The 144,179-nt window shown below is 40.8% G+C and overlaps 2 protein-coding genes across 2 annotated transcripts; one reads left to right on the top strand and one right to left on the bottom strand.

The window, feature by feature from the left end:
• Window positions 1-50,301: 50,301 nt before the first annotated feature.
• LOC307097455 (uncharacterized protein) lies at window positions 50,302-87,847 on the bottom strand. Its single transcript, XM_079767530.1, has 8 exons — window positions 87,655-87,847; window positions 71,892-72,013; window positions 69,630-69,768; window positions 66,680-66,801; window positions 64,271-64,381; window positions 56,114-56,220; window positions 52,564-52,654; window positions 50,302-50,561 (listed from the first exon to the last, which is right to left on the bottom strand). Exons 1-8 carry the CDS (start codon window positions 87,749-87,751, stop codon window positions 50,445-50,447), a joined length of 906 nt encoding a protein of 301 aa, XP_079623656.1. The 5' UTR covers window positions 87,752-87,847; the 3' UTR covers window positions 50,302-50,444.
• A 368-nt stretch (window positions 87,848-88,215) lies between these two features.
• SRP54 (signal recognition particle 54) lies at window positions 88,216-143,890 on the top strand. The gene is made up of 16 exons (XM_079767525.1): window positions 88,216-88,452; window positions 106,837-106,947; window positions 114,956-115,047; window positions 116,707-116,791; window positions 122,457-122,561; window positions 124,906-124,972; window positions 125,054-125,111; window positions 129,536-129,686; window positions 131,191-131,339; window positions 131,664-131,764; window positions 132,476-132,562; window positions 133,035-133,108; window positions 133,324-133,432; window positions 138,393-138,563; window positions 142,593-142,688; window positions 143,380-143,890. The coding sequence occupies exons 2-16, from the start codon at window positions 106,870-106,872 to the stop codon at window positions 143,469-143,471; spliced, it is 1,515 nt and encodes a 504-aa protein (XP_079623651.1). The 5' UTR covers window positions 88,216-88,452; window positions 106,837-106,869; the 3' UTR covers window positions 143,472-143,890.
• The last annotated feature ends 289 nt before the right edge of the window (window positions 143,891-144,179 follow it).

The raw sequence follows: 144,179 nt of genomic DNA, 5'->3' as shown, positions 1-144,179 counted from the left end.
GGATGCTGGACCAGGTTGTTCCACCCTACACCCCTCCTACCAATCTCAATGTGCTTTTTTCTTTACTTCTCTAGTTGTAGGACTTCCATTTGGCCGGCTTTCAGGCAGTTCTGAATGATGGTTGCTCTGTATTTTAGTTGTAATTTTGATGTGGTTGTGGAAGGCGGTGAATACTGATGTTTACCTACATTGCCATCTTGGTTCTATGATACCATCTCTTCTGATTTGACACTCTTCCCATACAATTCATCACTAGGAACATACCAAATAAACTTAATTATTTCTAGCACCTCTCTTTTTGTAAAGTGTAAAAGAAAATATTTGTGATTTTCCAGGGCCTCTCTGGGACATCTCAGGGATATTTTTTGGTGCAAAATATATCCTGCTTTTTAAAATATTATTGTATACTTATAATTTAACTTGGAAAGACAAATATCAAAAATTGTCAGGAGATTTGAAAACCTAAGTTAGGAATTGGGTTATTGTCATAGATGTCTGTAATCCTATATAATAAAAAGGCTAATATGCAAATTGACCAAATGGTGGAACGACCGATCGCTATGACATGCACTGACCACCAGGGGACAGATGCTCAGTGCAGGAGCTTCCCCCTGGTGGTCAGTGTGCTCCCACAGAAGGAGCGCTACTCAGCCATAAGCCCTGAGCCGGGCTCACGGCTGGCGAGTGCCGCAGCAGTGGCGGGAGCCTCTCCAGCCTCCATGGCAGCACTAAGGATGTCCGACTGAGCACTTCATTTCTTATTATACATTAAGTTAACCTATTAGTTTATATATTTCTAAATAGTGTGTGTCTTATTAGCATAAATTATCAGTCCCTAGTTCAGATTGGGGATAAAAAATTTTGAATTTCTTGACTTCTGCATATTAACCTTAAACCCACAAATCTAAATCCCAGACCTTGGCATATAGGGCCACATTTCTGGACTATGTATCAGATAAGCTATGAAAAATTATAGAAATTTTACTATAGCAAAATGAATGAAAGAAACATGTTCTACACGTTTTCATTTATAAAATGTCCATGAGTTACATGGAGAAGGTCTCAACTCCAATAGTCTTTGAAGAAGAAAACAGTTTCTCTGCTAAATGTTTTTAATAAATTTAATAGATTTAAGAAAGTGTATTTCTTTTAATAAAAATTTTATTTAGTTTCTAAAGGAAATCTATGCATTTGTACTATGCACTTTAGGAAAACAGATGGTACAACTAGCTCTGGATGGATATTTGATCATGTTTCCCAGCTACATAAACTCTGTAAATTGGTGACAAGCAGGTGGTGTCTCATATCCTCAGCGGAGAGCCTTGAATGCAGGCTGGGAGCTGCTAAGTAGTTTTAGTATCTACATGAAAACCTTGAGCTCAGCCCTTTTCTCCTCCTTCCTTTTGCATTGGCACATTAGTAGGCTGTATTAACTCTGAAAATCAAATTGATTCCTATTTCTATACTGGAAAAATGCTCACTTTGTGAATAAGAACATATTTCACACTGTGGATCTGAAGTCACGATAAACAATCATAGATGTGAGAATATGAAATATGGAGTCAATCATGACTATGTCTATAATACACAGGTAAATTAATAATTGCAGAAGTTTATTTAGGTGGGTATTTTATGGGTGTTTAGATGTTAAGGATTAGGCCCATTAAGGGTAGGCTCATGCCTTATTCATTACCATATTTCTTACCCCCAACCCTCTACACATAAACACTTTTGCACAGACTGCCTGGAAGGATTTTTTTTTTTTTTTTTTTTAGAGAGGAAGGGAGAGGGAGAGAGAAATAGAAACATCAATGATGAGAGAGAAACATAAATCGGCTGCCTCCTGCATGCCCCTTACTGGGGATCAAGCCCAAAACTAGGGCATGTGCTCTGACTGGGAATCAAACCCTGACCTCCTGGTTCATGGGTTGATGCTCAACCACCGAGCCACACCAGCCGGGCCCGAGACGGAATTTTAATAAATTTGTTCAATGCTTGAAAATAATTTGTTTTATTTAAAATAAATTGATATTACGGTACATTTGCACTTATAGTGCATTGGATTCTCTTTTTTTTTTGTAATATATTTTTATTGGTTCAAAGAGGAAGCGAAAGGGAGAGAGAGATAGAAATATCAATGATGAGAGAGAATCATTGATCGGCTGCCTCCTGCATGCCCCCTACTGGGGACCAACCCCACAACCCTGGCATGTGCCCTTGACCGGAATCGAACCTGGGATCTTTCATTCCACAAGCCAACGCTCTATCCACTGAGCCAAACCAGCTAGGACACTGCATTGGATTCTTATGGCTAATCTTCTAGTGCATCATGAGACATGCTTATACTTAAATGTATGATGACTGTGCAGCTTAAAATTTCTGAGAGAATTCTATTTTGATGTAACATAGTCTTTTATTTATTTATTTATTTATTTATTTATTTATTTATTTATTGTATTTTAAAAAATAATTCTTTATTGTTGAAAGTATTACATATGTCCCCCTTTTTTCCCCCATTGACCCGCTCCAGCTCGCCCCCACCCCCCGTCCCAGGCCTTCAGCACACTATTGTCTGTGTCCATGTGTTATGCATATATGCATCCAAGGTCTTTGGTTGATTACCTCCCACCCACCCACCCTTTCCCGCCTTCCCTCTGAGATTCCACACCTATTCCATGCTTCCATGTCTCTGGATCCACTCGATTTGTCAGTTTATTTTGTGTAATGTAGTCTTTCAATACAAATGTTAATTACAAGCATTTCTGTAGTTTTTATTTCAAAATTCTGTAAGCTTTTACTTATAAATACGTGAACAACAACAACAAAAAATTCTGATTTGCCCTAGTGCTAATGGAGGACCCAGAATATTGAAGACTTGCAACTATATTCAGATCAATAGCATTGGGTCTATTCCACACTATATTAGTCAGCTCAGGCTGCCATAACAAAATCCTATAGACTGAGAGACTTAATAACAGAAATGTATTTCTCATAATTCCGGAGGCTGAGAAGTCCTAGATCAAGGTGCTGGCCATTCAGTTTCTAGTGAGGACTCTTCCTGGCTTTTAGATGGCTTTCTCCTCTCTGTGTCCTTACATTTTTCTCAATTTACATACACGAGAGAGGGGAGAGAGAGAGAAAGAGAAATTCCAAAAGGCCCCATTTTTAAAATATCATCACATTGGGGGCTGGCACTTCATCATATGAATTTTGGGGGTGCAAACATTCCGTCCAACACACACACAGAGCTCATTTCTTGTTCATCACTGCTTATCTATAGCCACTATCCCCACTCTGTCAAGTCAGCTTCTTTTGCCTCTGACATTCCTGCTGATCCAAAAGGTGAGCTAAGAGAAACAAAACACATAACTGATGAGTGAGAAGAATGACATAAAAGCATAGTGGTGGAACGAATTAACTTAGACCACTGTTGGGAGTAGAACCAATGAAGCGGCCAGAATGTTATTATTTTAATCACTGGAAAATTTTTTAGAGTAAAATCCAAAAGCACATGAATCTCAGTCAGACAAAGAGTGATGACCAGTGCCCTGAAGTGGTACTGAGATGCTTTCCAAGGGACTTCTGGAGCAGCCTGGCTGATGACACCGAGGCAGATACCAAGCCCAAGGATGGATGGGCCTGGATACCTACAGGGATTTCTCTGGAACATGTCAGAGATGTGTGGGTCTGGCGGCCAGGACATGTCTGCAAGTTCCCAAATCCATGTATCTGTGTGGTTTGTTATTCACTAGTTACAGTAGCCACAGTACCCCAGCAGCTGTTTTGTTTAAATGACTCAGCACAGGAAAATGAAGGCGGAGAACTTCTTAAACCCCTCCAGCCATGTCACTCTGTCGGGATGTGGACACAGCTCCGATTAGCTAAGGTGTTTTACCCTGGCTCTGCCGTGATGACATGGACATTGAGATCCTGGAGTGTGGCTGCAGGGAAGTGCAGCCTCATTCAATGGGTAACTAGTTCACATTGCTTTCCTATCATAATGAAATTAGTGCAATGTTTCCACTATATGAAACCTCTGGAAATATTTGTCAGCCCTAACAGTCCCTCTAGACCTAAGAGGAGATAAGAACACCATTTCAAATGCAGTCTGTCAATCAAGATTTGAGTTTTCTTCCCCACAAGTATCATTTGTTCAAGTCATGGTTCCAAAGAAAGACCAATCATGGAAAGAACAAAAAATTAAATTAGCAAGTCCCAATCTTAACATACTTCCTGGAGCTGGTCTTTTCTACTTGAGCACTGTTTCTGGAATTTAAAGCCTGCAGTGGTGGTTAGGAAAAGCTACCGATAATTTAGCTACTGTGCTATTATCCACACTAATAATTACCCCCGTTAATGGGAGAGTCTTTGGGTCATGTATTATTCACTGGTTTGTCTTAAAGCATTTTAATAAATGGATTACATGAGTGAACTAGATTTTTCTAAAACCAGAGGCAAATGGATATTAAGAAAAGTTTCAGTATTCATGATGTACTCCTAACTCAAATGAAAACAAAACCATTCTTTCAAAACTGGGGCCAGTGGCATGCCACGTTCACATCAAAGGTTCAACGAGGAGGTTGTTTCCCCCTGTCATTTCCCTTCAGTTTCCTGGAATGGGATGATTCTAATAATAGTAACATATAGTAACATATAGCATATGTAGCATGCTTATTACAGTTAAAGAACCCTGATATACACTAAAATACACTAAAGATAATAACACTAGCAATAGCTAATATTTGCTATGTGTGAGGGGGGGCACTAGTAATTTATATGCAATAATTACTTAAACTGTATCAGTCCCATGCTGCAGATGAGGAAACTAAGACGTAGAGGGGAGGGCATAGGCCCAAGATCACTCAGCTGGTCGGTGTGGAGTCAGATACTGAACTTCAGCAAAAGTGCCGGCTGTTAACCCTCTCAGTGCTGCTGCCGGGTGCTCAGGCTACCTCCAGGCCTGCCACTGCCCTCCAGGTGCTTCTGTACAAATCACAAAGTGCGTCTTCCTCAGTAATAAAGCTGTTACACACATAAGCCACTCTTTAGGAGTTATGCAAGTTGAGTTATTAAACATGAAGTAATAAATGTTTTGAATTCTTTTTTTTTTTTTTTATATTTTTTATTGATTTTTTTTACCAAGGTACATGCCCTTGACCGGAATCGAACCTGGGACCCTTGAGTCCGCAGGCCGACGCTCTATCCACTGAGCCAAACCGGTTTCGGCTGTTTTGAATTCTTAATCAAACCTTGGAAAATAGCCACTGGGATATAAAATTTTATTTCAAAATATACTTCTTGCTCTCATAGAAATTAAATAACTATAGCAGATTGAATGCTTACTTTCTCCAATACCTTCTTTTCTATAAAAATAGTTTCTAGACTTGTGTTACATCTCTTAGGCATTAGGAGTTTATACATTTTAATTTTTAAGAGGATATTTTCCACTGGTGACTAATATTAGAAAGTTAAGTCTGTCCTAAAAACTATAAAAGTATTTGGATATGTCTGATAAATTATTCCTGAAAGAATATTGTGTTTGTGTAAGTGTGTGTGTGTGTGTGTGTGTGTGTGTCCTATATAATAAAAGGCTAATATGCAAATTGTCCCCTCGGAAGTTCAACCAACCGGGAGTTCGACCACATGCTATGACATGCACTGACCACCAGGGAGTGGTGCGGAATGAAAGAAGGCCCCGGCCAGCAGCCGGCAGCCGGGGAAAAAAGGCCCCAATCAGCCCTGATTGCCAGCCAGGCCTAGGGACCCTACCCATGCACGAATTCTGTGCACCAGGCCTCTAGTATATATGTGTATATATATATATACTAGAGGCCCAGTGCATGATTTAATCATGCACATGTAGGCTGTCTGTCCGCTGGTCGGGACCCGGTGTGGCCGGCAGCTCCGAAGTCCCTAGGCCCCTAGGGCGAGGCGGGGCGGGGGCATGGTCCTCCTGTGGCCGGAGCCCAGGCCGGGGTCTTGCCTTTGCCTCCCACCCAGGAATGCTGAGGCCGCCGCCGCCTCCTCTGCCTTCGTGGAAACCCGCGTCCTCTGCGGACATGGGGACACCGCTGCGCACTCCTGCGGCCCAACTGCCGCCAGACTCCTCCCCCGGGAGCCGCGCCGCCTGCCCACCTGCGCCGCCTCCAAACCTCCAAAACGCCGGCTCGGCTCGCTGCCCCAGAGGCCCGTCTGTGCTGCAGCACAGCCATGGCGCAGACGCTGAGCTCACGTCGCCGCTGGCAACGCGAGCTCAGCGTCCTGCCGGCCCAATCACCACCCCAGCCACCCCGAGTCCCGCCCCCTGTGTCTCCCGCTGGCCCAATCGTGGGCGTAGCGGAGTGATGGTAATTTACATATTACCCTTTTATTATGTAGGATTGTGTGTGTGTGTGTGTGTGTGTGTTTGATTTTTGAATAGATAATAGCTTTTTAAAAATATATATCTTTTTATTGATTTCAGAGAGGAAGGGAGAGGGAGAGGGAGATAGAAACATCAATGATGTGAGAGAATCATTGATTGGCTGCCTCCTGCACACCCCACCCTGGGGACTGAGCCTGCAATCTGGGCATGTGCCCTGACTAGGAATTGAACTGTGACTTCCTGGTTTGTAGATGGGTGCTAAAGCACTGAGCCACACCGGCTGGGCTATAATAGCTTTTATTTATTTATTTTTAGGCCTGGCCGGTGTGGCTCAGTGGCTGAGCATGGACCTGTGAACCAGGAGGTCAGGACACATGCCTGGGTTATGGGCTTGATCCTCGGTAGTGGGTGTGCAGGAGGCACCTGACAGAGAGCAAAGATCTCATCTATAAATCTGGATTCATATATACTTTTCCATTTATTTTCCTGCTCCTGCTTTCCATTCTTGCTATTGCCTCCCTTACTTAGCTCTTCTTTATCTTCCATCTGCACTGCTCACGGCCTTCTAACTGCTCATCCTGTCTCTCCCCATGCTGACATCCCTCTTCCAGCGTGTTCACTGCGTGCTTACTCCGTGCTAGTTACTGTGCTTGGAAAGAGCTTTCCATACATTCAAGTAACACCTTGTGAGCGAGATGTTGTTATGCCCAGTTTACAAATGAAGAATTTTAGGCTTGGAGAGGCAAAGGGACCTGCCTGAGTTTACCCAATTGGGAAGGAGTGGCGGAGCTGGTAATGAAATCTGGTTATCCTCACTCCTGGCCCAATGGTCTTTTTGCTACTCACTTGGCAGAAGCCTGGGTGTGGCAGGGTGAATAATGGCCCCCAAAGATGTCCATGTTCTAATCTCTGGAACCTGCGAATATGTTACATTCCATGGCAAAAAGGGCCTTTGCAGTTGTGAGTAAGGCTCTTGAGATGGGGAGATTATCCTGGATTCTCTGGGTGGGCCCAATGGTCCAGTCACAAGAGTCCTTATGAGAGGAAGGCGGGAGACTGGAGTGAGCAGTATTAGGGGATATGACACAGAGCAAGAGTTCGAGTGACCAAGGAAGGGTCACAAGCCAAGGACAGCAGGCGGCTCTGGAAGCTGGAACGCCAAGGAACAGACCCTCCCCAGAGCCTCCCGTGGGAGCCAGGCCTGCTGCTACTCGGATGTTAGCCAGTGCACCCGAGAACAGATTCCTGACCTGGGAACTGTCAGCTAACAAATGTGTGTTATGTTAAGTGTTAAGTTGGTGATAATTTGTTACAGCGGCAACCGGAAAGTAGTAAACTGAACTGAAGGGTTTATATGAGGAGACAGTTCAAAAACTGGGTCCTGTTTATACTGCCGCTTGGCAGTGTGTACTGCCTAAGAGACACTTGGTTGCCATACTAAAAAGATGCCTTCTTAACCAGGAAAGAGCAGCTTGAAGGCCCAAGATGCCAAAATGCCAGTGACCAGGAAGCCCAGCAGAGGGCAGGTGCTCTGCAGGGAGAAGGCGACCCCTGGAAGGGCTTGGCTCCCATCCAGCATGTGAACAGCCCCTCCTGGCACTTCTGGGTCGCTGTGATTGTGCTGCCTCTTGGCCAAGCCTTCGTGCAGCCAGAGGAGCATGGTGAGTACGAACACCTTTTCATTTGCCACTCAGGACCCTTTTGCTCCTTTTATTTATTTACTAGTGGGCTGGTGCACAAAATTCGTGCACATTAAAAGGGAATTAATTAGAGGAAATATTTTAATATTGCTATTTGCCCTTTCTCTATAATAGAAGTGTCAGAGATGAAAGAAAGTTAGTAAAATGTATATGAAAATCTTTCTCCTGTCAGAGTCTGGGGTGTGCCGCAGGACCCAGAGTCAAGTCCCCATCCACCCACATGCACCTCGAAATTGCACGAGACCCAGCCCCAGCCGGCCCCCGCCCCCATTGGACTAGATCCAGACCCAGCCGGCCCCACCCCCGTCAAGCCCCGCAGGGTGGGGGGAGCAGCCTCAGGTCCCCCGGCCTGGTGCCAAAGCGGGGGGGGGGGGGTAAGGGGGGGAGGGTGCGGCCCGAGGTCCCCCGCCCGGCGCCGGGGCTGGGGGCGTGACCTCAGAAATTTTAGGTTTTTCTTTCTTATGATATGTTTCCCCACAAATGTTATTTTTTTATATAATATATTTTATTGATTTTTTACAGAGAGGAAGGGAGAAGAATAGAGAGTTAGAAACATCGATGAGAGAGAAACATGGATCAGCTGCCTCCTGCACACCCCCTACTGGGGATGTGCCCACAACCAAGGTACATGCCCTTGACTGGAATCGAACCTGGGACCCTTCAGTCGGCAGGCCGACACTCTATCCACTGAGCCTAACCAGTTAGGGCACAAATGTTATTTTTTTATGGGCAGAAGATGGTTTTAAAGGTGCCATCGGTTGCTCTATTGACTTGTCAGCTGCCTTTGCACAGGGCTCTGCCTGACACATCTTACTTTTTTCATATGTTTCACCGCATGTGATACAGCAACTTGAACTCTCTGAAAAGAGGGAGGAGTCATCAGTCATTGGGTATGTAACATTTTTCAACTTTTCTTGATATCTTGTGATGGCTGGGTATACTGGTCACTTGTGAATACTGGTCACTGCTGCTACAACCCAGGTCACTGTGTTATGAATTTTATTGTTCAGTTCTTTAGAAGTTACCTGGAAAGGAAGCAAACAGGGATATAAGGGAAATCACATATAAATTAAATCTATTTTAGGGACAGGGACTAATCTTGATATACAAAACAATGCATAGCTAGAATATAATCATGATGTATAGAGAGAACATAAGAAAGGATCTTTAGAACATCAGATTAATAATATCAAGTTAGTTTATTCTCTATGGTTGTGGTCTATTCTTTGAATATGACTCCTTTTGATTTAAAAATCCTTGGAACTTTTATTTTCAGCATTTATTATTGATGATAAATGGTTCCCTGGTTTAAAAAATAGCCAAAAAATAAAAAATAACCAAAATATCTAGCTTCATAGAAAACAAATGCTCTGGCAAGAAGTAGGACTATGTTTATGATACAAGCATTATTTCTTAAAAATATAAAACATTACTTCTAACAAACTATTTCATGAAACAAATTTTCAGTCAAGACATTTGTATTTTGGCAAATAGCCTCCGTTTACTTGGGAGATGAGGGTAAAAAATAAAGCCCCAGAGTTGAGGGGTCAGCCTGTGGCATCTGTGGCCCAACTGTTGCTGCCGTCCTCTGTCAATTGAATGTGTTTATACATGCAGATGACCACAGCTACTTGTTCAAGTCTCATTGGTGGACAACAATTAGCACTGATGATCTGATTCAGTAGAAATTAATAGGTTTTGGGTCCAACAAAAGATTACCAGTGCAAACGGTCTTGGATAGGAAGGCAGAGAATAGCTCATCAAGTAGAGAAACACTTTAATTTAGGTAGAAAAAAAAGGGGCTGAGATAGGACTGGGACTTAAAAAGCCAGAAGGCTTGGCAGTAGAGAAAAGTTAGGGTCTCCCTTCAGTAGGAGCCAAAGTAGAAACCCATTTCTGCTGTGCTTGATTGTGCTGTCACAGCTTAGCATGGACCAGGGGCAGATACAAAGTGTACCTGCCAAACTCTATACCTGTTTGTGTACTTCTATTTATTGCAGATATATTTTTGAGAATATAAAAATCCTCTTGCCCATAATAAAACAGTATTTGTTTTAAAGTTGTTACCTTCAAGACAGCCAGACCAAGAGTATTTGCCTTCCATAGGAACTCTACTTCTCAAAACTATAGATACAAGTCAGTGGCAGCAAAGGCCAGATGCCTGACATTCTGTCTAGGCATTGTTCAATATCCTGGCATTTTGACACCAGATTCCCTATACAGGCAGTCCTCAGGTTACGTCAGACTCGATGTACGTCGTTTCATGGTTAGTCGCCATCTCCCATTTATTTATTAAAAAAAAGTTCCTGCCCTAACCGGTTTGGCTAGTGGATAGAGTGTAGGCCTGCGGACTGAAGGGTCCCAGGTTCGATTCCGGTCAAGGGCATGTACCTTGGTTGCAGGCACATCCCCAGTGGGGAGTGTGCAGGAGGCAGCTGATCGATGTTTCTAACTCTCTATCCCTCTCCTTTCCTCTCTGTAAAAAAATTAATAAAATATATATATTTTTTAAAAGTCCCATCATTATGTTTTTTATTATTTATTTACCACAAGTAAAGGTCAAGAATTGTTATCTTTCTTTTAAATTTTTTTTACTGTTTCACTTCATTACTGCTGTGTATGTGCTCTGTGTGAGTGACGTAGGTGCTTATGTAGGTGGGTTCCGACTTACAGCAAAAATCGCGTTACGTCGCGCGTTGGAACAGATCTCTGGATCTCGAACGTAACCCGAGGACCTACTGTAATGTGGTTGTTGACTCCCAATTATCTCCAAAGATTGCTCCCAGATTGTTCAGGTTTAGGCCGACATTCAAAGAAAAGTTAACACCTAGTCGTATGAGACATATTCTCTCCTGCTCTTTAGAGAAGGTTTGAGGAGCACTTCAGGGAAAAGCCATATTATTCCACTCCATTCCCAAATCTCTTAATGCATTTTTATTGTGGTAAAATGCATATAATTTAAGATTTACCATTTTGCCATTTTTAAGTGTACAGTAGAATGGCATTAAGTACATTCACAATGTCATGCAAACTTCAGCACTATCTAGTTTTCTTAATGCATTTTTTTTTTACCTACAGCCCAGATCAGAAAATGGCTATTGAGTTTGAAAAAAGTTGGGGGTGACAGCATATGGTTGAAAAACATTTGTTTTACACAAACATGTTCTAAACCAAATACTTCTAAGCCTAACATCTAAACATTAATGGGCAAGTTACTCACCTTCCTAGTCAAAATCCATTCCAATATATATGAGCTAAGAATTTCTATATAGATTATTTTCTCATTACTAAAGATAGCATATAGCAGATCTACATTACTTTTAGGGTAGCTGAGAAGAAGCATTTCCAACCTTAAAATATATCATTTAAGAAAAATAAATAAATAAATAAATAAATAAGAATGGAAAAAAAAAAAAACAGAAAAAAGATAAAATATATCATTTAGGCATTTGTAAGTTTTTTAAACCATTTTTTTGTTTTTCAATTATAGTTGGAATATAATAGTATATTAGTTTCAGGTGTACTCCCCAGTGATTAGACTTTACATAACTTACTACTAGTTATCATTCTGATAAATCTTGCAAGCATCTAACTTTATACATAGTTATTAGAATATTATTGACTATATTCCTTATGCTGTACTTTACATTCCCGTGACTATTCTATAACTACCAATTTTTACTTCTTAATCCCTTCACTTTTTTCACCCATCCCCCAAACTCCCCTCCCATCTATAGATACATAGAGCAACCATCAAATTGCTCTATGTATCTATAGGTCTGTTTCTGTTCTGCTTGTTCACTTATTTTTTTTTAGATTCAATTGTTGATAGATATGTACTTATCGCCACTTTATTGTTCATATTTTTTCTTCTTCTTAAAGAAGATCCTTTAACATTTCATGTAATTCTGATTTGATGGTGATGAACTCCTTTAGATTTTTCTGGTCTGGAAGCTCTTTATGTGTCCTTCGAGTCTAAATTATAGCTTTGCAGGGTAGAATAATCTTAGTTGTAAGTCCTTGCTTTTCATCACTTTGAATACTTTTTTGCCACTCCCCTCTGGCCTGCAAAGTTTCTGTTGAGAAATCAGCTGATAGACATATGGTTGCTCCCTTGTAGGTAACTAACTGCTTTTCTCTTGCTGCTATTAAGATTCTCACTTTGTCTTTAACCTTTGGCATTTTAATTATGATGTGTCTTGATAGGGGCCTCTTTGGGTTCATCTTGGTTGGGACTCTGCACTTCCTGAACTTGTAAGTCTATTTCCTTCACCAGGTTAGGGAAGTTTTCTGTTATTTTTTCAAATAGGTTTTCAATTTCTTGCTCTCTCTTTTCTCCTTCCAGCACCCTTGAGATGTAAATGTTGGTGAGCTTAAAGTTTTCCCAGAGCCTCCTTATGCTATCCTCATTTTTCAATTCTTTTTTCTTTTTGCTGTTCTGATTCAGTGTTCTTTGCTTCCTTATATTCCAAATCGCATTTGATTCTTGGCTTCATCTTTTTTACTGTTGATTCCCTGTAATTTCAGTTGGTGTATCTTTCATTTCTGACTGGTTCTTTTTAATGATTTTCATGTCCTTTTTTATGCTGTTTAAATTCTCACTAAGTTCCTTGAGCATCCTTGTAACCGTTGTTTTGAGCTCTGTTAGTTTGCTTGCCTCCATTTCATTTAGTTCTTTTTCTTGTTCTTTCATTTGGGACCTGTTTCTTTGTCTCCTCATTCTGGCTGCTTCCCTGATTGTTTCTATGTATTAAGTAGAGCTGCTACATCTCCTGAGCTTGGTAGAGGGGCCTAATGTAGTAGGTGTCCCATAGGGTCCAGTGACACAACCTCCCCATTCACCCAAGTTGGGTACTCCAGGTGTCCCACCTCCACCCCCACATGGGCTGTGTGCACTCTCCTGTTGTAGTTTGAGCCTTGATTGCTGTTGGCACCTCATGGGAGAGATTTACTCCCAGGCTGATTAACTATAAGGACTAGCTAGGACCACTCTGGAGGATCAGCTGTGGAGGGGCCCACCCCATGGAACAGGACTTATTTCAGTGATGCTCTGGTGCCATCTAAGTCTACCCCTTGAGTGTGTTGCTTTTGGAAGTGGTTGGGTGTTACTTCAGTGTAGTCTGAAGCTGTCCATTGGGTGCGCTGGTTCTGGGGCCTACTGGGAGATGGAGACCAAGGCCAGCTACTGCCTGTGTTCTTCCCAAGGCCATCCAGCATGAACTACAAAGTGATCTGCAGATGCCTGCTAGTTGTGCTGGGTTTGGAAGTACCCAGGAGAGGCCAAGCTGTAAACCAAGGCCTGCTCCCACTAGTGCCAAGCATAGGTTCACTTAATGAAATTTATGGGGCATGCTGAGGCCAAATGCTGCTAGCTTGAGAGATTTTAAGAAAGTCTGAAGCATGAGCTAAGACAGGCCGTTTGTACAGAAAAGCCACTGGAAAAGGGTCCAAAAGTTGGGTGGGACAGGGTCTTAGGGTATCATCAGGGTGGGTCTAACAGCCTTAGCCAGGTTGATGAAGACTTAGCTATGGCACCTGCCTGCAGCCTTTGTGGTGGATGGGCTCAGAGAAGAAACAATTGCCTCTGCCAGCACGTCTCTCTGGGAGAAAGCTGCCCCTCCAGCTCTTGCTCTGATGCTGGATAATTCAATTCCTCCCTGTACATCTTTGGTGCCTTTCAAGCTGTTGCCCCAGCACTGGAGCTCAGAGGGGGTGAGTTTGAGTAAGTCTGTGTGCAGGCCCTTTAAGAGAAACTACCAAGGACTTCAGCAGCCCTCCGTCTCACTCGGCCACAATCCCTGCTGGTTTTCACAGCCAGAAGGTATGAGGACTTCTCTTCCTGGCACTAGAACCCTAGTCTGGAGGGCCTGGGATCCCTTGCTCCTCAGGGAGGACCTCTGCTGCCAAAATATCACTCCCGATTTTTATCCGCCACATGTATGTGTGGGACTAGCCTGTTCAGCATCTCTGTTTCTCCTACCAGTCTGGATGTGGCTTCTTCTTTATATCCTTAGCTGTAGGTCTTCCATTCAGCTAGATTTCAGGAGGTTCTGACTGATGATTTCTCTGTAGTTTAGCTATAATTTTGATGTGATTGTGGGAAAATGTGAGCACCACATTTACCTACGCTGCCATCGTGACCAGAAGCCGACATTCTTAAAGTCTTTAATGAAGTGAAATGTGATAAATAGAATCTGATTTTACAGCTTATTTTTAGTATACTTATTAAACCAAGAAACATTCTCCTGGTGCCAATATGTCTAGGTATTTTTCTTTTTCTACTTTCTTTTAATATTTTGTGTGTGCCTAGGTCTTTGTGTTTGCTGCAGGTTCTATGAATTGAGCAGGTGTATGTGTGAGTGTGTGAATGTGCTACTCCCCGGAATCCCTCTCTTGTTCATGACTCCTCTGACGAGCTCCAGAGTTGTGGCTCGTCAAATTCACCATTTTCTCTTTGCCTGATCCAAGTTGCAGTCCCCAGGTGACCAGTTCCCTTCTTTTGATGGAGTGGTCATCTTAAGATTTTTCTTACTTCCAGGAAAATTTAGAGACAGACCCAGGCATCCTGGTTCAGCTGGCCAAGGGCAGGACGCTGATCTGAACTAGATCTGCAGGGGTCTGCAAAGGCATTTTCCTTAATGCCTTCCCATTATGGAGTCGGTCTGTGGTATTTGCTGGTTTCCCCATGACTAAACCTCCTCAGGATCCCCCAATCTACCCTCCGCAGTCCCCTTTCCAAAGAGCCAAAACAATAACTTTGGGCCCCTATTAAAGTAACTCTTTTAACAATAACTTTGGACCTCTGTAAAAATAAAGAATAACAGAGTGAAAGTCAAGGAAGAGAAAAAGGCAAAGAGGGAAACTGACTAATGTCAAAAGATGATTTTGCTGGTTGCCTGATTCACAGATTTTTCTCTAATGACATGTTAGAAAATACCCTTAATATATTTCTTTATCAGTAAATTTCATGGTACATACTTTTTTTCTTATAGTTTTTTTAATGTTTTTATTGATTTTGAGAGAGAGAGAAGAAGGGAGAGGGATAGAGAGATAGAAACATCAATGAGAGAGGAACATCATTAATCAGCTGCCTCCTGCATGCACACCTACTGAGGATGGAGCCTGCAACTCAGGCCTGTGGCCTGACCAGGAACGGAACTGACAACCTCTTGGTTCCTGGGTCGGTGCTCAACCGCTGAGCCACACTGGCCAGGCTGTACATACTTTTTCTTGACAGTAATTTTGACAGTTGTTTTTGTCTGAAAAGTAAAAAGAGATTGATTTTATTACTTATAGTTAATTATTTATGTACCTTTCCCCAAAATTCCTAATTATCGAATCAGATTATCCCCTTTGTGCTTGGAAGTTTTCTCCCCAACAATTCCCAGAGAATAATAAGCTTTATTTTTTTGTCTAACCCCCATATTTAGCTTTCTACTTAGATAGTGGCCGCTCGTAGACTATATAGGGCATGCTCTATTAGTCAGAGGTGTAGAATAATTGCTGTGTAAACAGTACAGTAATAGCTGCTGCATAAACTAACATCTATCTGATATTACTACTCTTTTCAAAATATATTTTTATTGATATCAGAGAGGGAGAGAGAGATAGAAACATCAATGATGAGAGAGAATCATTGTCTGCTGCCTTCTGCATGCCCCACACTGTAGATTGAGCTCACAACCCTGCATGTGCCCTGACTGGGAATCAAACTGTGACCTCCTGGTTCATAGGTCAACGCTCAACCACTGAGCCACTCCGGGCTGATGTTGCTATTCTTGACCCATCCTAGCCATATTTGTTTTGTAGTGAGTTGGGAAGAGATGGTCTAGTCCTTTCTGTCTGTTCTGCTTAGTCAGAGCTTTCTGATAATTTACTTTCTACCCACCTCCTCAAAACATCTAGTCTCCTCCTCTCACTCCCCAGTAGGAAAAGAGCTATGGATGATTATTGATTATGATCGATTAAAATAATGGGTTTCTGATCATATGCAGTACCAAATTATATGTATCCCTTTTCTAGGTATTACAATATTCTATCCTGTGCTCTAATCAGAACCATTTGTTATCACCTGCTACTTGGAACCAAAAACACATTTTACTGAATTGTAGCAAGAGACAACACAATCATGTATGTTATAGAATAAAAATAGTTTTATAGCCGAAACCGGTTTGGCTCAGTGGATAGAGCGTCGGCCTGCGGACTCAAGGGTCCCAGGTTCGATTCCGGTCAAGGGCATGTACCTTGGTTGCAGGCACATCCCCAGTAGGGGGTGTGCAAGAGGCAGCTGATCGATGTTTCTAGCTTTCTATCCCTCTCTCTTCCTCTCTGTAAAAAATCAATACAATATATTTTTTAAAAAATAGTTTTACAATCAAGGCCTAACATTAGTTTTGATTTATTTCTATATTTTCCTGCCTACATGAATTCCTCACCTCCCTTCGTTTTTACCTTCCTAAAAGAAAAAATGGCACTCTATCTTCATTTTTACTTGGCCTGCCCTATGTTACTGAATTTACTACCCTCCCCTCACCCCAAGGCCTGCAATTCAATTTTGAGAAATACTGCCAGACTTAACATCGGACCACTTTACCTATATACACACACAAGCAATCCTGTGCTTCCATTCAGTTAATGGCATCTTTAGATGTTAAAGCTAGAAACCTAACTCCTAGTGGGAAAAGAAGACCATACAGGTCCCAGGTAGGGTTAGAGAGCAATACCCTACCTTCAGAGCAGCGCCTCTTTGTGGCATGGAATCTGGAAGATGAATGCTGATGTCAGTGGCTTAGTTCCTATCCTTTGGCGTCATCTATTGTTGTAAGACCCAGTTTCATAGGCCAACTCCAGCACAGTTTCCTTCTTGTAGATCTTCTGCAATCGATGCGCCCAGATTCTTTTTTCTTTATTTCTTTCTCTACCCCATACTACAGGCAGCAAGTGGAACCTAGTGAGTGCTGTGTATTTGTTACAATCTGTCCCCACAGACTTTCTGTCACAAAAGCATGAATTTAGACAAAGGGAATATCAAAGACCTGAGAACAAACCTAACCAAATGAATGAGAAAAGCCGTATATAAGACCACTAATGTGACAATACTAAAATTTAGTCTGTCTGTCTAATCCTTCTGAATACCTAATCTTAAACCTAATTTGTGGTCTTCTACTTGTATCTCAGGCCCATAGCTTTGGGGTGATGACGGATACCTCTTGGTCACCCATACACATAGTCCATTCTATTATGAAATCAATTTTCCCATTTCAGTGGCTGAATGGGATTTAAAAGCAGCACCTCTATATCCAAGCATCAGTGTTCCAATCTGAATGCCAACGACTAGGTGGTCCCATGGGTGGCCTTTCCTTTGTCTGCCATTTTATCCACTACCCTGCCCTCAGTTCCCTCTGTGCCATTCTTCATGTCTCCTTGTCTTTTCTTCCGGATGTGACACACAACTGAGCAGTGCTCTATTCATCTTGGTAGCCCCTTAACACCCAGCACATAGTAGTAGGTTTGCATAGTAGGTTCTCAAGACACTTTGGTAAATAAATTCCCTTTTAATATGTTTTAGATCTATGCATACTTCTTTCTACTCCAATATGAAGGACACTGTGCAGGCCACAAATCATTAATGAACATCTGCATCCAGTAGCTATTTAACTGTTTTTAATTTGTGCTACATACCGCTCTTAGAGGTGGTCAGCAGTTGTTGTTTGATAATATCATCTTCGTCCTCAAAACCATTAAAATTTCAACCAATTAATTAAATACAAGCTTCTGAGCAGTCTTCAGGGCAACAGTCTCACTGCCTTCTTTACTCTATTTCTCCTCTTATATTCCATCCCAATCACAGGAACATAGCATCTAAGTGCAAAACTTACTTATTACAACTGTTTACCCCACCACTATCTCATCACATTTGCATTCTTTTGTTCTGGTTTCTTGGTTCCTAATTCTATTTTATTAACCTTGTTGTGTATGTCCTTTGTCTTAGCATTTAAAATACAAAAAACCACCCAGAGAACTAAGGAATTGAGGGGAGAAAAAAGAGATGAGGTAAATGGTGGAATGGACATGATGTGTCCACAGTTGAGTCTTGGGAAGCAAGAAGATGCATCAAAACAAGAGGATTAAGTCAAAGGCCTTGAACCTGTGTTCTTCTGTGTAAGGTAAGGGAATACGACCTGGGTGCAATGGGCAGAGCCAGTTTGGTATGGTTAGCTATGTTTTGCTGTGCTCTGGCCTGGAATGTCCTAGGTAAAGCTAAAGGTATTTAACCCTGTGTATATGAGAGTAATGGGGGAGAAGCTTCAAGTCATGAGTGGAGTTTTCATCTACTTGAGCTAAGATTTTTAATAAAAGGGTATTCAGAGCATTTGCTATTGAAAAGACTCAAGTGATTCTGTACCTCTGTAGTATGGTGGGGGCAGGAGGAAAAGGGAGTTAGAAATTAACACTTTATAAAACTATGAAAATCAGTATTCTCTCACTTTTGTTTCTTTAAACTGTCTTAATACTGGGTTAGTCAGTTTATCCTTCAGCATCTTTGTAGCCCAGGATCACTCAGTATGTCAGACAACTGGCTTTCATCACTGCTAAGCTCAAAATTCTTCTCTAGGAAGCTCAGTCTGAATGCCAGGCCATTTACCACCTCATACTACTTCACTGTACCCAACCATTTTTCTCAGAGTTTAGAATTTATAAAACCTATCCTGGACCTCATTTGGTTTGTTGAGTATTTAAAATATGGTGTTGGTATGTATGTTTCATCAGGAATTATTTATGTGCATGAAATATTATTTAAATTTGAGTAACAGGACATCAGCAGAATAGGGTGGCCACCAAGCGTTGAGGGCTGAAAGGTCCCTAGCCCCCCCCCCCCCCAAAAAAAAAAATTATCCATTGGCCTTTATTTTGCATCATTAGAGATTTCATTGGTTACAGTGTAAATATCCTTAGGATAGAATAACAGAATAAGTCATTAATACCACATAGTGAACTAATTTATCATCATTAGGAAAACAACCTCAGAAGGCACAAATAATGCATGTTTGACGGGGAAGAGGGGAAAGGAATAAATCCAGATCCCAGAAAGCTACCCGGAGAGAAGAGGTAGTGCTACCTGAAAGGGGAGTGGAGGCCTGTATATTAGGGGCGCTTAGAACCAAAGTGAGAATAAAGAGAGAAGGAGGTGGAAGAGCAAGAATAACCAACTTTGCCTACTTTACAATGTTAGTTTAGTCCAGAGAGGTTGTAAAAGATGAGTTTCACTACATACAAGTAATTCTTAAAATGTTAATTTACAGTAGTGTATTAAGTTTTCCTAGATACTTACTTAACTGATGCATCATGAGAAAGGCTGGTTCTGTGAGCTGCAGGTGGATTGTCAGAGAAAAAGAAAATTACTATTTGTTGGCATCCTTCACAGATTACTCGTAAAATAGTAACTAACATATCTTAATAGGTATCTATTCCCTGCTGTCACTGCTCTGTTTTAACCCTCCAGGCACTCCCAGGGAGGCATAAAATAGACCATAAGATCTGGAGCCATTGCCTACCTTGCCAGTCTCATCTCTAGTCACCAGTCTACATTCCTTCTATGCTCAAGAGTACTGAACAACATGTAATTCCCTTTGCCTTTGACCTTACTATTTCCTTAGCAACCCGTGTTCCTCTTTTAAATTTCTCATCCTTCAGAGAGCCTTCCTTGAAATCTACCTAAGTAGACAAGCATCATCTTTCAATGATCACAAAGCATCTTATACATCCTTCTATTTTGGGACTTACTATGCTGTATTGTGATTTCTGGTTTATAGTGCTTGGCATCTAGTAAGCACTCAATAACATTTATTTGTTGAATTAATTCTTAACACATGTGCTAGCTCAATGTTTGTTCATTAGTCTGACTGTGATTAATCTCTTCCCACTCAAATACTGTCTAAAATGCTTTGTATGCCATCTGCCAAGTTCCACAAGTGGATTTAATAAATATTTCTGGATAATTATACTAAAGTAAATCTTCATGTAGTATATTTCTATAAGAATACTGGGATGCTGTATGTCAATTATACACAGGCATGACTAAACAGTCTTGGAGAGAATGCTCTAAATAACCGAAAGTAGTATTACCAATTAGAGTCAGTTCAAAGTCAAGATGATTTAGTATTTATTTTTATCCCAATAAATGTAAAGTGTATTGCGAGTAACCAATAAATTCCAACAATCTGCATAAAAGAGTTTTACTTAAATTCTATCTACTGTCTTGCGTTTGTGTATGAGTATAGTATGTTTTTGCATGTGTACTGTTTTGGAAGGAAGGAACAGGAATTAATAGTGCACAAATCTGAAAAATTAAGTTTGGAGACAATACTGTTGTGGTGGTTTTAAAATATGTCTACAAATTCTTTGACAATACTCCCTCTTAGAAGTGGGGGTTAATTCTCTTCCCCTTGAATGTGGGTTAGATTTAGTGACTTGCTTCTAAAGAATAGTATATGGTGGAAGTGATATGCATAACTTCTGAGATTTAGGTTATAAAATATATTGTGACTTCAGCCCCTCTCAGATTATTCACTTGGGGGAAGCCAGATGCCATATCATGAGGATACTCAAGAAGCCCTCTGGAGAGTCCCACATGAGGAGGAACAGCCACATGAGTGAGCCACCTTGGAAGTGATTCCTCCAGTCCCGGGCAAACTTTTACATGACTGCAGCAGCCCTGGATGTTATCTTGATCATAACCGTGAAAGACCCTGAGTCAGAGCCACCCGGCTCAGCTAAGTTGCTCCTGTATTCCTAACCACAAAAACCTAGAGATAATACTGTTTGGTTTATTTTTTAGGCTGCCAAGTTTTGGGGGGTGATTTGTTGCTTAGCAATACATAATGAATGTAACTTAAAAAAAAATAAAGAACTCTTCTTTGGTTCTAGCAATGAGGTGAATTAAATATCCTAAAGAGCCCAACTGTTTAAAACCTATCAGGGGGACTATTTCCCCCTCCCCACGTGGGAGTCTGTGCTTGTTTCTCAATAAATTTCCACCTTTGCTATAAAACACACACACACAACTACCAGAAATGCAATGGGAATTTGATAAAAATACAATTATAGTGTAAAAGAACTTCCATACACCTCTTTGATGACTGGACACATCTAGTAGATAGTAAGAAAAGAGTTTACTAAACAAAAAGTCAGTAAAGACATAATTGGATAATATAATCTATACTAATAAAAGGGTAATATGCAAATTGGTCAGGATGCCCTCACAGTAACGACCGAACAGCAAGCTGCGTGGGGTGACCAGGCCGGCAGGGGGGTTAGTGAGGGGAGACCAAACGACTGAATAGCAGGCTGCATGGGGCGACCAGGCCAGCAGGGGGGGGCAGTGAAGGGTGACCAGGCCAGCAGGGGGGGGCTGAGGGGTGACCAGGCTGGCAGGGGGGGAGGGCAGTTGGGAGTGACCAGGCTGGCAGTGGGGGGGGGCAGTTGGGCTGAGGGGATCAGGCCTAAACTGGAAGTCGGACATCCCCCAAGGGGTCCCGGATTGGAGAGGGTGCAGGCTGGGCTGAGGGGACCCTCCCCCCATGCACAAATTTCATGCACCAGGCCTCTAGTCAATAAATATAATTGACTATTCTTTTAAAACCTTACATCCTTCAAATAGAGACTATACAATTTTTAGCATATCCATGGAACATTTTCAAATATTTGGCCACACAGACAACCTTAACAATTTCAATGTGTTAAAGATTTGCATGCTATAATTTCTGAATCTAATAAAAAATGTCAACCAAAATATTTTCTTGATAATTAAGAAACATACTTATGGCCCTGGCTGGTGTGGTTCAGTTTGGTTGAGTGTCATCCCATGCACCAAAAGGTCACTGGTTCTATTCCGTCAGGGCACAAGCCTGGGTTGTGGGCTTGATCCCTAGCAGGCAACCTGCAGGAGGCAGCTGATCAATGTTTCTCTCTCACATTGATGTTTCTCTCTCTCTTTCTCTCTCCCTCTCTCAAATCAATAAAAACATATTAGAAAAAGAAACATACTTATGGATAACTCTTAATTCAAAGGGGGAATTAAAAGAAGTAAGTATAACCTACCTAAAAAAGGACACTTCATTATCAAAACCTATGGGAATTTCCCATAGCTTTTTTTTTCTTCCTGTGCATCAATTCCAGTGCAGATGAGCTTTCAGTGAGCCCTTGTGTGAAAACTATTTCAGTCCACTTGTTAATTCAGGATTCTATAATTACACTGCAATGGTGATGTGTCCTGTGTCTTCAGGAAGGGATTTTGCCAGGCCAGTTTAGGTTCAAGAAGTCAAGGTATTAAATTTTAGTCCTATATATGCTCCTGATTATATTTCTTTCAGTTATTATTGTTTATTTTTATTTAAATTGTTTATTGTTTAAAGTATTACATATGTCTCCTTTTCCCCCCATTGACCTCTCCCCGGCCACTCCCACCCCTCAGCACATGCCCTCACCCCCCTACTGTCTGTGTCCATTGGTTATGCTTATATGCATGCATACAAATCACTTGCTTGACCTCATAGGTTTTTAAAAATATATTTTTTTAATTGATTTCAGAGAGGAAGGGAGAAAGAGAGAGACAGAAACATCAGTGATGAGAAAGAATCATTGATCAGCTGCCTCCTGCATGCCCCACACTGGGGATAGAGCCTACAACCCGAGCATGTGCTCTGACTTGGAATCAAACCATGACCTCCTGGTTCATAGATCGACACTCAACCACTGAGCCACCCCGGGCTAATGTTACTACTCTTGATCTACCCTAGCCATGTTTGTTTTGTAGTGAGTTGGGAAGAGAGAGAAGTGATAGTCTAGTTTTTTTCTGCCTGCTCTGCTTGATCAGAGCTTTCTGATAATTTACTTTCTACCCACCTCCTCAAAACATCTAGTCTTCTCCCCTTGCCCGCCGCCCCGCCCCGTAGGAAATGAGCTGGGCTCCCATAGGTTTTGCTATAGGTATTCTTTTCCTTGCCTCTCCCATGAGCCTCAGACCAGTATCTATAATTGCCTGCTTGACTGTTCTACTTAGATGCCTGCAGGTACCTCTAATTCAATGTATTCAAAGCTAAACTAAGTTTTCTCTTCCAAACTTGTTCATCCTTTTGTATTGCTGATCTACTGAATAGTACCACCATTCACCATCCATTGAGTTGTCTAGTCAAACAATCTGGAAGTTCTCTTCAACTACTTCATCTCCCATATTCAATCACTAACCAAATCTCATCCATTTTCAACCTCCTTTAGTTTGAGTCAAATCTATGCCCAGTTCTTCATCCTCACTGCCACTCACCTTGTTCAGGACTCATTTCTACCCTTGGCTATTGTAATAGCCTCTTTAACTGCAGTAAGAGACAGCATGGTATTATGGTTAGGACTGGTTGAGTAAGACAGACCTTGGCTTTGCCACATACTATGTGAAACCTTGGGCAAGATAATTTAACAGTTTCAGACTTAGTTCACTTCTATGTAAAATGGTTGATAAAATAGTTCTGACCTCATTAGTTTGTTGGGAGAATTAAATGAGAGATGATAAAGAGTTTAGCATCATTCCTGGTACATAGTAAGTGTTCAATAAATGCTAAATGCTATTTTTATTGTTTTGTTGCCTCCAGTTTCTTCACTTCCAATTTTGTTTCCCATTTAGAAAAGGCAAATTCTGATCATATTATGCCCTTGCCAATATTCTTCAGCAATTGCCTTTCAATAACAAGATAAAAGATATATTCCTTGGCATGGCCTATCAGAATCTCAATGATCCAACCCTTTTGGTAAAGTGTGTAGTATTAAGTTTGCCATCCATGTTACACTTAGGGACACTTTTTTTCTGACTTTATCTTCTGGAATTCTCCAACTTGAACTTTTACTAAAGCAATTCTGAAAAAGACTTGTATTTCCACAAACACACTATGCTCTAATACCTATATCTTGGTAAATGTATTCCCTTTACCTAAAAGGTTCTCCTTCTATTTGTCTACTTAGAAAATTATTTCTCATACTTCATATATTGGCTCAGTTGTGGTCTCTTCTGTGAAAGCTCCCCTGGCTTCCTGATGCTTCCACTGAACTTTGTACATACATCCATTATTGTATTTATCATATTGGGTCTGATTATTGGCATGTCTGTTCCCCACTAACCAGTAAAATCCAGGGTAGGGACCATGGTTTTTCTGCTTTGTATGTTTAATAATTAACAGTTTCTGGCATGTAGCAGAAGCTCAATAAATGTTAGTTAAATTAATGGGTTAATGGATTGCAGGATTTATTGATAATTGTTGCTAATATTTACCTGACTTATAGTTTAAGCTTGATTTCTTGGCCTTTTTTCCAGTTGAATCAGCTATGTCACCTATATATGGCACATGAAAAATAAAAACAAAATCCTCAAAGGAGTTTTAGAGAATTTGAACATCAGCTATTTCTCACATTTAAAATTCAGAAATTTATGAAAATGATTTAAAAGTCAATTTATAATAAATGTACATGTTTTATTTGGTTTATATTACTTACAGAATTCAAAGATTTGTAAAAATCATTGGTATTCTAAAATTAAGTAATTGCCCTAGCTGGTTTGGCTCAGTGGATAGAGCGTCAGCCTGCGGACTGAAGGGTCTCAGGTTTGATTCCGGTCAAAGGCACATGCCTGGGGTTGCGGGCTCGATCCCCGGTAGCGGGCAAGCAGTAGGCAGCCACTCAATGATTCTCTCTCATCATTGATGTTTCAATCTCTCTCTTCCTCTCTGAAATCAATAAAAAATCATATTAAAAATAATAAAATTAAGTAACTGATGGATGCACTGATCAGCATGGAAGGTAACCAACTGAACATCTAAAAATACTATGTGTGCAAAGAGCAGGTTTTCTGCACACAAGGAATGTGACTCTGATTTGGCCAAGGGCTGTATCTGCAGGAAGATAACTCCAACAGAGTAGACTTTATTTTTCCCCCAGGTCTGAGAGCTGAACACAAACCACCAGAAGTGCATTTCCTGACACTGATGGGATGGGTGAAATAAGTTGGGAAAATAGTATTGTGTTCTACTGTAATAAAAGTGGTCATGCTATTTCTCAAAAATAAATTACGCATTTCATGTACTCATATTTCCAATATATTTTAAAATCTCCTTTAAAAACAGATGATCTAACAAATGCCATATGAACTCACTTATAAGTGGAATCTAATGAACAATATAAACTAACAAACAAAATAGAAACAGAGACATGGAAACCTGGAACAGACTGACAGCTGTCAAAGGGGAAGGTTGTTGGGGGGCCGGATGAAAGAAGATGAAGTGATTAATCAAAAAAACCCTATAAAGATATATATATATCACATATGTATATCTGTGTATATATACACATGTATATATGTGTGTGTGTGTGTATACATGTATATATATATATCACATAGACACAGACAACAGTGTGGTGATAGCCAAAGGGAAAGAAGGTGGATAGGTCAAGCATGTCAAACTCATGGCCTGTGGACTGTATGCGGACCACAAGGAATATTTCTGCGGCCCAGCCAATATAACAGTATGTAAGAAACATTTTAATAAAAATTTCATAACTTAATTTTTACAATATCCTGTTATACATAACTAGAGGCCTGGTGCACGAATTCATGCACGGGTGGGGTCCCTCGGCCTGGCCAGCAATCAGGGCCAATCGGGGCCATCTCGCCAGGGGGAGGGACAGTGGGAGTTTAGCTGGCAGCAGGAGGTTGGCTGTAGGAGTGCACTGACCACCAGGGGGCAGCTCCTGCATTGAGCATCTGCCCCCTGGTGATCAGTGCACATCATAGCAACCGGTCGCTTAGGCTTTTATATATATAGATTATTAATAACAAACTACAACGTTTGCTAATGACTGATTACTATAATTGTGTTGCATTCCTTTCTAAGTGTCTTACAAGCAGGCGCACCATTTCTCTCCACTAATTCTAGCAGCGAATATTTTAGCAGCTGATTGCCACGTAATGAGTCTTGTGCTCACTTGTTTGGTGTGCACAACAGGAAATATTTCAATTTTGTAGGTCAAGAAACATAGGTTTATTTGCATTACGCTTATTAATTTGTGCAGTTATTCAGTGTCTGGTAAGTTAATGTTCAAGAAAAAATATTAATTTTATTAAAATGTTCTATTATTTTATGTTAACAATTACTCATTTATTTCAGCCCTTTGTATTCAGCATGCCTCTATCGAAATAAACCTATGTTTCTATGAAAATTGAAGCTTTTGTTTTTTTGCGGCCCACATAAACTTAAACCTTGTTTATTTTGACCCATGTTAGCCTTTGAGTTTGACATGCTTGGGGTAGGTGGAGATGGGCAAAGGGGAGATAAATGGGTTAAAGGCATAACAATTCATCCAGTGCTCTGTTCTAGAAAGCTTAGAGTTATTCTATTTATTTCAGATAAGGCCATTGTAATCAATTGAATTCCAATTGAGCATACCACTTGGAATTGAACTAAGATGTATAATTACTGATCTCAAGGTGTTTATCACCCAATAGAACAGACAGACAAATATGATACAGTATAATGAGTCCTGAGATAGAGGTAAGTCTGATCACTATGGGAGCAAGGTGAAAAGACAGCCACTTTAAGAAAACCTAGACACAAAATTAAATCCTCATCCTCATCCTTGTTGTCATTCTCATCATCTCCCTTGCTCTGGATCCACACATCTATTGAGTCACTAAATCCTGACAGTCTGACTCTGAAATATCTTAAATCTGTGGCCTTTAGTTCACCCTCATTGCCTCTACCTTAGTTTAGGCCCTAAGCATTTTTATCTAGACTATCTCAGTAGATTCAAAACTATCTTGTCTCTAATCTTCTCTGTCTCTATCACATACACTATAACCAGATTATCTTCTGTACTGATAATAGCCTAGGGCAGTCACAACCAGACAGACACTGGTCACCAGGAAATGCATGGAGCACCTCTGGGTCCCGCCCCCGCGGCCCACAGGCTCCTATCACAGCAAGGCTGGCAGCCTGGTGGGGAGGGTGAGGCAGGCGCAGAGAGCAGGGCCTGGCTGCCAGGCGCCAAGGTGAGTGAGTGAGCAGGCCTGCAGACAGCAGGGCCTGCCAGTGGCAGCGCACCAGCAGTCCCACCTCTGCGTGAGCTGCAGAGGAAACACCTTTTCTGACCACTCATTGGCTAAGCTCCCCTTACACCACTTGCTGTGTTCTTGGTAATAAGAATCCAAGAAGGTGATCTAGGGTTTTTTCACCTCACTCCTGGAGGAAAAAATGAAGGTCCGCTGCTGGAGGGGATAAGCAATGTCATATCCTGCCCTAGCCGGTTTGGCTCAGTGGATAGAGCCTCGGCTTACCGACCGCAGGGTCCAGGTTCAATTCTGGTCAAGGGCATGTACCTAGGTTGCAGGCTCCTCCCTGGCTGGGGCCCAGGTCAGGGCTCATGCAGGAGGCAACCAATCGAAGTGTCCCTCTCACATTGATGCTTCTCTCTGTCTTTCCCTCTCTCTTCCAAGCTCTCTAAAAATCATTGGAAAAATACCCTCAGGTGAGGATAAAAAAAAGAAAGAAGTGTCATATCCTATGAAAGAGACATCTTGAAAATGCCTAAAGAAAGTTGCCATTTTTTTTTTTGTGGTGAAGGGACTGGAGTCTGTGTTGATGAAAACACCTTGGCGGCTGCAGTGGCCAGCAGTGGCAGCAGCAGCAAGGTGACGGGGGCAGCGCCTTCCTCTGATCAGCCCGGTCACCTCCTGCAGAAGGAGGTCAGTAGGACATCCCCTGAGGGCTCCCGGATTGGAGAGGGTGCAGGTCGGGCTGAGGGACCCCCTCCCATGCACGAATTTCGTGCACCAGGCCTCTATCTTTTATAAAAACCCAAATAGTTGTTATTTCACATTCCTTCTTAAAACCCTGCCATGACCCCCTTACTTCTAAAAGAACAAATTCATACTTGAGAAAGGTATATAGCTTGAAACTACCTTTTCAGTCTCCTCTCCTGCACTGCCCTGGCTTTGCTGGCTGGCACTTCCTGCTTCCACGTGGCACTTGAACATGTGTCTGTGGTGCTGCCTCATTATATCCTCATGTCTATTTATCTGGAAATTCCCATTCACATTTCAAGAGTTAATTTAATTAAGCCCTCCTTTAATAAAGTCTTTTTATATTTCTGTAGTAAGGAGTAGTCTCTAAACCTTTTGTGCTCCTATTGCATTGTGTACACATCAAAACTGTCCTCTCATTTTATTTTAAGAACTTTGTGTGTGTGTGATCCCTGGATGGTGAGTCCTCAAGAGTAGTGAGGATGTCTTTTTCATCCTTGCATCCTATGTCACATACTTTCCCCCTTTTGCTTTCCTTGTAGCTTAGCACAGGACTTGGCCCAAAGTAGGTTCTCAATAAATATTAGCTATCATCATCATAATTATCATCATCATTATAAACATCAAATATTTAAGTTAGTTTCTGCTAAACTACATGGTACATTTAGCATGGAGCCAACTCAGAACCTTCTCTTCCAGGGAGAGGTCAAGACTTGTGTAGGACCCTATTATCTTTGACCATCTAGTACCATACCAGCGAAGGGGATATCCCCTAATTTTCATAGATATGAAAATTAACCAGATAAATTAATGATCAATACAAAGCACTTGAGACATACAACTTTCTACCTTTCGTTCTGCTGTGTTAGTGCAGCATGCTGAGGAGGTAACAAGGTTGATGATGTTTTGGTAGGAATCTTTATAAAACTATGAGAATGCTGAACTGATCCTGGAAGTACATGAAAGAGAAATCACATAATTTTGAAACTTTATTGAAGTATAATTAAAGTACAATAAACCACAAATCTTTAAAATGTACCATTTGTTCAGTTTTAACACATGTATAAACGCATGAAACCATCACCACAGTCAAGGTAGGGGAAAATCCACAGCTCAGAGATGGTGGTATAATGGAGGGTGGAGGTAGAGGCTGGAGAACAAATCAGATGGGACGTCACATTTTCCCTCCCTTGGGCCTTGGTTGCCATAGCTAATTGAGGTTAACATGGAGAGGCAAGAAGAACTGCTTTGTTCTGCTTTCCATTTAGGATTCTAGAAAGAGAACTCTTAAGCTACCCCTACCCCTGCCTCCTCCAGAAACTTTTACATACAGTGTGATCGGGCATAGCAAGGCTTTCTCTGAGGTTTTGATTTCTTTTTTTAAATTTCAGATTTATTGAAGTATATAATTGAAGATCGTTAACGTGTACCTCGTAGTGATTTATTTACTAGTATACATTGTGAAAGGATTCCCTCCATTTAGTTAACACATCCATCTCCTCATATATTTATCTTTTTTGTTATTGAAAACATTTAAGTTCTATTCTCTTAGCAAATTTCAATTTTACCAACACAGTGTTATAAATTATAGTCACTGTGTTTACCTTAGACACTCAGACCTTTTTTTTTCTTTCTTTTTTTTCACCAATGAACTATTTGGTGTTTTATCAGGAAATAGCAGGAGTGAGAAATATAGAAAAACATACCTGCATATTAAGATTAATCTTTATGCTACTGGGAATCATTTATTGAGCACTAACTAAATTAATGGCACTTACTAATATAGATGAAACACACTGTGTAAAGGCACTGACTCACAATATCACAGGGGACAAGTGACATGCCTGTTCAATCAGCTGAGCTGTGGACAATTACTACTTGATTGATTTGGTAATCGACTCATTTGTATTCTGCCTTCTTCCAAAACAGATTTTAGACCTTATTTTTCTTATAGCTGAAAATTTATACCCTTTTACTAACCTCTCCCTATCTTCCTTTTAGGTTATGCTTTCTTAAACCACTCTTAGTTCCAATGTGGTGTACGCCGGCCCAGGAAGGGCTGAAAGTGTAACTGGAAGCTTGCCAAAGGAAGTCCCTAAGGTGGGGGTGAAAGGGCTCCGCCCTGAGTGTTATGGAACAGCCAGCCAGAATCAAAGTGGAATGGCAAAGCTAGAGCACTCTCCTAAGTCCAGTGAGACCAGGCCGTGAGTGGACTCACTGGACCAACGGCTGACTTCAACTGAATGCCAACCGGCAAAGCACTCTCTCAATGGAGATAAAGGCATAGCTTTGGAGACCAGAGGAGGCAGAGGACATTTCATTCAAGCACCCTGACTTTAGTCCACCTTCATGAGGTCATAGCAGCCAGTGTTTTCCAAACTTTTTAACGGGCATATAAAGCACTGGGGAGTCCTAGCCGGTTTGGCTCAGTGGACAGAGCGTCGGCCCTCGGACTGAAGGGTCCCAGGTTCTATTCCAGTCAAGGGCACATACCTCGGTTGCAGGCTTGATCCCCAGCCCTGTTTGGGGCATGTGGCAGGAGGCAACCAATCGATGTGATGTGTCTTTCTCAGGTCGATGTTTCTGTCTGTCTCTCTCTGTCCGTTCCACTGTCTCTAAAAATCAATGGGGAAAATATCCTCGGGTGAGGATGAACAATAACAATAACAATAATAATAATAATAATAAAAATACTGGGGACTTGTGAAAATGCAGCTCCTGATTAAGTAGGTATTGGGTGGGGCCTGAGAACCTTTATGTCTTATGAACTCCTAAGTGAAGCCCATATTGCTTAACATAAGCCACATCTCTTGCCACGGACATCTATCTGGACACCATCTTTGAGGAAGAAGAAAGGTGGGGAGCCATTTTGGAGATCTGGAGGAGGAGAACCTGGAGGACGGTTAGAAAAATCAGTGACTGAGCCAGAAGCCAGAGGAGGACACTCAGATCCGGCAAACAGTGCTAATCCTACAGGAAGTGTTCACGTAGTCTACTCAAGAAGGAGGTTACAATTTTAAAACTACTCCTACTCAGTCGGGCTGTGTTAAAAAGGACAGGGGAACAAGAGGGGGCAATACTGATGACATACACCACTGCTGTGGGAAAACATGTGGCAGAATGAAATATTTCTGCTACCAGTGAAGTGACAGAAGTCAATTCAGGCCTGAAAAGTCCAAAAACCTAAGGAAGGGCGGGGTTTTGAAAAAGAGCATCAGTTGGGGTCTTTGTCCTCATTAGTCCCTAGAGCCACAGGCTTTGAAAACATCGGTAGCACCGTCAATCAGCAACCTGCAAGGATGCTTCTCTGGTTGAAACTATTGAGATGCAGGTAAAATCTTCCCTGAGAGGCTCAACTGCTGGGCAAGGAGTGGCAGCAGCAGGAGTGAGGCACATGCTGAAAAAATGACGTGGGATCTTGTGGGGAATGGACAAGTACAGAAATGAAATCAGGAGCAGGGAGCTGTGGAGAAGACAGGACTCTGAGCTGGGAATGCATGGTTATCAGCTGCAAAATGCGGCCTGCCCTGCTCATAGGCGTTGGAGGCAGTGACAGGAACCGAGGAAGTAGGGAGTCTAATCCCAATGGCAAGAGAGGATGTGGCATTGTGAGTAAGCATTACTCCAAATCCATCATTTACAACAGAAGACAGGATTTATCTGTACTATTAGCAGAAGGTATCAGTACCGAATCGTCTCCCCACCAATTACTATTTTAGAATTTCTAATCATAACATTTTAATTAAATTTGTGTCCTTGGTGTAATTTCGGGCACTGACATTGTCACTCGTTTTCATCTTTGGAGAAGAAGCTTAAAGAGACCGAATGAAATATCTGTAATTGGAGTGATGACAAAGTTATCCAAGATAGGTTCTACTTATCCTTTCATGCTACCCAATAGTAGGAGAGCCAGATGCTAATCAAAAAGGGGGTTGTGGGGAGGAATTGGCGAACACAGGTTGTGGTTCTCAATGGGACATGCTTTTGTCCCCCAGGGGACATTAGGAAACGTCTGGAGACATTTTGGGTTGTTACGAAGTGGGGCAGTTGCTCCTGACATCTAGTGGATGCTGCTAAACATCCTACAATGCATAGGACAGTCCCCACAAAAAAAGAATTATCCGGCCCAAAATGTCAATAGTGGCAAGATTGAGAAATTCTAGGATCAGGAGCTGTGAAAACCACTTTTATATCTTGTCTAGTTAAAGCCACATTTGAGAAGACAGAGTTGTCTCCTAGGAGAAGGGAAAATCGCTATCCCTCCACCCTGCTCAAGGAGAACATGGCTTTCCCACTGTGTGGGGATGCATACCAGCATCATGACTGTGATGGAGACCCTGCAAAGCCACAGTGGCCATGGCCGTTCTTGGTTGTGCCCCATAGCCTGGCAAAGGCAGCCATATACCTATACCTCATCTGTGAGAGAGGTGACTACAGATTCTGTTTCTAATCACTTAAGAGACAAAGAATTCCAAACTATATGTGTACTGACTGGGTTTTCATTAGTGTTATAAAATGTGCATCCCTTGGTGTCTACATGGTAGATGGCAGCCTTATTATAGTGGTACTAGAGGCCTGGTGCACGACATTCGTGCACTGGGGGTGGGGAGGGTGTCCCTCAGCCAAGCCTGCGCCCTTTCACAGTCCGGGAGCCCTCAGGGGATGTCCTGGCTGCAGAGGTGGGCCGCTGCGCTTGCCAGCCATCAGGGTGGCTTGTGGCTGAGTGGCACTCCCGCTGTGGGAGCACACTGACCACCAGGGGGCAGCTCCTGCGTTGAGCGTCTGCCCCCTGGTGGCCAGTGCACGTCATAGCGACCGGTCGTTCCCTGGTTCGGTCAATTTGCATATCACCCTTTTATTATATAGGATAAGTCTATTTCACAATCATTTCTTTTTCAAAAACCTTTTGAGGTGGCCACTGTTTGAGATGCCTACCTGAAACTTTCTGTTTCTAATCACAGAAGTAGAAGTTAAAGGTTGCAGGTGGAGGGAGCAAGATAGCTGCTAAAGTGACTTATTATCCCAGAGGCAGAAGGTTAGCCTCATCATCCCATCGAACTGAATTCTTTTCTTACTGACTCTTCTTCTTAAACTTCTCATTTCTTCCTCCTATTGTCTCTGTTTCCTGGCTCAGCCTTTTGAAAATTTCTCTTGCACACATTCTCTCATTTTTAAAAAAAGTATTTTATTTTCTGCTCTCCTTTTAAAAATTCTTTTTTTCCCCTCACTCTTGTTACTCTTCCCTCCCCTTCCCTTCTCCACCCTATTCCATCCCATCCCTTCTTTTACCATTTACTGACCACTTTTAACATTTTTCATTTCTTTCCTTTTCTAACTCTCTACTTTTACTATTTACTGGTTTCTCCTTTTTCAAATCAGTTCTATCTACTAGTGCATGTGACTATCTATTCATCCACACACCACCTACCTAGCTATCTTTATTGTATTTTTTATTTTTAAAAAATCTTACCCCTTCACACACAATTGCATTTGACTTCCTTATTGGCTTCTCCCTCTCACACAATTTTTCTCTCTCCTTTATGTAACATTTTTTCCTACTGACTCATCATTTATAAACTTTTCTTTCCTCCTTATTTCCTACTTCTGTTCCATCATCCTTCTTCCCATCTTTCTCCTACCCTCCATCCCTCCCCACATTCCTTCTTTCCTTTATCTTTACCCCTCCCCTCCCTCCCCTTTTCCTTCCTTCCCACCTTAATTTTTTTCTTCACTTCCTCCCTCGGACCTGCTTTGCTCCCTCCCCCATTTCTTCCTTCTTCCCATTCTCCTTTTAAGCTCTACCAGCTCCCCTTTAAAACTTTTCTTCCCTCCTTCTTTCTCTCTCATCCTACCTTTCCCATATATTCTTCTCTACTTCCACTGTTTTAATATCTATCTATCTACCTGCCTAATTATTCACTATCATTTCTCTTTTTTCTTTTCTGACTCCTACTTTTAAAATCTGTCCCCAGTACACAATTATACTTGATTTTCATTATAGCTCCTACAGTTCACTCACACATCCTCTTTCCTTCTTTAACGCTGCTGTCTACTGGCTCCTCCTTTATAAGCTTCTTCCCTCCCTCCTCCCCTCCTCCCTTCCTCCCCCTCTTCTCACTCTTTTATGCTTTTTACAGGCTAATTTTAAAAAATACTTTCTTCTCTCTTTCTATGCTTTTCGTCCTTAGTACTGACCTCTCCATTTAAAAATCACACTCAATAAAAATACATTTTAAAAAAATCACCCTGTACTTAATTTTCTTACCAACTCCTTTTAAACTCCCCTCCTCTCACATTCTGTTCCTTCTTTTTATCTGACTGTTTTCCTGGCCGCACCCCATTTTAGCATCCTTCTCTTTCCCGCTCTTTCCCTCCCTCCCTCCCTCCATTCCCCGCGTCTGTCTCCCGCTTACTCCACCCCCCTCCCCCCCCTCCCCGCTTTTCCCGGGTGAGCCCGGACCCCTCCCTCCCTCCCTCCCTCCCTATTACTGCCCCCCGCCCCCGCCATGTTCACTGGTTTCTCTTTCAAACTCTCCCCTTTCCTCTCTGGGACCGGGTTCCAGCCCCGCCGAGCGCACTCGGACGGACGGGAAAGCCGCCGTCTGGGGGCGCTAACCCGGCCCAGGGCTCGGGTCCGTTCCCGCGTCTTTTCCTCCTCCCGGTCTGTAGCTGTTTCTCCCCCGCCTGTCTGCAGGCCGGCCTGCCTCCCTCTCCCTCCTCCCCAATCCCTCCTATCGCAGCCGGTCCTGCCTCACCCAGCTCACCTCCTACTCTCTATGCACTCGGCCCTTTTAAAAATGTTTTTCATTTCTTCTTTCCCTAACGATTTCCCTTTCATGTACTGACCTTTCACTGGGTTCCTCTTTATTTATTTTTTTTGGGGGGGGGGAGGAGGGTTGGGGTGGTTCCTCTTTTTAAAAATAAGTTCTATCATCTACCCATCCATCTACCCACCCACCCATCATCATCTATCACCTATCTATATTCTATTTATACTTTATACCTACCTGTGTACCTACCTTCCTATTCAGCCATCACCCATCCATCTATCTTATTTCACTGTAATATTTTTTAAATCTTTATTGTTCAGATTATTACAGATGTTCCTCTTTTTCCCCCCCATAGCTCCCTTCCACCTGGTTCCCACCCTACTCTAGGCCTTCCCTGCCCCCCCACTGACATCATCCATAGGTGTAAGCTCTTTGTCCAATCTCTTCCTGCACTCTCCACAACCCCTCTCCCCGCCCCCCTCAATTGTCAGTCTGCTCCCTTTCCATGCCCCTGATTCTATTACATTCACCAGTCTGTTCTGTTCATCATGTTTTTTATTCATTTGATTTTTAGGTTCACTTGTTGATAGATATGTATTTGTTGTCACTTTGTTGTTCATAATTTTTTATCTTTACCTTTTTCTTCTTCCTCTTCTTAAAGAATACCCTTCAATATTTCATACAATACTGGTTTGGTGGTGATGAACTCCTTTAGCTTTTTCTTCTCTGTGAAGCTCTTTATCTGACCTTCAATTCTAAATGATAGCTTTGCTGGGTAATCTTGGTTGTAGGTTCTTGCTATTCATCACTTTGAATATTTCTTGCACTCCCTTCTGGCCTGCATAGTTTCTGTTGAGAAATCAGCTGACATTCGTTTGGGTCCTCCCTTGTAGGTAACTAACTGTTTTTCTCTTGCTGCTTTTAAGATTCTCTCTTTGTATTTTGCTCTTGGCATTTTAATTATGATGTGTCTTGGTGTGGTCCTCTTTGGATTCCTTTTGTTTGGGGTTCTGTGCGCTTCCAGGACTTGTAAGTCTATTTCTTTCACCAAGTGGGGGAAGTTTTCTGTCATTATTTCTTCAAATAGGTTTTCAATATCTTGCTCTCTCTCTTCTTCTGGCACCCCTATAATTCTGATGTTGGTACGCTTGAAGTTGCCCCAGAGGCTCCTTACACTATCTTCATATTTTTGGATTCTTCTTTCTTTTTGCTTTTCTGGTTGGGTGTTTTTTGCTTCTTCGTATTTCAAATCTTTGACTTGATTCTTGGGATCCTCTAGTCTGCTGTTGGATCTCTGTATATTATTCTTTATTTAAGTCAGTGTATGCTTAATTTCTGATTGGTCCTTTTTCATATCCTTGAGGGTCTCACTAAATTTCTCGGAGGTTTCTAGAAGATTCTTGAGTAACCTTATAACCGTGGTTTTGAACTCTATAGCCAGTATTTTGCTTTCATCCATTTCTTTCATTTGTGACTTGTCTCTTTGTCTCCACATTTTGGCTGCTCCCCTGTGTTTGTTTCTATGTACTGGGTAGCTGCTAAGTCTCCTTGAGTTGATAGAGTGGCCTTGTGTGGTTGGTGTCCTATAGGGCCCAGTGGCTCAGCCTCCCCAGACACCTGAGGTGGACACTCTTGGTGCACCCCTTTGTGAGCTGTTTGCACAGTCTTGTTATAGTTAAGCCTTGATTGCTGTTGATGTCACTGGGAGGAATTGACCTCCAGGCCAATTGGCTGTGATGAGCAGCTGTGTCTACACTGAAAGATCTGTTGCACAGGAGACACCCTTATGGAGGAGGACTTGCTTCAGTGGGGCTTTGGTGCTCACTGAGTCTGCCCCTTGAGTGTGTCTCTTATGGAGGTGAAGAGTTGTAATCCATTATGGTCTCACTCTGACCACTGGGTACACTGGCTCTTGGATCTCCAAGGAGGTGCAAGGTCAGCCACTGTCTGGGGCCGCCCAGCAGGAGCTACAGAAACATCTGCAGATTCCTCCTCTTTGTATGGGGTTTGGAAGTGCCCAGACGAGGCCCAGCTGTGAAGCAAGGCAGGCTGCTGCTGCCGGGCCTTGGGCCTTCTTTTGGAAGCTTTGGGGCTCTCTGACCCAGCTGCAGTTTGACAGGTTTTAGGCAGAGAAAGGACAGGCCATTCATATGCAAAAGCCGATGCACACAACTTGGGTGGGGTTATAAATTGGGTGGGGTTGTAAATTGGGTGGGTCGGGATCTCAGAATCACCAGGATGGAGCAAACAGCAATGGCTGCCAGTCAGCCCTGCATCAGAGAGGTGCCCAGGTCTCCATGTCCCGCGCCCCCATGCAGGAACAATGATCGCTGCGAGCACCTCTGAGAGAAAGCTGCCCTCGTTTCCTGTCCCGATGCCAGACAGTCCACTTTCTCCCTGTATCTGTCTGGGTCCCCCAGAGTCTTGCGGGGAACTGGAGTTCAGAGCAAGCGGGAGCTTGTATCTCCCTCACAGTTAAAAGAGCAGCACATCCAGGTACCAGCACTTTCCATGCCTCCGCACCTCTTACCAGTCTCAATGGGCTTTCTTCGCCTCTCTAGTTGTGGAACTTCCACTCAGCCAGCTTTCCTGTGGTTCTGGGTGGTAGTTGTTCTTCCTTTTAGATGTAATTTTGTTGTGGTTGTGAGAGGCACCAAGTATAGGTGTTTACCTATGCCACCATTTTGGTTCTCCTGTAATATTTTTTTAAGATTAGACCATTGGTAACACTTTATTATTTTTTATAATACTAGAGGCCCAGTGCATGAAATTCGTGCATGGGGGGTGTCCCTCAGCCCAGCCTGCACCCTCTCCAATCTGGGACCCCTTGAGGGCCTAAACTGACAGTTGGACATCCCTCTCCAAATCCAGGACAACTGGCTCCTAACCACTCACCTGCCTGCCTGATTGCCCCTAACCCTCTGCCTGCCAACCTGATAGCCCCCTAATCTCTCCCCTGCTGGCCTCATTGACACCTAACTGCTCCCCTGCCAGCATGATCGTCCCCAACTGCCCTCCCCTACTGGCCTGATTGCCCCCAACTGCCTTCCCCTGTGGGGCTGAGGGGACTGGAAGACTCCAGCTGGATGAGGTGGGGCTGAGGGGACTTGGTGACTGAGGCTGGATGAGGCTGGATGCTGCAGGAACTGGGTGAGGCGGGGCTGAGGGGACTGGGGGACTCTGGCTGGATGAGGCGGGGTTGAAGGGACTGGGGGACTGAGGGTGGATGAGGCAGAGCTGAAGGGACTGGGGGACTGAGGGTGGATGAGGGGGTGCTGAGGGGACTGGGGGACTGAGGCTAGATGAGGCAGGGCTGAGGGGACTGGGGGACTGAGGCTGGATGAGGCGCACGGCGCCTGCTGCCCCTCAGCGCGACTGAGGGGACTGGGGGACTCTGGCTGGATGAGGCAGGGCTGAGGGGACTGGAGGATTGAGGCTGGATGTGGCAGGGCTGAGGGGACTGGGTGCTGCCATCTTGTGAGGGTGTGGCAGTCAGTTAGCATATTCCCTCTTTATTGGCTGTGGGTGCCAACATCTTATAAGGGCATGATGGTCAATTAGCATATTCCCTCTTTATTAGATAGGATATATTTTTATTTATTTCAGAGAAGAAGAGAGAAATAGAAACATCGATGACTAGAGGCCCAGTGCATGAATTTGTGCACGTGTGGGGTCCCTCTGGGTGGCCTGCAGGGATCAGGCTGAAACCCACAGTCCAATGCCTCCTGCAGCTCCTACCTGCCACTCCCGCTCATCCTGGCCCCACTGTGCCTGCCGCAGGCTCGTGCCCAATCAGTCCCGATAGGGAGAAGCTTGTGCTGCCTTAGCAGTGCTCACCAGCCATGAGCCCTGCATCTGGCACCTTCCCAAGGGGAGTGGCCTGCAGGATCAGGTTGAAACTGGATCTCCGACATTCCCCAAGGGGTCCCGGATTGTGAGAGGGTGCAGGCCAGGCTGAGGGACCCCACTGGTGCATGATCAAGCCAGGGAGGGACCGCGGGAGGGCTCCAGGGAGTGTCCGGCCCTTCTTGCACAGTCCCAATCAGCCGAACCCCAGCAGCAAGCTAACCTACCATCGGAGCATCTGCCTCCCGGTGGTCAGTGCATGTCATAACAAGTGGTTGAGTAGCCTTAGCATATCATTAGCATATTACGCTTTGATTGGTTGTTCGGTTGTTCTGCCGTTTGGTCTATTTGCACATTACCTTTTTATTATACAGGATGAGAGAGAATCATTGATCAGCTGCCTCCTGCATGCCCCCTTCTGGAGATTGAGCCTACAACCCAGGCATGTGCCCTGATTGGGAATGAAATCATGACCTCCTGGTTCATAGGCCGATGCTCAACCACTGAACCGCCCCACAAGGCCTGGCTTCCTTTTTAAAACTCTCACTCTTTTTCTCCCTGTACCTCTCTCTCCCTCTTTCCCTCCCTCATTGTGCTTTTATACTGTATCATCCCTTTAAAGTTTTAGCTACCTATATGTCTAACTAGTGACCTGGTGCACAGATTTGTGCACATTGAAAGGAAATTAATTAGAAGGTGGCCAGTGGGGCAGGACTGGGCGAGATGGACCGGACACGCCCTGGAGCTAACCTCCCATGGTCCCGCCCCGGCCAGCCGCACCTGGGGTGCCGGGGCTCGAAGGCCATCTGGGGAATGAGCAGGGTCCCTCTGGCAGGTGGGGTCCCTCAGCCTGGCCTGTGGGGATCGGGCCAAAATCGGCTCTCTGACATCCCCCGAGGGGTCCCAGAGTGTGAGAGGGCACTCTGCAAAGTAGCTGTCATATAGGGCGTGGAACACAAATGCAAGTGCAGTAAACCAGATTCAGGGCCAACAGTCCCCCAACAATAACATAACCCATGGCCGAAGGTGGAATTGCGTGGCCCCGTGAGGAATTGGGCTCCCTCCTCTCTGGTTTCAGGGTGCGTCACCCGAGAACCACCGCTACCAAGTCACTGCAGCTCGGCAGCTCCTGCGTTGAGTGTCTGCCCCCTGGTGGTCAGTGCGTGTCATAGCGACCAGTCAGATGGTAGGACACTTAGCATATTAGCCTTTTATATATATATAGACTAGAGGCCTGGTGCATGAAATTCGTGCATGGGGCGGTCCCCTCAGCCCAGCCTGCAACCTCTCACAATCCGGAACCACTGGCACCTAACTGCTCACCTGCCTGCCTGCCTGATTGCCCCTAACTGCCCACCCCTGCTGGCCTGGTCACCCTCAGCTGCCCCCCCTGCCGGCCTAGTTGCCCCCAACTGCCCGCCCCACTGGCCTGGTCGCCCCTAACTACCCCCCCCTCACCAGCCTGGTGGTCCCTTACTGCCCCCCCCTGCCAGCCTGGTCGCCCCCAACTGCCCTTCCCGCCGGCCTGGTCACCCCACGCAGCCTACTTGTTCAGTTGTTTGGTCGTCCCTCACAAACCCCCCTGCCGGTCTGGTCGCTCATGCAGCCTGCTACTCAGTCGTTTGGTCACCCCTCACTAACCCCCCTGCTGGCCTAGTGCAGCCTGTTTGGTCATCCATTCGGTTGCGATGGTCACTTAGCCTTTTATAGATATATAGACTAGAGGCCCAGTGCATGAAATTCATGCAGGGGGGGGGGGGGAGGGTGTCCCTCAGCCCAGCCTGCACCCTCTTCAATCCGGGACCCCTTGGGGGATGTCCAACTTGCAATCTGGGACTGCTGGCTCCTAACTGCTCACCTGCCTGCCTGCCTGATCACCTCTAACCCCTCTTTCTACCTGCCTGTTGCCCCTAACCGCTCTCCCCTGCTGGCCTGATGCCCCTAACCGCTCTCCCCTGCTGGCCTGATCGCCCCTAACCACTCTCCCCTGCCTGCCTGATCACCCCTAACCACCTCTGCCTCAGCTCCCGCCACTGTGGCTTTGTCCAGAAGGACGTCCGGAAGACATCCGGTCTATCTGGTCTAATTAGCATGTTACCCTTTTATTAGTATAGATTACCTATCTTCCTACAAACCTATGAATCATTTATATTTTATTGACTTTAAAAGGTCTTTCTCCTCCTTTTTCCAACTGTACATGAGTCTTACTTTTAAAGCTTTTTCTTCCCAATTCCCTTCCTTTCTCTATTCCCTTTTATTTCTCTTTAGCTCTCCCATTTTATCATGGACTCTCTTTTCTTTCTCTGTTTGCATACCTGCCTCCTTCTTTTCTTCCAGTCTCCCTCACCTTATATCCCTTCCTCACCCCTCCTTTCTCTCTCCCTCTTTCCTTCCTTCCATTTTTCCTAATTTTCTGACTTCTGTTTTCAATTTTTTAAATGTCTGGCTGTGTCTAGCTTATCTGTCTACCTACCTACTTATCAGTCATCTATATATTTATCTTAATGTTCTTTTTTACTGATTTCTTTTTAAATCCCCACTCCTAGTGTACTGATTTTCTTACTGGCTCCTCCTTTTCAATCTCTTCTTCCTATTTCTATCACCGTCATTCTTTGTTTCTTTGTTTTACTCACTCATAGCATTTAAACTTCATTTTGTTTTGTCTCCTCCCTCCTTCCTTCTTTATTCCCTGATTCTTTCTCATCCCTTTCTCTCACACTCTGTATTTCTGCTTTCTTTGCCTGCATGTGTGCATGCATCCTGTCCTTCCTCCTTTGCTTGATTTTACTGTATTTTTACAGACCCCTATTTTTACACTTTTTTTCTTTCTTTTTTTAACTGTATTTTCTATTGTCTTCTTTACTGGCTTAAAAGAAAATTCTGATCGACCTATCTATAATCTTACATTTTACCATCTTCTTTAATGACCTCTGAGCTCTTTAAATAGCTCGCCTCCACAATTATATTTGAGTTTCTTACTGGTTCCATCTTTTCCAAAATTCTCTCAAATTCACCTTTATTTTTTCCTATTGACTCCTCCTTTTTAAAATGTCTTGACTGCCTGCCTTCCTTTCCTCCCTTTCTCTCACCCTCCTTCTCAGCTTCTTTTACGCCCCCACCCCCTTTATTTTTCCTGGCTCCTGATTTTAATTTTCTGCTCTTTTTCCTTTGACTTTTTTTTTTTTTTAACCTTTTTACTGATACTTCCTTTTAGTCTGTCTTATCTATCTATAAATCATCTATCATTTATTTCTTTTTTCTCATTCACTCTTTTTTCTCTACCTTCCTTCATTTTCCCCTATTGTTCCCTTTCACTGTCTTTTTTCTTTTGCCTATCTAACGTCCATCCTTATTCATCTCTCTCCTTCCATTCTTTCCTTTCTTCCTTTATCATGGACTGTCTTTTGTTTCTCATTCACCCATCTCTCATTCACCAACCTTCCTTCTACCCTCCTTTCTCCCTCTTTTCTTTCTTCCCTTCCTCTTTCTATCATCCATCCATCCATCCATCCATCCATCCATCCATCCATCACATATCTCTATCTTCTATTTATCATCTAGCTAGCAAGCAACCATCTATCACCCTTATTTTACTGTATTTTGCTTTTTAAGCGTCTCTCTGTCCCAGCATTATATTCACAATTTTACTTGATTTGCTACTGTCTCTTTTTCAAACATTTTGTTCTGTTTCTACCTTTCTTTCTTGCCCTCTCCCTTCTTCCTTCCTTGATTCCCTTTTCCCTGCCTCTCCTTTCCTCTTCCTCTCTCCCTCCTTTTCTGCATGCCTCTTGATGACTTTTCTCTCTCTCTTTTTTCTGTCTTCTTTGCTTACTGGCCTTCTTCTCCCTCCCTCTTTCCCTCCTCCCTCTTCCTACTTCCCACCATTTCTCCCTCCTTCCCTCCATCCTCTTTCCCTCCTTTGCTTTGTCCTGGATTACTTTTTGCCTTTTCACCTTTCCCCTTCTAACTGCCCTCTTTAACTCCCTCCCAGCCTTCCTCCTTTCCTTCTTCTACTCCCATCTTATTGACTCGTTTTTAAACTCTTTTGTTTCCTTTTCTCTTTACTTTTTCCTTTTTTTTTTATATTATCTTTTTTACTGGCCTCTTTTTATAGTCCTATCTAGTTCTCTATCTGAAAATCTAGTTATCAACATATCTATCTTCATTTTACCTCAACAACACAACACAATTTTATTTCCTTTTCTTCCTGGCTCCATTTAAAAAACTTGGTTCCTCTTTTTTTCTAACATTTTTACTGGCTTCTCCTTTTAAAAGTCCATTTCTATCTATCCATTATGTATGTTTGACTGTATTTTTTTAAAAGTATATTTTTATTGATTTCAGATAGGAGAGGGAGAGAGAGATAGAAACATCAATGATGAGAGAGTATCATTGACTGGCTGCCTCCTGCATGCCCCACCCTGGGGATCAAGCCTCAGGCATGTGCCCTGACCAGGAATCGAACTGTGACCTCCTGGTTCACAGGTCGATGCTCAACCACTGAGCTACACCAGCCAAGCTATTTTACTGTATTTTTAAAATGACTTACAGATCGTACTTGATTCCTTACTTGCTCCTGCTTTTCAATTCTCTCTTTGCTTTTACTTTTTTTCATACTCTCCCATCCCTTTTAAACATGTTTTTACTTCTCCCCCTTCTTTTATATCTTTTCTCCATGTTTTAAAAACTTTTTTCTTCTATTATTTATCATTTGTTATCTTTATTTTACAGTCTTTTCATTTTTTTTTCTTTTTCCTCAAATGTCTTTTTAAAACTGCCCCCATCCCCTAAATTGTACTTAAATTTCTCATTAGTTTCTCCTTTTCAAACCGCTCTTACACAATCACATTCTCTCTTCTTTTTTATTTCATTTTTCCAGCTGTCTTATTATCCTTTTAAAACACAATGGTAAATTCCACAGCTTAGTATGCTAAAAATAATGTAAGCAGATATAAGATAGCCCTCGCTGGTTTGGCTCAGTGGATGGAGCTTCGTCCTGCAGACTGAAGGGTCCCAGGTTCGATCCCAGTCAGTGGGCTCGATCCCCAGTAGGGGGCGTGCAGGAGGCAACCAATCGATGATTCTCTCTCATCATTGATGTTTCTATCTCTCTCTCCCTCTCCCTTCGTCTCTGAAATCAATAAAAATATATTAAAAAAAAAAGATAAATGAAACTCTAACCCCTAACCCTAACCCAGAATACCATGCTGGTGTTTTAAAAGGGATGGAAGTTTATTGTGCCCATTTCAATGTGCTTAAAATCTTTTAATGGCTCACTCTGACTCTCAGAATAAAGTGTGATCTTTTTTTTTTTTTTTTTTTGGCTGTATTTTATTTTATTTTTTCAATTTTTTTATTAAGGTATTATATGTGTACATATCTTACCATTGCCCCCCCCACCCCACTTCCATATATGCCCCCACCCCCCCGAGTTTTGCCTCCATTGGTTATGCTTATATGCATGCATACAAGTCCTTTGATTGATCTCTTATCTCCCCCACCTCTCCCTAACCCTCCCCTTGTAATTTGACAGTCTGTTTGATGCTTTACTGTCTCTGTATCTATCTTTTTGTTCAAGTTTATAATGTTCTTTATTATCCATAAATGAGTGAGATCATGTGGTATTTTTCTTTCATTGACTAACTTATTTCACTTAACATAATGGTCTCCAATTCCTCCCAGGTTGCTGCAAATGATGAGAAGTCCTTCTTTTTTATGGCAGCATAGTATTCCATTGTGTAGATGTACCACAGTTTTCTGATCCAGTCATCTGCTGACGGGCACCTAAGCTGTTTCCAAATCTTAGCTATGGTGAATTGTGCTGCTATGAACATAGGGGTGCATATATCCTTTCTAATTGGTGTTTCTAGTTTTTTCGGATATATTCCCAGGAGTGGGATTACTGGGTCAAATGGGAGTTCCATTTTCAGTTTTTTGAGGAAACTCCATACTGTTCTCCACAGTGGCTGCACCAGTCTGCATTCCCACCAGCAGTGCACGAGGGTTCCTTTTTCTCCGCATCCTCGCCAACACTTGTCGTTTGTTGATTTGTTGATGATAGCCATTCTGACAGGTGTGAGATGGTACCGCATTGTTGTTTTGATTTGCATCTCTCGGATAATTAGTGACGTTGAGCATGTTTTCATGTGTCTCTTGGCCTTCCTTCTGTCTTCTTTTGAAAAGATTCTATTTAGGTCTGTTGCCTATTTTTTTATTGGATCATTTATCTTCCTTTTATTAAGTTGTATAAGCTGCCTGTAGATGTGATCTTTATTGCTTGGCATACCATGCCCGTCCTGACCTGGCATCCAACTATTTCACCAACCTCATGTAATCCTATCCTGGACTCTAGTCATATGAAAGTACCCATTACGATACAGCATAGAAAATATAGTCAATAATATTATAATAATTATGTTGCTAGGTGGGTACTGGAAATATGGAGGGGAATACTTTGTAAAGTATAGGATTGTCTAACCACTATGTTGTATACCTGAAATCAATAAAAAAATATATTGAATGTTGCCCTAACCAGTTTGGCTCAGTGGATAGAGTGCCAGCCTGCAGACGGAAAGATCCCAGGTTCGATTCCGGTCAAGGACATGTACCATGGTTGCAGGTACATCCCCAGTAGGAGGTGTGCAGGAGGCAGCTGATCGATGTTTCTCATCGATGTTTCTAACTAACTCTCTATCCCTCTCCCTTCCTCTGTAAAAAATCAATAAAATATATTTTAAAAATATTGAATGTAAACTATAATTAGAAATACACATCCTAATATATAAAAAGCCAGGGACCATCACGACCAAAACAACCAGACAGACGACTGAACACAGGCTGCGTGGGGCAACAAGGCTGGCAGGGGGGTTAGTGAGGGACGACCAAATGACTGAACAGCAGGCTGCATGGGGTGACCAGGCCAGCAGTGGGGGCAGTTGGGGGCGACCAGGCTGGTGGGGGGGGGGCAGTTGGGGGCAACCAGGCCGGCAGGGGGGACAGTTAGGGGCAACCAGGCAGACAGGGAGGGGGGGCAGTTAGGGGCTATCAGGCCAGCAGGCAGAGGCGGTTAGGGATGATCAGGCTGTCGTGGGGGGGCAGTTAAGGGCAATCAGGCAGGTGAACAGTTAGGAACCAGCGGTCCCAGATTGTGAGAGGGATGTCTGACTCCCAGGGATCAGGCCTAAACCGGCAGTCCGACATCCCCTGAGGAATCCCAGATTGGAGAGGGTGCAGGCTGAGCTGAGTCCCCCCCCCCCGTGCACGAATTTCATGCACCAGGCCTCTAGTATATATATAAAAATACTCATTATGCTATATGCCTCTGCACAGGCTGTTCCCTCTACCAAGACCATCTTTCTTTATCCTATATCTAAACTAATGTGTCTCTTCTTGGGCCACATATTTTAAACCCTCTTTATCTGTTCCCCAGTTTAAGGTGGAAAGGACTTGTCTTCAAGTTCAGATTCAGAAACCTGTTGCTATGTTCTGAATAAAATCACATTTCCCATTTGTAACAAAAATAATGAACGAATAAATAAATCCTATACAATAAAACCCTAATATGCAAATCGACCAAACGGTGAAACAACCAGTTGCTATGTTGCGCACCGACCACCAGGGGACAGACGCTCAACACAGGAGCTGCCACTGGTGGTCAGTGCACTCCCACAGGGGGAGTGATGCTCAGCCAGAAGCTGAGCTCACAGCTGGCGCAGTGGCGGGAGCCTCTCCCGCCACTGAGGCAGCACTAAGGACCTCTCGATGGACATCCCCTGAGGCATCCCAAACTGCGAGAAGGTGCAGGCCGGGCTGAGGGACCCTCCCCACTCCAGTGCACAAATGTCGTGTACCGGGCCTCTAGTAAATAAATAAACTAACTAATGTGTACTTCTCCCTTCTTACAGTTAAGATCCTTCAGGATGAAACCAAGTGTTCGATTTTTGTGTCAGAGTGCTAAATATACTAGTACAGTGTGAGCTTAATACATGCTTGTAAGATTAGTTAGTGCAATAGTTGCATGGCTGTAAATTCATCAATACAAAATACTTTACAATGTCTACTGATTATGAAGTTTTCATGAAATTCTGCAATGTTTAAGCTGTGGTATCCCCAAATAAGACCTTAAGGGCATCTGCATTCATAGAGGGGATTGGAGGTTAGATGAAAGAGGTGACAAAAGTTGAAGTTGAATACTTTTAAAGGAACATTGGCAGAAAAAAGTTCCAATGCCCTAATAAGCAAATTTATTTTCTGTTTTCTATTAAATTTGTCATATATTTTATGAGGTAAAGGACATTTACTGTAACCTTAATGTTTTTAGTTTTTTGAGCACAAGTAATGCTAAATGAAAAAAATGTTTTTCTTTTTTTTAATGTATTTTTTCATTTGGCTGCTGAAATATGAATATATCTTAGCTACTACCCTCTACCCCCTGAGCCTTCTGAGACACATGGCATGGACATCAGTGGGTAGAGAGGGTCACTGAGACTAAGAAGCAACAAACAGCTAGAAGTGGAAAACGTCCAACACCAAAAATTTTCCTAAAATATAAAAACCTATCTTAAAAAAATTATATATATATATGTATACACACACACACACACATACATATTTCAGAAAGAGAGAGGGAGAGTTAGAAACATCAATGGTGAGGGAGAATCATCATTGATCAGCTGCCTCCTGCACACCCCCTACTGGGGATCAAGCCTGGAACCTGAGCATGTGCCTTGACCAGGAATTAAACCGTGACTTGGTTCATAGGTTGACATTCAATCACTGAGCCACACTGGCCTGGCAGAAACTAGCTTTTATAACTACAGTAATTGTCTCTACACAAATATATAGACATTAAAAAATAAAGTTAAACAACTTTAACTTGCAGAACATTAATACTGGTATAGGGATATCTCCTAAATATACTATTGTTCTAATATTTGCCTCGGGCGTTTATTTAAAAATGTTAGTATATACATGTTCACACAAAATATTTTCCAATATTTTAGACTGCTTATACCTTTTTGCCACTCCATCAACTAAAGATCCACGGCTCATTTTGACATGTCTAAAATCACAGCAGTGACAGTATTTAAACAATTGCGCATTTCTTCTGTAATTTTAATCACATATCTATGGTAACCACCTATAATCTGTATTTTTTACTGTATTCCACTGATGGCTAAATTCTTATTTTTGTTTTACAGATGAGGGGCTGAATGATTTGAAACTAGGTTTACAAATAGGTTTCTCCCCTCAGGGTCCTGAGTATTGCTAGTGTTCTCTATTCTTCTGGCCTGTCCAGGGCATTCTATCTAGAATGGGAATTCTGGCATTCACCAAGAGCCATAGCAGCATATTTGCTTCAGTTAGTATTGTTTGTTGTATGTGAAATTTAGGTGTCTGAATATGTTATCACAATAAACCAATAAATACATTTAATCCCATATAATAAAAGCCTAATATGCTAAATGTCTGACCTTTTGATCAGTCGCTATGACGCACACTGACCACCAGGGGGCAGATGCTCTGACCAGTAGATTAGCTTGCTGCTGGGGTGTGACCAATCAGGACTGGGCGAGATGGGCTGGACATGCCTTGGAGCCCTCCCGCAGTCCCTCCCCAGCCCCAATCATGCACCAGTGGTGTCCCTGGGCCTGCACCCTCTCGCAATCTGGAACCGCTCGGGGGATGTTGGAGGACTGGTTTTGGCCCGATCCCTGCAGGCCAGGCCAAGGGACCCTCACCGGTGCATGAATCTGTGCAACGAGGCCTCTAGTTATGTATAAAATAATCACATGACTAACAGCTGCAAGCTATTTATTAATACTTGTAATTTTTCTCCTTTTCTGGAAATCTTTTTCCAAAATCTCAGAATTCTGCATAACCTCCAGGAAACATCCACTGAGAGATGCCAGAAGTTGTTAGTGACTTCCTAACAACTTTTGGGGTGACTAGGTTATGATTTTATCCTGATACGCCAAAGTTGCAGGTTTGACCCCCAATCAGGGCACATACAAGAATCAACCAATGCATAGACTGATGAACAAGAACAGAACCAGAAACAAGGAGGCATCAATCGGACTATCGGGCCTCAGAGGGAGGATAGGGGAGGGTGGGGGGAGGGGGGAGAGATCAACCAAAGGACTTGTGTGCATGCATATGAGCCTAACCAATGGTTAAGTTCAACAGGGGGTTGGGGCATCTGTGGGGAGGGGTGTGGGATGGGAATGGGGGGATGAGGACAAATATGTGACACCTTAATCAATAAAGAAATTTAAAAAAAAAAGCATTTTGTGGAAATTAGGGATTACAACATTTAAAAGCTTTCCCCATTAGAATCCTAACTTTATTACTAGTTTTTTGTTTGCTTACTTACCTACGCATATGAGACATTCGGTTTTAAAAAATTATTCAAATTTTAGAGCTCTCACAATCCAAAAAGAAACTTCTACTTAGTCTCCTTTTAAACCAAACTCCAATAAGGACAAATGAAACCTGTACTTGCCATTAAGTTTCTTCTTTGCATAAATATTATGTTATATTGATTTAAGTATAATTTTAATGAGATATTTAGAATACAGGGATTTTACTCTACTAAAAATTTCAAAGAGTAAAAAAAAAAAAAGAATCAACCAATGAATGCATAGATAAGTGGAGCAACAAATCAATGTTTATTTTCTCTCTCTCTCTTCCCTTCTCTCTCTCAAACCAATAAATTATAAACATTATTTAAGTTTAATGAGTTAGAAGTAATGCCTGTATGAATAAGAAATTATTGGAACTCCAGCATTTATTCTGATATTCACTATTATCCAATCCTAAATATTAAATTTATTAATATCAACAGTAAAGTTCCAAACATCTGTGTTTTTATTTTTAGCATTTGATTTAGCTATTGACCAATAACTTTCTTTTGAAAGTTAGAACTGACTGCTATTGCAAATTCTTTTTTATAGGCAGGTAATTTAAAAAAACACATCAGACAAGCCCTTTCAACAGCTAGATCTCCAAAAGGTTCTGCAATTACAAAATATGTATTAGTTTAATTTTTAAAAAGTAATTTAAGTAGAATACTAAATGTGAGATTACTAGAACTAGTTAAGTGTTCAAGTTTTTGTTGTTGTTAATGTTTTTATTGATTTCAGAGAGAGAAAGGGACAGAGAGATTGAAACATCAGTGATGAGAGAGAATCATCAATCAGCTGCCTCCTGCACACTCCCTTCTGCGGATCGAGCCCGAAACCTTGGCATTTGCCCTGACTAGGAATTGAGCTGTGACCTCCTGGTTCATGGTTGACACTCACTGAAATTCCTTGTTCATCCCAGAGCACCTGAACACAAGTGTCAATTAGGTTCAGCTGATATGTAGAAGCAGCAGGAGGGGAAGGGGGAGGTATAGCCAAAAGAACAAAGGTTGGCCCTAGCCTGTTTGGCTCAGTGGATAGAGCATCAGTCTGCAGACTGAAGGGTCCTGGGTTCAATTCCCTAGCAACTGTGCTAGACTCTTCAGATAAAACTGTATACAAGGAATCTGACAGAACAGAGATCTAATAATTGGAATACAATGTAACTTATCTTACTCTCCATCCTTCTCTTAATAGAAGCTACTTCTAGTCTTTTCTTTTTTCTTCTATATCTGGATTTGGTATACAGAGTTAGTGACTAAAGAAAGACATATTTATATTTGTAACAGAATAAAAGAAACTAGAGGAAAACAAAAAATTTTCAGATAAGTATTTTAATTAAATTATCACACAAATCAAAGTTGCAAATATACAAATGCAACTATTTATAAATATGTGAACATATGTACAAAGACTAGAAAGGAATATACACAAAAAATATGTGTTAGGGTGTTGGGGTTACGTTTCTTTTTCATTATTTTGTAATATACTCAAAAAACATTATACTGAGGTAGGACTATTTTAGTGCTAGAGAATCTTATATAAATGTATTTGTTCAAGAGCTTCCCTGTTAATATCCTTTTCTGGGTATACATCATAGTTCAGGGGTACCTCTTCAACCCAGGAAGATAACTGTATACTAACCTGGAAAAAAAAAAAGATTATAAACAAACAGGAAAATTACAGAATAATCCTATTTTCTGGAAGAAATCATGACTAAGTAAGTTACTAAACACAACAGATTTTTTTAAAAATATTTTTTTATTGATTTCAAAGAGGGAGAGAGAGATAGAAACATCAATGATGAGAGAGAATCACTGATTAGCTGCTTCCTGCATGTCCCCCACTGGGGATCGAGCCTGCAACCGGGGCATGTGCCCTGACCAGGAATCGAACCGTGACCTCCTGGTTCATAGGTCGACGCTCAACCCCTGAGCCATACCAGCCAGGCAACACAACAGATTTTTATTACAATGAGCAGGATTAAGTTCTACATGGTGCTGCATGAACAATTCTTTTTCTTTTCTTTTTATTATTCACATGAATAGTTCTTTGTTGTACTATATGGTACACATTGTACTAAATGGTCTATGGATTCAGGAATTTAATTAATTTACTTTGAGATTTTGAAATTTTAAAGAATAAAGAAAATAGAGAGTAATTGTTTTAATGTACATAATTTAATCATCATTATGTTTAAACAAAATTCTAAAACAACAATGGGTATACACAGAAAACTGCTCATATAAACACAGTGTTGGTGCTAAGGGGTTGTATAAGCAGGACTAATCTCCCTCCATAACCTTCATCAGGCCCTTCCCTTCACATTGAAAACTTGAGTCTCCATGACAAAGAAATTCTGGAGCCAACAATCTGTTTAAAGAAGTTTCATTAAATATGAGAGCAATAAAATTATTCAAGAATTTATATACAAGGACTCTTGTAATTTCCAATGTTTGTCTAGACAGATTTATGTATTTAGTGTGAAAGTTGTTATTTTGGTAAAATAACTGAATTATTTCAATATATGTAGAAATTATAAATTGGAGACCACATATTTTAAAAGGTTTGTTTTTGCCCTGGCCGGTATGGCTCAGTTGGCTGGAGCACTGTCCCATACACCAAAAGTTACAGGTTGGATTCCTGGTCAAGGCACATACCTAGGTTGCGGGTTCAATCCCTGGTTGGGATGTGTGTGGGAGGCAGCCAATCGATGTTTCTCTCTCACTTCAATGTTTCTCTCTCTCTCTTCCTCTCTCTAAAAAATCAATAAAAACATATTCTTGGGTGAGGATGAAAAAATAATAAAATTAAAGTATGGTAAGATCACACACTCAGGAGGCAGGGATCTCATGGGAAAGAATAAAGTGGGGGAAACTGGGAGACTAACATCTTCTCTTTATGTATCTATGGATTACTTCCCTGGTTATGGCAAACATGAATTACTTTTGTAATTTAGATGATTGACCAAAAATTTTTAAAAGGTATTATTGATGATTATTTAGATTTTTTAAAGGAAAAAAACAACAGATACTTAAATTTGGCAGTGCTTACATATAAGGAAAGCACGACTAAAGAAAATAATAATATTGTATTAAGAAACACTATTTTTCATCTGGATCTCAAAGAGCTTTACAAACACTAATTAACCTTTGTATAAGGATCAATATATTGGGCTGAATTATATTATTAAATATCAGCCTTATTTTATACGAAAAGTCGGACTGAGCAAGAGAGGTTTGTGAAGATTTCAAACTGACTTAAGAGGCTAAACTGCGCTGCCTCCAGTCTATTTGATTCTACAACCTTGGATAACTCTGTTCCTTTTGTTCTAAGGAAGAAGTTATGATGTGGGTGTTTAGCCTCTTAACAAACATTTAATAGCATTTGTGATCCTAAAACTATAATCCCACAGCTGGAAAAATTGGGTGGAGAAGCAGAGTTCGTATCAAGATAAGAATAGGAACTTGAGAGCTCTTGAGGCCAGTTAATCAACCACAAATGAGTTCTTAAGCCATAAATTCTTGCTATTCTTTCTAGCATCTGTCACTATATTTAGACAGAACATTTCTAGAATATTGTAACAGCTATCAGGAAAAGTAGAAGAAAAGTTTTGACAATAAAAATGGGAGGAAGGCTTACATACCTGAAGACCTGAGAGAGACTCTTCAAGACTTGGCACTGTCACCAATAACGATCCTTGTTTCCTTACATTATGGCTGATACATTCCCAGGCTCTATAACACAGTACAAGCATTATGTCAGGTTTTACCAGACACTGGAAATTTTTTAAAAATGCCGATGACAAAAGAAAATGCAACACAAGTGGTATCTCAAATGAGCAAAAACGTTTGCTTGCAGAAAATAGGACTGCAGCAACATACTCGAAATTGGTCAATTCTTTAGTTCCTGAAGAGGTGCTGGGAAAATTGTGGAAGTTACAGTTGACAAGATTTAAGGAGATGGTGATTTGAGCTACTACAAGGCATTGTGAGTAAGGCCAAAACTCAATTTCAGAACCAATTCAGAAGTCAAAGCTGCATCAGTTAGTGGCTCTTAAATTTCTTACAAAGTATGTAACAAAAAATGGTTCTGCACAGGGAACTGGGCTGAGGGGGAGAGGTGGGGCAGAGTCCCGGAGAAAGTCCATAGAAACCAGACACCAAGCAAACACTAACAGTAAATAAAAAGTGAAATCAGACTTTATTTGGCTGCCATAAATATTCAATGCAAAGACTTCTGGACAATATGGCACCTGAGAAGTTTAGTGGGACCAGCCAGGATTAAAGCATGATGGAAAGCCATGTGCCATGTGCGTGTCAGAGGGCAGTGTCTGACCAGTACTGATTAATCTTTAGTGCAGACATGAACTGGATTTCTACGCTGAGTCTTGAAAGTACACCCCACTACTAGGGACCGATGATCAGGCAAAGCAGAGATGTGCATCCCTTGCAGTGGGGCGGGTGAGCAGCTGTGTCATTTGCACTTATTTTGGTTATAGCAATGGATAGTTAAGTTTAGTACATTCTGGAGTTAACTAGATAAAATGATACAAATGTTTTTTTCTCAGGCTAGATCTAAAATCATGTAGCAGTGTTTGATAATAAATATCACCATGGTTGGGCTAGAGCTGTTTGTGTGTTTTTTTCCAGTGGTTCCTTAAAAATGACATTTTATAAGTTTATTTAATAAGAATGAAGAAGCTAAGTATACTGGGCATGACTCTCAAAATAGCTCTTAATATTTCTGATAAGCTGTCATGGTAGTAGTTGTATCTGTTTCACCTACTAAAATACATGGAAGCACCTTTTATTTTATTTTATTTATTATTAAAACAGTTTTACTGATTTTAGAAAGGAAGGGAGAGACAAAGAAACATCGATGTGAGAGAGAAACATCGACCAGCTTCTCAGAGGTGCACACTCTCACCAGGATAGGACGACAATCACCCGAGCCAGCCAGGGCTAGAGGCACCTTTTAAACTAATACTTGACAATCTGGGTGTTACTCTGTAATGAGATCTAACTTACTCTGAAGCCTGAGCCTTTCCTGAGGACACATTTCTATTATTATGACATATTTCTGTTTTCTTTTACTAACTCCTATAGCAGCGGTACCATTCCACTTGTCCTCAGATGTTGATTAAGATTAAAATCTCTGGAGGCTATATGAATTACTTTTGTGCCATCTATTCTCTTTTACTTACTACAATATAGAATTAATGAGTAAATGATCAGTTTTGTCAGAACAATTCCAATATCAGAATGATTTACCATATCTTCTAACCTTTCTTCTGGGAACTGTCATTCAAGATGAAGATAAGATAATTAACTAGGAGAGTCATAAAACCCAGGTAGATTTAGAATTCACTGTGCTAGACTAATTCAGGAAAAACGACTGAACTAACACAGGTGCCAATATCTACTTAGTGAATCATGTAGAGCTTATGAATAAATGCACCGAGAGTTTTGAAAATAATGCAAATATGCAGTATTTCCAATATCAAGTTTGGCAGTAGCTTTCATCATTCCTCAGCATTCAAAATCTTTATATAATAAATATCCAAAGAGTTTAGGGTATTTTAAAACTTCTTATATAACATAAACCAGGTAATATTTCATTTTCCAACAATTATGTAATGTTTTGACTACTGATCATTAATTTAAAAAGATAAAAAGCTTGCCCTAACTGGTTTGGCTCAGTGGATAAAGCGTCGCCCTGCAGACTGAAGGGTCCCAGGTTCGATTCCGGTCAAGGGCATGTATCTTGGTTGCGGGCACATCCCCAGTAGGGGGTGTGCGGGAGGCAGCTGATTTGATGTTTCTTTCTAACTCTCTATCCCTCTCCCTTCCTCTCTGTAAAAAATCAATAATATATATATATATTTTAAAAAAGATAAAAAGCTAATCATACTTTGTCCGCTGGAAATTAAGGGCATTATAATTAAAATAACTTTGCACAGGTTGTGTTTCTGGTCTTTAGTCTGTGACCAAAAAAATCACCCCTCATTTGGCTGAAGTTTGATTATATGATTAGCTTTCTGTTGAAGCAGTTTCTTTTTAAACTATTTAAACTATTAATTTTGTAATGACCTTAATCTACTAGTAATGGCTATGGGTGTGCATGTGTGTGTGTGTGGGAGAGAGAGCAAGTGGTGGTCAGGGGCAGAATAAAGAGGTTTAGCCATTCAGAATTCCACTCAGTATTAACTTTATGGTCTGTATTATATGCACTTTTATTTCTCTCAGGTAATCCAAACATTTGTGTAATTCCCTTTCATACCACTGCAAAGGAGCTTTCCTGTATCTAAACTATAAATAAGAAGTCAGCAAGCCCAAGTAGCCATAAAGTCAGTGTCTCAGACTACAGATTAGAGGAATTTTCTAATCAAAGGAACCTATAGGTCCTTATGGATCACAAAGCATTAAATTGTGGCAGAGGCCACAGCTGGTTTGGCTCAATGGATATAGCGTCTGCCTGTGGACTGAAGTGTCCCAGGTTTGATTTTGGCCAAGGGCACATGCCTAGGTTTCGGGCTTGATCCCCAGTAGGGGGCGTGTAGGAGGCAGCCGATCAATGATTCTCTCTCATCATTGATGTTTCTATCTCTCTCTCCCTCTCCCTTCCTCTCTAAAATCAATAAAATATTTTTTTAAAAAATTGTGGCAGAAAAGTGATCGCAGACTTGCTAATTTTTCCATTACTTGAATAGTGGAATAAACTTCTACTATTGATTACCCCTTAAAAACATTTTTCAAGTTTGATAATTAATCACAATTTTGGTTAATACTCTTATATCTTGTTTTATATTCACTTATAGGCATTAGTTAATTCCCATCATTTTATGATAGGATAGCATCATGACATATTTTTTAAAAAGCAAAACAACAACAACAAAACAGAGGCAGAAAAAAGTACCGTATAAAGACCCATTAGGAAGTGATATCTTATTTCATCCCTGATAGCTAAGCAAATGCTTGGGTCATAAAATTTCATATCTACCTAAAATGAGATGCAATACTTTACAAAGTCAGACAGTTTATTTTTATTTTATACAGAACATATTTCCTTTTTAATATAATCTCACAGTTGAGGTCATTTTTAAAAAGTTTAATATGAAAACATTTCTGCTTTACCAATCCCTTTTCATACTTTGCTGGATAACAACAGACTTCTTGTCTGAATAAATAACATACCTGGCCTGTTCTGCCTCATCAAGAAAATATTCGAAGACGTTATTCATTATAACAACATCAGCATTTTGCAGAAGTGAATCCTGGGTACAGATGTCTGCATGAAGCACCTAAATAAGAATGAGTTCATTTAAGAGAACAAACATACCATATCATACAATCACAGAACTATATACTGGGTCAATAATGTTGTGAAGTAATATGTGAAGTTCACCCTAATTCTTAAAATGGGAGAAAGTACAGTATATTTAATATTACCACTTATGGGAGATAGTGTCTAATAAAAACGATAAACTTGTGAAAATTTGTCTGTTTAGATGTAATTATTTATATATTCATAAGTATGCTCTTTTGACTCCCAGTTCAGAGCTTTTTTCCACTACAGTAGTACCCCCTTATCCGTGTTTTTGCTTTTCACAGGGTCAGTTACCAGTGGTCAACCATGGTCTGAAAATGTTAAATGGAAAATCCAAGTAATATATCATTCATAGTAAGTTTTAAATTGTGAACTGTATGTAGCATGATGAAATCTCATACTGTCCTACTCCATCCTGCCCGGACATGAATCATCACTCTGTCTAGCATATCCACGCTGCATATGCTACCCACCCGCTGGTCACTGAGTAGCCGATCTGGTTATCAGATCAACTGTTGCAGAATCACAGTGCTTGTGTTCAAGTAACCCCTTATTTTACTTAATAATGGCCCCAGCTTTGCGCAGTGGCAGTATCATAGCCAATGAGGTTATCCGAGGCATGATTATTGCTAATAGAAAAAAAAAAAAATAATGGCCCCAAAGTGCAAGAGTAGTCATGCTAGCAATTCAGATATGACAACGAGAAGCCAGAAAGTGCTTCCTCTAAGTGAAAAGGTGAAAGTTCTCAACTTAATAAGGAAAGAAAAAACTTCTATGTTGAGGTTCCTAAGATCTACGGTAAAGACAAATCTGCCTATGAAATTGTGAAGAAGAAAAACAAATCCATGCTAGTTTTGCAATGCATCTCAAACTGCAAAAGGTATGGCCACAGTGCATGTTGAGTGGTTAGTTAATATAGAAAAGTCATTACAGTTGTGGGTAGTGGACATAACAGAAAATGTGTCCCTACTGACAGCACTGTGTTGCGCCAGGAAGCATTGAGCCTATACAAAGACGTCAGCAAGTGATCCCCTGAAACAAGTGACACCAAGCTATTTACTGCAAGTGACGGATGGTTTGGACTGAAAAATATAAAAATTACTGGAGAGATGCCATTCACATAACTTTTACTGAAATATAATTGTTCTATTTTATTATTAGTTACTAGAGGCCCGGTGCACGAAATTCAAGCATGGGTGTGGTCCCTAGGCCTGGCAGGCGACTGAAGTGCAAGCGTCTGGTATGGAAGGGCAGGTCCCAGCTGACCTCTGGGCCCTGGGCAGCACCTAGGCCTCCGCTCACACCCACCTTAGCCTGGCGCCACCTGCTCACCTGCTCTACCATCCCACCGCAGTCTTGCTCCCATCGGGGCCCATTGGGGCTGGCACCGCCTCCACTGCCGCCCACTGCCAGCGCCGCGTTGCCAATACCCACCATGTTCTGCGCTGCCCCCTGGTGGTCAGCGCACATCATAGTGACTGGTCGAACTCCTGGTTTCCTAGTTGAACGACCGCCCCAGGGGACAATTTGCATATTAGGCTTTTATTATATAGGATTGTTGTTAAGTTCTTGTGCCTAGTTTATAAGTTAAACTTTATCATAGGTATGTATGTACAGAAAAAACAGTATATATAGAGTTTGGTACTATCAAAGTTTCAGGCATCCACTGGGGGTCTTGGAACGTACACCCCGCAGATAAGGGGAGACTATATCAGTGGTTGTAAGTGTCATCAAACTCTCGCTCCATCATCAATGAGGTTTGTACACTCATTGATGATGGAGCGAGGGTCCACATAAATAAAATAGAATAATATCTGTCCTGACTCATAGATCAAATGGGACCATAAAAACTATAGAAGTAATTTATAAATTATAAAATATTAATACACTATGTTAATTGGCCTTGTCTGGCTCTTCATCTAAAATACACTAGAATATATTATCTGTCCAAAAAAGCAAACAAAACTATTTAAAAACTATATACCTCAAAAAGTTAACTGAGACCACAATCATCAAGTCTTACAGACTACAGGCAATATAACAAGAAGAAACATTTATTTGCTCAAGAGCAAAGCAAACAACTTTTATTTTATTTATTCATTTTTTATTATTTTAATCCTCACCTGTGAATATGTTTTTTATTGATTTTAGAAAGAGAGGAATAGGGAGAGAGAGAGAAACATTGATCTGGGAATTGAACCACAACCTAGGTATATGCCCTGACCAGAATTGAACCCATAACCTTTTGGTGCATGGGATAACGTTCCAACTAACTGAATCACCTGGTCTGGGCAAACAACTTTTATTTTAAAAAGAGAAAAGGTTTAACTACTTTGTATCACATGATTTCTTTCCAAATAAACACTTGGTCTTACAAATAAATAATATTCAAAATGTTGTGGGGACTGATTTTAAAAATTATTTTCTCTTCTTTTAAGCAATAAGATTATTAAAATAATTTCAATAAAGATGGTCTTGAACCTCTGAAGCATAGGGTTGACATGTTCCTGAACACAGAAAGAAGTTAATCACTTTAAACTTCCTAAATATGTAGGTTAGATATAAAACAGGTATGTAAATTAACCTACTGATACAACATAGCTTTCACACAATTTCCTTTCCCATCTCTGTTCACTCCCCCCATCCCCACCCTGCAGGTAAGTTAAAAAATAATCATGTGGATCAATTAATTATGGCAACTGACATAAGTGCTTGTTCTAGAGGTTCCAGGGAAATCCCAAGGAATGATTCTGGACAAAATGGAATGCTAACAACATGGAGGCCACAAGGCAACTAAGACCAACTTAACCAGTTTCTAATGGCCACCTCTTATGTACTAGATACTGTGTAGGGAAATATACCATGATGAATGAGATACAATATCTACTCTCAAATACATTATAATCTAGTAATGGGGTGAAACAGCTAAGCTGCTAAGTCTATAAAAAATGCCATAAATAAAAAGCAGGATATGACCCAGCCAACATGGCTCAGTGGTTGAGTGTTGACCTATGAACCAGGAGATCATGGTTCGATTCCCAGTCAGGGCACATGCCCAGGTTGTGGGCTCGATCCCCAGTGTGGGGCGTGCAGGAGGCATCTGATCCATGATTCTCTCCCATCATTGATGTTTCTATCTCTCTCCCCCTCTCCCTTCCTCTCTGAAATTAATACAAATATATTTTAAAAATATATAAATAATAATAAAGCTGGATACGGATGAATGAAAGTTTACTTGTGGCCTGGAGGAAAGGGAAGAAAGAAGAATTTAAATCAATGGGTCTTCCATGGATATGACACATATACTTCCCTGGAACCCCATTATAATAATAGTTTTTTAAAAATATATAAGGTATACTCTCCAAGATGGGGAAAATGGGAATGGAAATAACATACATAAAATTTGTAAGTTAGAAAAAATAAGAGATATAATAAGGAATTTAGGAGATCTGAGAAAATTGATTTCTAAGCTAGAAATAGAGAAAGCTAAGACCTAAATGTGATTTATACTACAAAATCTTCAAAAGGCTCATAATTGGTACCAGTTATGGGTGAAGGAGTAAGAAGAAATGCTAAAGGTAAGGTAATTTTGTTGAAAGTTCACTTAAGAAACAGCCAGTTCCCTATATACCTTTCTGCTACTCCAGCAAAAGAATAGAGGTTTATTCTCTGGGAAGGTTAAAACAGAAGGTCTCTGAGCCAGGGGATGCCAGGCCTAGTTGAAGGAAATAATATACTGAAAACAAGGGAAATATGTAGACAGGGTGCTGAGAACCCCACACCTCTCTCTAGTTCTTTTCTACTACCACTCAGTTCCCAGGATGTTGCTTGACATTCAGTTAGGAGATTGAAAAGGTTTTCTCTGGGCAATCAGACCAGCCCAAGAGGAAAGGTCTTAAGATACGTCATCAGATATTCTCCAACGAATTAATTACCCACACGAGATCACTCAACACTGAAGTCCACAGTGCTCAGAATCCCCATTCCAGTGCTTCAATCAGAACTTCAACCAATGTCACCCCAATAAATTCAATAATTAAAAAAAACTTCAATCAGCATTTTTGTTTTTCACGCTGAGTATGAACAGACGACAAAGGATTCCTACAGTTCTGAGGAAAGCCCTGTTTTAAAAAAAACACAAGAACAAAACCAAAACAGAAAAGCAAAGACTGAGCTTTGAAGGTAGTTGATTTCAACAGATGCCACAAACCTGGAAAGTATGTGATGTGCATGGGTGTGCATCTATATACTCCATTGAAAAGCAAGAGTAAATATCTTTTAAAATGTTAATAAAGACTCATTTTATATACTTTTAACATCTTCTTTAAAAAAAAATAACAAAAGTCTACGGCCATACCACCCTGAACGCGCCCGATCTCGTCTGATTTAAAAAAATAACAAAAAAGTACTTGATTGTCCATTTATAAACTACTAGAGGCCTGGTGCACAAATTCCGTGCATGGGGGTGAGGGGGGGAGGTCCCCTCAGCCCAGCCTGCACCCTCTCCAATCCAGGACCCCTCAGGGGATGCACGACTGCCAGTTTAGGCCCGATCTTGGTGGGATTGGGCCCAAACCAGCAGTCGGACACCCCTCTCACAATCTGGGACTGCTGGCTCCTAACTGCTCACCTGCCTGCCTGCCTAGTTGCCCCTTACTGCCCCCCTGCTGGACTGGTCGCCCCCAACTGCCCACCCGCTGGCCTGGTCACCTCCAACTGCCCCCCTCTGCCGACCTGGTCGCCTCCAACTGCCCCCCCCTGCCGGCCTAGTTGCCCCATGCAACCTGCTGTTCAGTCATTTGGTTGTCCCTCACTAACCCCCCTGCCGGCCTGGTCGCCCCACATTGCCTGCTGTTCAGTCGTTTGGTCATCCCTCACTAATCCCCCTGCTGGCCTTGACACCCCACACAGCCTGCTGTTGGGTCGTCTGTCCAGTTGTTTCAGTCGTGATGGCCCCTGGCTTTTTATATATTAGGATGATTAAGAGGTCTTAATTTTTAAATCTCATTTCTAATTAAACCACTATTCCTGTTATGTAATTCCTATTATGCAAAAGTTGTGTTTTGCTTCAATGCATTGGGGGTAGTGAGAAAAATCCATAAAAATATTATTGGACAATGGATTGGCTTTGATCATTTGCCTCTCTACTTCTAAGATGAGAGAAGGACAGAGAGAAGGAAGGATGGACAAAGAGACAAAAAATGAAGAAATTTCCTTCTATATAAAAGGGGAAAGCTAGATTTTTAATCTTACTGAGATGACTTTCAACATTAGATTGTCCTTAACACCAGATATTGTTAGATACTCAATATTTCTCTTCACTGCCATTAAAAATATAGGATCAGCCTGGCCACCATGGCTCAGTGGTTGAGCATTGACCTATGAACCAGGAGGTCACAGTTTGATTCCCAGCTGGGGCACATGCCTGGGTTGCGAGCTAGATCCACAGTGTGGGGCATGCAGGAGGAAGCCAATCAATGATTCTCTCATCGTTGATGTTTATATCTCTCTCCCCCTCTCCCTTTCTCTCTGAAATCAATAAAAATATATTTAAATCTAACACATTAAGCGCCAAGCCTGTTTTGTCTTCCTTTCCATTTAGCCTGCGATATCTGATTTCACCAATATGCTGGTGGCCGGAGTTCTGTGTAAGGTTGCGATAAGACTGCATGTATATATTTCTTGTATATATTTATCTCAATCTGTACTCTGTATTCTTTTAGAAATGCTTTCTCTTCAGTCAGTTGTCAGTGGTTTGTGTTCCAGTGCAGTTTAAAATTTTTTTTCTTTACCCGTAACAGTGACAATGTCAGTAGAAAAAGCGTGTGAAAGTGATTCAAGGGAAATTAGTTTTCCTAAAAAACGTCATAGAGTCGTTCTTTTTTTGTCATCAGAGGATGAGGATTTTGAAGAATGGCATGATCCGAGAGGTAATCAACCAAGGATTATGCCTTTCACCTACCCGTCTGGCTTTAGGATTGAAAACTCGAATGTAAAGTCATGTGCAACAGTAGAGAATTCTTATGAACTGTTTGTGCCTAATGAATTGTTTGAGGATATCGCCAAACAAACGAATTTATATGCATCGCAAAAACTAGGGGTTGAAAACTCGCAGCGTTTGTGTAGGTGGACTGTAACAAACAAAAATAAAATGAAAATATTTTTTGGGTTGATTCTATGGATGGGACTAGGTAGACTACCATCTTTACATTTATATTGGTCCCATGATCCTGCATATATGCAAACTTTCCCGAAAAAAATGTCGAGAAATAGATTTGAAATATTATTATGAATGCTGCATTTTTCAGACAATAGGGAGACAGATATTTCCAATCATTTATGCAAAATACAACAACTAATAGATAACATGGAAATAAATTTCAAAAAATATTATGACCCATCTGAAGCTATATGTATCGATGAATCTTTGATACCATTTTGTGGCCACATGATATTTAGGTAATATTTAAAACAAAAATGCCACAAATCTGATATTAAATTATTTAAGTTGTGCTGTGGATCTGGGTACACATATGCTTTTCATGTATATACAGGAAAAAGTCTAAAAAAAGAAAATACGACACCAACTAATGTTGTAATGTCTCTTTGTAGAGATGTATTCAATAAGGGACACACATTGTACAGAGACAACTGGTACACGAGTTTAGATTTAGCATATAAATTACTCGATAATAATACTCATTTAGTAGGAACATTATGTTTAAATTGACGGGGAAATCCTCATGAAGTAACGTCAAAGAAATTAAAAAGGGGAGAAATTATAGCAAAAGAGAACAAAAAAGGAATAACCGTTTTAAAATGGAAAGGTAAGTGGGACATCTTACTTCTTTCAACAAAACATACGTCAGAGATGGTGAATGTTGAAAATAGATCAGGTCACTATTTGAAACCAAAAATTGTAGTGGATTATAATGCAGGATGAGAAGCAGTTGATATATCTGATAAAATGAGTGACTATAATAATCAGTTATGAAAATCCATGAAATGGTATAAAAAGCTAGCCTTTTAAGCTCCTACTTATCTTATCAGTAAGGATTTACATGACTATCTAGTCGGGAAATTTCATCAGCTACCATTGTCTCGACTAACTCAAGGTTCACCAGCGCTCCGGGCTCCTTGTCCACACCTCTCTGCTAGTGAAGACAATGGGCAGCTTCCAACAAGTGCCCAGCGCCAGTCCTGATCGCCCCAGAGGGCTTCTCCACCTCCCCCTGCTCCTGAGGGGTGATGAGGGCAGTAGCCGCCACTTGCACCCGCTGACGGCACTGGCCCCACTCGCACTCACTGCTGGCACCAGCCCCAATCACTCCGCACCATCAATGGGTGAGAGCGGGGCCAGCGCTGTCAGCGCATGGGAGCCGCGGTGGTGGGAGCAGGGCTGCTGGCAGACAGGGGACCGGGGGCCATGGCAGGAGGGGCCGGGCGGGGGCACAGAGGATGGGCCGAGACCCACCCCTGTGCCCACTGCAGCCTCGCGGCCCACAGTTACTTTTAAGGTTCACAAATTCATGCACTGGGCCCCTAGTATCCTATCTAATGAAAGAGTAATATGCAAATTAACAGTCACTGTCACAAAGATGGCGGTGCCCACAGCCACAAGATGGTGGTGCCCCGTCCCCTCAGCCTCGCCGGAGTCCCCCAGTCCTGGGGGGGCTGCCGCTGAGAGTGGGCAGTGTGAGTGGCCTGGCAGGATTAATTAAATACACTTCTGACCAACATCTTGAGATTCAAAAATGCTGCTAACAATATTATAGCTGATATTAAGCAAACTAAGAAAAAAACCCACTTCCTAATAAAATTGGGGAGGAGAGAAATATGTGAGTGGGATATAATGATAATAATTAATTCTTTATTAATGTTTTAAAATATTAAGTCAACTCAAATCTGTTTCTACACAATAGTAACTAAGAGTAGATTCAAAAAGATTTTCCAACTACAATGCAGAAGAAATTGCCTAAATTATGCTATACAATGAACAACAAAATATATATTTGAAAGGGTACCTTTATTCTGTCAGTGAACTGGTATTTTTTTATGATCATTTCCTGCAACTGGCAAAAGTCTCCATTCAATTCTACTCCATACAGTTGCAATGCTGAACTGTAAAGATAACCCTAAAATATAAGAATATATTAGGATACAAATGAATTAACTTTTTATTGTGCTTTACTTCTACTTGAAATTTAAAAAGTCAAACTTTAACAAATAGAATTAAATAAAGATAAATAACATCTTGTAGTTTATGTAAAACTTACAACTTTAAGAACTTAAAGACTTACTGATCAAGAACTTGATTGTAGTTCTTTTCCATTATTTAATAATTTCCATTATTTAAAAGTAATTATATTTTAAAAGATTGATTTCTTACTTTTTCTGATAAAACTGTGCACTCAACAAAAGTGAAAATGAGAAAAGTGATTATATATAGATATTCCATTTAACACCCTATTTCTGTATTTCTTTGGAAGTTGCTTCAGGGGAAAGCAAGAAAGGAATAAACCTGTGGGGACCATGGTTGGGAAATCATGCGGCCTGACAACAGAGGAAGGTTGCTGGAGGTGTGTTCTGTTTGGCTTAGGGAAGTCAGCCTGGCAATCTGCCACAATAATGACCAATTAGTTAACAAGGATAATCAAGAATTGACTGTTTATTGTTATGTATCTATTTTGGTTTCAATAGCAAAACAATATCTGGAAGGAAAGGTCAAATCATATTCTGAATACCATTTTACATCAACTAACACCTAAGTGTAAACCAAATTTATATTTACAGCTCATCATGTATTTTAGAATATGTCCAACAGAGCATCTGTAGGCATTAAAAATTTTTTGTTGACTGAATCAGTGACCTAAGAAGAAGAAAAATGACAATATGTTTAAATTACTTAATACTGCCACACACCTGCATAGCCAATTATTTCAGCTATATACTTTTTTAACAAATAAAAACCAAACAAATGGACAACAGTGGACAAAATATGGTAAACAATCATAATCTCTATTGTTCTCCAAAGAAAACTACCTGACAATTTAGTACTTTTCCATCATGGCTATTTTTTCTAGTTACAGAATAAAGTTTTAATACTGCACAATAAATGAAGCATCAACGAGTTAACTGTTCCTGTTTAGGGCCGGCAATGATGCTGGGAACTGCTAGTGCCTGTTTCTGGCATGAGCCTCGCCTGCTGTTGGCCACATGTTTTAACAAGTCTGCTAATGACAACCACAAACCACATTTCAGTTTTTTGATTAAATCATTTAAGAACATTAAAAATACTCATGATTTAAATTTTTTAAAAAGTCATATTGAGCCGAAACCGGTTTGGCTCAGTGGATAGAGCGTCGGTCTGCGGACTGGAAGGTCCCAGGTTCGATTCCGGTCAAGGGCATGTACATTGGTTGCGGGCACATCTCCCGGTGGGGGATGTGCAGGAGGCAGCTGGTCGATGTCTCTCTCTCATCGATGTTTCTGGCTCTCTATCCCTCTCCCTTCCTCTCTGTGAAAAATCAATAAAATATATTTTAAAAAAAAAAAAGTCATATTGAAGTGATATTTCAGAAACAAATGTCTACATTCAAACTTTGGGTAACAGAAAATTGGAGCAAGATGTGTCCTTGGATATCATTTCGTTTGCTCACTTACAGGGGAGGAACTTGAAGCCCAGAGGTGTTAAGTAACTTGCTTATGGCCTTGGGCATTTTCTTAGGTCAAGTAAAGTTGTCAGTTTTTTTTTTTGTTGTTGTTGTTGTTCTTAATGGCCCTTCTCCTCCTGCATGTTGAACAGGAGACTCACATTTTTATTTCACACGGAGTCCTGTAAATTACAAAGCTGGTTGTGGGTGGTCCATCAGGAAATGGATGGAAGTCCCACATCACTAAGTTTTGTTGGTTCTACCAATTACACTTCTCTTCTGTTCGTCCCCTGAGTCTTATTAGCCTGGTGGTGTCTTCAAGATCTTGCCTTCCTTCATATGCTTCAATTCTACCACTCTACCACCCTTCCTGCCCCCCATCATTCTTTCTTTCTTTCTTTTTTTTGTTTTATATTCTTTTTTTTTTTTAACTTGTCAGTTTTATAAGAGCTCTTACCAATGCTAGTATACAATTTTAGCACAGCACAAGGAAAACAGAGTTAAAAGGGCAGTGGTGACTACAAAGCAGCAAAGTGTTTGAGAGTTAATTGCTTCTGTTTTGTTGATATTCCTTCATCTGTGTCACAGAGACAAACTAATAAAGGAAATCAGAGAGCTGGCCTTTGAAATTCCAAACTCAATATACTACTTTAATTTTATTATTGTTACTCTAATAAATAAAACCAAGCTGTCACCTTGGATGGTGGCAGGCAAAACTGTTGTTAGCAGGAGAAGAAAGTATTTTCCAAATGTTGAGTATGTCCATAAGCTGGACTTTACCCCGTAAAGGACTGTGCCAAGCCTGGAGCCAACGTCAACCAAGAGCTTTCCCGATAGATCAGGGAGTACATGATGGTAAATGAACTTCAATTCCATGAGAGAGAAGGAATGAGAAATAAATCCTGTAGAATTAGAACAGAATGAATAAATTTTGCTTGGGTACTAACAATTCAATTCTGTATTTCTAAAATTCACCTGTATTTATAAAGAACTAGAGGCCCAGTGCACGAAATTAGTGCATGGGCCTACCTTCCCCCAGCAGCTGCCTGCCGCTGGCCAGCTGGCCTCCCTTCCTGTGGTTGGCCAGCCGGCCCCGCCCTCTGGTCGAACTCCTGGTCGAACTCCCGGTCGAGGGGACAATTTGCATATTAGGCTTTTAACATAGGATATTTCATGTTTTTATTTTCTTACTCAATAAAAGCCATTCAGAGGTTATTTAGAAAAAATTAATGTGATAATTTTTCACTCATTCAGTCTGAGTTATATTGGAGAAGAATAAATATAAAGTCTCTGACATTTTAAAAGGCCTATAAGGGAACCGCTACTCAGCTGCCTGGCCCTATCCCTGTGCCCCTCATTTCCTTTTGCCCCCTATGACCTGCTGTTTGTTGGGACTGCTTCCTCCCAACTCCCATTCCATCTGGCTTTCTCACCTTCCCCCAGAGCCAATCACAGAAATGCCACACATTGCTGCACAGACTGTAGACCACCAAATGAATGACCACTCTGGAGGTGCGCAATGTGGCAGCCCTGGAGTGCAGAAGAGGGGCAATATGGAAGGAGGTGAAGATACTCCCAAAACTGTTCTTATTTCCCTTGGTTTAATTGCTATAATTTCTAGCTTCCTACCCATTTTCTTACTCCATTATTTCTCTTTTTTTTTAAAATATATTTTATTGATTTTTTACAGAGAGGAAGAGAGAGGGACAGAGAGCTAGAAACATCGATGACAGAGAAACATCGATCAGCTGCCTCCTGCACACCCCCTACTGGGGATGTGCCCGCAACCAAGTTACATGCCCTTGACCGGAATCGAACCTGGGACCCTTGAGTCCGCAGGCCGACGCTCTATCCACTGAGCCAAACCGGTTTCGGCTTTACTCCATTATTTCTATAATGAAATATCTGGGACAGCCTGAGTATGTTTTCTTTTCTTTTCTTTTTTTTCTGTAACCGAGGTAACTCAAAAACTTACTACGTTATGTTTTATGTAACAAAATGGTCTGGAAGGAAAGAAACTTTGGTCATAACTTATACACTATGGCAAAGATAATGGAAGCACATAGGCTACTCAGCTGGATGAAAATAAAGGGTGTGACTAGAACTCAGAAGTAATGGGGGGCCTTTGACCACCATAGTCCTTTATCTCCCTAGGATCTTCACCTTTACTACCATCTGTGCCACATTAGTGCTTCTGCCCTGGGCTAGAGTCATCATTAGTAGCTAGATAAGCGCCCTGTCAAAAAGGGAAGGAGAGTCCCACATCGTGATAGCTTTTTCGGATTCATCATGGTTATCTGGGTGGGTGTGGATACCCAGTCACTATTTACAACTTGATTTTTGTGGGAAAATGAATTCTATTCTTTAAATTTTTATTTGTTGAACATAGTTCTTCTATACATTTTGATAGATCAGGTCTTATATGCTGTTACAGTTATAATTCACTTTTTAGTTTTCCCTCTATTGTTCTTAAGTCCTTTTCTAATAGAGTTTCAACTACCTCCAATGGAAACCAATGGACTTTACCCCATAAAGAACTATCTAAAAAAAACACCTTAGCTTTGGCTGGTTTGGCTCAGTGGATAGAGCGTTGGCCTGCAGACTAAAGGGTCCCAGGTTCGATTCTGGTCAAGGGCACATGCCCAGGTTGCGGGCTCGATCCCCAGTGGGGAGCATGCAAGAGGCAGCCAATCAATGATTCTCTCTCATCATTGATGTTTCTATCTCTCTATCCCTCTCCCTTCCTCTCTGAGATCAATAAATATATATCTCTATTTTAAATAAGTAAATAAACAGACAAACCTTAAACCAGTAAATCAGGGACCTTTAACCCCAATTATAATACAGGTACAATGTATTTTTATTAGAAACATTTTACAAATTTGGTAACAGTAAACTTTTGAGAATGATATTATCTAAGATCAGTAATATAAGCACAATGAAACAAACCTGGAGACTAGAACACTCTAAGCAATAAATCTAAGGTAGCGGGGAGATTGAAATAGCATGTCTAAAGTAACAGCCTAGACAATCATATCCAGTTTGAACAAAGAATACTATATTAACAGAAGAGCTACACTGTAGCAGCATGGAGTCAGTCTAGTTTGCTATTTGGGACTCAGGTACTGCATCTGAGGGGCAGAGATGCAGGAAAATTTCTGTCGCTGGAGCTGGTTTCCTGTTATGGACTGGAGATGCTCTACTAGGTCAAATCATGGCCTGAATAAACTCTCAAGATTATCCATCATTGTCCTCTGAGTCCATGTTCATCCAACAATATTGTTCATCCAACAATACCAGTACTTCTCAAGTAGATGTTTTCATAGGGAGAACATTCAGTCCCCTTGACTATATTAAACTAATATAACTATATTTCTCTTGTAAATAAATCAGCATATGGTTTATATACAAATTTCTGCTGAGTATGGAAAGGATGAGTCAGTTGCCCTGTACTCAGTCACTTCCGATTAGTTTCTGGACCTGCAAAGCCACTGGTGATTAAACAGTTTCTGTGAAAAGTAGAGATACCCCCTTGGGAGACATTAAATGCCCTAGCTTCCTAGACAATATTTCTATTTAGTCTCCCTAACTGCAATAATTGGTAATGGCTATGCTGTAGGTTGGCCTTTGCTTTCAGAAAACATAGAAAGACTGTCAGTAATTTGCATACTCAAGACATCTAAGGAAAAGTACACACACAGTCATCAGGTTTGCATACTTGAGTACTGACCTAAAGGTGCTGTCTGGTATGAACCACACACCACACAGTAGTTTCTGCTCATTTTTCCTTCCTCACATAATGAATCAATAACATCTTCATCATAAAGGAATGCATCCACATGAACTGTGGGTTCTGGCTGCTGCTGTATCTGGTGGAGAGAAAAAACACATCAAAAGAAACAAAGTACAAAGAAGTCTCTTTTTATTGCTAAACTAGAGGCCCAGTGCACAAAATTTGTGCACTGCACGGGTAGGGTCCCTAGGCCTGGCCGGCGATCAGGGCTGATTGGGGCCTTCCTTCCGGCTGCCGGCCAGGACCTTCCTTCGTTTTGTGCCGCCCCCTGGTGGTCATAGCGAGTGATCAAACTCCCAGTCTCCCGGTCGAACTCCCAAGGGGACACTTTGCATATTAGCCTTTTATATATGTAGATAAGGCAAAACATCAGTGGTTCATATGCTAAAATTCTGCCAGCAACAAGGCACAGAAAGACTAGTTTCACTTACATCAGCAACTCTGCTCTTCTTTCATTTTATTTCTGAAACTTTTGGGAGGTGTGAGGGTACCAATTTACTTTATTTGAAGGAAGGATACAAATGAAAGAACATAAAAAAAAGGTAAATGTAACTCTAACATGCATGTACTGTTTTGGTGACCAGGGAAGTCACCCCTGTGGCTATGGGAAGCCAGTCTAAGGCTGAGCTCTCATCACTGTCTCCCAGGGTGTGCTTGTCAAAGAGACACTCTGCCATGCCAGATTAAAAGTGCCCATCTTGCATGGTCACCCAATTCTTTGATGGATTTCACCTGCTCATTCAGGTAATGAGTCTCAATGAAGTTACACAAATGGGAGTCACTTTGTTAGTGGACAACTTTTTATTTGACCTGTAATTATGCAAAACATGGCAATGAGAAATATATACAATTTTAGTTGAAAGGAGTATTTTGAGACCATCTTGTCCATCCAAAGCAGTATATTTTACAAGTACAGAAACTGATACCCAGAGAGATTTCTCCAAAGAAATGACAGTAGCTATTAAGAGGGGTCAGAATGGAAACTAATACCAGCTCTTCTGAGTCCTCCTTGTCAGTGACTTACCCATCAAAATTCTTAGCAAGTAATCTTTGCTTAGAGGAAAAGTTTTCAAGTAATAATGTTAGTAAACCTTCATGGTTACAAATTATGGCCCTTTATTAATACTAGTGGTAACAGCAAGTGGCTTCAAAGAAAAAAATTTTGTCTGATTCCTTCTACCTGGATTATGGTAAAGTATCAACCTATCTGCTTGGAAACCTACAAAATTGTATCTATATCTACACACACACAGACACACACGCGCGCGCACACACACACACAATCTATATTACAAGTATGTAAAATGTATGAACATACACAAGGACCAGAAGGAAAGGAAAGAAAATAAAATAAAAAGTATATTAGCATATGGAATTGTGGGTTGATCATGAACATGCAATGAATACTTTTTCCTCCTTTCATGTATTGTGGTATACCATGATACCAATAAGACTTTTGTCAATAACATCCAAACTATATTAGATATTTATCTCAGTTTTAATACTACTCATTATTTTCCTCCTTTGAGAATCAACTTGAATGAGCAGATGCTGACTAAGATTTGCTAACTGTTCACAATGTGCACAATACTGTTAAAAATGTACAGGATTTAATTCCTCTGCTTAGAAAAACCATATGGAGGGTTGCTATTTTCAGATCAGTGGGAGAAGAGATTATCATCATTAGCTTTGCTTTAGGAAACAATATGTATAGCATTTGTAATCCCACAGGAGTTGGGATTTGAAGGGACTTGAATGAGGGGTTGTTTGGAGAAGATAAATGAGAACTAATTCTAAGAATAAACCAATAGAAGAATAAGCAAAAATTGTACAATGCAGAAGTAGGAGAAGGAAACAAAGAGGTAAACTTTACCATTGATAAAAGTGATGGAATTGGAACAGGGAAGAGAAAATCAGGACAGTGATATAGGCAGGACCGATTACTGCTGGATTGTGATTGTGGAAGGAGGTTGATTGCTTGGCAAACAGATATCCTCAAAAAAATATCTGTTGAATGAATAATACTGGGAAGCCAGAGGGCTTAGAGACTCAAAAGAATCGGGAACATGGTTGAAGCACTATATGAAAAATTATTTAAAGCAGAATTCAGAACTATCAGTCTGGAGAGACTATGCGGTTAGGGAAGAACTGGAGAATCCTCAAGTAGCACTAAGAGTAAATTAATAATAATGTACTTACTTTTTGGAGGGCTAGATGTTCTGAGGAAAGCATGCTTTCTAGAGGTAAGAGATTCCGAAGATCTTCTGCTATGCTTTTCAACATACTGTCATTATTATCGTGAGTGAACTCATCAAAATCTCCTGGAACAAAAAAGGAAAAAAAATAGCTTTTATGGTTGTAGTCAGGTAGCTGGAGAAATCAGTGAAAAGTTACAAAGCAGGCCAATAGCAGCACAAGGAAATAACCTAGGTTTTGTGCCTCTAAATAAAGGTACTGCTCTTTTTCACTATACCACTCTGTGTCCCTACATACAAAGGTTCTTTCTCTGCATAATTTCCCTTTGAGCAACACTGGTATTTATAAAGATTTATTAGTTAGTTCTCTGAAGTGATGTGGGAAGGAAAGTCTTTTAGCTCTTTTTTCTTTCCTCACCTATCCTATATAATAAAAGGGTAATATGCAAATTGACCCAATTGCGGAACAACGGGTCGCTATGACGCACACTGACCACCAGGGGCCAGACGCTCAACACAGGAGCTGCCCCCTGGTGGTCAGTGCGCTCCCACAGGGGGAACGCTGCTCAGCCACAAGCCAGGCTGACAGCTGGCGAGCACAACTGTGGTGGCAGTGCTAAGGATGTCCACTGACAGCTTAGGCCCGCTCCCTTCGAGGAGCTCCCGGACTGCTAAAGGGCACAGGCCGGGCTGAGGGACCCCCCCACCCACTGAGTGCACAAATGTCGTGCACCAGGCCTCTAGTATATAGTATAATCTAAGCTGGTGTTTCAAAGTATTTCTAGAAGGAGGCTGAATATAAATTCTAGAAAAACAAAAATAGTATTAAGATTCATTCCAGCCCTGGCCAGTGTATCACAGTTGATTGGAGCTTCCTCCCACACACCAAAAGGTCTAGGATTCACTTCCTGGTCAGGGCACACACCTCGGTTGGGGATTTGATCCCTAGTCAGGGCAACCGACCAATGTTTCTCTCTCACATCATTGTATGTATGTTTGTTATTTCTTTCTTTCCTTCTTTCCCTTCTTCCTTCCTTCTCTCTCTTTCCCTATTTCTTTCTTTTGCTCTCTCCCTCTTTATCTTTCTTTTCTTCCTCTCTCTCTCTTTCTCTCTGTGTTTGTTTCTATGTATTAGGTAGAGCTGCTACATCTCCCAATCTTGGAAGAGAGGTCTTATGTGTAGGTGTCTTGTAGGACCCAGTAATACAGTCTCCCTGGTCACCTGAGCTGTGTGTTCAAGTAACATCCAACCGTGAAAGGCGGCAGGGCTTTTGGCTGCCTGGGAGACCAGCCAGTCAGAAATAAAAGCCTCAGTTCTGTTTTGTTAATTTCTTTGTTTTATTTGTTTGTTTTTGAACCCAGAGCACAGGATTTTCATTTGCAGCTACTTATTCGAGGCTTTGGTGGAGAGAAGCGTGGACTCAAGGTTCAAGGTACCTAAGGAGAGGCTGGGGTGGGAAGCATTGGGGGAAATGTGGAAAAGTGGCAGCTGGGAGACCGGCATTCAGTAATACTCTCCCAATCCCGAAAGGGCCATCTTTCCTGAGAGGCACTGGCTCCTCCCAGAAGCCAGAGCAGAGGAAAAGGAAAAAACTCCATCTTAGGTGATACAGCTCCTGCCCACCCTCAGGAGCCCTTCCTGCCACACCTGCACCCCAACCTTTGCAGAGGAGGCAGCAGCACAGGCCAAGCCTACAGGTTTGAACAGTCTCAGTGACTGGACTGGGGATGGGGCCACCCACCCCGCTCTCCTGGGAACCTGTCTGGTGCTTCCCCCACAGGGAGGAACTGAAAGAAGCTGCCGGTACCCAGCTGACCACTGGACTGCACACATGGATCTCTGCCAAGGCGAGGGCAGGGAAATATTCTGGGACACTCTCACAGGAGTAGCTCTGGGATGGGGTAACACACCCACCTCTTTCCCTGAAATCTGAACAGCACCTCCCCGTCACAGGAGACCCAGGAGTCTATACTCCCGATTCTAACTAAAGCCCTTTCAGAAACAGATTGAGTGATTAAGGTGACAGCTGGCTGGAGGGCAAAGGTGGGCAGAAGTGGGAACCTGGGGAAGTTTGCTGACCCATCTCTGGGCCCTGTGCTGCTACCAAACAGGCCTCACAGCGCAGCCTGACCCCTGCGGAGACAGACACAAACTGGGGATTACGTGAAGCTACAAAAAGGTTGCGAAAGCCAAAGGAGGACAGTGTCTGACCGTGTTTAGCACCTAAGTACCTCACTGGAAGCCCAGAAAGGGTGGGCAACACAGTCAGGTGCAGTCGTCAGAAGAGCAGGGTCCAAAAGGAGTTCCCAGGAGGCACTAAATGCTGTTTAGATGAACACCACATCACTTTTTTCCCTTTGTCTTATTTTTCTGCTTTATTGATTTGATATTATTTTAGTCTCTATTTTTCTTTCACATATGTAATTTTTCTAATTTTTCTCTTCCCTGTTCTTACTCTATTTTTTCTACTTTCTCCTGCTTTCTCATGTTTTTCTTTTTGTATTTTTAGTCTATCTGCTTTCTCCTCTATATCCCTTTTGAATTTTTTCTTCCTCCTTTCTGTTTTCTTCCTTTTACTAGTATACTGTTTTCCTTCCTCTATCCTTTAATCTTATTTTCTTTATTTCATCTCTGCCCTTGCACATTCCATTTTCTTCTCCTTTTGTTTATCTTTGTATTTCTTTTCTTCTATCATTCTTGCTCTTTTCTCTTTCATAATTTTCTCTTCTTTTGTGCTTGCTTTTGTTATGGTTTTAGGGTTCTTGTGTATGTTTTTGTTTTGTTGTTTTCTGTTCTGTAAGCACCTGCACAACAGCTGGCACAAGGTGGTCAGGCATGAGCCACAAAGCCATCCAGCCTGACAGAAGATTCCATCCACGAATGGGACAACAACCTTCAAGACCCAAGTACAACAGGAGAGCCCAAAAAACTCACACAGGAGACATTCCTAGAGCACCCACCTCAGGATGAGGAGGCTAAAAGGCTAATTCCAATGTAACCCTGATATTTGGGGGCGGGGGGGGGAGGGGGTCTAGCAATCTGAATCCATGCCAGCAAGCCCAGTGTACATTCTTGATGACCTATAATTAAGTCACTACCTCTTTCCCAGGAACTGGTCTTGCAGAACCGGTTACAGAGGCCATAAAACTGTGAACAGTGCACTGCCCCGGAGGGAGGATTATTAACGCTGGCGCCAGGCCAGACCATTAGATATGGCCTGGAGATCCCCAACACCTGGGGGCCTTCTTGCAAAGCCCACAAAAAGGACCGGAAGCATAATCCATGTTTGCGGGACAAAGACCCCAGGAAGATATAAAAGAGAATCCCCCTGCATGTTACGTTACTCAGATTTGGGAAGTTATTCCTCTGGGTCCACGGGCGTAAATAAACAGTGTTACTCCTTTTCTCTAAAAGCATTGCTTGGTTTTTCTTTGGTCTTCTGGAACAATGAGATCTAAGAGACTTCACTACTGGGTTCCACAAACCACTTACCACATAAGGCCAGTCCATGAAGACTGGGAGGCAGAGCAGTTTAATTTAATACATAAAAATAAATGCAGAGGGACAGCAAAAATGGGAAGACACCCCATTGCGCCAGAATGAAACCTGGGATCCTTCAGTCTGCAGGCTGACACTCTATCCACTGAGCCAAAACCAGCTAGGACTAATTAGCATGTTATTAAACAATGAATGGTTTACCAATGATATCAAGCAAGAAATAAAAATCTTCCTGGAAGCAAATGAAAATGAACACACAACACCCCAAAGTTTACTGGACACAGCAAAAGCAGTCCCAAGAGGGAAGTTCATAGCATTACAGGCCTACCTCAAGAAAACAAGAAAAAGCTCTAATAAAACTATTTAATACTACAACTAAAAGAATTAGAGCTGGTTTGGCTCAGTGGATAGACCATGGACTGAAGGGTCCTGGGTTTAATTCTGGTCAAGGGCATATACCTCGGTTATAGGCTCAATCCACAGCCCTGATTGGAACACATGCAGGAGGCAACTTCACATCAATGTTTCTCTTTCTCTGCCTCTACCCCTCCCTTCCACTCTCTCTAAAAATCACTGGAAAAAATATTCTCAGGTGAAGTTTAACCAAAATAAATAAATAAATAAATAAATAAATAAATAAATAAATAAATCCTATATAATAAAAGGCTAATATGCAAATCGACCAAAGGCTGAATGACCGGTTGCTATGATGCACACTGACCACCAGGGTGCAGATGCTCAATGCAGGAGCTGCCCCCTGGTGGTCAGTGCGCTCCCACAGGGGAAGTGCTGCTCAGCAGAAGCCAGGCTCACGGCTGGCGAGTGCAGCGGCGATGGCAGGAGCCTCTCCCACCTCCGCAGCAGCGCTAAGGATGTCCAATGGACGACTTAGGCCCGCTCCCCACACCATCAGTCAGACATCCCCCAAGGGCTCCTGGACTGCGAGGGCCCCCAGACTGTGCAGGCCAGGCGGAGGGACCCCCCCTCCTCCAAGTGCACAAATTTTGTGCACCAGGCCTCTTGTAAATAAATAAAAGCCCGGAGTAAGCAGAAAGAAGGAAATAATAAAGATCAGAGCAGAATAAATGACATAGAGACTAAAAAAAACAATACCAAAGATAAGTAAACCCAAGACCTGGTTCTTTGAAAACATAAGTAAGATTGATGAGCCTCTTGCCAGACTTATCATGAAACAAAGAGAAAGGACACAAATAAATAAAATCAGAAATGAAAGTTGTGAAGTAACAACTAACACCACAGAAATACAAAGGTTTTTAAGAAAATACTATGAACAACTATACGCCAACAAGCTGGACAACCTGGACAAAATGAACAAATTCCTAGAAAAATACAATCTTCCAAAACTGAATCAGGAGGAATCAGAAAACCCAAATAGTCCAATAACAATAGATGAAGTTGAAGCAGTAATTAAAAAAAAATTCCCAGGAACTCAACAAAAGAAAGACAAAAAACCCAATTACAAGATGAGCAGAGGACCTAAATAGACACTTCTCCAAAGAGGACATGCAAATGGCTAAGAGACATATGAAAAAATGTTCCAAGTCACTAATTATCAGAGAAATGCAAATTAAAATGACAATGAGGTACCACCTCACACCTGCCAGAATGGCTACTATCAACAAAAAAGTGCTGGCGAGGATGTGGAGAAAAAGGAACCCTAGTTCATTGCTGGTAGGAATGTAAGCTGGTATAACCATTACGAAAAACAGTGTGGAGTTTCCTCCAAAAATTAAAAATGGAACAGCCATTTAACCCAGTAATCTCAATTCTAGGAATATACCCTAAGAAGCCAGAAATAGCAATCAGAAGGAATATATGCACCCGTATATTCATAGCAGTGTTATTTACAATAGCTAAGATCTGGAAACAGCTCAAGTAACCATCAGTAGATGAATGAATTAGAAAACTGGTACACTTACACAATGGAATACTTATGCAGCTGTATAAAAAAAGGGATCTCTTACCCTTCAAGACAGCATGGAGGGACCTGGAGAGTATTATGCTAAGCAAAATAAACCAGTCAAAGAAAGATAAGTATCACATGATCTCACTCATATGTGGAATCTAATGAACAAAATAAACTGACAAATAAAAAAGATCAAAAGACATGGAAGCATGCAATAGATTTACATATTTCAGCGGGGGGGGGGGGGGGGGGAGAGCAGGGGCCAGATTAGCCAATGAACATATCTGCATATATGCATAGCCCATAGACAATAGTGCAGGGAAGGCCAGAAAAGGGGACAGAAGTGAGGTGGAAGGTGTAAATGGGGGGAAAGGGGACAAAAGAGGGTACATCTGTAATACTTTCAACAATAAATTAAAACCAAAACAACAACAACAAAAAACCTCCCAGGAAATAAAAGCCCTGGCCGGAATGGCTCCACAGTAGAGTTTTACCAAATATTCAAAGAAGTAACACCTATCTTCCTCAAACTATTCCAAAAGATCTAAGAGGAAGAAACACTTCCAGGCTTTTTATGAGGCCAGTATTATCCTAATTCCAAAACCAGATAAAGACACTACAAAGAAAGAGAATTACAGTCCAATACCCTGATGAATATAGATGCTAAAATCCTCAACAAAATATTAGCAAATTGGATCAAGGATTGCAAGGCTGATATAATATTAGCAAATCAATAAATGTGATATATCACGTAATCAAATTGAAAGATAAAAATCAAATGATCATATTAACCCTTTGCACTTGCTTGCTTTTTTCTCGATTCCTTTATTCTAATGTTAACCGTGTCAAGTCACACTCAACATCTGAGTGCAAAAGGTTAATAGATGCAAAAAGAGCATTTAGACAAAGTCGAACATCCATTTTTGAAGGAAAAAAAACCTCTCAGCAAAGTGGGTATAGAAGAATCATACATACCTCAACATAATAAATGCCTTACAGGACAAACCTACAGCCAACATCATACTCAATGGGTAAAAACTATAACCATTCCTTAAGAACAGGAATAAGACAGGGTTGTCCGCTTTCATCACTTTTATCAATATAGTACTGGGAGTCCTAGCCACAGTGATCAGACAAGAAAAAATAAAAGACATCCAAATTGGAAAGGAAGATGTAAATCTGTTATTATTCTCAGATGACCTGATATTGTACATAGAAAACACTAAAGACTCCACCAAAAAACTATCAGATTTAATAAATGAATTCCAAGATGTGGCAGGATACAAAATTAACACCCCAAAATCGATGGCATGTATACATCAACTAGAAGCCCAGTGCATGAAATTTGTGCACGGGTAGGGTCCCTAGGCTTGCCAGCGATGAGGGCCAATCGGTGCCTTCCAGCTGCCGGCCGGGGTATTCCTTCCCAGGCTGCCGGCTGGGGCCTTCCTTCATTCCACACTGCTCCCTGGTGGTCAGTGCACGTCATACCGAGCAATTGAACTCCCGGTCTCCCGGCTGAACTCCCGAGGGGACAATTTGCATAGTAGGCTTTTATATATATAGATAATGAACTCTCAGAAAGAGAAATTTTTTAAAAATCCCATTTACCATTGTAACAAAAACTTTTAAGAAACTTAGGAATAAACTTAACCAAGGAGGTAAAAGACCTGTACTGGAAAGCTAAAGAATGTTGAAAAAAGAAATAGAAGAAGATATAAACAAGCCCAACTGGTGTGGCTCAGGGGTTGAGCATCAACCCATGCACCAAGAGGTTGCCAGTTTGATTCCTGGTCAGGGCACATGCCTGGGTCACAGGTTTGGTGCCCAGGAGGGGCCTTACAGGAGGCAGCCAATCAATGTTGATGTTTCTCTCTTCTTGATTCCTCAATTTTCTATTTCTCTCTCCCTTCCTCTTTCTCTAAAATCAATACAAACATACTTTTTAAACAAAGAAAAATATACCGTGTTCATGCACTGGTAGAATTAACATCATTAAAATGTTCATACTACCCAAAGCAATCCACAGATTCAATGCAATCCCTATAAAAATACCAATGGTGTATTTCACAGACCTACAACAAATACTGCAAAATTTTATTTGGAACAAAACAAGACCCTAAATAGCCACAGAAATCTTGAGAAAGAAGAACAAAGTTGGAGAGATCACAATACCGGATATCAAGCTATCCTACAAAGCCACTGTAATTACAATGGCCTGGTACACTCACAGGTGTATGTAGATCAATGGAACAGAACAGAGACCCCAGAAATCAACCCAAGCCATTACGCTCAATTAATATTTGACAAAGGCAACAAGAGCATACAATGGAGTAAAGACATTTTCTTCAGTAAATGGTACTCAGAAAACTGGACAAGTACATGGAAAAAAAAAGAAAAAGAAAAAGAAACTAGACCATCAACTTACACCATACACAATAAATTCAAAATGGATAAAAGACTTAAAGTCATGAAACCATAAAAATCCTAGAGAGACCATAGGCAGCAAAATCTCAGACATCTCTAGTAGCAATATGTTTGCCAATATGTCTCCTAGGGCAAGGTAAACAAAGGAGAAAATAAACAAATGGGACTACATCAAAATAGCTTCTGCACACAAAAGAAACTGGCATCAAACTGAAAAGGGAGCCCACTGTATGGGTGAGAATATTAGCCAATGATACACCTGATAAGGGGTTAATTTCCAAAATATATAAAGTACTCATACAGGTGAACCAAGGGAAGACAAACAACCCAATTAACAAATGGGCAGAGGACCTCAATAGATATGCAAAGAGGACATGCAAATGGCCAAGAGACATATGAAAAAACTAGAGGCCCAGTGAATGAAATTCGTGCACAGGGGGATGTGTCCCTCAGCCCAGCCTGCACCCTCTCCAATTTGGGACATCCCTCACAATCCAGGACTGCTGGCTCCCAACTGCTCGCCTGTCTGCCTTCCTGATTGGCCCTAACCGCTTCTGCCTGCCAGCCTGATCACCCCCTAACCACTCCCCTGCCAGCCTGATTGATGCCTAACTGCTCCCCTGCCAGCCTGATTGCTTCTAACTGCCCTCCCCTGCAGACCTGGTCACCCCTAACTGCCCTCTCCTGCAGGCTTGGTAGTACCCCCCAACTGCTCTCCCCTGCAGGCCTGGTCACCCCTAACTGCCCTCCCCTGCAGGCTTGATCATCCCCAACTGCCCTCCCTTGCAGGCCTGGTCCCTCCCAACTGCCCTCCCCTGCTGGCCTGATCGCCCACAACTGCCCTCCCTTGCAGACCTAATGCCTCCCAACTGCCCTCTCCTGCTAGCCATCTTGTGGCGGCCATCTTGTGTCCACATGGGGGCAGCCATCTTGTGTGTTGGAGTGACGGTCAATTTGCATATTACGCTTTTATTAGATAGGATAGAGGCCTGGTGCCGGGTGGGGGCCGGCTGATTTGCCCTGAAGCGTGTCCCAGATCAGGGTGGGGGTTCACTTGGGGCATGGGGTGGCCTGGGCGAGGGGCCTTTGGTGGTTTGCAGGCCGGCCACGCCCCCCCCTCCCCCCCCGGTGACCCAAGCGGAGGCCCTGGTATCTGGGATTTATTTATCTTCTATAATTGAAACTTTGTAGCCTTGAGCGGAGGCCAGGGCAGGCCAGGGCGGGCAGAAAGCTTGGCTTCCTCCATCGCCAGGGAAACCCAAGCCTCCCTCCTGCTCTCTCCAGCTCTGTGGCTGCCGCCATTTTTGTTGGGATTTATTTATCTTCTATAATTGAAACTTTGTAGCCTTGAGTGGAGTCCAGGGCTGGCCAGGGTGTGCGGGAAGCTTGGCTTCCTCCATTGCCGGGGAAACCCAAGCCTCCTGCTAGGTCTGTGGCCGCAGCCATTTGATTGGGTTAATTTGCATACTCATTCCTGATTGGCTGGTGGGAGTGGCTTGTGGGTATAGCGGAGGTATTGTCAATTTGCATATTACTCTTTTATTAGATAGGCTGCTCAAAATCACTAATCATCAATTGAACAAGAGATGCAAAATATAACAACAGTGTGGTACAATCTCACACATTGCCAGAATGGCTACCATTAATAAATCAACAAACAACAAGTGCTGGTGAGAATGTGAAGAAAAGGGAACCCTAGTATACTGCTGGTGGGAATGCAGACTGGTACAATCACTATGGAAAAGAGTGTCGAGTTTTCTCCAAAAATTAAAAATAGAACTGCCATGCCCAGCTGGCATGGCTCAGTGATTGAGCATCAATCTATGAACTAGCAGGTCGTAGTTCAATACCCAGTCAGGACACATGCCCAGGTTGCAGGCTTGATCTCCAGGGTGTGACATGCAGGAGGCAGCCGATCAATGATTCTCTGTCATCACTGATATTTTCTATCTCTCTCTCCCTCTCCTTTCCTCTCTGAAATAAGTAAGAATAAAAATAAATGGAATTGCCACTTGACCCAGTGATCCCACTTCTAGGAATATATCCTAAAAAGCCTGAAACACCAGTAAAAAAGAAAATATACACTACTATGTTCATAGCAGGGTTATTTACAATAGCTAAGAACTGGAAATAGCCCAAGTGACCATCAGTAGATGAGTGGATTAAAAAGCCATGGTACCATTACAAATGGAATACTATGTAGCTATAAAAAAGAAGGGTCCCTTACCATTTGAGACAACCTGGACGGACCTGGAGAGTATTATGCTAAGTGAATTAAGCCAGTCAGAGAAAGGCAAATACCACATAATCTCACTTACATGTGAAATCTAATGAACAAAATAAAATGACAAACAAAATAGATCCAGAGGCATGGAAGCATCCAACAGAGTCACAATTGTCAGAGGAAATGGGAGGGGGCAGCAGGAAGAGAGTAACCAAAGAATTGATATGCATATATGCATAACCCATGGATGCAGAAAATAGTGAGGTGAAAGCGTGGGGAGGGGGCGGGAGTAGGTAGGAGGCAATCAATGGGGGGGGGAGGGGAAGGTAACATCTGTAATATACTCAAAAAAAAAAAAAAGATGATGCAGCAGAAAATACCCAATCATAGCAGCAAAAATAATAACATTTTTTAAAGTATCATTTAAGGAGATTCTGGGAGAACGTCAAGCAAACCAACATTTGCATCATGGGGGAGTTAGAAGGAGAAGAGATACAACAAGGAATTGAAAACGTATTTGAAAAAAATAATGAAAAAAACAAAAACAAAAAACTCCTCTAACCCAGTGAAGGAAATAGATATACAAGTCAAGGAAGTGCAGACGGTCCCAAAGATAAACCCAAAGAGGCCCACACCAACACACATCATTATTAAAATGCAAAAGGTTGCCCTGGCCGGTTTGGCTCAGTGGATAGAGCATCCGCCTATGGACTGAAGGGTCCCAGGTTCGATTCCAGTCAAGGGCATGTACATTGGTTGCGGGCACATCCCCAATAGGAGGTGTGCAGGAGGCAGCTGATCAATGTTTCTCTCTCACTGATGTTTCTAATTCTCTATCCCTCTCCCTTCCTCTCTGTAAGAAATCAATAAAATATATTTTAAAAAATAAAATAAAATAAAATAAAATAAAATGCAAAAGGTTAAAGACAAAGAGAAAATCTTTAGAACATTTCACACCCCAAAACTACAGAATATACATTCTTCTCAAGCGCACATTGGACATTTTCAAAGATAGACCACATACTGGGACATAGGCAAAGTCTCTCCAAATTCAAGAAGATTGAAATCATATCAAGCATCTTCTCCGACCACAATGGCATAAAATTAGAAATCAACTACAGTAAAAACAATCACAAAAATTCAAACACTTGGAGGCTGGATAGCACACTATTAAACAATGAGTGGGTTACCAAAGAGATCAAAGAAGAAATAAAACACATCCTGGAAACAAACGACAATGAAAACACAACAATCCAAAATCTTTGGGACACAATGAAAGCAGTACTGAGAGGGAAGTTCATAGCATTACAGGCCTACCTCAAAAAACAAGAAAAACTGATAATAAACCATCTAATTCTGCAACTTGAAGAATTATAAAGAGAGCAACAAGAAAAGCCCAGAGTGAACAGAAGGAAGAAAATAATAAAGATCAGAGCAGAAATAAATGACATAGAGACCAAAAAAACAATACAAAAGATCAATGAAACCAAGAGCTGATTCTTTGAAAGGATAAACAAGGTTGATGAACCTCTAGCCAGGCTCACCAAAAAGAAAAGAGAGAGGACCCAAATAAACAAAATCAGAAAAAAAAGAGGTGAAATAACAACAGACCCCACAGAAATACGAAGAATAGTAAAAAAAAAAAAAAATACTATAAGCAACTCTACTCCAAGAAACTGGTCAACCTAGAAGAAATGGACATATTCCTAAAAAAATACGACCTTCCAAAACTCAGCCAGGAGGAATCAAAAAATCTGAATAGGTCAATAACTATGGAGGAAATTGAAGCAGTAATCAAAAATCTTCCAACAAACAAATGCCCTGGACCAGACGGCTGCACAGGGGAGTTTTATAAAACATTCAAAGAAGAAATAAAACCTATCTTCCTCAGACTATTCCATAAAATTTAAGAGGAAGGAGCACTACCAAGCTCTTTCTAGGAAGCCAGCATTACCCTAATCCCAAAACCAGATAAAGACAATACAAAGAGAATTACAGGCCAATATCCCTCATGAATCCTTAACAAAATTCGAGCAAATCGAATCCAGCAATACATTAGAAAGATCATACACCATGACCAAGTGGGATTTATTCCGGGGATGCAAGGATGGTACAATATCCGAAAATCAATAAATGTGATACACCATATAAACAAACTGAGAGATAAAAACCATATAATCATATCCATTGATGCAGAAAAAGCATTTGACAAAATCCAACACCCTTTCTTGATAAAAACCCTCAGCAAGGATCATACCTCAACAAAATAAAAGCCATATATGACAAACCCACAGCCAACAGCATACTCAATGGGCAAAAACTAAAACTAAGAACAGGAACAAGACAGGGATGCCCACTCTCACCACTCCTGTTCGACATAGTACTAGAAGTACTAGCCATTGAGATCAGACAAGAAGAAATAAAAGGCATCCAAATTGGAAAAGAAGTAAAACTGTCCTTATTCGCAGATGACATGATATTGTACATAGAAAACCCCAAAGACTCCATCAAAAAACTACTAGACTTAATCAAAGGAGGCAAGACCATACAATGGAGTCAAGACAGTCTCTTCAATAAATGGTGTTGGGAAAACTGGACAGATACTTGCAAAAAAATGAAACTAGACCACCAACTTACACCATACACAAAAATAAACTCAAAATGGATAAAGGACTTAAACAAAAGATGGGAAACCATAAAAACCTTAGAAGAAGCCATAGGCAGCAAAATGACATTTGTCATAGCAATATCTTTACAGACACAGCTCCTAGGGCAATGGAAACTAAGGAGAAAATAAACAAATGGGACTACATCAAAATAAAAAGCTTCTGCACAGCAAAAGAATCCATCAACGAAACAACAAGAAAGCCCATTGCATGGGAGAACATATTTGCCAATGCTATCTCCGATAAGGCTTTACTCTCCAACATTTACAGGGAACTCATACAACTTAACAAAAGGAAGATAAACAACCCAATCAAAAAATGGGCAAATGACCTAAATAGACACTTTTCAAAAGAGGACATTCAGAAAGCCAAGAGACATATGAAAACATGCTCAAAGTCACTAATCATCCGAGAGATGCAAATCAAAACAACAATGAGGTACCATCTCACACCTGTCAGAATGGCTATCATCAACAAATCAACAAAGGACAAGTGCTGGCGAGGATGCGGAGAAAAAGGAACCCTCCTGCACTGCTGGTGGGAATGCAGACTGGTGCAGCCACTGTGGAAAACAGTATGGAGTTTCCTCAAAAAATTAAAAATGGAACTGCCATTTGACACAGTAATACCACTTCTAGGAATATATCCCAAGAAAACAGAAACACAAATTAGAAAGGATATATGCACCCCTATGTTCATAGCAGCACAATTTACAATAGCTAAGATTTGGAAACAGCCTAGGTGCCCGTCAGCAGATGAGTGGATTAGAAAACTGTGGTACATCTACACAATGGAATACTACCCTGCAGTAAAAAAGAAGGAACTTACCATTTGCAACAGCATGGATGGAACTGGTGAGCATTATGCTAAGTGAAATAATCTAGTCAGTGAAAGAAAAATACCACATAATCTCATTTATGGATAATAAAGAGCATTATAAACTGATGAACAAAAATAGATACAGAGGCAGAGAAGCATCGAACAGACTGTCAAACGACAGCGGGAAGGCTGGGGAGGGCGGCGGGGAGGTAAGAGATCAACCAAAGGACTTGTATGCATGCATATTAGCATAACCAATGGACACAAGACACTGGGAGGGGGGGTGAGGGCATGTGCTGGGGTAAGGTCAATTCGCGGGGGGAAAAAAAGGAGACATATGTACTACTATCTGTAATACTTTAAATAAATAAATAAATAAAGTGAAAATGGCCTTTACCGACTTGGCTCAGTGGATAGAGTATCCACCTGCGGACTGAAGGGTTCTGGGTTCGATTCCGGTCAAGGGCACATGCCCTGTTGCGGACTTGATCCCCTGTAAGGAAGCATGTAGGAGGCAGCCGATCGGTGATTCTCTCTGATCATTGATGTTTCTATCTCTCTCGCCCTCTCCCTTCTCTCTAAAATCAATAAAAATATATATTTTTAAAAAGTAAAAATGTACTCTTTAGCCAGTGTAATTGGGTCTTCTTGTTTACAAAATTATCTTCTAAAACATGCTTTGAATTTTTTCTGATTTGTCTCATTTAATGCCTCTAAAACTGGAGATTTAGACTTCAAATGGCTCCAAAGAACTTAAATCTTTGATGGCAAGGATTTTTTAGCATATGTGCAATGGCCAGAATCAGGCATAGATGACCTTTTTGTAGGCACTCAGGGCTTTTGAATGAAAGATCTTGTGTTTAGGAATGTAGGAAAAAAACAACACACAAACAAGTGGAAATTGGCACTGTTTTGTAAACAAGGGGATATGATGAATGAAACTGGCAATACAGGGTTTAAATAAAGTGACAGGAGTCTCAACACATTTTGGATATTCCTATCTTGAATTGTGTATGTGGGTATAAATATGAAGCTAAGTCTCTGGTTTTCACTGCTTTCCAGGCTAAAATCTTACTATCAGATGTCCAAGTTCATTGTAATTTGGCATCTTATCTAAAATGACCTCCCCAAATGTGTAATAATAATAATACCCAAACCTACTGATTGACTCTAACATCACAGGGTTGAAAGTCTAAAATTGGGAGTCATTAACAAACAGGTATTTCAAGTCATGAGTCTGGATGGAAATAAACATGGGAATCAATGTTTAGGCATAGTATGATTTGGCTTACTTCCCAAACAAGCAATATTCTATTTTCTTGTGCCTTCACAGGCTTTACTTTGTGTAAAATGATCACTCCATTATTCAATAACTAGACATAATTATAACATTTCCTCGATTCTGACCTGTGCTTTTTATTTTTGTAAGAGAACATTTACTGGGTAAATTAGAGGTAGAAAAAGTAATTCCTTGAAGAAATGGGCTTAGGACACAAGTTATGGAAGTAAAGGAAGAGTCCCTGGAGCTTGGGAGTGAGGAAGCTTAAGGTAAGGAGCCAGGGGAGGGGAAGAGAAGAGGAGGGGGAGGGGGAAAGGAAGGGAAAGGCACCACGTGCTCGGAGAGGGAGAGCGCTTACTTGTGCTTTTTAATATTACTGTTACTAGTTTTGTTAACAGCTTAAAATCAAAGTCTTTTTCCCTTTTCTCTCCCCCCACCATAAAAATATTTTATTAAATCAATGGTCCATGCTACAATTGGAAAAATAAATTCACTAACTACAGGTGATTTTGCCCGCAGGGTTAAACTTTCAGCTCTGCAGCCTAAAACTTCCCTTATAAAGTGCTTTTTCAGGTAGCACGCTACTGGTTGTCACAAGTTTGTGGGAGTAATGGGGGGAAGCGGTGTGAAGGCTACCCGCCTCCTCTTTCTCCTTCCGAAAAAGGGTTAGGCACCAGGAGCCTCTAGCGGCTGCTCTGAAGTCTGCAGCGCAAACACAAACAACCCAGGGGCAGCACTTAATCTTCGTGCACCCAATCCCAAACTGGGCTCTCAACCTGCCAAGATTTGAGATGTGCCCTCTTCAACCAGACCCGTCGCAGAGTAGAGACCCCCATTAGTGGCTTCCGGCCTCACCCTAAACCCCCAAAGTCAGTCCCCATAGCATATCCTTGCCCAACCGCCTGCCTCTGGTTCTGATCGCTTACGGGAAGTTCGCATCCACTCGAGCAGAGCTGGGAGGTCTGCCGGCGCCACGGTACGAAGTAGCTGCAGTATTGCTTGCCGCGCGGAGCTTAGTTCCATGTTGCAGCCGAAAACCGGTCCGGGAAGGTGCGCATCGCGCACGCGCACGCGCACGCGCACGCGCACGCGCACGCGCACGAGACCGGTAGCTACCACTGCTCCGCCCTCCCAGGCGGTGAAAGCCCTAAGCCCCGCCCCCTCCTTGGAGTTCTCCGGAGCGCGAGGAATTCCTATACTTAGGCGCACCCTTGGCTCCCACCATTCCCCTGAAGCAGTATTGCTCAGCTTAGTCACTTTTCCTTAAGGCGGCCCCTCGAGGCCGGACTCCTTTCCTGAGGTCGCCTCGCCTCCTATTTTAACAACTTTGCTGCCGCAGTTGTTGAGCGACCGAAAACGAACGTCTCAAGTCGGTGGGAGTAAAGGAACAGCTCAATAGACCGTTTCCACGCAGTGAAGGAACGCGGCGGCGGGTGCCCCGGAAGCGGAAGCGCGTCCTCTTCTGGAAAGGCCGGACGACACCGAGTGGTGACGTTTCCTCATTGGGCGGAAGGTTCGGTGGCAGTCGTCGGGCTTCCAGCTGGTGGGAGTTGGCGTCGCCGCGCTGGGCTCCGGGACTCCCGTGGACAGAGTTTGGAAAGTCGGCCTGTGGCGTCGTACCTCCCGGTCTGACCCCTGCTTTCTTCCGATTAATCCCGCGGCGGGGGGCCTCGCGAAGGAATTCCCGGCCCCTTTGGGCCACGGCCGTAGAGGTGCCTTTTGAGGTAAGTGTCTGCTTTTTCCCGCCCCAGACTGGCAGCTGGCGGCAGCCCCGACCCTGCTGAGGGGGCGAGAGACTCCGGAGAGAGTCGACTTGCCCGGCCACCTGCTGTCATCACCCCTGCCGGGGTGCTTTGGCCCCTTTTCACCCCATCCCGCCCGTCAGAAGTTTGATTAACAGATAAGCTGTGACCCTTTTAAGTTGACTTCAGATTTACTCGAGCCAAGTAACATGTGTAGGCAATGGCAGGCCTGACTCTTGGATTGGCTCTCCTGATCAAGAATTTAGTTAATGACTGCTTCCCCGACAGCCTTTTGACGTGTCCCAAATTTTATGTTTTCATGTTCCGTTGTGCTTAACACATTGTCCTGCACGTAGCAGGCGCGCAGTACGTGAATAAGGGGTATCAGTTCAATGTCAGTGATGACTTAAGGTGTGCTGACGGCTCTCCGTAGCATTTAGCACTGTTACCCATCCATTTCTTGAAACTCTCCTGTTGGCTTTCTTGATGCTGTTCTCACCCACTTTTTTCATATGCTTAATTCAACAAAATATTTACCCATGATTAGCTATAGGGATACTGAAATGAGTGACGCAAACCCTATCATTGAAGAGCTAACAGTACAATAAAAGAGAAGCATGTAAATAGATTCTATATCTAGGTGAGTAATGAGAAACTCTAGAAAGATGTAAGAGCCAGGAGAGCTGTGGGAATACAGGTGAGAGGGACAGTGATTTGTGATCCTGATTGAGCAAATTCCATCTAGCCTCAGTTTCCTCATTACCTAATAAGTTTATTAAGAGGTTGTTGATACTGGAGGAGGTTATACATATGTGGGGACAAGGGGTTGTATGGAAACTCTATGGACTTTCTGCTCAATTTTGCTGCGAACCTAAAACTGCTCTAAAAGTAAAGTCTGTGGATTAAAACTTTTTTTAAAAAAAGATAGGAGGATTGAAAGATTAGGTAACACATTTGGTGCAATGCCTACAGTATAGCAATAGTGGTCCTAAAGGGGAGGGGAAATATTTCCCTGAAACCTCTTTCCCTTGATTGTTTGATACGGACCATTAGTATTTTCTGACTTAATGTAGTACTATGCGAAAGCATCTTCAAGCCCTCCTTCCCACCGATTACTTCTCTAACTCCAGCTATCTGGAAATTCTGGACCTGCCACTAAGAAAGATAACCATAAATAGTAACTTTTTTATTTTTTAAATTGATATCTTTGTGTATGCTTTTGGGAAATGGAATTAGTAAAAGCTTCTCTCCCTTTGATTATTCTCAGTCTCAGTTGACTCTCCTTTTAGTTGGCCCTTCGCTATGGCTATAAGCCAAAGAGTCTTCCACAAATTCTCCTGGAGAGTTCTCATCTATATCCATGGCGTCCGTGGCATTATTCTTGTATGCCAACCATTTCCAAATATTTTTCTCTAGTTCCTATCTCTGGGTGATACAGTTCTTTAGTTCTGCAAATAGTCTAGGTCCAAAACCAAATTCCTTACCTCCACCTTCCTTTTTTTGTTTCCCTTTTTAAAAATTATTACCTATATCTTAGATACAAAGGTGTATAAAAGCAGTGATCCCTAGTGAGTTTTTGACCCTTTGTTTCTAGTTGAATTTTGTATGTTATTTGTATGTTCAGTTAAAAAAGGATAATAAAGTCAACATCTATGTATTTACTATCCAACTTAAGAAGTAAAACATTACAAATAACCTTTAATCTCCTTGAACCTTTTTCTAGTAACTCTAACTTTCAAAACAGCTTCTTTTTTTTTCTTTTTCCTTCCATTTATTGGTCAATGGCATCACTAGCCATCTGGTTTTTTAAACTGGAGACCTTACGGTCATTTTTGCCTTTTGTTTCTTCATTCTCCACAGCTACTTGGTTATTTGGTCCTATAGATTCTGCTTTATGGGTTGGCTCTTGCCTCCAGCCCCTTCTCTCCATTTTACTTTCTGCTTTCCTAGTTCAAGTATGTACTCTCCTTGCTCTCAAGTTTTTCCTCACTCTAATGTGTTTGCTGCATTGTTTATAATTTTTAAAACAGAACAGATTTTTCATTCTCTTGTTTCCTTTGAGGAGAATTGACTCATACAGTGATCATTAACTTGGGCTGCACATCAGTATAGCCAGTGAAGTTTTTCAAAATATAGATGCCTTGTTTTGCTCTTCCACAAAACAATTTAGATGAGACCACTTCCTAGAAACCTTCTGAAGTTACTATCCTTGGAGATTATGATAGAGTGTTTAATTTTCAGCTAGTATTACCTAAATGTTATTGAAATAACCCATTGCTTATCCCTCATCCTCCATATGTTCTTTTCAGCTTCAAGGCAAACTATTTCCAAGGAATTCCTTTAACTTTCCTTGCTTTAATTTTTTTCTTGCTAACATAAAGATTGTTTTAATGATTGACCTGACAGTCAGAAGTATCTTAAAGAAATGATTCCCAGTGTTTTTGAGGTATTACCCCTTGTTGCTAATTGAATTTTTGGTATACCTTTTCTGCTATTAAAGTGTTGCAGTGATTTTATTTTTAATATTAAAATTGAGTTTTAAAATTTGAAAACAATTTTAATGAAGAAAGAATTTTGAGACATTTTGACATAACATAAATGAATTTAACCTTTGCTGCAAAATTAAGACCATTCCTCATTTCTATTTCCCTCTTCACTCTCCCCAAGTCATCACACCAGCGAAGTCATTGGTGGTGTGATATATAATTTATCTTTTGAAGTTAACAGAAGAGTCTTATCTGTTAAGTTGTTGTAATTTGTTGACTTGGAGTTAGAACTTTTCTCCTGCTGAAACAATTCCTCAAGGTGTTTAATGAATGAATAACTAAATGAATACAAGTGGCAACTCCATCAGAACTTATAATATAATATAATATCACTCTAGTTCTCACAAGAAGCACTTTGAAAAATAATTAATTTTTTCCTTGACTAGGTAAAAATAATACCTAGTCATTGCCAAAAATTTGGAAATTACAAAAAGATATAAATAAAAAAATAAAATTACTAGTATTTACCATTCAGAGATGACAAATACCATTTTCTAACAGTTTTACTGAAATAAAATTTATTTATAAAACTTTAGTTTACCTAAAGTGTACAATTCAGTTGTTTTTATTTATTTACAGAGTTGTGCAACCATCACCAAATCAATTTTACAACATTTTTATCTCTCCATGCAGAAACCCCATCACCATTAATAGTCACTCCTCATTTCCTCCATACTTCCAAGCCTAAACAATTATTAATCAACTTTCTGTCTCTTTAGATTTGCTTCTTCTGGACATTTCATATAAATGGAATCATATAAAATGTGCTTTTATTGTCACTGTTGTTTTTCATTTAGCATAATGTTTTCAAGATTCGTCTATGTTATAGCATGTATCAGTACTTCATTTCTTTTTTTTTAAATATATTTTATTGATTTTTTACAGAGAGGAAGGGAGAGGGATAGAGAGCTAGAAACATTGATGAGAGAGAAACATCGATCAGCTGCCTCCTGCACACCCCCCACTGGGGATGTGCCCGCAACCAAGGTACATGCCCTTGACCAGAATCGAACCTGGGACCTTTCAGTCCGCAGGCTGACGCTCTATCCACTGAGCCAAACCGGTTTTGGCACTTCATTTCTTTTTATTATTAAATTAGAGACCCGGTTCATGAAATTTATGCGCGGCGGGGTGCAGGGGGAGGGTCCCTCAACCTGGCCTGCATCCTCTCACAATCCGGGACCCCTCAGGGGATGTTGGGCCTAAACCAGCAGTCGGACATCCCTCTCACAATCCGGGACACTGCATGCACCAGTGACCATATTTTTCATACCAGTGAAAGGCATCTTGCTGTTGTATGGGCACCTACATTTTTTTGCCCTGATTATAAAAGGTAGTACATAACATGATCCTTCTGAGGCAGTAGTATCATTTTCCCCATCCTATGGGTGAAAAACTGAAGCAGAGAGAAGTTAAGTAATTGGCTTTGTCACACAGTTATAAGTGTCAGAATCAGGGCTGACCACAAAATGTGCAAGCCAGAGTCCATGCATGTCATCGCTGTATCATCCTGTTTTTTTCAGTGTTAGAGTAGCCTTGCCAGGTTTAATTTTTAAATCTAAGAGACTGTTCCCAATATATAGGGTAGGGTCCCTAGGCCTGGCCGTCGATCAGGGCCATTTGTGAAGCGATCAGCGGGCAGGGCAATGCGGGAGGGGGGGGGGGGGGCACTGCTGGCACCCTTTCTTGGCTGGTGGCCTGGCGCCACCTGCTGGCCAGCCCTGCCCCCTGCCGCCACTGCCAGTCGTCTCCCTCTGCGGGGCAACCAGCAGGCGAGCTGATTGGGGGGCCCCGGCTGGCACCCACCTTGGCTGGTGGTCTGGTGCCACCCACTGGATGGCCCCACCCTCTGATTGCCGCCTCTCAGGGGGCAGACGCGTCACAGTGACCAGTCATTTTACTGGTCGTTTTGCTGGTCAGTCAATTTGCGTATTAGGTTTTTATTGTATATGACTAGAGGCCCAGGGTGGGGGAGCCAATTGGGGGTGGGCCCAGCCAGGGGAAAGGGCTGCGGGCGGTTGGCCAGCTAGCCCCGCCCCTGATCAGGGTGTTGAGGGCTGATCGGGGGCAGGGCTGGCCCGGGGGAGGAGCCGATCAGGCCCGGATCAGGCTGGTTGGCTGCCACAGTGCATGTCATAGCCACTGGTCGTCTGGTCGTTCTGCCATTCCTGTCCCTGGGCTTTTATATATATAGACTAGAGGCCCAGTGCATGAAAAATGGTACACTGGGGGCTCCCTCAGCCCATCCTGCCCCCTCTCATAGTCTGGAAGTCCTCAGGGGATGTCCTACTGACAGCTTAGGCCCGCTCCCTGCTGGCCTCCCTCTGAAGGAGGCAACTGGCTGATCAGGGGAAGGCACCGCCCCCATCACTCCGCTGCTGCTGCCACTGCCGGCCACCATAGCTGCTGGCCCTCAGCCCTCACCACTGCCAAGGTGTTTTCATAAACACGGACTCCATTCCCTTCACCACAAAAAAATGACAACTTTCTTTAGGCATTTTCAAGATGTCTCTTTCATAAAATATGGCCTTTCTTTCTTTCTTTCTTTCTTTTCTTTCTTTTCTTTCTTTTCTTTCTTTTTTTCTTTCCTGTTCTGTGGTCCTAGACTATGAATATATGTGCTGTGCAAAATTTTAAAAATACATATTTTTTTTCCTGACTCTAATAATATATACATATATCAGTATATATAAAGCAAGTATTGGTTTGGGCTATTGACTAGGTTGTAAAAATTAATTGTAGAAGTAATTTTTCTAAAGATATTACTAATCATAATATATTTGTATATTTAGTTCTTTAGTTTAATATTGATCCAATAAGTTAGTCACTAGGACTTAGAAGAACTTTTGTTTTTTTTTAATCTTCACCTTTATTGATTTTAGAGAGAGAGGAAGGGAGAGAAAGAGAAACATTGATGTGAAAGAGAAACTTGAAGATCCAGGATCAGACCTGCAACCTAGGTATGTGCCCTGACTGGGAATTGAACCTACAACCTTTTGGTGTAAGGTATAATGCTCCAACCAACTGAGCCACCTGGCCAGGGCTAAAAGAAGTTTCTTATAAGGATTTTTGTTGCACAGCCATGTGCCACTTAACAATTTGGATACATTCTGAGAAATGCATTGTTACGCAATTTTGTCATTGTGTGAACATCATAAAGTGCAATTATACAAACCAGATGGTATAGCATACTATACACTTAGACTGTGTGGGATAGCCTGTTGTTCCTAAGCTATACAGTTGTATAGCATGTTACTATACTGAACACTGTAACCAATTATAACACAATGATAAGTGTGTATTAAATATAAAAAAGCTACAGTAAAAATATGGTATAAAAGATAAAAATATGGTACACTTATATAGGGCACTTGCCATGAATGGAGCTTGTAGGACTGGGTAAGTCAGCAAGTGAGTGGTAAGTGAATATTCACTACTGTAGACTTTATAAACACTGTACACCAGCATTACCACAGACGTGTGAGTAATACTTTGCACTACAATGTTATGACTGCTATGATGTCGCTAGGCAATGGGAATTTTTCAGCTCCATTATAATCTTATGAGATCAACATAGTATATGTGGTCTATTGTTGATTGAAACATTATAGGTGAATGACTGTAATAGGATTTGAAATCTTTATCATTAGGATTGATTTATATAATCTCAGATCAGGCAAGTTTCTGGCAAGAATATTTATAATTGGGTATGTAGAAAAAATTGGCTGTTTGGACACAAAAAATTGGCTTCTATTGAATACCGTAATAACCAGATAACATGGTGCTAAATGTTAAAGATTCCAGGGGGTGGTTTCTGGATAATGGGACAACAGGCACTTTAGTAGTATTATTCAGAAAAATTCCAGTTTAGTCACACTTCAGATAATACATGGAGAGCCAATTAGTTTCATTCACGAAAGGAAGTTAATAGTTGCCGAAACCGGTTTGGCTCAGTGGATAGAGCGTCAGCCTGCGGACTGAAGGGTCCCAGGTTCAATTCCGGTCAAGGGCATGTACCTTGGTTGTGGGCACATCCCCAGTAGGGGGTATGCAGGAGGCAGCTGGTCGATGTTTTTCTCTCATCGATGTTTCTAGCTCTCTATCCCTCTCCCTTCCTCTCTGTAAAAAATCAATAAAATATATTTTTTTAAAAAAAGGAAGTTAATAGTTAATATAGTAGCTCGGCTAGCGTGGTTCAGTGGTTGAGCATCGACCTATGAACCAGGGGGTCACAGTTTAATTCCCCGTCCAGGGCACATGCTCAGTTTGCAGGATCGAACCCCAGTGTGGGTGTGCAGGAGGCAGCCAATCAATGATGCTCTCTCAGCATTGATGTTTCTATCTCTCTTTCCCTCTCCTTTCCTCTCTGAAATCAATAAAATATATATACTATCCTGGCCGGTTTGGCTCAGTGGATAGAGCATCGGCCTTCAGACTGAAGGGTCCCAGGTTCGATTCCAGTTAAGGTCACATGCCCTGGTTGCGGGCTCGATTCCCAGTGGGGGGCGTGCAGCAGGCAGCCGATCAATGATTCTCTCTCATCATTGATGTTTCTATCTCTCGCTCCCTCTCCCTTAATCTCTGAAATTAATAAAAATATAAAAAATAGCCAAAACCGGTTTGGCTCAGTGGATAGAGCGTCGGCCTGCGGACTGAAAGGTCCCAGGTTCGATTCCGGTCAAGGGCATGTACCTTGGTTGCGGGCACATCCCCAGTAGGGGGTGTGCAGGAGGCAGCTGATTGATGTTTCTCTCTCATCGATGTTTCTGGCTCTCTGTCCCTCTCCCTTCCTCTCTGTAAAAAATCAATAAAATATATTTTTAAAAATAAGTAAATAAATAAATAAAATAAAATATATATACTAAAAAACATCCTATAGAATAAAAGGCTAATATGCAAATTGTCCCTTCGACCAGGAGTTCGACCAGGAGGCGGAGCCAGCCAGCCAACCTCCTGCGTCCCCTGCCCCCAGCTGGCCTGCCCGGCCTGATCAACCCCAATTGGGGCGGGCCAGCTGGATCCCATTCGTGCATGAATTCTTGGACTGCGCCTCTAGAAGTTAATATAGTAGCCACTTGCAAACAGTTTTATACATGGTGTCTCATTTAATCCTCACAACAGCCCTTCAAGGTAACTACCTTGATAATGGTATAATCTCCATTTTTCAGGTGAGGAAAGTGAGGCTCAGAAAGATTAAGTAACTTTCCCAAAGTAACACAGCCAGTATGTAGCAGAGCTGGGATTTGAATCCAAGTCTGTAAGACTCCAAAGCCCATGCTCTTTCCAGTACTTCACACTGCAGCAGGTAAGTATGATACTTGGCTCTGTGCTTGCCTTTCTTAGGGCACCCCGTACTTGAGCCTGTTTCCATCACCTCACTATCCAACTCCTAGTCAGACTCACGTTAGAAAAACGTGTGACTCGGGCCAGGATCAATCCATGTACATCCTAATTGCAGTAATGCTTATCAGTTCTTTCTGAACATTGAAGTTACTCTTCCATGAGGAGCAATGTGCATCTTTGCTTTCAAACTGTAATTTGCCTCCTTGTAGTATAGCAGCAAAAGTTGTCCTTGGAATTTGGCCACAGGGATAGTCAACCCTATTGTTTAAAGCATCATTCATATTATAGGACCTAGGGCTGTGTAGCCAAGGGACTGTGGGAAGTTATTTTGCTTTTTTTGGGGTAGGGAATGGCTGTTTCATTCCCTATCCTGCTATGTCATAAAATTGTTGGGAGGCTGGGGCTGGAATGAGATAATAGATGTTATATAAAATACTATACAGTAATCCCTTACCTTTCCAACAGCCCCATCAAAGTACAGATTCCTCTTTTGTGAAATTCTAATGTGCACAGATTTATTTCTATAAATGGCTTTAGTTAGCCTAGAGAATTTTGAGTGTGTGTGCTTGAAATATCAGTTACTTCAATTTGAGGTATAGTGTTAGCTGTTAATGTTAAAAAAAAATATGTTTTGCATTTTATAGTGCATATTAGAATAAGATGAAGTTAATTTTTTTAATCTTTATTGTTGAAAGTATTATAGATGTCCACTTTTTCCCCTCCATTTACCCTGTCCACCCTGCTCCCACCCTATCCCTAGGCCATCACTGTACTATTGTCTGTGTCCATGGGTTATGCATATAAGTTCTTTGGTTAATCTCTTCCCACCTCTCCCCCACCTCCCACCCCCTGTTCCCTCTGAGATTCCTCAGTTTGTTGCATGCTTCCATGTTTCTCTGGATCTATTTTGTTCATCAGTTTATTTTGTTCATTAAATGCCACATGTAAGTGAGATCATGTGATACTTGTCTTTCTCTGACTGGTTTATTTTGCTTAGCCTAATACTCTCAGGTCCTTTCATGTTGTCTTAAAGGGTAAGAAATCCTTCTTTTTATAGCTGCATAGTATTCCATTGTATAACTGTACCATAGCTTTTTTTTTTTTTTATCTACACATCTACTGATGGGCACTTGGGCTGTTTCCAGATCTTAATTATTGTAAATGGCACTGCTATGAACATAGGGGTGCGTATATTCTTTCTGATTTGTGTTTTTTGGATTCTGAGGATGTATTCCTAGAAGTGGGATCACTGGGTCAAATGGCAGTTCCATTTTTAGTTTTTTGAGGAAACACCATACTATTTTCCATAGTGGCTGCACCAGTCTGCATTCCCACCAGCAGTGTACTAGGGTTCCCTTTTCTCTACATCCTCACCAGCACTTATTTGTTGATTTGTTGGTGGTAGCCATTCTGAGAGATATGAGGTGATACCACATTGTCGTTTTAATTTGCATCTCTCTGATGATCAGTGACTTTGAGCATTTTTTCTCATGTCTCTTGGCCATCTGTATGTCCACTTTGGAGAAGTATCTATTTAGATCCTTTGCCCATTTTTTAAAAATATTTTTTATTGATTTCAGAGAGGAAGGGAGAGGGAGAGAGAGATAGAAACATCAGTGATGAGAATCATTGATCGGCTGCCTCATGCACACCCCCTACTGGGGATTGAGCCCACAACCCGGGTACCTGCCCTTGACCGGAATTGAACCTGGGACCCTTCCATCTGTAGGTCAGCACTCTATCCATTGAGCCAAACTGGCTAGCGTGTTTTACCCATTTTTTAATTGGTTTGTCTTCCTTTTGTTAAGTTGTATGAGTTCTTATATATTTTGGAAATTAACCCCTTGTCAGATGTATCATTGACAAATAATGTTCTCCCATATAGTGGGATTCCTTTTAATTTTGTTGATGGTTTCTTTTGCTGTGCTTTTTATTTGGATGTAGTCCCATTTATGTTTTCCTTTATTTCTAGGAGATATATTGACAAACATATTGCTACTAGAGATGTCTGAGATTTTGCTGCTTATGGTTTCTTCTAGGATTTTTATGGGTTCATGACTTAGATTTAAGTCTTTTATCCATTTTGAATTTATTCTTGTGTATGGTGTAAGTTTATGATCTAGTTTCATTTTTTTGCATGTATCTGTCCAATTTTCTCAGCACCATTTATTGAAGAGACTGTTTAGTCCAGTGTATGCTCTTGCCTCCTTTGTCAAATATTGAGAGCAGTGGCTTGAGTGGATTTCTGGGGTCTCTCTTCCGTTCCATTTATCTATATATGCTGTTCTTGTGCCAGTACCAGGCCATTTTGATTACAGTGGCCTTGTAGTATAATTTGATATCTGGTATTATCATCCCTCCTATATTGTTTTCTTTCTCAAGAAGAAGCTGCGGCTATTCATGGTCTTTTTTTGTTCCATTAAATTTTTGGAGTGTTTGTTCTAGATCTGTGAAATATGCCGTAGGTATTTTAATAGGGATTGTGTTGAATCCATAGATTGCTTTGGGCAGTATGGACATTTAAATTCTACAAGAGCATGAACACAGTATATTCTTCCATTTGTTTGTATTTTCTATTTCTTTTTTCAGTGTCCTGTAGTTTTCTGAGTACACCTCTTTTACCTCCTTGGTTAAGTTTATTCCAAGGTATATTATTTTGTTGTTGTTGCAGTTGTAAATGGGATTTTGTTGTTTTTGTTTTGTTTTTTAGTTTCTCTTTCTGAGAGTTCATTATTGGTGTATAAAAATGCCATTGGGAAAAAAAATTAAAATGCCATCGATTTCTGGATGTTAATTTTGTGTTCTGCTACTTTGCCAAATTTATTTATTAAATATAGTAGTTGTTTGGTGGAATCTTTAGGGTTTTCTATTAACAATATCATATCTGTGCAAATGAAGACATTTTCACTTTCTTCATTCCAATTTGGATGCTTTTTATTTTTTCTTCTTGCCTGATTGCTGTGGCTAAGACTTCCGGTGCTATGTTGAATAAGAGTGGTGAAAACAAACATCCCTGCCTTGTTCCTGATCTTAAGGGAAATGGTTTTAGTTTTTGCCCATTGAATATGATGTTGGCTGTAGGTTTGTCGTATTTAGCCTTTATTATATACTAGGAGCCCAGCATGTGAAATCGTGCAGCCCCGCCCTGCCTTGACACCCGAACCTCTCCACACAGAGCTCCAGTGCACCTAGCCCAGCCCCCAACCCTTCTGGCCTTCACTGGCCACTTCAAGCCCCACCCTCAGTCCCTCTAGTCACCTCGGGCTGGTCCCGCCTTCTCCGGGCACCTCCCTGCTTCCACCCGTCTCTGGAGCAATGCAGCGGCTCCTCCCTGTCATGGCTCCGGAGGAGAGCGTGGAAGCCTCCCGCCTGCTACGCTGTGCTCCTTCCCCTGGCAGGTGGGCGGCGAAGGACTGGTGAGGGGGACGCTACGGGCTCTCAACCCCACCCTTCCCCATGGATGGTCCCGCTTCTGCCCCATCTCCGGAGCAGTGCCCCGCTGCGCACAAGCAGACAGCCTCCTGCAGTCGGTCGTGATGTTACGGAGTAATGGACAATTTGCATATTCCTCTATTATAGGATTTTAATAAGGTATGATCTCTCTATTCCCACTTTGCTGAGAGTTTTTATCAAAACAGTGTTGGATTTTGTCAAAGGTGGTTAACTTTTCAGAGTCTTGTTGGAAATTCTGAAAAGTTATCCTACTAAGAAAATAGCAATATGCAAATTGACCGCACCTTCGCTACACCCAAGCCACGCCCACCAGCCAAAGACACACCCACCAGCCAATCAGGGCGAGTATGCAAATTACCCAACAAAGATGGCGGTTAATTTGCATACACTGAGGGAGGGAGGAGTGAAGACTGAAGACAACTTAGAAGGAAGAGGGAGGAAAAGCGGAAAGCAAGGTGGCTGCCAGAGGGACAGCCTGGGCAGGGTGGAGCGGGGCGGGGCGGGGCGAGGCAGGGCAGGGTGGAGCAGAGCGGGGCGGGCAGCAGTGCGAGGCAGGGCAGGGTGGAGCAGAGCGGGGCGGGATGCAGGCGCGGAGGCTGCAACGGCGGCAGTAGGGCAGCGCACTCGGCCGCAGCGGCCGCTTGCAGGATTCTTCCTGCAAATGGGCTACTAGTCTACACTAATAAAAGAGAAACATGCAAATTGACCGTACCTCTACTATGCCCACAAGCCACACCCACCAGCCAATCAGGAGCAAGTATGCAAATTAACCCAACAAAGATGGTGGCAACCACAGAGCTGGAGCGAGCAGGAGGCTTGGGTTGTCCCCGGCGATGGAGGAAGCCAAGCTTCCCACCCACCCTGGCCAGGCCTAGCCTCTGCTCAAGGCTACAAAGTTTCTATTATAAAAGATAAATAAATCCCAAATACCTGCTTCTAGCCAGCCCTGGCCTCCGCTCAAGGAGGCGCTGGAAAAAAAAAAGAAGAAAAGGAGGGCTGGGAGCCATCAGCCCCTCACCCAGGCTGGCCAGGCACCCCAGTGGGGACCCCCCCTCCCACCCTGAAAGGGCTGTGGCCAGCCTGCAAACAGCTATCAGCCCCTCACCCAGGCTGGCCACACCCCCATGGGGTGAGGGTCCCTGCTGGGGGGCTTGGCCAGCCTGCAAACAGCCATCAGCGCCTCACTCAGGCTGGCCATGCCCCCCACCCCCGAGCGGGGACCCTCACCCCATGGGGGCATGGCCAGCCTGCAAACCACCACAGCCCCCTCGCCCAGGCCGCCCCATGCCCCAAGGGAACCCTCACCCTGATCTGGGACACCCTTCAGGGCAAACCAGCCAGCCCCCACCCGTGCACCAGACCTCTATCTATACTAATAAAAGGGTAATATGCTAATTATACTGGGAGACCTTCCAGGAGACCTTCTGGACGTTCTTCAGGACAAAGCCATGGTGGCCGAGGTAGAGGTGGTTAGAGGCCAAGAGGGGAGGGCAGTTGTGGGTGATCAGGCCAGGATGGGATGGCAGTTGTGGGTGATCAGGCTGGTGGGGGTGGCGGGGCCATTGGGAGTAAGCAGACTAGCAGGGGGGCCAGTTGGGGGCAAGCAGGACGTCAGTGGGGGTCAGTTGGAGGTGATCAGGACAGCGGGGGGGCAGTTTGGAGTGAGCAGGCCAGCAAGGGGGCAGTTGGGGGCAAGCAGGCCAGTGGGGAGGGAAGGTGGGGGTGAGCAGGCCAGCAGGGGGGGCAGTTGGGGGTGAGCAGGCCAGCAGGGGGGGCAGTTGGGGGCAAGCACACTGGCACAGGGGCAGTTGGGGGTAATCAGGCTGGCAGGGGGGCAGTTGAGGGTGAGCAGGCCGGCAGGCAGAGTTGTTAGGGGCAATCAGGCAGGCAGGCAGGCAGGTGAGCGGTTAGGAACCAGCAGTCCCGGATTGCGAGAGGGATGTCCAACTGCCAGTTTAGGCCCAATCCCTGTAAACCAGCAGTAGGACATCCTTCAAGGGGTTCTAGATTGGAGAGGGTGCAGGCTGGGCTGAGGGACACCCCCCCCCCACACACACACACACCCGTGCACGAATTTCATGCACTGGGCCACTAGTAATAAATAATGGCAAATAAATATTACTTGTACAATATCAGTTACTTACAACATTGATTTTCTTTGGTTGTTTTTTTCTTTCCTTTTTAAATATATTTTTATTGATTTCAGAGAGGAAGGGAGAGGGAGAGAGATAGAAATATCAATTCTGAGAGAGAATCATTGATCAGGGGTTGGGGGCTGGGCCAGGCATGCTGGAGCTCTGCCTGCCTGATTGCCCCTAACCACTCGCCTGCCTCCTGATCTCCCCTAACTTCCTCTGCCTGCCTGCCTGATTGCCCCTAACCACTCGCCTGCCTGCCTGATCGCCCCTAACTTCCTCTGCCTGCCTGCCTGATCGCCCCTAACCACTCACCTGCCTGCTTGATCACCCCTAACCACTCACCTGCCTCCTGCATACCCCCTACTGGGGATCGAGCCCATAACCCGCCATGTGCCCTTGACTGGAATCGAACCTGGGACCCTTCAGTTTGCAGGCTGATGCTCTATCCCCTCAGCCAAACCAACTAGGGCTGGTTGTTTTTTCAATTATAGTTGACATACAATATTAGTGTTAGGTGTACAACATAGTGTGATTTTCAAATAATGGAAAATGAATGTTCACTGTACAATATCAGTTATATAGGTCATTGATTATCTTTTGAATTGTCATGTTTTCTTCATTGGTTTATTTTAATGGTCTTTAAGAGATCTTTGTAAGGCCTTTCTCATGACTTTGGTTCCCTAGTCTCCCTTTTTCCCTAAGGTCTTACATCATTCATTCATAAAATTCATTCTCACAAAAGGCTTACTATATAAGATTGGGAGTAGATAAAGCAGTGAGGTCACAGGAGAGAGCAAAAGAGGCAAAAATACCTGGCCTCATGCAGCTTACATTTCAGTTGGGACACATAGGCCATAAACAATATAAGTAAATTGTGTGTTAGTTGGTACTAGAACAATGAGAAAAAATAAAGGGTCAGAGGCTTTGCAATTTTAAACAAATGATTAGGGAAGGTCTTATTGAGAAATTGCATCTGGACAGCAATCTGAAAGAGATGAGGGAGGGAGCTATATTGTCAGCCAGGGGAAGAGTATGCCAGCTAGTACTAAGGCCCTGAGGTTGAAACGTGCAGCATCCACAGCAAGGTCAGTGTGATTACAAAAGAGTGTGTGCGTGTGCGTGTGCGTGTGCGTGTGTGTGTGTGTGTGTGTGTGTGTGTGTATGTATTTGGGAATGTCTTAAATTCCATTCATTCTAAGGACTTTCCCTCTGCATGAAATGGGAAGTTGTTGAGGTTTTGAGCAGAATTCTAACACCAGAGTTTTCAGAAACACATCCTTGAAAATTGCAGAGAAAACACTGTATAGCCGAAACCGGTTTGGCTCAGTGGATAGAGCGTCGGCCTGCGGACTGAAAGGTCCCAGGTTCGATTCCGGTCAAGGGCATGTACCTTGGTTGCGGGCACATCCCCAGTAGGGGGTGTGCAGGAGGCAGCTGATCGATGTTTCTAGCTCTCTCTCCCTCTCCCTTCCTCTCTGTAAAAAATCAATAAAATATATTTTTAAAAAAAGAAAAAGAAAAGAAAACACTGTATAAATAAATTATAATAAATATTATTCTCTAAGGAGTGCATGTTTTTATAATCAGGCAAATATATTTTAAAATATGCTGCCAATAAGTACTTACATAAGGAAAAATGTGTTGGGAAACTTCAGAGAAGTATTTTTTATTTTAGAAGAGCCAGTGAATATGGGAAGATTGGTTTATTTTTGAGAGTTAACTTGTATAGCTTTTTAAAATGGAGGATGATCTGTTATGACATAATCTTTAAAAAGTTAATTGTGGTGTCATAATTAGAATTATATCACTCCTGGTAATGTAGTGGTATAGGAGATGAACTGAAACATCTGGATCTTATTTCTTAATCTGTAGAGTACATGTTTACTTGAACAATAATAATTTAGTATTATGAGTATGGGATAAGAAATAAAAAGTTCTGCGTCTTTTCTATGAAGCAGTTGCTCTTTCAAGTTAAGTAACCATGTAACTGCAAATAATTTATGGTAAGTGCATTTTTTTTTCAGTTCCATCAAGTGTTGGTAGTAATTTTTTAGGTTCCAAATTATGAATTCTTTCCTTGGTCAAAGGGTAGTGTTTAATTTAGAGTTCAACTTGGAATGTCTTTGCCAGTGATTGGTTCTTGAGTTCACTTTCCCTTTCTTTTTCTTTTGACTCCCCTCATCTCTCCACAAGTCAGCTCTTTTTTCCTCCTGTTTATCTTATTTTTAATCTCCTGTATACTGTATAGATAGGATTTAGTCTAGATAATCTTTGTTGACTACATTAGACTAGATTAGTTTTTGGAAGAGTTACTAAAATAGTTGTTTTTGAGCAATAAACTTTTCTGCCAAAATTGCTATATTGGACAATTGATATTTCTTAACCTGGTTCTTTAGAGCTTTTTGCAATCTGTATTTCCTTTGAACTGTATAGCCCCCTGTCCTGACCAGAATGTTTTATTTACTGTCCCCCAAATAATACTCACTAATCTATAAGTACAGTGCATATATAAGGTTTAAGTATGTCTCAGGCTTTTTCCATGTCTCCATTTCTGTTGTGTCATTTCACCTTCTTCAAATTCCCTTTGTCCTCTTCTCCACCTATACAAATTCTACCCATATTTCAGAATCAGATTCATATTCAGCCTTTTCAATAAAGCCTACTCTGTGTACTTGAGCCTGTGTTTTCTTCCTTTGAATTTTTACGGAAGTAATCAATTATTGGCAGTTAACGATAAACTTTTTTAAAAATATGTATTTTATTGATATTTTACAGAGAGACGGGAGAGGGATAGAGAGTTAGAAACATCGATGAGAGAGAAACATCGATCAGCTGCTTCCTGCACACCCCCTACTGGGGATGTGCCCACAACCAAGGTACATGTCCTTGACCGGAATCGAACCTGGGACCCTTCAGTCCGCAGGCCGACACTCTATTCACTGAGCCAAACCAGTTAGGGCTAACCATAAACTTTTATTGCTAGCTTTGAACTAGTACTTTACTGGTATTAGTCAAGGCTCTCCCAATGGATGTGTGTATGTCTATACACACATATAAAAAGAGACTTATTATGAGAATTGGCTCATGTGATAATGGAGGCTAACAGTCACAAGATCAACAGGGTGCGTCAACAAGATGGAGACTCAGGCCCTAGCAGGTTTGGCTCAGTGGATAGAGTGTCACAGCCTGCGGACTGAAATGCAACATGCCCAGGTTGCAGGCTCGATCCCTAGTAGGGGGCGTACAGGAGGCAGCCGATCAATGATTCTCTCTCATCATTGATGTTTCTATCTCTCACTTCCTCTCTGAAAGCAATTAAAAATATATTTTTAATAAAAGAAAAAAAACACAAGATAGAGACTCAGGAGAGTGGAGCTGAAGGTATAGTTCAGTCTAGTGGCTGGCAGGCTTGGGACCTAGGAAGAGCTGTTTCAGTTTGAGTCTGAAGGCAGGAAAAAGCTAATATCCAGTCCAAAGACAGGCCAAAGGGATTCTCTTTTAATATTTAATTTCTTTTGCTCTTTATTCATGTGTCTTATCTTGCCAGCTATGAGATAACTTGAGGGCAGGGACGCTGTAAGTCATATTTGCTTGTTTACCATCCATGAGTCTTTGCATCCTGGCTTAATGTGTAGTGGGTACATCTACACACTTTATAAAACCATTAACATTTTAGAGCTGGGAAGAGCCTTGAGGTTATTTTGCTTTAGAGTTGGGAAATCAAGAACAGCTTTAAAATAGGGAGATTAATAATATACCACTGTTCCTGATTGTTACAAGAATAAAATGAGATCATGTAATGTGTGTGAAAAGTTTGATTCATTAAATAAAACTTGTTTTTTGTGTGTTTTGTTGTTTTGCTTAGATTGTGATTCAGAATAGTTTGTAGTGTGTGTGTGTGTGCGTGCATGTGTGTGTGTGTGTTAATCCTCCCCTAAGGATATTTCTCCCATTGATTTTTAGAGAGTGGAAGGGGAAAGGAGAGGGAGAGAGAGAAAATCACCAATGTAAGAGAGACACATTGATTGGTTGCCTCGCCCATCTCACCCATGCACCCCTGGCCCCTGTCCATGACCAGGGATAAAGCCTGCAACTGAAGTACGTGCCCTTGACCGGAATCAAACATGGGACCCTACAGTCTATGGGCTGACACTCTACCCACTGAGCCAAACCAGCCAGGGCAAAATAGTTTTTAAAAAGTCCTTCAAGCCCTAACCGGGTTGGCTCAGTGTATAGAGCATCAGCCTTTGGACTGAAAGGTCCCAGGTTCGATTCTGGTCAAGGGCATGTACCTTGGTTGCGGACACATCCCCCGACGGAGGTGTGCAGGAGGCGGCTGATCGATGTTTCTCTCTCATCGATGTTTCTAACTCTCTATCTCTCTCCCTTCCTCTCTGTAAAAAATCAATAAAATATATATATTTTAAAAATAAAAATAAAAAGTCCTTCAATTTGGTAAATTAGACAATATTTTCTGGGTGGGGAATTGACTTATTTAAAACATTTTCTTTCTTTTTTTTTTTTCTATCTGTCTTCATTTAAAAATGTACATGATACATCAGTTACTCATACTCACAAGTATGTCCAAAGTGAGAATAGATTTAATTTGTGATCATGTCATTGTTTCCTCCAAACATTATCTGACATGTTGAATTTACTGATTCCTATAGAATATTCCAATTATAAGGCATCATAACCAAGTGACAGCTTTAGGTTTGGACCTGACTGTATTGAAGCTGCAGTGTGAGGCTATAAAATTGAAGTTATAATATCTAAACCCTAAAGTACTTTAATTTGAATTTAAATACTCTTCTTTAGAAGTCTACAGTTGTGGGAACCTGATATTGTTTTCAAGTGTTTTTATTTAATTTATTTTTTCCTCCCAGATTGTCTTGTAATCACATCTTAAAGCCGCCAAGATGGTACTAGCAGACCTTGGAAGAAAAATAACATCAGCATTACGCTCATTGAGCAATGCCACCATTATCAATGAAGAGGTATGTGAAATATATATTATTGCACATCATCACTACCATTGGGGAGATGGATTATTAATAATCTCTATGTTTATATTTATCTTGATGTTGATTTAATATGTGTAGATAAAAACTTAAAATGGATATAATAGTGTTTTTTATTGAGTCGACTATCTTCCTATTAAAATTTCAACTTTCTTTGAAGAATTAAAACAGAAAAAAAACCTTAACTTATATGTAAAAATGATATTTAATATTCTGAAAATGTCTGAGATTTGGAAATATACTTTTAAAAAATACATATATATATATTTTTTATTTCAGGGAGAAAGGGAGAGGGAGAGAGAGATAGAAACATCAATGATGAGAGAATCACTGATTGGCTGCCTCCTGCATGCCCCCTACTGGGGATTGAACCTACAACCCAGATGTATTCCCAGAAATGGAATTGCTGGATCATAAGGCGTGTGCCCTGACTGGTAATTGAACCGTGACCTCCTGGTTCATAGGTCAGTGCTCAACCACTGAGCTGCACTGGCCGGGCTGGAAAATAGACTTTTGTTTGTCTCTTGACATAGGCCTAAAATTTCAGTATTCTGCTTCTTTCTTCCTGGCTAGGCATGTGTGTACCTGACCTTTTCTCCTCAACTTTTATTTAGCATCCTCCTATCTAATAAAAGAGTAATATGCAAATTGACCATCACTCCAAGACACAAGATGGCCGCCCCCATGTGGACACAAGATGGCCACCACAAGATGGCCTGCAGGGGAGGGCAGTTGTGGGCAGTTAGGGGTGACCAGGTCAGCAGAGGAGGGCAGTTGGGGGGGACCCAGGCCTGTAGGGGAGGGCAGTTGGCGATCAGGCAAGCAGGGAGGACAGTTAGGGGTGACCGGGCCTGCAGGGGAGGGCAGTTGGGGGAGACCAGGCCAGCAGGGGAGGACAGTTGGGGGAGCTAGGCCTGCAGGGGAGGGCAGTTGGGGGGGACCAGGCCTGCAGGTGAGGGCAGTTGGGGGGATCCAGGCCTGCAGGGGAGGACAGTTGCGGGGGGGGACCAGGTCTGCAGGGGAGGGCAGTTGTGGGTGATCAGGCCATCAGGGGAGGGCAGTTAGGGGCGACCAGGCTGGCAAGGGAGGACAGTTAGGGGTGACCAGGCCAGCAGGGGAGGGCAGTTAGGGGTGACCGGACCAGCAGAGGAGGGTAGTTGGGGGCGACCAGACTGGCAGGGGAGGGCAGTTAGGGGTGACCAGGATGGCAGGAGAGGGCAGTTAGGGGCAATCGGGCTGGCCAGGGAGCAGTTGGGCATCAATCAGGCTGGCAGGGGAGTGGTTAGGGGGTGATCAGGCTGGCAGGCAGAAGTGGTTAGGGGCAATCAGGCAGAGGCAGGTGAGCGGTTGGGAGCCAGCAGTCCTGGATTGTGAGAGGGATGTCCCACCGCACGTTTAGGCCCGATCCCGGTGGGCCTAAACCTGCTGTCGGACATCCCTCAAGGGGTCCCAGATTGGAGAGGGTGCAGGCTGGGCTGAGGGACACCCCCCCCCCCCCCGCACGAATTTCATGCACCGGGCCTCTAGTTTTTATATAAGGCTAATATTTTCATATTGGCTACTTGGATTTATTTTCTCTGAAGTCCTCATTCATTTCTGTGGGGATTAACCCCCCAACCTTTTGATGTATGGGATGACAGAGCCACCTAGCCAGGGCAATTTTTTGGAGATTTTGAAAGCTGACTCCTTATATGGTATCTGAAATACTCTTCTGCCTAGTTTTACTATGTGAAGATTTTTCTTTTTCCCGTTTTTCCCCACATAATGTATTTTGATGGCTTGTCAGTTGAAAAAAGATGATTATAATCCACAAGAATACTTTACATTTTGTGGTACCAGTGGAAAAGTATTGACTTTGGTTTTGGAAGATCTTATTTAGTATCCTACTTAGTAGCTGTGTGATAAAAATTTGGGCAAGTCAACTTCAGCTTCCTTAATGTATAAAATGAGAAAATAGTATTTACCTATGATTGTAAGAATCAAATTAAATAATAGGTAAAAAGTACTTTCTAACTTGGAGGTTTGAAAAAAATTCTAATTATAAATTTGATATCAATGGTATTAAATAATTTTGGGACCATCTTTGAGCTCAGCTATTCCAGCCTCTCATTTAATAACAACAGAAAGTCAGTTTCACATGTTTATTTATTGGAAGAACCAGATTAGAATCTTTTCTCTTAATTCCTCATCCAGGACTTTTTTTTTAATTGAATTTACTGGGGTGACATTGGTTAATAAAATTATAGGTTTCAAGTATACAGTTCTACACTACACCAATTGTATATTGTATTGTGTATTCATCACCTTAAGTCAAGTTTTCCATTACCGTTTATTGCCCTTTTACCCTCATCTACCTCTCCCCAGCCCCTTTTCCCACTGGTAATCACTGTTGTCTATGTCTATGAAGTTTTGTTTTGTTTTCTTTGCTTGATCCCTTCACCTTTTTTACCTAGCCCTCAACCCCCTTCCCCTCTGACAGCTGTCAGTCTGTTCTCTGTATCTATGAGTCTGTTTCTATTTTGTTTGTTAGTTTTGTTCTTTAGATTCCACATGTAAGTAAAATCATATGGTACTTGTCTTTCTCTGGCTGGCTTATTTCACTTAGCATAATGCGCTCCAGGTCCATGGTAAGATTTCCTGCTTTTTTATGGCTGAGTAGAATTCTGTTGTGTAGATGTGCCACAGCTTTTTATCCACTCATCTATTAATGGGCACTTGGGCTACTTCCAAATCTTGGCTATTGTAAATAGCCAAGAATCAGTTTTTCAGGTTTCTTCAGATATATTCCCAGAAGTGGGATTGCTGGGTCATAAGGCAGTTTCATTTTTAAATTTGTTTTCATTGTTGACACTATTACAGATGTCCTCCATTTTCCTCCCCTTTGCTCACCTCCACCCAGCCCCTGGCCCCCCCTCTCCTGACCTTTAGCACACTGTTGTCTATGTCCATGGACTATGCATATATATTCTTTGGCTAGTCTCTTCACATTCTTTTATTCAGACCCCTCCCCCCCCCAATCCCCTCTTCTCTGACATTTGTCAGTCTGTTCCATGTATCCATGCCTCTGGTTATATTTTGTTTGTCGGTTTATTTTGTTCATTAGATTCCATATATTAATGAGATCATATGGTATGTATCTTTCTCTGACTGGCATATTTGACTTAGCATAATAATCTGCAGATCTATCCATGCTGTCACAAAGGATAAGAGGTCCTTCTTTTTCACAACTACATAGTATTCCATTGTGTAAATACACCACAGCTTTTTTATCCACTTTTCTACTGATGGTCACTTGAGCTGTTTTCAGATCTTAGCTATTGTAAATAATGCTGCTATGAACATAGGGGTGCATATATTCTTTCTGTTTGGTGCTTCGGGATTCTTAGGATGTATTCCCAAAATTAGGATTGCTGGGTCAAATGGCAGTTCCATTTTTAAATTTTTGAGGGAGCTCCATGTGCTTTCCACAGTAGTTGCACCAGTCTGCATTTCCACGAACAGTGCATGAGGGTTCCCTTTTCTCCACATCCTCACCAACACTTGCTGTTTGTTGATTTATTGATGTTAGCCATTCTGACAAGTGTGAGATGATATCTCATTGTAGTTTTAATTTGCATTTCTCTGATGATTGGTGACATTGAGCATTTTTCATATGTCTATTGCCCATCTATCTGTATATTCTCTTTGGAGACGTGTCTATTCAGGTCCTTTGCCCATTGTTTAATTGGATTGTTTGGGGGTTTTTTTGGTAATGAATTTTATAAGTTCTTTATATATTTTGGATATTAACCCCTTATCTGATGTATCACTGGTGAATATGTTCTCCCATTCAGTGGATTGTCTTTTCATTTTGTTGATGTTTTCCTTTGCTGTGCAAAACCTTTTTAGTTTAATGTAGTCTCATTTGTTTATTTTTTTCTTTTGTTTCTCTTGCCCAAGGGGATATAACAGAAAAAAATACTGCTAAGAGAAATGTTCGAGATTTTACTGCCTAAGATTTCTTCTAGGATTTTTATAGTTTTAAATCTAACATTTGTCTTTAATCCATTTTGAGTTTATTCTTGTATATGATATAAGAAGGTGGTCTAGTTTCATTTTTTTTTTTGCACATATCTGTCCATTTTCCCCAACACCTTTTTATTGAATAGACTATCTCTACCCCATTATATGCTCTTGCTTTCTTTGTCAAATATTAATTGACCATAGTAAAGGCATGGGTTTGTTTCTCTTCTTCCATTGATCTATATGCCTGTTTTTATGCCAGTACCATGTGTTTTGATTACTATGGCCTTGTAGTGTAGTTTGAAATTAGGTGAGCATGATTCCTCCAACTTTGTTCTTCTTTCTCAAGATTCTGTGGTTATTCCGGGTCTTTTGTGGTTCCATATACATTTTTGGAATATTTATTCTAAGTTCAGTGAACTATGCCATTGGTATCTTGATAGGAATTGTGTTAAATCTATTGATTACTTTGAGTAGTATGGATATTTTAGGGATGCTAATTCTTCCTATTCCTGAACACGGTATATACTTCCACTTATTTGTCTCTTCTTCAACTTCTTTCTTCAGTTTCTTATAATTTTCCAAGTATAGGTCTTTTAATCCTTGGTTAAATTTATTTCTAGGTATTTTATTTTATTTTTTGAAGCAATTGTGAATGAGTTTATTTTCTTAGTTTCCTGTTCTGATAGTTCATTATTGGTATAAAAAATGCATCTGATTTCAGGTATTTATTATGTATTCTGCTACTTTACTGAATTCATTTATTAGTTCTAGTAGTTTTTTGGTGGAATCTTTAGAGTTCCCTATATACAGTATCAGATAATCTGCAAATAGTGACAGCTTTACTTCTTTTAAAAAAATTATTTATTTATTTTGTTAATCCTCACCCAAGGATATTTTTTCCATTGATTTTTAAAGAGAGTGAAAGGGAGAGAAGGAGGGGAAGAGAGAGAGAAAGAGCAAAAGAGAGAAACATTGATGTGAAAGAGATACATCACATTGATTTGTTGCCTCCTGCATGTGCCCCAATCAGGGCCAGGGATCGAAACTGCAACCCAGGTATGTGCCCTTAATCAGGTATCGAACCTACAACCCTTCCATGTGTGGGTCAATGTTCTAACCACTGCCAGGGCAACAGTTTTACTTCTTCCTTTCCAATTTCAATGCCTTTTATTTCTTCTTCTTGTCTGATTGCTGTGGCTAGAACTTCCAGTCTTCTATAATAATAAAAGAGTAATATGCTAATTCGACCATCCTTTCTGACAAAGCCAGGGCCCAAGGGAAGCCAGCCCGGGTCCCAGGTGCCAGAGGGAAGCTGGTGCCAGCAGCGAGGGCATCGGGCCTCTAGTGTTGAATAAGAGTGGTAAAAGTGGGCATCCCTGTCTTGTTCCCAATCTTAAGGGTAAGGCTTGTAGTTTTTGCCCATTGAGTATGATGTTGGCTGTGGGTTTGTCATCTATAGCCTTTATTATGTTGAGGAATGTTCCCTCTATTTCTACTTTGCTGAGAGTTTTTATCATAAATGGGTGCTAAACTTTATCAAATGCTTTTTCTGCATCTATTGATATGATCATGAGGTTTTTATCCTTCATTTGCAGATATTATACCAACCTTGCATCCCAACTTGACTATTGTGTATGACTTTTTTTTTTAAAATATATTTTATTGATTTTTTTACAGAGAGGAAGGGAGAGGGTAGAGAGCTAGAAACATCAATGAGAGAGAAACATCGATCAGCTGCCTCCTGCACACCCCCCACTGGAGATGTGCCCGCAACCAATGTACATGCCCTTGACCGGAATCGAACCTGGGACCGCTCAGTCCACAGTCCGACGCTCTATCCACTGAGCCAAACCAGTCAGGGCGTGTATGACTTTTTTAATGTATTGCTGTATCTGGTTTGCTAATGTGGTTTTTGGAATTAGGATAATGCTGGCCTCATAAAATGAGCTTAGGAGTCTTCCCTCCTCTTGAATTTTTTTGAATAGTTTGAGAAGGATAGGTGTTAGTTCTTTGAATGTTTGGTAAGATTCATCTGTGAAGTCAATCCAGTCCAGGGCTTTTGTTTGTTGGGAGTTTTTTTATTACTGCTTTAATTTTTCTAGTTATAATCTGTCTGATATTCTCTGATTCTTCCTGATTAAGTTTTAGAAGAATGTATGTTTTTAGTAATTTATCCATTTCATCCAGATTTTCCAATTGTTGGCATATAGTTTTTCATAATATTTTCTTACAGTTCTTTGTATTTCCTTGGTGTCAATTGTTACTTTTCCTGTTTATATCATTTCCGATTTTATTCATTTGGATCCTCTCTCTATTTTTTCCTGATGAGTTTGGTTAAAAGTCTGTCAATCTTATTCATCTTTCCAATAAACCAGCTCTTGGTTTCATTGATCTTTGGTATTATTTCTTTATACTCTATTTTGTTATTTCTGCTCTTATTTTTATTATTTTCTTCCTTATACTCACTTTGGGCTTTGTTTGTTGTTCTTTTCAAGTTTCTTTAAATGTAAAGTTAGATTGTTGGGGTTTTTTTTTTACATTTTTCTTGTTTCTTGAGGTAGGTATGTAATGCTATGAATTTCCCTGTTAGAACTGCTTTTGCTGTGTCCCATAGATTTGGGGTTGTTGTGTTCTCATTTTCATTTATTCCAAGGTATCTTTTTATTTCTTCCTTGAGCTCATTGTTAACCCATTCTTGTTTAGTAACATGTTATTTAGCCTCCATGTCTTTGTGTGTTTTTTAGTCTTTATCTTATGATTGGTTTCTGGTTTCATAACATTATGGTCAGTGAAGATGCTTGATATGATTTCGATCTTCATAAATTTTTTGAGACTTGATTTATGTATTAACATGTGGTCTACCCTAGAAAATGTACTTGAAAAGAATATATCCTGCTGCTTTGGGGTGAAATGCCCTGAAGATACAATTAAATCCATCTGATCTACTGTGTTATTTAAGGCCACTATTTCTTATTTATTTTCTGTCTGGAAGATCTATCCATTAATGTCAATAGGGTATTAAAATCCCCTACTATGACTATTGCTGTCAATCCCTTTATGTCCATTGAGATTTGCTGTACATATTTAGGTGCTCCAATGTTGGGCATACAAATGTTTACAAGGGTTATATCCCTGTTTTCATGGAGTTTACCTTCTAGTGTGTAAACACTTATTTACATGAGCAGCAAAAGCCTCATCTTTTCTTTTTGTGTATGTGTTAATCCTCACCTGAGGACATTTTTTCATTGACTTTTTTTAGGAGAGCGAGAGGCAGGAAAGGAGGAAGGAAAAGAGAGAGAAAGAAACATCAGTGTGAGAGAGACACATCTATTGGTTGCCCCCCATATATGCTCTTGACTGGGCATCAAAACCTGGACCCTTCAGTGTGCGGGCCAACACTCTAACCATTGAGCACACCATCAGTTCTTAAGACTTTTTAGTTTTGATCTTTTAATCATGACGCCTTGCCACTCAACTAATATGTGATGATAGTAAGTTGTTAGTGGAGGATCATTTCCTTTTCACTTTGTTCCTCTGCTCTGAGTGGAAATAGTAGACTGGATCATTTTATTTTGTTATATTTTCCTCCATGGTAGTCCAGTTAAGTAGATATTGTGAATATAAAGTGTTGTGTATCAGCAAACGGGAGGTGTTCAGTGACAGAAAACTTCACTGGCAACACTATTGTGTAGTAACTTTCTTTGGCTTATATATTGTCTTTATTATTACTTTAATATCGGAATAAAATTGTAATTAATACTTAGTTAAATAAAACTAAATAGAATGTCTTATTTTGACAAAATGACTAGACATTTTTTAAGATGATATCTCTAAAGCTAACAAAACTTTTTGTTTCCCCAATAATGTAATATTGTTTTTATTTAGCTATGGTAGTATATGATGACTTATCAACCATTGTTTTTATATGATTGAAATGGAAATAATACACTGAGCGTTTTCAATTTGTGTTTATTTGCAGGTATTAAATGCTATGCTAAAAGAAGTATGCACAGCATTATTGGAAGCAGATGTTAATATTAAACTAGTGAAGCAACTAAGAGAAAATGTAAAGTAAGTTCAATTAATTAGGTAATAAAACAGGCAAAACTAAATTTAGTTTTCTGGGATGAAGAGCTAACTAGAAAAGTTCTGTATCAGGAAAGGTTTCTGCTATACAGCACTGGAAAAAATAGAACTCATGTGTTAGAAGATTGCATGTATAGTATATTTTCATGATTGTTCAAAGAATAAATTACATGTGGCTTTCATTTAATTATTGATTTCTTCCCATTTTACTACTGTCTTTATATGGATTCAATCATATACTGTATAGTATTTTAATATAAAAACCTTTTAACAATTCAGATTCTTTATAGAAAATTGGTGCCATTTTATCCTCTTCAGGCTTAAGATAGCATTAATCAGTCTCCTTCATTATTGGAGAACTAGAGGCTCAGTGCACAAAATTTGTGCACAGCGGGGGGGGGGGGTTCCCCTCAGCTCGGCCTGCCAGAACCCCTCAGGGAATGTCCGACTGCCAGTTGGGGATCAGGCCTAAACTGGCAGTTGGACATTCCTCTCACAATCCAGGACCACTGGCGCCTAACTGCTCATCTGCCTGCCTGCCTGATCGCCCCTAACCCCTCTGCCTGCTTGCCTCATCACCCCTAACCACTCGCCTGCCTGCCTAATCGCCCCTAACTGCTCGCCTGTCTGCCTGATCACCCCTAACTGTTCACCTGCCTGCCTGCCTGCCTGGTCGCCCCTTACTGCTCACCTACTTGTCTGATTGCCCCTAACCACTCGCCTGCCTGCCTGATTGCCCCTAACCGCCTCTGCCTGCCAGCCTGATCGCCCCTAACTTTCTCTGCCTGCCTGATCGCCCCTAACTGCTCACCTGTCTGCTTGATCACCCCTAACTGTTCACCTGCCTGCCTGCCTGATCACCCCTAACTTCCTCTGTCTGCCTGCCTGATTGCCCCTAACTGCTTGCCTGCCTGACTGATCGACCCTAACCACCTCTGCCTCTGCCTCGGCCCCTGCCACCATGGCTTCATCTGGAAGGACATCCAGAATGATGTCTGGAAGGTCGTTCGGCTGTGCAGTCTAATTAGCATATTACACTTTTATTATTATAGAATTGTCTTCTCTTTTGTTTCCCTTTGGGTTTCTTTGTCCAAATTTGAATGAAGTACAAATGTATCTGGTCTCAGTTATCTTGTTCACAGGGAGGGTCACTGGCTGGAGTAGGGCACATAGAATAATGTAAGGAACTCAGTTAACTGCTTGCATCCTAGCCCTTGTTATGCACAGGTCATCCCTCCTTTTCATATTACCAGACTGGATAATAAATGTAGTACAACTAGCATTTAAGTATGTAGGACTAGAGAAGTAGTCTTGTATTCTGCTAGGTTTAAATATATCTGAAATATATATGCTGCAAGAAAAATTAAAAAAAATTAATACTCTGCAGTGAAGACAAACTAATATTTAAATTTTTTTAAAAGCCTTCCAAAACTAACCAATGTCTTATGTCTAATATTTCATGATACATTCTGGTACATTCTTTATAGTATAGGCTTTTGAATCTGTGGTAATTATATGCATGTTAATTTAAAGGCTATTATATGAATAATTAAATATTTTTACATTTTTTGGGAGAGGAACTTCTTTTTTTAGTGTCTTAACTGGCTCTTCTTCCTCCTACCCCCAAATACCATCATCATGAAGGTCTGCTATTGATCTTGAGGAGATGGCATCTGGTCTTAACAAAAGAAAAATGATTCAGCATGCTGTATTTAAAGAACTTGTAAAGGTAAAAAGTATATCAAGCTTCTGCTATGATTCTCTATAGACTCAAAGGATAAAAATACCTTAGCACTGCAAACAGGAATATTATTTCAGAATACTTTTTTATGTTTTTATAGACTATTCATCTATATTAGAAGTTTAAGGATTATTAACTTTTCTAAAGTGGCCTAATTTTTATTATAGACTTTTCTAAATACAAAATTCTGATTACAGATATGAAGTCCAGTACTATTCCTGCAAAAAAATGCCAAAGCCATGTTTTGCCTATTTGCAGGTCCTACTTTTATATAGAAAATCACTCTGGGCAAGTGTTCTTTTCTACACTCTTCATTGTGTACAGTGTTCTCTTTGAAAAGGCCAAATATCCCAACTCTTGCCTAGATATGAGCAATTTTGGACTAACAAAGTTTTATTTTGCATGAGTAAATATAACATATTACTCTGCCTCACCTTAGAACTGATATTGCTGCTGCTGTCATGAAAATTATGGTGAAATCTTTAGAGCTTTAATAAATATGTATGCAATCTAATGGTGGGGGGAGGGGAGGGAGAAGGAACTAAAGCCTTTTTTTTTTCTTTTTAAAGAGCAACAGATGTCTGCTAGTGGTCTCTGGTATTTTTCTCTATGTTGTGTGATTTGTTTCATTTACTCCTTTGGTTCCTGCAGAGCTGATTAGTACTTGGAGAAAGTCTAGTTATCTCACATGGCTATGTCATTTCAGTTTAGTTCTGTAGACTAATTAATAAAAAAGGAAATTCAGAGGGAAGGAATCAGAGTATTTATCTAGTCACACTTCTCAGTTGCAGTTCAGAAAAGTAAGACAACTAGTTGGTGGCAGACCTAGGTCTGATCTCCAAATTCCTTGTGCAGTGCTGTTCACATTATTTCCAGATTGCTTTTCACCTAGCACCTGAGATGAGCACAGGATGAGTGAAAATTGTTCATTTTAGAGCCTGGCTTCTATAGGCGATTCTGGAGTAGTAAGTGCTTTGTTAAAAAGCATTTACTATTGAGTATCTGCTTTATTCTAGGCAGTATGCTAAATGCTGCTGATAACAGAAATGAGCAAGACTGGTGCTTATATTCAGAAGCTTATGGTCCAGAGCAGTGGTGTTCAAAGTAAGGTCAAACTTTTCACAGTAACACGAAGACATTATTTGCCTTTTTTGTCTCTTTTACTGTGTTGGTATTTGCACTGATGGTGCAAAAGCAGTTGTGAGTAAAACTCCCCGGTGCAAATCAAAGCAATGGAACCAAACTATACTGGTAGACATTGTACTCTTTACTACCACATACTTGCAATCAATAAATAAATTGCGAGAGGACCAAGATGGCGGCATAGGGCGGACGCCTGATTGTTGCCTACCACAACAATTTTGAAACTACAACTGGAAAACAGAGCAGACACCATCCAGAACCACCGGAGGGCTGGCTGAACGGATGCTCTACAACTAGAATAAAAGAGAGGGGGACGTGGGGTGATGCTGAGGCCGGTGACCTAAAGATCACACTTTAAGAACTATGGCTCTGGCGACACAATGGCGGCCTGGAACGTGCTCGGCGCAGTTCCCCCGGCGGTCTCTGGCTGAGGGGACGGCTCCGCTCGCTGCTGAGCACAGACAGATGAGCCCCTGGGGGACATGGGGTGGGAGACTCCGCGCTTGCTGACCTCTGAGTCCTTCGAGAATCTCTGCGCCCCGGAAGAGGCCAGGTGCGCACGCCCGGCGACCGGCTGCCGCTGCAGACCCGAGCGCCGTCGCAGCGACCCTGGACCAGCCCGCCCACCGCGCACCAGGCGCACCGGAGCTTCGCCGAGCCCACTGCCCAGCGAGTTCTGCGGCAGCCGCCCCGGAGCTTTGAGAAAATGGCCGTAGGAATTGCTGAGAAGGAATTGACCGATAGGAGTTGGGATCGGGAAGACAAGGCCCCGCTGGGTCCCGGATCCAGGTGCGCTCGCCCGGTGACCGACCTCAGACCAGCCCGCCGCCGCGCACCGGGCGCACCGGAGCTTCGCCGAGCCCGCTGCCCAGCGAGTTCCACGGCAGCTGCCCCGGAGCTTTGAGAAAATGGCCGAAGGAATTGCTGAGAGGGAATTGACTGACAGGAATTGGGATCAAGAAGACGAAGCCCCGCTGGGTCCCAGGTCCGGGCGAGGCCGGGACCCGGGTCAGGGTGAGAGTCCCGGGTCCGGGCAAGGCCACGCGCCCCTGCGTCCTGGTGAGGCTGGGTCCCAGGTCTGGGTGAGGCCGCGCGCCCCTGAGTCCAGGTGAGGCCGCGCCCCTGGGTCCGGGCAAGACCAAACCAGAGGAAGTCGGACTTGCATTACCACCATTTGTCCACCATCCAGAACTGAAAAGTCAGTGCTGACATGTATACATAAGGAACTGGTGGACATTGAAATTGGGTCTCAAAAGAACTGTTGGTCCAGAAAGAAACTCACTACAGACTGATTCATTTGCCTGTCAGCATAACTATTATTGCTCGTCTCACATTCGGTTCTTATAAGTATATTTCTAGAAACACATGATCTCACTCATCTAGAGGAAATGATGAATAACATAGACTGATGAACAAGAACAGACCCAGAAACAAGGAGGCATCGATCGGACTGTCGAGCCTCAGAGGGAGGGTAGGAGAGGGTGGGGGTAGGGGGGAGAGATCAACCAAAGGACTTGTGTGCATGCATACGAGCCTAACCAATGGTTAAGGACAACAGGGGGGTGGGGGCATCCGTGGGGAGGGGTGTGGGATGGGAATGGGGGGATATGTGACACCTTAATCAATAAAGAAATTTTTTTAAAAATAAATAAAAATAAATAAATTGCCAGTTTCATTTAAGAATGCCCTTGATGGAGCAATAGAAAGTATTAGTTGTACTAAATCTTGACCCTTGAGTATATACAAGTCTTTATAAGATTTTGTGTGATGAAATGGGAAATATGCAGAAAGCCCTTTTGCTGCATACTGAAATTTGATGGTTGACTTGAAGAAAGCACATGTGTGATTGTTTGATTGTAAGCCACTTTTTTCTGCATCACAATTTTTATATGAATGTACAACAAATAGGTAGTCTGGTTATTTAGACTTGGGTATTTAGCAAATATTTTCTCCAAAGTAAATAAAGTACGCCTGTCACTTTAAGGCAAATAACTAACAGTATTGTGGCCAATCATAAAATTCAAGTTTTCAAGTGAAAACTAGAAACTTGTATCTCTACCTTAAGTTTGACAGTGTTCCAGTATTTACTTTTCTGATGAGATCAGTATTGATATTAATAAATAAAATTATTTGATGTTATATAGTGAATGTGAATCCCAATATTTTCAAAATGACTAATGTATGATATTAGAAAATCATGTAACAGTATAAGATCCATGCAAAGTGCAAGATACAATAACAGATTTTAATGTAATAGAGCAGCGATTTTCAGCTGCAGAGGCACACTGGTGTGCTGCAAGAATTTTTAAAACATTCGATATCTGACTATTTAGTCAGGGGCACTGACCTCTTCTCCCTTAGGTTATCATATTAAAAAATGACAAAAACCAGCACAACAACAGCTGTCTGGAGTGAATGAATCAAAATTATACCTGTTTGTTTGTTTTTTTGGTGTGTTTTTTTGTCAGATCAGCAAAAAGTACAATATATTTTTTGGTATGACACAGAATTTTAGTAATTAGTTTATGTGTGCCATGAGATGAAAAAGGTTGAAAGTCGCTGTAATAGAGTATGAAAGTTAATAGGAAAAATAAAGAAAGTTATTAGGGTTTCATATTCCACACTGCACTAACCTTTACCAACTACCATGATTATAAAGGAGTCCTGAGACTAAAAATTTCCGTACTGTTATTGTAGAGTGCAGCTGGAAGAATATATTTGTAAAATATTAATTCAGTAAAATACATATGTTCCAAATAGTAGCTTCATAGAGAGATCATTCGGCTGTGAGAGATAGAGAATGGAGGTAAATGTAGAGTAGCATCAGTTTTCTAAAATGAGTGGATTTATATTTAAGATAGATTTTGCCTGTTTCAGAAGTTTGCTTAATAAGGCTAGGCAAAATGTGTGTTCTTTTCCTCCTTTCTCTACAACTTGGTTGTCTTCCAGATTCAGGTGTAATATGGATTATGTGACTTTTATGCTGTCTTTTAGCATGAGCTTGGCAAACGTTCTCTTAAGGACTAAATAGTTTAGGCTTTGTGGGCCATATGGTTTCTGTTGCAACTACTTGGCTCTGCTGTTGTAGCACAAAAGCAGTAAGTGAATGGGTGCGGTAATGTTTCATTAAAACTTTTTATACACATAGTTTGCCAACCTCTGATCTAGGACATTAATTACTATTACGGCTTTATTATTATACTAGAGGCCCGGTGCATGAAATTTGTGCACTCGGGGGTAGAATTCCTTAGCCCAGATTGCTAGAGGGCGCAGGCCAAGCCGAGGGACCCCACTGGTGCACGATCGGGGCCGGAGAGTAACGCAGGAGGTTGGCCAGCCAGGGAGGGATCATGGGAGGGCTCCAGGGCATGTCCAGCCCCACTTGCTCAGGCCCGATCGGCCAGACCCCAGCAGCAAGCTAAACTACCAGTTGGAGCATCTGCCCCCTGGTGGTCAGTACACATCATAACAAGTGGTTGAGCATCCTTAGCATATCATTAGCATATTGTGCTTTGATTGGTTGAACCGACAACCCGATACTTAGCATATTAGGCTTTTAAACCATAGCATGGAGATCTGTGTTTTAAGCTTCAAACAACTGACTTGCAAATGAATTTTTTTTTTCAATGAACTTTAAAAATACCTCATGCTTGTTAGTTTGGGGACTGTTTATGTGTGAACCTTAATTTTCCACTGACATTATAAAACTGGGGATTATTTTTTACTAACCCTTTAAATATAATTAATTTATAGAACAGTAGATCTTTGGCGTTGGAAAATTTGACATTTGACTGACTTGGAATGTCTTTCACATATAATTTATAATTTTGTTCATATATAAACATTTGTCAAATTGAATGTAAAGATAGGTACTGTCTCAATATTGAAGCCATTTGTCACATGTGGTTATTGAGCACTTTTGTAATATGGCTAGTCCAAATTGAGATGTAGTGTAAGTATGAAACACTTGCCATATTTGAAGACCTACTATAGAAAAAGGGAATATAAAATATCTTATTTTTTTAAGTATAGACTACATGTTGAAATATTAATATTTGGGGTGTATTGGGTTAAATAAAATATTAAAATTAATATAAAGTGTTTTTGCTTTTTTAAATGTCACTACTAGAAATTTAAAAATTCATATGTGGCCTGTATATATATTTTCATATTTCTGCATTGCTGATATCAAGTGCTCCTTTGGCTCAAACTTTGGTCTCACATTTCATTCACATTCTACTTTGTCCTAAAAAAATGTTTTGAGATCCTTACTCTGAATTGGTTTGGCAGTATAGGCTTGCTTATGACTTCACAATGCATTATTTTAAGTTCTTAAATTTCACTGTGTGTACAAAGGGAAATAGAGTTGTATTAGAATGGTAGAATAATGGTTGCCTTTTATACAAATGTCCTTAAATTATTTTTACAATTTAAAAGTTTTGGAGAGAGATGCTTTGAATGTAAGCATATGTTAACCTGATTTTCTGTTTATTTTATTTTTGGAATGTAGCTTGTAGACCCTGGAGTTAAAGCATGGACACCTACTAAAGGAAAACAGAATGTGATCATGTTTGTTGGATTGCAAGGGAGTGGTAAAACTACCACATGTTCTAAGGTAAATTATAATTAATTTTAAAATAAAGTCATAGAGAAGATAGTTTTGTAAAAATCAAATTTTATGTTAAATCAGGCTTTATAGTATTGTTGCTTTTCAGTTTTGTATTACTTGATGTATCTATTATATATTTGTAATAGCTTTTTGTAGGATAAGAAAAGGTAAACCCATAGTTTCTCTTGTGATTGCTTTTTTAAAAAAATAATATATTTTTTTATTGATTTCAGAGAGGAAGGGAGAGGGGGAGAGAGGTAGAAACATCAATGAGAGAGAATCATTGATCAGCTACCTCCTTCATGCCCCCCAGTGAGCATCAAGCCCACAGGCTTGTACCTTTGAACAGAATCAAACTCTGGACCCTTTAGTCCGCAAGCTGACGTTCTATCCATTGAGCAAAACCAGCCAGGGCACTTGTGATTGCTTTTTTGTAAGAATGACAGATCCTATATAATAAAAGCCTAATATGCAAATCGACTGAACAGTGGAACGACTGGTCACTATGATGCACACTGACCACCAGGGGGCAGATGCTCAACGCAGGAGCTGCCCCCTGGTGGTCAGTGCGCTCCCACAGGGTGAGCGCCACTCAGCCAGAAGCCCGGCTCACAGCTGGCGAGTGCAGCAACAGTGGCGGGACTCTCTCCCGACTCCACGGCAGCGCTAAGGAGCAGCAAGCCAAGCGGTAAGGAGCAGCAAGCAGGTGGGCGGTAAGGAGCTAGGGGTCCCAGGCTGCAAGAGGGCACAGGCCAGGCTGAGGGACCCCCCCCCCTCAGTGCATGAATTTCGTGCACCGGGCCTCTAGTTTCTATATAACTATGTTGTTATCTTTTACCAATAAGACTTCCTGTTTTTTAACCCTTTGCACTCGCTCGCTTTTTCTCGATTCCTGCTACCGATGCTAACCGTGTCGAGTCACACTCGACATCCGAGTGCAAAAGGTTAAGGAGGTGAGTATATGATTTTTTAGAGGAAAAAAAAGGAAAGTTTTACCTTATCTCCTATGGCTCAAGACTCTCCTATTCACAGTGTCACACCCAGCATAATATAGATCTTTATTTTACACTAGAGGCCTGGTACAGAGATTCATGCACCATGGGGTCCCTCTGCCTGGCCTACGCCTTCTCACAATCTGGGACCCCTCAGGGGATGTCTGATAGCCAGTTTCGGTCCAATCCAGATTGGAGGGAGCCCGATCCCCGTAGGCCCAATCCAGACAGGAGGGAGCCCAATCCCCGAGGCCCGATCCAGACAGGAGGGAGCCCGATCCTGTGCGTTGAGCATCTGTCCCCTGGTGGTCAGTGCGCATCATAGCGACCAGTCGTTCAGTCACTTAGGTTTTTATATATAGAGTAGAGGCCTGGTGCATGAAATTCATGCACCGGGGGTGGGTGGAGGTGAACCCTCTTCAATCTGGGACACCTTGGGGGATTTCCGACTGCCGGTTTAGGCCTGATCCCACAGGGGACATCCCTCTCACAATCTGGGACTGCTGGCTCCTAACTGTTCACCTGCCTGCCTGCCTGGTCGCCCATAAACTGCCCCCCCTGCTGGCCTGGTCTCCCCTCACTGCCCCCCCCCGCCAGCCTGGTCGCCCCTCACAGCCCCCCTCTGCCGGCCTGGTCTCCACTCATTGCCCCCCCCCCCCCCCCCCGCCGCCAGCCTGGTCTTCCCTCACTGCCCCCCCACCAGCCTGGTCGCCCCTCACAGCCCCCCCCCCCCGCCAGCCTGGTTGCCCCTCAATGCCCACCCCACGCCAGCCTGGTCACCCCACGCAGCCTGCTGGTCAGTCATTTGGTTGTCTCTCGCTAACTCTCCTGCCGGCCTGGTTGCCCCACACAGCCTGCTGTTTGGTTGTTACTGTGAGGGCGTCGTGACCAATTTGCATATTTCCCTTTTATTAGTATAGATTATTAGTATAGATATCCTTATGCTAATTTTTAATTCATTATACCACACTTTCTTCCAGAATTGGGTGCCTCAACTTTGTTACCACCTTTAGTTTCACAAGCTTCAACTATCTTAAAGCTTAGAAAAAAACAAAGGATTATTTCTAGTAGATTATGTTATTATTTTTACTTTATTAACACTAATTGTAATTAACATTTTTTTACAACAGTCATGTGTTGCTTGATCATCTTATATCCTTTGAATGTGACTGTATGGCAGTTAGAATTTAAACTCTTTAGGAAAGTTATTGTTTTCAAAAATTTAATAATATTACTCAGGAGAGTATGGGTAGTTTTACTTAATTCCTTAAGTAAATAACTAGGATAAACAGTAAAAATTATATATGTAATAATGTATATTTGTTGATATTATATATTTTTTAATCTTCCTTTCCCAGTTAGCTTATTATTACCAGAGGAAAGGTTGGAAGACCTGTTTGATATGTGCAGACACATTCAGAGCAGGTAATGTGTTGAAATTTGAAATTTTGTTTCCTGTAATTTTTATTTTTAAGTTTGAGGATTCATTAACTCTTTATCTCGTAGGGGCTTTTGACCAACTAAAACAGAATGCTACGAAAGCAAGAATTCCATTCTATGGAAGGTGAGTTTTTGTTTTTTATTTTGATACTCAAGTGCCTCATCTTGTCTCTTTATTTTATGTTATCTAGTCACATTTTAATGTATACTAATGTATACTTACTAGAGGCCCATTGCACGAAATTCGTGCACAGAGAGGGGGGTGTCCCTCAGCCCAGCCTGTACCCTCTCCAATCTGGGACCCTTCGAGGGATATCTGACTGCCCTCTCACAATCCATGACTGCTGGCTCCCAACTGCTCGCCTGCCTGCCTTCCTGATTGCCCCTAACCACTTCTGCCTGCCAGCCTGATCACCCCCTAACCACTCCCCTTCCAGCCTGATTGATGCCTAACTGCTCCCCTGCCAGCCTGTTTGCCCCCAACTTCCCTCCTCTGCCGGCCTGGTCACCCCTAACTGCCCTCCCCTGAAGGGTTGATCACCTCCAACTTTCCTCCCTTGCAGGCCTGGGTCCCTCTCAACTGCCCTCCCCTGCTGGCCATCTTGTGGTGGCCATCTTGTGTCCACATGGGGGCAGGATCTTTGACCACATGGGGACAGCCATATTGTGTGTTGGAGTGATGGTCAATCTGCATATTACTCTTTTATTAGAAAGGATAGAGGCCTGGTGCAGGGGTGGGGGCCAGCTGGTTTGCCCTGAAGGGTGTCCCGGATCAGGATGGGGGTTCCCTTGGGGCGTGGGGCGGCCTGAGCAAGGGGCCTGTGGTGGTTTGCAGGCCAGCCACGCCCCCTGGCGACCCAAGAGGAGGCCCTGGTATCTGTAATTTATTTACCTTCTACAATTGAAACTTTGTAGCCTGGAGCGGAGCCAAGCCTCCTGCTCCCTCCTCGGCCAGCAGCCATTTCTGTTGGGGTTAATTCACCTTCTATAATTGAAACTTTGTAGCCTTAAGCGGAGGCCTGGGCCTGGCCAGGGTGTGCGGAAAGCTTTGCTTTCTCCATTGCTGGGGGCAACCCTGGCCTGCTCTCTCCAGCTCCGTGGCTGCCGTCATTTCTGTTAAGATTTGTTTACCTTCTATAATTGAAACTTTGTAGCTTGAGTGGAGGCTTAGGCCTAGCAAGGGCAGGCGGAAAGCCTGGCTTCCTCTGTTGCCTGGGAAACCTTGCTCTCTGTGGCTGAAGCCATCTTGGTTGGGTTTATTTGCATACTCACCCTGATTGGCTGGTGGGCGTGGCTTAAACATAGCAAAGATTCGGTCAATTTGCATATTACTCTTTTATTAGGTAGGATAAGTTTAAATTCTTTCTGGAACAAAGTGGGAATATAATTAATAAATTGGTGACTTTTATTATTATAATATAACTTTTCTGATTCAACCTGATAGATTAGAGTAGAAATTGTTTAGTTTTAATTCTGCTTTGCATGCTTATCATCCTGCCTTTGCATACTTTCTGAACTCCTTCTGCTTTTCTCTATTCCTATTGTTTCTTTTAAGATCTGTCTAAAGCACTCCTCATTTAAACACACAGTGGTGAATTCCATACTGTCCGTTAAGTTTGATGATCTGCCTGGCCGGGTAGTTCAGTCGGTTACAGTGTTTGATCTCTGGTCAGGACACATACAAGAAAGCAGCCAATGAATACATAAATAAGTGGAACAACAAATAGATATCTCTCTCTCTCTCTCTCCAATTTTTTTTTAAAAATTTGATCATCTTAAAATGGTTTATAATCTGTACACATATCAGAGATTCTGATCATTTCAATCCTTCATTTGATACATTGCTATTCAGTTAGGTATTTTGTATATGTTAGAATGATTAATGAAAAGAAACAAGTCTAAATTGAATTTAGGAGGATTTGTTTGAGACAATAGCATTTTTCTTAACATTATTCATGTAAATGGTTTATAATACCTTCAGGAAGGAAGTTTAAAGAAGCTAAAATTTGAGGTAATTAAATAGTGGATGTTTTTTTGTTAGTCATTACCTTCTACTTTTTGGCTGGCCAAGAAAGCTAGTGAACTTTGGCTATATATGCTCTTTACTTAATTTTTTTCTTTTAGTTATTTTTTAACAATAATTTCTAACAAATAGATTAATGAATAATAGTAGGTATTTTAATTTTAGGATAAAGATTGTTTCTCACATAGTTTTAAAACTCAAGGGAGCCCTAGCTGGTTTGGCTCCATGGATAGAGCATCAGCCTATGGACTGAAGGGTTCCCAATTCAATTCCGGTCAAGGGCACATGCCTGGGTTGTGGGCTTGATCCCCAGTGGGGGGCATACAGGAGGCAGCCGATCAATGATTCTCTCTCATCATTGATGTTTCTCTCTCTCTCCTTCTCCCTTCCTCTCTGAAATCAATAAAAAAATATTTTTTTTTAAAAAAAGGTCAAGCGATAATAAAATGTTATATCTGTAGGGTTCAAAATTTGCAAATGATATAATAGCTCTGATAATTACTTGAACTTTTGACCAAAGCTGGAGTATTAATTTTTAACCAGTATTCTCAGTACCATTTATTAAATAACCTCTCCTTTATTCATGTAACCTTAAAAACATATTAGTGAGCATTGTTTCCTCTTGGAGGGCTGAAGGGAATGGGACTGGGGAAGAACTTGAACTATATCTGTAATGTTAAATATATATATAGTATTTGGTGGGGGAGGTGGTAGATATAGAACTGTTATGTTATTTGTTCTATCTTTTGAAAAAAAAGCCCCACTATTTTAATTAAAAGTTTTAAATTAAATAAGTGAAATTACTAAGTTTCACTTCCCAGTTAACAGTTTTTAGCGTGTCTCTCTGTGCTTGATTTCAATATCTTTACAAATCAAATTAACACACAGATATAGATAGATAAGTAGGTAGGTAGGTGGATGGATGGATAAATAGATAGATAGATAGATAATTTTAAATTAAAATGGACTCTTACAGTGCTTTGTACCTCCATTGCTGTGGTAGTGCTTATATGAGTTATGTAAATTTGTCAAACTCATCAAAATGAACATTTAAAGTAGTGCATTTTATTGTATGTGAATATGCCACTATAGAGTTGATTAAAAATGGGATCTTATGACAAGATAGTGATTATTACTGGGAGGGAGTGAGGTGCTAGTTATGTTGTTTCTTGATCTTGGTGCGTTTGCTTTGCAAAAATTCATTGAGTTGATTATTTGACTTTTCTATGTATGTTATACTTCATTAAAACAAATTCTAAGAAAATGGGATCTTAATAATTCTGTTACAGACAGTATACTGTTTAAGGTAATTCTTTTTTATGACATCGTTGTATTCCTTTGTATGCATGTATATTCTTAAGCAAAGCACTTTCCTTATGAACATATCTGATCATATTTTTTTACACATTTATGAATTTTAATTGTATCTTATATTTAAAATATCTGGTAGTAACTAATCTGTATTTTCTTTATCAACATTTTCCTGCCTATTCTAACCAGCTAATTTCCCTGGATAAATTTTAGAATTTTTTATTAAATTTCAAAAAGAAAAATCACCCAAGATTATTCATCATTTAAAATATATTCCATTGAAATCAGATAATTTAGGGGAGAACTGACATCTTTACTATATTTGTATAGTTCCATTTAGGAATCTGCTATATCTTTTTTGTTAAAAAAAGATTTTTATGTCCATAACTAGTAATTTCCTTCATTTAAATCTCACACGTATTCTTATTAAGTGTATTTTCTACCTAATTTGTGTTGTTGTTATTTTAGGGAAAAACATTTTTTATTTTTAGATTATATCTTTTCATTTGACAGTATTGATCTGTATAAAAAGTTCCACTAATCAAGAGAATACAAATTAAAATTTGATCTCATTTTTTTATTTTCAAAGTGAAACATTTTTGAGGATTGTAAAAATGTAGTGCAATGGGAAGGAAATTAAACGTTGTGGAGGACATTTTTGTTTTAAAAACCAAAAGTCTAAACAGTCAGACCAATTTATTTAAGGTCAACCTATAGGGGTGTATCAACTATTTCAAAGAAGCAACATGAATATGTTTCTCATATTAGCTATTTGTTTGATACCAAGAAATGAGAAAAACCTTAAATGACCAACAATAGGACATTTATTTAATAAACAATGACAAAGCTATCTGATGGAATGCTTATAGCCTAAAAGTCATACTTTACAGGAACATTTAATGGTTTTTATAATGCTTACAAAAGGGTATTAAATGAAAAATAGTGTGAAACACTAGGTAACAAAAATTCAACTACTGTATTTTTTAAAATTGAAGGAAACAACTTATTCAAGAGAGACATATAGCAGAATCAGACAGGATCTTGTAATTGGGAAACTGGATACCGCTTTATGCTGATCTGGAAGTAAATTGCTATATGTAATACTTAATAGATTTTATTCTTCTAAATTGAAATTGAGATCCTTATGACTTTTCTATAATAGATTAAAGGAAGTTTTAGTGTTGGTTGTTAAATCATTTGTCCATGTTAAATAGCTATACAGAAATGGATCCTGTTATCATTGCCTCTGAAGGAGTGGAGAAATTCAAAAATGAAAATTTTGAAATTATTATTGTTGATACAAGTGGCCGTCATAAACAAGAAGACTCTTTGTTTGAAGAAATGCTTCAAGTTGCTAATGCTATAGTAAGTAGCTTTATTTTAACATTATGAAGTCTTTGGTTAAGTTAATTGTAAACCCTGATTGAGTTTATGACCTGTATAAATTATTTTTTGCCTATAAGACAGGTTCCAAGTACTTTATTTTTGTCTTGGGTACCTCTATCTGTATGAAAATGAGTTTATATTCTCCTATATTAAGTATGAGATTTTCATGAGCAAATATCAGAAAAATAATTTCCTATCTCATTCATCTTATTAATATGTATGAGAAAACAAAAAAATTCAGGAATTAACCTTTAATAACTATTTCATTTCCTTTCTGTAAATACTTAAGTCAAATTACCGTACTTTTCGGCGTATAAGACGACTGGGCATATAAGATTTTCCTGGGTTAAAAAGTCGTTTTATACACCGGAAAATATGGTATATTGGACTATATTGATGGGATTAGATATAATGGATTAGATATATTGGACTACCGTATTTTTCGGCGTATAAAATGACTTTTTAACCCAGGAAAATCTTATACGCCCAGTCGTCTTATACGCCGGAAAATACGGTAGAAACATTTACTTTAGAATTTTCAAAGTGAGGCACTTAAAAATATTAATCATCACTTAGTTTCTCTTTAGAATTTTGATGGAAGTAATTTGGGAAGAAGAAGCAGTTTATAGGTGATCAATAGCACATATTATAAACCCATGTTTTGCCTCTGGGTGGAGGCTATAATTCTTTGGTTCATTATAATAAGTTTCTTTTTAACCATGCCAATATTTTGACCTCGTTAAGCATAGCGAAGAGAAAGTCTCACCTGTATTTTATTCAATTTGGTTTTCATGTACATTCTTCTACTTTTTCTTTTTCTCTGATTTACTTTTGCTCTTCTCTTTGCCTACAGTATTATTCTTCCAGATCTTTGTATAACTTTTTTCTGTTTATTCAGGCCTTGGCCCAAATGTTTACCTCCAGAGAGGCCTTCCCTGACTACCCTACCTAAAGAAGTCTCCCTCACCTCAAAACTCACATTCTCTATCCCAGTTTAGTTGTTATACACGTATTTATTATCAGTCTCCTCTGACTAGAATGTAATTTGCACTAGGACAAGGATTTTCTTTTTTTTTTTTTTTTTTTTTATATTTTATTGATTTTTTACAGAGAGGAAGGGAGAGGGATAGAGAGTTAGAAACATCAATGAGAGAGAAACATCGATCAGCTGCCTCCTGCACACCCCCCACTGGGGATGTGCCCGCAACCAAGGTACATGCCCTTGACCGGAATCGAACCTGGGACCTTTCAGTCTGCAGGCCGACGCTCTATCCACTGAGCTAAACCGGTTTTGGCCGACAAGGATTTTCTTATTCATCTCTTTGTCTTAGGACCTAAATAGTGCCTAATACGTAGTACTCCCTCAATAAATATTTATTGATTGGGTGAATAATTATTTATAATAAATATTTTATATAGCTTCTAATGATGAAATTGCTGAAGATCAGGAAAAATATGTATCTTTTCTATTTAAATTTTCTAGCAACCTGATAACATTGTTTATGTGATGGATGCCTCCATTGGGCAGGCCTGTGAAGCCCAGGCTAAGGCTTTTAAAGATAAAGTAGATGTAGCCTCAGTAATAGTGACAAAACTTGATGGCCATGCAAAAGGAGGTGGTGCACTCAGTGCGTAAGTATCATTGATGCTCTTGTCCTATGTCTTAGGCTTATATGGTGTGTGTGTGTGTGTGTGTGTGTGTGTGTGTGTGTGTGTGTCCGTGCGTGCGTGCGCACGCGCGTATTTACAGATTTCTTATTGATCATTTAAAATATATTCCAATAGTGGACCTAATATGGTCTATGAAAGAAGTTTAAATAGAAACAAAATTTTGGAGTCCCTCTGATACATAGTTTTGTTTTAACTAGTTAAGAGAAATTTGAGCTATGTACCTCTGTCTAATTAGCTTTGAAATATGCAAGTAATTTGTTTTCCTTTTATGTTTTCTTTTTGCAGAGTTGCTGCCACAAAAAGTCCAATTATTTTCATTGGTACAGGGGAACATATAGATGACTTTGAACCTTTTAAAACACAGCCTTTCATCAGCAAACTTCTTGGTATGTATGATGGTAGAATACACAAAAATCTCCAAGAAATAGCATGGATCTTTAGGACAGATTAGGGTTTTAATTCTGTCCACTCACTAACTAGTTGAGGAAAATCATGTCCTCCTATGATTTATCTTCCTCACCTGTAAAATAGGGATGGTGGTTATTTACTTCTGGTGGTTAGAATGTTAACATGGCAAGTTTTTTGGAATAGTTGTAGAGCACAATACAAAAATATGTGGTTGGCCGAAACGGGTTTGGCTCAGTGGATAGAGCGTCGGTCTGCAGACTGAAAGGTCCCAGGTTCGATTCCAGTCAAGAGCATGTACATTGGTTGCGGGCACATCCCCAGCAGGGGGTGTGCAGGAGGCAGCTGATCCATGTTTCTCTCTCATCGATGTTTCTAGCTCTCTGTCCCTCTCCCTTCCTCTCTGTAAAAAATCAATAAAATATATTTTTAAAAAAATATGTGGTTGTACTAATAGTAGTGAAAATGGCAATAAAACTTTTATAATGGCTCCAGCTGTTATAGAGAACATGGAATTTGGAATTAAACCCTGGGTTGGCATCCCTGCTTTGTCACTTAACCTTTCTAGCTTCAGTTTTCTCACGTAACGTATCTGCCTATCTCACAGGGTTATTATGTATGTACATGTATTTTGTGTAATGTAAGGTAAGGTATGCTATTAGATGTTAATTTTACTTTTTTGCATATTATAGGTATGGGTGACATTGAAGGACTGATAGATAAAGTCAACGAGTTGAAGTTGGATGACAATGAAGCACTTATAGAGAAGTTGAAACATGGTATATAAGGAGCCAAAAGCATTTTATCTCAGAATATCCTCTATTACTTTATTTTTAATAAAACTATAGTATTTATTTGTTTGAAATAAGTCTGTTACTAAAGCCAATTCCTGAAATGTTTATTTCTTAGATGATTTATATGCAAATCATTTTAAATTTCAGACATCTGAGCAATTTAATTTTAGTCATCCTAGTGGGTATAGTTTATCTGCCTTGTTTTCAAGTGTCTTGTGTATTTTTTTATTCCATTTTCTCTGATAGAATGTAAGCTTCTCTCGAATAGGATCTGTGTAACTGTATATTCTCTATTGAATTCATCCTATGATCTTGCACATAATAACTGCTCAGTGACTATTTATTGATTGGATATTTTGTAAGTGTGCTTCGAGATGAACCCATAATGAAAGAAAGTATTAGTTTTATGAAATGAAATGTACATTCTCTAATATATCTGACTCACATTGTATTTCAGGTCAGTTTACGTTGCGAGACATGTATGAACAATTTCAAAATATTATGAAAATGGGCCCCTTCAGTCAAATCTTGGTTAGTTATCCTAAAAAGTTTTTTTCTAACTTGTTTTGTTTTTCATTAAAATTTCTAAGAACAGATGTACTTGCTTTAATTATTTTTAATATTTGGGTAAAAATATATACTTTAAAAACTTAGTGTCAATGTTAAAGCCAATAATTAAATGCCAACATTCGGAATAATTCATCTCAAGCTATTATTGATTTTGTGTTTAAATATGTCTGTTTTAGGGGATGATCCCTGGTTTTGGAACAGATTTTATGAGCAAAGGAAATGAACAGGAGTCAATGGCAAGGCTAAAGAAATTAATGACGATAATGGATAGTATGAATGATCAAGGTAAGTTGGTAGATTACTTGTTCTGCATATCAGCAAGTTGAGAGTTTCACTGTGGTCTTGTGTCCAAGATGGAGAAAAATTGAGACTACAAGGCTTTTGTTAGGTATATTTATATTTGTTTAAAAGCTCTTACTCAGAGGTTAATGATTAGTAGATAGACTTCATTGAGAAAAAGGTCTAGTTCCATGGAAACAACACTAGTTCTTCATGATGTTGGTAGAAAGAACTTAAAAGGGGAGTTCTGTAGTCAAATAAATTTGGTGGCAGGCCAGGTTAAAAAGAAACTAATAACTGTATTTATTATAAGTCTCTTCAGATCTCTAGTATGCTAACGTGAAATGGTATTTATGAGAGAGGGATAGTTTAAGCAATGTTTGCAAAGTTGTTTTACTCTGAAACTGTTTGTTCATTTTTCATTCTTCTTAGATGAAGTACATTGCTCTGTCTCTCTAATCCTTTATTATCACTGCCTTCTATATTTCAGGTGTTTTTATCTGGTTCTCATTCCATTAGCATTTCTAGTCCCTAGACCCCTTTATCTTTTTACTAGTTTTTAAGCACCCTTTCTGATTCAATCCAACATGTATATCATACATATTCTTTTTTAAGGCTCTTTACCACTTGACCTCTGACCTCATTTACAAAGAAATACATGCTTTTTTTTTAGTCTCTACCTCTTTCCTAAATTCTAGGCTTTCATAGTAATTTAAATAAGATTGTGTCTTTCTTATCTCTTATCTTCAACACTGCAAGAAGTTTTGCATATAGAATTAATAATTGCAGCCATATCTAGAGTACTTTACTCTGTCCTAGGCATTGTCCTTAGGCACTGTCCTGAGGACTTAACATATATTAACCCACTTAATTTTCATGACAAATCTTAAGGGGCAATTCTGGAGTCAAAATCCATTGTTATCTAGCTTTTACAGATTAGGAAACTGAGATGCAGTAATTTTCTCAAAATCACTAGCTGGAGTGGAGAGGATGGGCTTCAAACTCAATCATTCTGGCTCAAGAATCTACACTCTGGATCACCTTCTCTTTAGGTGCTCACTAAATGATGGACATCTTTGTTTTCATGTTTGAAAGTTTTCTGAGGCAAATCAGATCCAAAATGTAGTGCTTCTCCCTTGGTAAATGACACTTCTATCTATCTACTCAGTCACCCAAGCTAGAAACGGGTCAACTTAGATTTATATCATCGCTGATTTTCTTTTTTTTTTTTTTTTAATATATTTTATTGATTTTTTACAGAGAGGAAGAGAGAGGGATAGAGAGTTAGAAACATCGATGAGAGAGAAACATCCATCAGCTGCCTCTTGCACACCCCCCACTGGGGATGTGCCCGCAACCAAGGTACATGCCCTTGACCGGAATCGAACCTGGGACCCTTGAGTCCGCAGGCTGATGCTCTATCCACTGAGCCAAACCGGTTTCGGCTCCTCGCTGATTTTCGGTTTAATGGTTGTATTGATTGTGAAGATAGAGGTATTAAAATGCCTAACTTTTTTCTTTTCAGTTATGTCAGTTTTGCTTTATATATTTTGAAGCTTTTTTTTGGGGTGTATACACATTTAGAATTTTTATGTCTCCTTAGTAAATGACTCTTTTATCATTATGTATGTAATGTCCTCCTTTGTTCTGGATCTACTTTGATATTAATGCAACCACTTCAACTTTTTTTTTTAATATGTTTTTATTGATTTCAGAGAAAGAAAGGGAGAGGGAGATAGAAACATCAATGAGAGAGAACCATCAATTGGCTGCCCCCTACTGGGGATTGGGCCTCAACCTGGTCTTGTGCCTTGTTCAGGAATCAAACCAGCTACTTCTGGGTGCATGGGACAAGGCTCAACCAACTGAGCCACACCAGCCAGGCTTCAGCTTTTTTTTGATTAGTTTTTTGCATTGTGTATCTTTTTTCATCCTTTTACTTTTTTAAAAAATATTTTTTTTATTGATTTCAGAGAAGGGAGAGAGAGAGATAGAAACATCAATGATGAGAGAGAATCATTGATCAGCTGCCTCCTGCATGCCCTCTACTGGGGATCGAGCCCACAACCCAGATATGTGCCCTGATGGGAAATCAAACCATGACCTCCTGGTTCATAGATCGACCCTCAACCACTGAGCCATGCTGGCTGGGTCCATCTTTTTACTTTTAAATTACCTATATTAAACTTTTAAAAATTTATCTTTATTGTTGAAAGTATTACAGATGTCCTCTTTTTTTCCCCATTGACCCTTTCTAGCCCACTCCCACCCCCCACCCCAGGCCTTCACCATACTTGTCTGTGTCCTTTTTATATATATATATACATACTAGAGGCCCGATGTATGAAGATTCTTGCAGGAATGGGCCTTCCTTCCCCTGGCTGCTGGCACTGCCTTTGCTCCAGTCCGGAGCCGCCTTTCTGCCTTCTCTCTGCCCGGAGCCACCTTTCTGCCTTCCCACGCTGCCCAGAGGCCCAGAGTGGCTGGGGCGGTGTGGAACATCTGCGTCATCACCTTGGTGGCGACGCAAGCATCCCGCCCCCAGCCGCTCAGCACCTGTGTATGCAAATTAACCTGCCATCTTTGTTGGGTTAATTTGCATACTCACTCCTGATTGGCTGGTGGGTGTCGTCAATTTGCATCTTTCTCTTTTATTAGTGTAGATAAGTTCTTTGATTAATCTCTTCCTACCATCCATTCACCCCCACCTTCCCTCTGAGATTCATCAGTCTTTTCCATGTTTCTATGTCTCTAGATCTGTTTAGTTCATCAGTTTATTTTGTTCTTTATATCCCACATATGAGTGAGATCATGTGATACTTATCTTTCTCTGACTGGCTTATTTCACTTAGCATAGTACTCCAGGTCCCTCCAGAGTGTCATATTTAAAGTGAGTTTCATGTCAACAGCATGTAATTGGGTGGGTTATCTTTTAATACATTCTGATGATCTCTTTTAACTGATATAGTGTTTATATATTAGGATTTATTTCTAATTCTGTGTGTTCCCTCTGATTTTGTTCTTCTGCTTTCTCTTTTCTATGTGCCTATGGGTTATTTGAACATTATTTAAATTACCTATGGTGTTTTTGAATATATCTCTGAGTAGTTTTCTTAGTGATTGCTCTGGGTATTACAATATACATACGTATTTAACTTACCACAACTACTTGTATCAATGTTTTACCACTTGAAGTGGAATATAGAAACCTTAACATCACCTTAGATTTTAGTGAGTTCTACTTCCTGAATATTTCTCACATATCCCCTATTTTCTTTGCCTCTATATCTCCTGCATAGCTATGTTAGCCTCCCTAACATTTCCCTTTCTATTTTTTCACTCCTCTTTTCAATCTTTCTTCCTCACTGCCACAGAATGGTCTTTCTAAACATAATAGTTCTGGGCTCAAATCTTTCAATTGTTCTTTATTGTCTTCGTGATGAATTCTAATCTCCTAAGTTTGGCATACAAGTTCTGTTATAACTTGCCCTTACCTTACTTCTTAAATCTCTCAGCTCTTACCCATGCTTGATTTCTTCTACACATAGTTATTACTGTAGGAATCTATGTTCTACTTCCTAGAATGTCCCCTTCTCCTTTCTCTTCTGTACTTACCTCATACTTGTCCTTCAGGACTACTCTGTTAAAGAGAAACCACCACCTGGAGCTCTTCCTGACTTCCTTTCTTCTTTAAATTATGTTTCCTGCTATTTGCTTAATTCTATCATATTGCTTACCATGATGTGCTATTATTAGCTTATCTTCTCTCTCTCACTCTGTTTGAGCTTTTGAAAGAAAAATGATACACATTTCCTAAATATTTAATAGTGAAGATATGGCTTAAAATCTGCATTTATGAAATGGATTTAGAAGTTTTAATGGACTGTAAGCTTATTATGAGACAATTTAATATTGTATTGTATTGGTAATCAGACTTCATCTGGATTTCAGTTTACTTCTGGACAGAATGCTTAGAGAGCATAGACAAATTAGAAGTTGTATTTAGAAAATCAGGATGATAAATGGAGTTCTAAAGAGTTGGATATTTTTCACCTAGAGAAAATTCATAGGTCACATGTGGGTGGCTCTCAAATATTTGAAAGACTTATTCTTTGTGCCTGCTGAGGAGACATTTATGCAAATGGGAAGAAGTACCAGGAAAACATTTCATTTTAATATGTAAAAAGATTTTCTGTAATTACAGAAATAATAGAATGGTATAGATTGCCTTATGTTAGATAGTGGGTTATCTCTCCTGGGGATATCAAGGCTGAGGCTAGATGACCACTTATTGGGGGATTTGGAGAGAGGATGCAGACATAATAGATTTTGACTAAAGGCCATTTCATTTCTGAGATTATATGCAACTAATACCAGAAGAAATGTGCCTCATATTCTAAGACTTATCAAAACACTGAAGCAAATTAACTCATTCTTTATGTTACAGAAAGGATTAAAATACTAGTAGTAATTACTTGATAATAGGAAATATAATAATTATTCTGTTAATATAGGTAGATCTTCCTACTTCTGCTTGCTTATATGCCTAAATTTATGATTTAAAGGTTAATGGTATTTAGAGCTAAGGTGAGCACTTTCGTTCTTTGTAGAAATATACCTTTTAGCTCTGATACATGCTCTGAGGAGCAGTTAGATAAGAGATATGGAAAGGATGGGCATGCGTTTCAAAGGTTTTCAGAATGTTCTATTTTACTTAAACTGTAGGGTAAGTACATATTAGTTTTTTTGTTTTTTATAGCTTATGAATATAAATTTCTTTGTAATATATTCCATGTTTAACTTTTAATAATCAGGTAAACAGGGCAGCTGATAACATTTGTTAAATCTGGTTGTGGTTTGACCATTATAATTGTTTTTATGTGTGTAAGATACTTGCATATAACTGCTTTGATAATGAAAGTTAATTGTATGTAAGTGAAAGTAATTGACCCTTCCTTGCCTGCAGAACTTGACAGTACAGATGGTGCCAAGGTTTTTAGTAAGCAACCAGGAAGAATCCAGAGAGTAGCAAGAGGATCAGGTGTGTCAACGAGAGATGTTCAAGAACTTTTGACACAATATACCAAATTTGCACAAATGGTAAAAAAGATGGGAGGTATCAAAGGACTTTTCAAAGGTAAGAAAAATAAGCTCATCAATTTAGTTAACACACTGAAAGGAAAGAAAGTAAAAATTAAAGCTATGAATACTGCCAGAATTAGAAAATATATTGCTGAATTTTGTGTTATATTTAAGTATTTCAAGGTTCATAATGTGATTTCTGATTTACCTGTTTTCAAGGTAATAAACAGATTTTTTTAACTTAATTAACTTATTTTTTGAAGATGTAATATATATTAAATAAATTGTAGAGAATATAAGATAAAAATTTTAAATACCCATTACCTTTACTCCCCAGAGAATTACGTGGGTTGTATTCCAAATAATATTTGATATAACTTGTGTTTTCTTCTGATACATTGTGACTGTTTTCCATATTGTCAAATTGTCTTCAAAATATAACTTTTAACCACTGCATACTATTCCAATTGAGCATGTATCTTTGTTTAATGCAATGCTTCTTTGTTGGATATTTAGGCTGATTCATCTGCTTCTCTGTCAATATAAGTTCTTGTATCAGTTTCTGTGCCATCATCCATGAGCCAAGGGATTTTTGTTTGTTTGATTAGAAACAGTAGATGCTGAATAAATTTTGTAATAATTTCATATTTCCAATTTAGTGGTCAAATGTTTTTCAATATATGTTGTTTAGATTACTAATAAAGCTTAACATATCTGCATTTACTGGTTTGAATTTCCTTTGTGAATCACCTCTTAGGTTAGCTGTTATTTCTTTTTTGTTGTTGTTATTGCTTTGTAATAACTCTTTAAAATCCTTGGTTTATATCTGCAAATATTTTCCCAGTTTTTTACTTGTCTTTAATAAATATTTATATACATATATATTTTTTTTGTTAATCCTCACCCGAGGATATTTTTTCCATTGATTTTTAGAGAGAGTGGAAGGGACGGGGAGGAGAGAGAGAGAAACATTGATCATGTCGATTGGTTGCCTCCTGAACGGTGCCCTGACCATGCCAGAGATCAAGCCTGCAATTGAGGCATGTGCCCTTGATTGGAATCCAACCCACGACCCTTCAGTGCAGGCCACCACTCTAACCACTGAGCAAACCAGCAGTGTGTGTGTGTGTGTGTGTGTGTGTGTGTGTGTGTGTGTATGTATTAATCCTCACCCGAGGATATTTTTCCATTAATTTTTAGGGAGAGTGGAAGAGAGAGGGAGAGACAGAGAAATATCCATGTGAGAAAAACACATCAATTGGTTGCCTCCTACATGTGCCCCGACCAGGGCCCGGGCTAGGGAGGAGCCTGCAATCGAGGTACGTGCCCTTGGCCAGAATCGAACCCAGAACCCTTCGGTCTGCAGGCTGACACTCTATACACTGAGCCAAACCGACTAGGACTATTTATATTTTTTAATGAGCAATTTTCATTTTTAATGTAGTCAAGGCTATTTATCATTTTCTTTTATGCTCATAAAAGTCTTCTCCATGTTGATGCAACAGTAGTCAGCTATATTTTCTTCTACTCATTTTGGTTTTATTTAAATGTTAGGTTTTACTTTTTGTCCCATTTGAAATTTATATTGCTCTGTATTGTGTAAGGTTAAAAAAAAAAAAGTGTGTTTTTCCAAAGAGTTAATTAACTGTCCCAGCCCTCTCGATTTTTTTCTATATTATAAACACTATTAAAGTGAGTTTCTTTAAAAATATATTTTTAAATATATTTTTATTGACTTCAGAGAGGAAGGGAGAGGGAAAGAGAGACAGAAACATCAATGATGAGAGAGAATCATTGATTGGCTGCCGCCTGCACACCCCCTACTGGGGATCAAGCCCACAACCTGGGCATGTGCCCTTTGACCAGAATTGAACCCAGGACCCTTCATTCTGCCCATGTTCTATCCACTGAGCAAAACCAGCTAGGGCTCAAAAAATATTAGTTAAGCACACTCTAAAGATGAATCATACCATTAAATAGCTTTCTTAAAAAATGAGTATTTATAGAAGTTCTTATCACCTTTTTCTTTGACACTTTTCTTATTTTCCTTGCTTGCTATATCCTAGATTCTCTTTTTTTTTTAAATATTTTTTTATTGATTTCAGAGAGGAAGGGAGAGGGAGAAAGAGATAAAAACATCAGTGATGAGAGAGAATCATTGATTGGCTGCCTCCTGCACACCCCCTACTAGGGATCAAGCCACAACCCCGGGCATGTGCCCTTGACTGGAATCGGACCTGGGACCCTTCAGTCTGTAGGCTGATGCTCTGTCCACAGAGCCAAACTGGCTAGGGCCCTAGATTCTCTTTTGTGCCAAGGGAAAAAGTTAGGCATGTTTAAAATTGGTTATAATTCCTAACATCACATGCTATTTCAGATTGTGATTAATAAACACGTGTCAGTTCAACATCTTTCCTAAACCCTCACTGTTGTTGATAGAACTACTGCAGATCCATCAACCAGTTCTTATCTAAGCATTGATTACTCAGTAATGGCAAAACCAAGATGAAATGGGCATTGGATATGGGGCACATCCTTGTCACACCATAAGTTTTAAATCCTAAGGAACAGACTCTTGTGACAAAAAACAAATTGAACATAGAATTTACATCTTGCATAGATTTAATTATTTTTCACAGATTTCATTATGTTTTATAAAAACATCTCTTTTATTCATGGACCTTAGTTCATGTAATTTACTCAGATTAGCCAGCTTTGATTAGAGAATCAAGGGCAGCTTTGGTTTTCATTTTCCTAAATGCTCCTATGAAGTAAATTTGCTGAAGCAGTTTTATTTATTCATTGTTGCATTATTTGTTGCATTGATCTCTTTTACTTTCTGTCTCTTAAGCACAGCAGCTGTTCTCTAAAGCAAGCATGTCAAATTCAAAGGCTAACACGGGCCAAATAAATAAGGTTTAAGTTTATGTGGGCCGCAAAAAGACAAAAGCTTCAATTTAATAAATGTGGGTTTATTTCGATAGAGACATGCTGAATACAAAGGGCTGAAATAAGTAATTATTAACATAAAATAATAGAACATTTTAATAAAATTAATATTTTTTCTTGAACATTAACTTACCAGACACTGAATAACTGCACAAACTAATAAGCATAACACAAATAAATCTATTTTTCTTATTCTCCAAAAGCAAAATATTTCCTTTTGCACACACTAGACAAGTCAGTACAAAACTAATGATGTAGAAATCGGCTGCTAAAATATTTGCTGCTAGTATTGGTGGAGAGAAATGGTGCGTCTGCGAGTAAGGCGCATAAGGGAAATGAATGCAGCACGATTATAGTAATCAGTCATTAGCGAGCATTGTAGTTCGTTATTAATAATTATGTATAACAGGATATTATAAAAATTAAGTTATGAAATTTTTATTAAAACATTTATTACATACCATTATATTGGCTGGGCCACAAAAATACTCCTTGTGGGCCGCAAGTTTGACATGCTTGCTCAAAAAGAAAACCTCTTATCCTGCCCCAGAGTGCTGCTTTTTCATTGGCTGCTTCTTTTCCTGTGGAGTTTTGACTGTGTGTGTGGCAATTCATTGATAAATGGAGTTGGGTTATTTGTCTTACTATTCTGTGAAGCTTCTTGTTATTTTTAATAGTTTCTTAGATATATAAAAATTTTCAGGTTTTCTCAGACTCATTCTTTCATATTCGTTTACCAGCATCCAGACTCTTTCCTGATTAATCCATATCTAAAAACACAGTTTTTTGTTCAGCATTCTCCCATATCACTCTAATAAATTGTTATAGCTTACATTAATCGCCACTGGATAGTTTTGCTAATAGTGGCTCACAGGTATAACTAAAAGTATTAAGAAAAATCTTACCCCTGAAGAAAGTTCCTTAAATATTTCTTAATATAGAATTTCACTTATACTTTCTCAAAAGTATATATGTAATTGAGATAAAAATTAGAAAGGAATATATATAAATAGAAATGATTGTGTTAGAGTGATAAGATTATAAGTGATTTTTTTTATTTACTCAATTTATTAAACTCTGTGATATCCTGATTGTATTACATTCTATATTGACTCAAAACCTTCTTTAATTTCAGGTGGTGACATGTCTAAGAATGTAAGCCAGTCACAGATGGCAAAATTGAATCAACAAATGGCCAAAATGATGGATCCAAGAGTTCTTCATCACATGGGTAAATACAGAGTTACTGTCAGTTGTTAAGGGTTGAGTTTTCATAAGCCTTCTGTTGGTGACATTGTGAAAATCTGTTCAACAGATATGTGATTTTAGGGAAATAGCCATCTGACTTCTAAGTTGAATAGTTGTAATAGTGCCTATGTAAGCTGAAGTTTTATTCACTTCTCTGCTGCCATCTGTGTGATATTTGAGCAAAGCTACTTAATCATCTTTTTTTTAATGTTTTTATAGATTTCAGAAAGAGGAAGGGTGAGGGAGAGAGGGATAGAAACATCAATAATGAGAGAGAATCAATGATTGGCTGCCTCCTGCATGCACCCCACTGGGGATCGAGTGCACAACCTCTGAGCCACACTGGTCAGGCAATAAAAGGTTAATTCTTTCTGTAAGTCCTATGAAATAACTCCCTGTCCTCCCAAATTGATTACAATTTACAATAAGACTCTTTTGGACTTCCCAGAAATTGAATTTTTTGTTTAGATTTATTGACGTTTTACTGTGTAACAGACACTCTGTTCTAAGGTTTTTCAGGTATTATTTCTCACCACTTGATGAAATAGATTCTTCATTCTCTTTTATAGATGAGGATACTGGTATATTTTTTGGGAGTTAAAGTACTTATTAGACAGAAATAACAAATGTTTCAAGTTCTGCTTAATAATTATCTAATTTTACTTTCTCTCTAGGTGGTATGGCAGGACTTCAGTCAATGATGAGGCAATTTCAACAGGGTGCTGCTGGCAATATGAAAGGCATGATGGGATTCAATAATATGTAAAGAAGATGCCTTAATATAAACTGACTCAGCTGATTACGTTATTTGCTGAAACCTCAGAGTTTCCTCTTTTTAAAAATGGGGAAAAAAGTATTTTTCTTGCCTGTCTTGCCCTTTTTCTTTTCTCATCATTTTTCTCCCCTCTTTTTCTTCTTCCTTCCTTCCTTCTTTCCTCCTTCCCTTTGATATCAGGGAGGAATATGTGATTTTTGTGGAAATCATATTTTGCTTTAGATTTTCTTCTGTCAGTTTTTACCATCGTAACACTTAAGTTAAACAAATCATGATGTAAAATTTTAGTACTTGAGTTTTTAATTGTTTCAAAGGCCAAGCATTACATTTGTAAACAGTCCTGGTCAGTAGTTACATAATTTCTCAATAAAAGTGCTATAAAAATAAACTTCAGAGTTGTTATAAGTTAAGGGTTTGTTAATTTTCTTTATGCTTTAAAATTATCAGTGTATCACATTAGACAGACAGAAAAATCAATCTCTCTGTGACATTTAAAGCTATCCTTAGAAGTATACCTTTAATGGGAAATATGGTAGAGTGTCATAACCATTAGTACTAGGAATTTTTGTTTAAATTAGAAAAATTAATTTAATTTTGCCATAGAAAATATTACCACTGCCATTTAAATTTAAATTGTGAATGGGGTTATAATTTATAATACAATATTTTGTATATAACTTGCTTTTTTTTTTTTTTAGA

This window comes from Cnephaeus nilssonii, assembly GCF_951640355.1.
Source record: "Cnephaeus nilssonii genome assembly, chromosome: 4".
NCBI classification, from domain to species: domain Eukaryota; kingdom Metazoa; phylum Chordata; class Mammalia; order Chiroptera; family Vespertilionidae; genus Cnephaeus; species Cnephaeus nilssonii.
The sequence above is the reverse complement of the archived record's forward strand: the minus strand, read 5'-3'. Positions and strand labels throughout refer to the sequence as shown.

Coding starts and splice junctions, on each gene's coding strand:
- LOC307097455 (XM_079767530.1), bottom strand. CDS start 87,751: ATGGAACTAAGCTCCGCGCGGCAAGCAATACTGCAGCTACTTCGTACC. Junction 64,382..66,679: donor TTGGCACAGTCCTTTACGGG/GTAAAGTCCAGC, acceptor CTTATATTTTAG/GGTTATCTTTACAGTTCAGC. Junction 56,221..64,270: donor AGTTCACTGACAGAATAAAG/GTACCCTTTCAA, acceptor ATTCTTATTTAG/GTGCTTCATGCAGACATCTG.
- SRP54 (XM_079767525.1), top strand. CDS start 106,870: ATGGTACTAGCAGACCTTGGAAGAAAAATAACATCAGCATTACGCTCA. Junction 131,765..132,475: donor TTTCATCAGCAAACTTCTTG/GTATGTATGATG, acceptor TGCATATTATAG/GTATGGGTGACATTGAAGGA. Junction 133,433..138,392: donor GGATAGTATGAATGATCAAG/GTAAGTTGGTAG, acceptor CCTTGCCTGCAG/AACTTGACAGTACAGATGGT.